The 121424-nt window shown below is 49.8% G+C and overlaps 6 protein-coding genes and 1 long non-coding RNA gene across 9 annotated transcripts; 3 read left to right on the top strand and 4 right to left on the bottom strand.

Annotated features, from left to right (window-relative positions):
• Positions 1-12728: 12728 nt before the first annotated feature.
• LOC105737783 (cytochrome P450 2G1) lies at positions 12729-22090 on the bottom strand. The gene is given in 7 exon segments (XM_030795626.1): positions 12729-12910; positions 14302-14441; positions 14550-14742; positions 19251-19400; positions 21156-21272; positions 21275-21317; positions 21911-22090. Coding segments are annotated over 7 exon segments (1005 nt in total).
• Positions 22091-30942: 8852 nt separating this feature from the next.
• On the top strand, positions 30943-39208 carry LOC100579248 (cytochrome P450 2A13). Of its 2 annotated transcripts, XM_003282448.4 has the most exons (9): positions 30943-31663; positions 31929-32091; positions 33066-33215; positions 33450-33610; positions 34777-34953; positions 36644-36785; positions 37254-37441; positions 37966-38107; positions 38767-39208. In XM_003282448.4, exons 1-9 carry the CDS (start codon positions 31484-31486, stop codon positions 38946-38948), a joined length of 1485 nt encoding a protein of 494 aa, XP_003282496.2. In that variant the 5' UTR covers positions 30943-31483; the 3' UTR covers positions 38949-39208. The 2 variants fall into 2 exon arrangements, with proteins under 2 accessions (XP_003282496.2, XP_030652410.1); XM_030796550.1 differs by lacking the exon at positions 31929-32091 and having other exon boundaries at positions 30943-31673; positions 38767-39204.
• Positions 39209-53684: 14476 nt separating this feature from the next.
• On the top strand, positions 53685-68249 carry LOC105737754 (cytochrome P450 2F1-like). Its single transcript, XM_030795625.1, has 7 exons — positions 53685-53775; positions 60364-60524; positions 60873-61049; positions 61693-61832; positions 64531-64720; positions 65298-65439; positions 68032-68249. The coding sequence occupies exons 1-7, from the start codon at positions 53685-53687 to the stop codon at positions 68247-68249; spliced, it is 1119 nt and encodes a 372-aa protein (XP_030651485.1).
• A 6579-nt stretch (positions 68250-74828) lies between these two features.
• On the top strand, positions 74829-78891 carry LOC100585515. Its single transcript, XR_004026465.1, has 2 exons — positions 74829-77374; positions 78416-78891. It is a non-coding gene; the product is annotated as an uncharacterized LOC100585515 (long non-coding RNA).
• A 14-nt stretch (positions 78892-78905) lies between these two features.
• Positions 78906-87918, bottom strand: EGLN2 (egl-9 family hypoxia inducible factor 2). Its single transcript, XM_003270347.3, has 6 exons — positions 87799-87918; positions 85644-86720; positions 80668-80787; positions 80074-80210; positions 79797-79864; positions 78906-79532 (listed from the first exon to the last, which is right to left on the bottom strand). Exons 2-6 carry the CDS (start codon positions 86484-86486, stop codon positions 79477-79479), a joined length of 1224 nt encoding a protein of 407 aa, XP_003270395.1. The 5' UTR covers positions 86487-86720; positions 87799-87918; the 3' UTR covers positions 78906-79476.
• Positions 87919-90433: 2515 nt separating this feature from the next.
• Positions 90434-109306, bottom strand: RAB4B (RAB4B, member RAS oncogene family). Of its 2 annotated transcripts, XM_030796636.1 has the most exons (8): positions 109127-109305; positions 107427-107507; positions 107028-107142; positions 103731-103793; positions 103496-103650; positions 100861-100956; positions 100644-100774; positions 90434-90816 (listed from the first exon to the last, which is right to left on the bottom strand). In XM_030796636.1, exons 1-7 carry the CDS (start codon positions 109140-109142, stop codon positions 100659-100661), a joined length of 642 nt encoding a protein of 213 aa, XP_030652496.1. In that variant the 5' UTR covers positions 109143-109305; the 3' UTR covers positions 90434-90816; positions 100644-100658. The 2 variants fall into 2 exon arrangements, with proteins under 2 accessions (XP_030652496.1, XP_030652497.1); XM_030796637.1 differs by lacking the exon at positions 103731-103793 and having other exon boundaries at positions 109127-109306.
• Positions 109307-110025: 719 nt separating this feature from the next.
• Positions 110026-112716, bottom strand: MIA (MIA SH3 domain containing). Its single transcript, XM_030796638.1, has 4 exons — positions 111851-112716; positions 111635-111768; positions 110436-110546; positions 110026-110122 (listed from the first exon to the last, which is right to left on the bottom strand). The coding sequence occupies exons 1-4, from the start codon at positions 111975-111977 to the stop codon at positions 110099-110101; spliced, it is 396 nt and encodes a 131-aa protein (XP_030652498.1). The 5' UTR covers positions 111978-112716; the 3' UTR covers positions 110026-110098.
• Positions 112717-121424: the final 8708 nt, after the last annotated feature.

Here is a 121424-nt window from a genome sequence, read left to right as displayed (position 1 = left end):
ATCCTCTTGCCTCAGCCTCCAAAAGTGCTGGGATTACAGGAATAAGCCACCACGCTGAACCATGAGTGAGTCTTCAGCATGGCATCACTCAGCCAACAAAGAAGCTGCCATTTCACTTCAAAGTTGTCAAATTACTTCTCAAACCAACAGTTGGAATATAAACCTCAGGGATGAAAGTATTGCATCAATTACTATAGCTGATAAATGTAACTGCAGTTATATCAGAAAATATCCCTAATTTTAGGAAATACACTCCAAAGTATTTAGAGGTAAAAGCTATGTTGTATGTAATTTACCTTAAGCGGTTCAGAAAAAGTACTAAATAGATATTGCTATGGTTTGAATGTTTCTATCCATGTTGGAATGTAATCCCCAATGCAACAGTATTGGGAGGTGTGGCCTATGACAGGTGATTGGGTCATGAGGGTTCCATCATCATGAATGGGATTAGGTACCCCTACAAAAGGGCTTGATGGACGGAGTTCACCTCTCTTGGTCTTCCGCCTTCCACCATGTGAGGACACAGTGATTCTCCCCTTGGAGGCTCCAACAGCAGGCGCCATCTTGAAAGTAGAAACCTGATCCTCACCAGGCACGGAACCTACCACCTCCTTGATATTGGACTCCCAGTCTCCAGAACTGCGGGAAATAAATTTGTATTCTTTATAAGTAGACTGGGTGCTACAGCTCACGCCTGTAATCTCAGCACTTTGGGAGGCTGAGGTAGGCAGATTACTCGAGGTCAGGTGTTCAAGACCAGCCTTGCCAACATGGTGAAACCCTGTCTCTACTAAAAATACAAAAATTAGCCAGGTGTGGTGGCAGGTGCCTGTAATCCCAGCTACTCTGAAGGCTGAGGCAGGAGAATCACTTGAACCCAGGAGGCAGAGGTTGCAGTGAACCGAGATCATGCCATTTGCACTCCAGTCTGCGCAACAAGAGCAAAACTCCATCTCAAAAAAATAAATAAATAAGTTACCTAGTCTGTAGTATTTTGTTATAGTAGCATAAAACAGAGTAAGATAGATAGATGATTGATTGATAGAATAGAACAAGTCATATTGGGAATGGGTTAAAATGTTAACCCAAGGTGTCTGCATAAAGAGTACTTTTTTTAACATTTTAATCTGGGCCTCAGCCAGGCGCGGTGGCTCATGCCTGTAATCCCACCACTTTGGGAGGCTGAGGAGGACGTTCAAGACCAACCTGGCCAACAAGGTGAAACCCCATCCCTACTAAAAATACCAAAATTAGCCAGGCATGGTGGTGCATGCCTGTAATCCCAGCTACTCGTGAGGCTGAGGCAGGAGAATTTCTTGAACTGGGGAGGTGGAGGCTATAGTGAGCCAAGATCATGCCACTATACTACAGCCTGGATTACATAGCAAGACTCCATCTCAAAAAATAAATAAATAAAAATAAATAAATAATAACCCCAGCACTTTAGGGGGCTGGGGAAGGAGGATTGCTTGAGCCCAGGAGTTTGAGACCAGCCTGGGCAACATGGCGAGATATAATCTTTACGACACATTTTTTAAAACATTAGCCAGATGTGGTGGCACGCCTTGAGGGCAAGAGGAGTGAGGTTGGCCTAAAGCGTCGTCTCCCTGCAGGAGGAAAAGAACCCAACACAGAGTTCTACTTGAAGAACCTGGTGCTGACCACGCTGAACCTCTTCTATGCGGGCACCGAGACCGTCAGCACCACCCTGCACTATGGCTTCCTGCTGCTCATGAAGCACCCAGAGGTGGAGGGTAAGGCTGGAGGGGAAGGGAAGTGGAGGGCCCCAGACCCTCAAAACTCCCCTGATCCTGGTGCAATGTACCCACCTGTCCCAGATCCCAGGACCCTCAGACGTGCCTTGATGTCCAGAGACAGGGCAATATTCAGCTGATAGGCATCAGCTGAGTCTCACTAGCTATTTAAATATTGAAAATGTCTGCACTGATTGGTCAGTCACTCCTGTCCCAAGCCCACTGAGTGCCCACTGCCCGCTCCTCTGGATCATCCCCTAAGTTCCTCCCTGTGCCTCCCCTGTGATTCTGGCACGACCTGGTTAACATGATCCTGCGCCAACAATGCGAATTGCTGACGTCGTTGCGAATGGTCTACCTCCGTGTCATACACGGAGCCATGTCATCCACCCCGTTTTACCTATTCAGGCTATCATCCCTGCTCTGAGACCCCTAGATACTAAACACATTCCCCTTCCTCCCCCAACAAAAGTCCATGAGGAGATTGACAGAGTGATCAGCAAGAACCGGCAGCCCAAGTTTGAGGACCGGGCCAAGACACTCTACACAGAGGCAGTGATCCATGAGATCCAAAGATTTGGAGACATGCTCCCCATGGGTGTGGGCCGCAGGGTCAAGAAGGACACCAAGTTTCGGGATTTCTTCCTCCCCAAGGTGCTGCACGTCCCCCCACCAGCCTAGGACTTCCAACACACTCCCTGTGACCTCAGCACCCCATCTCCATGAGAAGCTTTCTAGCCCCTGTCTCACTCCCTCAATCGAAGATTTTTCAAACCACCACATCCCTTCCATCTTCCCTCTCGGAGACTCCTGAATCCTGTATCTCCCCCAGAATTTTTGCCACATGGAGAGGAATGAACTCCATGTCCACAAACTCCCTGTCCCAAGGGACATGAGTCTCCTTTTCCTTTCTCCTTGCCCTTTTGCCTTAAGGACATAAATTTCATGTTCCCTGAACACCCTGCCTAAGAGGACATGAACCCCATGTCTCCCAAACTTCCGGTCTCAGAGACGTGAAACTTTTATCCCCCAAAGCTCCACCCTCAGAGGTCCTGAATTCCCATGCCTGCCACTTCCCCTCACCTGGGGCACCCTAGTTCCCCCTCCAGCCCCTGTGTACTTTCACCAATCCCCCAACCCGCCTCATCACATACACCTTCCTCCTCCCTCCCAGGGCATAGAAGTGTTCCCTATGCTGGGCTCCGTGCTGAGAGACCCCAGGTTCTTCTCCAACCCCCGGGACTTCAATCCCCAGCATTTCCTGGGTGAGAAGGGGCAGTTTAAGAAGCGTGATGCTTTTGTGCCCTTCTCCATCAGTAAGAGACCACTGTTTGCTGCCAGGCCACTGCTCACACCAGCAGGGGCCTCCCTTACCCAGCTCCCCTCTCTGCCGTGTAGCCTGGTATTTCCCCAGATTGGAAGTTCCTGTTAGAATCTACCCTTGAGCCACCAGCTGTTACTCCCTTAACTACCAAGCAACCAGTACCTGCGCCCAGGCAAAAGGGAAAGAAACATCATACCCCTTTCAGAGGCGGGGAAAACCAAAGCCCAGAGAGAATCAGAGACTTATTTGTCTAAGATCACACAGCAGATTCTTCAGATCCCTAAAAAGGAGATGACGGCACAGCAGTCATATTTGCGAGTGTGTCTGCAGGAAGGAGCATCTAAACCTCCCATCGTGACACCTGGCTTCGATCACCCCATCTTCTGTACATCTTTTGTACACTCAAGAAAACTGAGGCTCAGGGAGGATCAGAGCCTCCTCTGAAACTCTCTCAGGCCATAATATTCCACCCCTCCTCCCTGGGAGAGCAGCAGCTGGAGGTCGGTAGTGGGGCGAGGCTGCACTGAGAGTGGGCTTCACCCCCACCCCTCCCGCCTCTCCTCCTCAGGAAGGCGGAACTGTTTCAGAGAAGGCCTGGCCAGAATGGAGCTCTTCCTCTACCTCACCACCATCATGCAGAACTTCCGCTTCAAATCGCGGCAGTCGCCTAAGGACATTGACGTGTCCCCCAAACACGTGGGCTTTGTCACAATCCCACGAAACTACACCATAAGCTACTTGCCCTGCTGAGGGAGGGCTGTGCTGGCGCGGGGGTGGTGGGCGGGATCAGAGGAAGGGCGGGGCCAGGGGCGGGCCTGCAGGAGGGGCGGGGCTAAGAATGGGGGCAGGACAGGGGGAAAGGAAGCGGCGAGGTGGTTAGGCGGAAGAGAAGAAACAGAAGGGGCTCAGTTCACCTTGATGATGTCCTTCAGAGCTGGGATGAGAGGAAGGGAAACCTTAAACTATGCTACAAAGAGTAGTAATAATAGCATCTCTTATTTCTTGAACAAGTACCTCCGTGTCAGCTCTGTTCAAAAACCGTTGCATGCTCACCTCACTTAATGCCCACAAACCTCTGCAAAGGGGAAGAGCATTCATGCCCATTTTACACATGACAAAGCTGAGGCTCAGAAAGTTGTCTGTATCTGAGGTCTCACAGAATATAAGTGCCCAGCAAATCTTTGAACACAACCCTCTGGGCAGATTCTTAAAAAGCACCCCTTCCTCAAGTCAAACATCTTAGTATAGCATCACACAGCCTGAACAGCCCTGTCCTGGGGTTTTTTCCAGAGACCTGGCCGGCGATTGTCCTGGCTTCACTGCACACTTGCCCACACTCTCAACTACTCAGCACACTTTGTACACCAGGGTGTAGCCTGCACCCCCTACCAGGTAAGGCCACTGTCGCCCATTGAAAGTCAGTTCAGGCCGGGCGCAGTGGCTCACGCTTGTAATCCCAGCACTTTGGGAGGCCAAGGCGGGCGGATCACGAGGTCAGGAGATCGAGACCACGGTGAAACCCCATCTCTACTAAAAATACAAAAAATTAGCCGGGCGTGGTGGCGGGTGCCTGTCGTCCCAGCTACTCGGAGAGGCTGAGGCAGGAGAATGGCGTGAACCCGGGAGGCGGAGCTTGCAGTGAGCCGAGATTGCGCCACTGCACTCCAGCCTGGGCGACAGAGCGAGACTCCGTCTCAAAAAAAAAAAAAAAAAAAAGTAAGTCAGTTCAGGGACACAATGAGACCGCTTAATGAAGAAATTGACAGAGAGAAACACTCTGAGAGAATGCCGGGAGAACTCTGGATCAGGACATACCATATGCATGTGTGTGATCATGTACAGTTGTGCATGTGAACATATGACTGCATATTCTCCCCATGTATGCATGGAAAACGTTCCACTATAGGGTTCTGAAGGTTGGGTTCTCTTGATGGATCTAGGGTCTGTTGTAAGACCCAGCTAAGAGTTTCACAATTACCTGCCCTTTCTCAAATAAGTTAGTGTATGTCCCCCGTAGAAGCTCCTTTACAGCTTTCACAAAAATTAACTCCAAGTTTATTGTAGACCTAAATAAAAAATGAGTATAAAACTTCTAGAAGATGACATAGGAGAAAATCTAGATGACCTTGTGTCTGCTGGTGACTTCTAAGACACAACACCAAAAGCATAATCCATGAAAGAAACGATTGATAAATTCTACACCATTAAAATTAAAAACTGCTCTGCAAAAGAATCGACAAGAGAATGACAATACAAGCTACAGACTGGGAGAACATATTTACAGGGCACATACCTGATAAAGGACTTACATTCAAAATACACAAAGAACTGTTAAAACTGAACAATAGAAAACAAATAACCCAATGAAAAAGTGGGCAAAAGATCTGAGCAGACACCTCATCAAAGAAAATATACACATAGCAAACAAGCATAGGGAAAGATGCTCCACATCATATGTCACTAAAAATTTCAAATTAAAACAATAATGATATACCACTACCCACCTATTAGAATGGCTAAAATCCAAAACTGATCACCAAATGCTGGCAAGGAGGTGGCCCAACAGGAACTGTCATTCATTGATGGTGGGAATGCAAAATGGCACAGCTGCTTTGAAAGACAGATTGGCAGTTTCTTGCGAAGTTAAACATATTCTTACCATGTGATACAGCAATCAGGCTCTTTGGTATTAACCCAAATGAGCTTTATATCCACACACAAAAACTTATATCCACACAAAAACTTACACAGAAATGTTTACAGCAGCTTTATTCATAATTGCAGGACTTGGAAGCAATCAAGATGTCCTTTAACAGATGAATGAGTAAACAAACTGTGGTACATCCATACAATACAATATTATTTAGCAATAAAAAGAAAAGAGCTATCAATCTATGAAAAGACATGGAGGAACCTTAAATGTATATGGCTCAGTAAAAGAAGCCAGCCTGAAAAGGCTTCATACTGTGTGATTCCAGCTATATAATATTCTGGAAAAAGTGAGACTGTGAAGACAGCACAAAGATCAGTAGTTGCCAGGAGTTTAGGGAGGAGGGATGAATAAGTGGAGAATATGGGATTTTTTTCTTTCTTTCTTTCTTTTTTTCTTTCTTTCTTTTTTTTTTTTGAGACAGAGTCTCACTCTGTCATCCAGGCTGGAGTGCAGTTGCGGATCTTGGCTCACTGCAAGCTCCACCTCGCCTCCCGGGTTCACTCCATTCTCCTGCCTCAGCCTCCTGAGTAGCTGGGACTACAGGCGCCCACCACCACGCCCAGCTAATTTTTTGTATTTTTTAGTAGAGACAGGGTTTCACTGTGTTAGCCACGATGGTCTTGATCTCCTGACTTTGTGATCCGCCCGCCTCAGCCTCCCAAAGTGCTGGGATTACAGGCATGAGCCGCCATGCCCAGCCCATTTCTGTTGTTTTTTAAGCCACTCAGTTTGTGGTACTGTGTTATATGTACCTAGGTTCCTAGGCAGCCCTAGGAAGCTATTAAATCCATCCCTGGATAAACTGATAAATAAAAGGTGATATATCCATACAATGCAATTTCATTCAGCCACAAAGGGGAATGAAGTAGAACTTCATGCTACAACTAGCATGAACCCTTAAAAAAGTGTTAGTGAAAGAAGCCAGTCAGAAAAGACCACATAATATATGACTCAATTTATATGCAAATCAGGAATAGAGAATCTAGGCCAGGCACGGTGGCTCACGCCTGTAATCCCAGCAGTTTGGGAGGCCAAGGCCAGAGGATCATTTGAGGTCAGGAGTTCAAAACCAGCCTGGCCAACATGGCGAAACCTCATCTTTACTAAAAATACAAAAATTAGCCTGGCATCGTGGTGGGCGCCTGTAATCCAAGCTACTCAGGAAGCTGAGGAAGGAGAATCTCTTGAACCTGGGAGGCAGAGGTTGCAGTGAGCAGAGATTGTGCCATTGCGCTCAATCAGAGTGAGGCTCCATCTCAAAAAAAGAAAAGTGAATCTACAAAGAAAAGTAGATTTGTGGTTGCTTAGAGCAGGGAATTGACTGTGGGGGGAAAGGGGTAAGGCCTAGAAGGTATGAGGTTTCTTTCTGAGGTGATGAAAATGTTCTAAAATTGACCATAGTAATGGTTGCAGTACTGATTAATACACCCAAACCCATTTAATTGTACACTTTATGATCTGTAAGTTATATCAATCAAGTCTTTTTTAAAAAGAAAAGAAACAGGCCAGGCACGGTGGCTCACGCTTGTAATCCCAGCACTTTGGGAGGCCGAGGTGGGCGGATCACGAGGTCAGGAGATCGAGACCATCCTGGCTAACATGGTGAAACCACGTCTCTACTAAAAATACAAGAAATTAGCCGGGCGTGTTGGCGGGTGCCTGTAGTCCGAGCTACTCAGGAGGCTGAGGCAGGAGAATGGCGTGAACCCGGGAGGCGGAGCTTGCAGTGAGCCGAGATTGCGCCACTGCACCCCAGCCTGGGGGACAGAGCAAGACTCCGTCTCAAAAAAAAAAAAAAAAAAAAAGAAAAGAAAATGTCCTCTCTGACTTATAGGTCTTGATTAGTTCTAGAAAGAAAATGGATTCACCTAGTTTCTGAGAAATGTTTACTGTAATTAAATGAATTACTTCCAGGAAATAGCAGGAGTACCGATTCTCTCTAACCTGTCTCATACCTCCTGGTGTTACCTAATCCACCTGGGCTTCTTCCATCACAGTCCTCCACATTCTACCCCGTGCTTCCTTCATCAGAGCCCTGGCTGTCCTGGGCTGTCACTGTAAGAGACAGAGCACTATTCCCTGCTGGGCTGTGACCCCTATGTGGTGAGTCACTGAGCTTTTCCTGGTCACCATTATGTCATTAGGTCCTTGTGTGGGCCCCTTGGAAGGACCTGATGTGTGCTGAATAACTACAATGTCAATATCCTCAGAATTTCTAGGAACTTTTTTTTTTAACGGAATCTCACTCTGTCGCCAGGCTGGAATGCAGTGGTTTGATCTCAGCTCACTGCCACCTCCACCTCCGGAGTTCAAGCAACTCTCCTGCCTCAGCCTCACGAGTAGCTGGGACTACAGGCACGTGCCACCACACCCAGCTAATTTTAGTATTTTTAGTGGAGACGGGCTTTCACCATGTTGGCAAGATTGGTCTCAATCTCTTGACCTCGTGATCCGCCCACTTCGGCCTCCCAGAGTGCTGGGAATACCGGCATGAGCCACCGCACCAGCCTCTAGGAAATTTCTAATAGGCTGGCATCATAAATAGAAATGAAGGCTATTTTGAGGATCTATAGCTCTTCTGTGCTTTACCTAAAGGGCGATCAACAATTCTCTCTCCTGCTTATTCTTTTTTTTTTTTTTCCTTAAGACACAGTCTTGCTCTATCACCAGACTGGAGTGCAGTGGCGTGATCTCAGCTCACTGCAACCTCTGCCTCACGGGTTCAAGCAATTCTGCTGCCTCGGCCTCCCTAGTAGCTGGGACTACAGGCATGTGCCACCGTGCCCGGCTAATTTTTGTGTTTTCTTGGTAGAGACAGGGTTTCATCATGTTAGCCAGGCTGGTCACGGACTCCTGACCACAGGTTATCCACGCGCCTTGTCCTCCCAAAGCACCGGGATTACAGGCGTGAGCCACCGTGCCCAGCCTGCTTTATGTATTCTATTTGCACGTAAGATCATTTGAAAAAAGGTTTTCGCAGCTAAAAATCTTTGATGCCCATTGTACTGTGTACTTGCGAGGTGTGTTTGTAGCCCTGAGATGCTGTATTTATAGAAGGGGTGCCAAGGCTTTAATGATGTGGGTTTGTATGTTGGTGTCCATGGTGGGCAGAGGGATGTGCTGTTGAATCTTCATTCATGGAGAACTTTCCAATCAGCTTCAATAAGTGCAGTGAGCTGAGAGTCTCCAGTTGCAGCACCATTAGGACCCACCTCAGCATGGAGCAGAACCCATGCTTTTCCAAGGAAGCCCCAGATAGTAATTAAGGACTCTGGGATCCAGGGCATGACCCTATCTGTCCAACATAAGCCATCCCCAACAGCATTTTTCTCTGGATTATGGGTCTGTTATCTCTGCCTGGTGGTCTTGGCCTGTCCCTGTCCAATCCTCCTTCCTTCCTTCTTTTCTTTCACAAGTGTTGGATCCGCATCCTGGTCTGAAGACTTTTTCTGCTACCAGTGTCATCTGCTTCCTTCCTTTCTGGTCTTTCACATGCATTACCCCACTCCCTCCAATAAAATGATGGACTCCTAACTCCATCTAAGTCTCAGCTTCCCAGAAGATCTAATTCCCATAATGTACAGAATGGCATTTTTTGTTTGTTTGTTTGTTTGTTTGTTTTGAGACACAGTCTCACTCTGTTGCCCAGGCTGGAATGCAGTGGCACTATCTCGGCTCACTGCAACCTCCACCTCCCGAGTTCAAGTGATTCTCATGCCTCAGCCTCCCGAGTAGCTGGTATTACAGGGATGCACCACCATGCCTGGCTAATTGTTTTTCTATTTTTAGTAGAGACGGGGTTTCCCTGTGTTGGCCAGGCTGGTCTCGAACTCCTGGCCTCAAGTGATCTGCCCACCTTGGCCTCCCAAAGTCCTGGGATTATAGGCGTGAGCCACCATGCCTGGCCGCATTTATTGTTTATTACACACACAGTCTCAAAACTCTTTTCTGATTTTCTAAGTACCTCCTACTGTGTGGCTCTTGATCAGAGGCAAGGCTTTGCCTCCCACTACAACAGCTGAAGGAGGTATTCATTCTTCCTCACCTCACCTTGAACCCTAAGGCTTTAACATGTGGCTAGATATCTGGAACTCTTAATCACGAGGATGTGAGACAAAAACACAGACACAATCAGGAAATTGTCTGTAGTGGCATCAGTGGATCTAGAGTCCCACGGCAGTACCCAGGGGGTGGGTCAGGTGTTCAGTACCCGGGAGATGGGTGGTGTGGCAGCAGGTCCTACTGGATAGCTTTGAACATTCCCTTGGCTGGTGGTCCCCCACCATAGCCTCTTTTTCCTACCCGTATTTTTACCCTATTTTTCCAGAATTGCTGTTAATTTTGTGAGCTAAACAATCACCTTCCAGCAGCTAACAGCCTTTCTATTTCAAATAACCAAAGTCACTTTATATTGCTTAAAAATAGGAACCCTGGCCAGGCGCAGTGGCTCAAGCCTGTAATCCCAGCACTTCAGGAGTCTGAGATGAGTGGATCACCTGAGGTCAGGAGATAGAGACCAGCCTGGCCAACATGGTGAAATCCTGTTTCTACTAAAAATACAAAAATTAGCTAGGCGAGATTGCGCGTGCCTGTAATCCCAGCTACTTCTGGGAGCTGAGGCAGGAAAATCACTTGAACCTGGGAGGCAGAGGTTGCAGTGAGCCGAGATCATGCCACTACACTCCAGCCTGGGTGAGAGAATGAGACTCTGTCTCAAAAAAAGAAAAAAAAAAGGAACCCTGACTGTTACGGGTCCTAAGGTTCCCTGGAGGTGACAGATTGAAGAAGAGGTGATCAAAGATGAGGTCCTATCCTTGGACTCCTGCCTGAACTGCCTCTTTCTCTCACACCCTATATACAATACCGTAGCAAACCCCACCATCTCAGGCAGTGAAACAGATTTCAAATCTACCACCTCCTGCCCTGCTTCACTGCTGCTGCTGGATCTGAGTCAACATCACCAGTTGCAGTAGTCTGCTAATAGGTCTTGGCTTTTGTATCCATCATATGATAGCTAGTGTGAGCCCTGTAAAATATGTCTGTACATGTCATCCTCTGCTCACCATCCCTCCAAATACCTCAATCACTCTCAGGGTAAAAGCCAAAACCTCACCTTGGCCCGCCAGACCCCACACAGTCTGGCCCCCATCGCCTCCCTGGCCTCGTTTCCTTCACTCCTACTCTGTCTTCCTCCTCCATGCCAGCTACACCTGCTTCCTGTGGATTCCTGGATGCGCACAGCCTCCTGCCTTAGGACTCTGCTGGCTTGTTTGTTGGTTTGTTTTTTGAGACAGAGTCTCACACTGTCACCTGGGCTAGAGTGTAATGACACAATCTCAGCTCACTGCAACCTCTGCTTCAAGCAATTCTCTGTCTCAGCCTCCCGAGTAGCTGGGATTACAGGCACCTGCCAGCACGCCCAGCTAATTTTTGTATTTTTAGTAGAGACAGGCTTTTCACCATATTAGCCAGGCTGGTCTCAAACTCTTGACCTCAGGCGATCCGACCGCCTGGGCCTCCCGAAGTGCTGGGATTACAGGGATGAGCCACCACGCCCGGCCACTGCTGTTGGGTAATCATTCTTCCAGGAACACTCCCTTCCCAGATACCTTCACAGCTTGCTGCTCCACCACCTTGTGAAACCACCCCTAACCATCCATTTACAATTCCAATCACAGAATGCATATCCCACTTACCAGCCTTGCTTTTCTAATGCAGTACGTCATTTGCATATTTATTTCATGTATGCTTTATTGTCCACCTTCCTTACTAGCATGTAAGCTCCTTGAAGGCAGGAGTTTTTGTCTGTTTTGCTTACTGATGGGTCCCAAGTCCCTGAAGACTACACTGGCACTTGTTGGGTATTCAGTAAATATTGGCTGAATAAATGAAAAAGAGGGAATGTTTTTGTCAGTTAATGGAGTTTGGAAAGGGAATGATAGAAGCTGGGGATAACTGAGCTATCCTCAAAAATGGAGTGGGGAGGCCAAGCATGGTGGCTCACGCCTGTAATCCCAGCACTTTGGGAGGCCAAGGTGGGTGGATCGCTTGAGGTCAGGATTTCAAGACCAACCTAAGCAACATGGCAAAAACCCATCTCTACTAAAATTACAAAAATTAGCCAGGTACAGTGGCACGTGCCTGTAATCTCAGCTACTCAGGAGCCTGAGGCATGAAAATCGCTTGAACCCAGGAGGCAGAGGTTGCAGTTAGCCTAGATGGTGCCACTGCACTCCAGCCTGGGCCACAGAGTGAGACTCCATCCAAAGCAAACAAACAGACTGGGGAGTATTTGGAATTGGGAGTTGTGCTGAGAGGAAACAAGAAGGAAGATTAGAAGAAGAGATGATGGCGGAGAAAGGTAATGAGTCAGCAAGATGGGTGAGGATGGGGCATTTTACCCAGGGGAAGTCACTGGAGGGGAGTTGGCAGAAACTATAACTAATAACAAGTCAAGAAAGACATTTCAAGCTGTTGGCTGTGCCCTACATCGCTGTCACACACAATACACAATAAACTTCCTACGCTCAACAGACGAGGTCTTTGTTCACTTTTCGGGGGCTGGTGGGTAAAGATGAGAGCCAAGGAGAAAGGATTTTAGACTACATTTAGGTCAAAATCAGAGCACACACAAAAAGGGGCAACATGAAAACACAGGGACTACAGAAAGAATTAGCCAGAAACCTAAGCAACGGTGACCATGTGACTATGAAACCTGCAGGCAGAGGTGCAAATCTTGCACAGGGCGTTGCTCTTCTATGGGAGGGGAAGACACGCAGCTGTACATTCTCAGGTGACCCTGGCTGACTCTGTAATCATAGTGCCTCCTCTTAGGGATGCTTGAGGATTAGTAAGATGAGGAAGAGGGGGTGCTTCTGAACACGAGAGGAGAGCTGCGTTCTTCACCGCTTCCTCCTTGCCCCGCAGGAGGTGGCACTCAGCAGGCCACAAGACAGAGCTCATAGGTCGGGGGGATATTGCCAAAGCCTGAGAGCTTGGGGGTGACATCGATGTCCACAGGCGGCACCAGCGAGCGTAGAGAGAAGTTCTGAAGGGTGGAGGTGAAGTAGAGAAAGAGTTCCATGCGGCCCATGGCCTCGCCCAGGCAGATGCGCTTTCCTGCAGGCACAGGGGAGGGCAGAAGGAAGGGTCGCACCTGCACATGTCATGGGGGTGTCGGGGGTGTCTGGACTGACCACCCCACTGAGCCTCAGCTGCCTCATCAGCACCTCAGGGCTCATGACAGTGACTGCTTTATAAAGGGGTGTTACACAGGCTTAGTGGGTACCCATAGTTAGTGCTCAGCTAGGACCTGCTACTTCTCTGATGGCTGGGATTCCATCCCGTTCCAAGAGGGAATGGTTCTATAGGGTCCATGAGTTTCAAGGTTGTGTTCATTTCAGTTACTCAAGGGTTTGTCAAATGCCTATTAGGTGCCAGACACTGGTGACGAATAAAAGTGAAAACTCACCCTTAATAACACTTACTGTTTATAAGCCACTCTTGCAATTGTTTGGAGGGATTAATCCCTGTTTCACAGATGGGAGCTGAAGTGACTCACCCAAGGCCCCACCACTTCTAAATGATGGAGTGGAGTCCAGATTCCCAACCACCGCCCTGACTCCAGGTTCCAAATGGCATACACTTTTTGTTGTTGTTTTTTGTTTGTTTGAGACAGGGTTTTACTCTGTCACCCAGGCTGGAGTGCAGTGGCATGATCTCGGCTCACTGCAACCTCCACCTCCCGGGTTCAAGTGATTTTTGTGCCTCAGCCTCCCGAGTAGCTGGGATTACAGGTGCCCGCCACCACGCCTGGCTAATTTTTGTATTTTTAGTAGAGACAGGGTTTCACCATGTTGGCCAGGCTGGTCTCGAACTCCTGACCTCAAGTGATCCACCTGCCTTGGCCTCCCAAAGTGCTGGGATTACAGGTGTGAGCCACTGTGCCCCGCCAACATACACTTAAAGTGTTGCTGCATAAAGATTTTATGCCGTGAGTAGGCAAATGACTGTCTGTTGGGCAGATTTGCCCTGCTGCTTATGTTCATACAGCCTGCAAACTAGGAATGCTTTTGGCATTTTAAAATGGTTGGGGAAAAAAGACTCTTTTGTGATATATGAAGATAAAAACAAAATTCAAATTTCAGTGTCCGTAAACAGTTTTTCAGGCTCACACACACACTTATTCATTTACATATTGTCTATGGCTCCTTTCGTAGATCAGTGACAAAGGTTCAGAGACTACCTGGCTGGAAAAATAGAAAATATGTCTTATTTTGTTCTTAACAGCCAGTTGGTTTATGCCCTGTTTAGTGCTATTAGCATCCTAACTTTTTTCCTAATTATCAGAGTCAATCGCCCTAATATTTACTAATTCTGGGATTCTAAAACTTTATGGTTCTATGATATAACCTTCAAATTCACATTGTGACTTGAACTGCAAATACAGACCAGTGGCTGGGGGGTGGATTTAGCACATGCCTGGGGGAAGTCAGACGGGAGAAACCTACCAGAGGAAAAAGGCACAAAGGCTTCATTCTTCTTGAAGCGGCCCTGCTCATCCAGAAAGTGCTGGGGATAGAAGGCATCTGGGTAGCGGAAGTATTTGGGGTCTTTGAGGACAGAGCCAAGCACGGGAAATACGTCTGTGCTCTGGGGTGAAAATGGGGGCAGTTAGGAGAAATCAGTGTTGGGCTACACGGATAGGGAACCAGGGAGATAGAGGAGTGCAGTGGAAGGGAGGCAATGAGGGTGCAACCCCATCTTGGGCAGAAGGTAACCTCGAAACTGAGTGTCCCGGATGACGTTGTGGGGGACACCCATCGGTACAATGTCTACCAGTCTCTGTATTTCATGGATGACGGCATCTGTGTAGGGCATCTTGACCCGGTCATCCACCCTTGGGAGCCGGTGTGGTCCAATCACCTGGTTAATCTCTTCGTGGATCTTAGCTGGAAGGGGCCAGAAAATATAGCGGAGAATGGCACAAAATAAAACAAAACAAAACAAAACAAAAGCAGGTGTTTTTGTTAGGAAAGCCAGGGCAAATCATGCATTCTAAGTTCCAGCAGAAAGAGATCTCAGATGCAAGCCATGCATGTTTGGTTGCTTCTTTTTTTTTTTTTGACAGCCTGTCACACAAGCTGGAGTGCAATGGCACGATCTCAGCTCACTGCAACCTCCACCTCCCGGGTTCAAGTGATTCTCTTGCCTCAGCCTCCAGAGTAACTGGGATTACAGGCACCTGCCACCGGCCTGGTTAAGTTTTGTATTTTTAATAGAGACAGGGTTTCACCATGTTGGTCAAGCTGGTCTCGAACTCCTCACCTCGTGATCCACCCACATCGGCCTCCCAAAGTGCTGGGATTATAGGCGTGAGCCACCACACCAGGCCTGTTTGGTCGCTTCTTTAACTTAACAACTGACACACTGGTGGTGTTCAATTACTCATCAGACATCAGGAGACAGGCAGCTTGGAGTCTTGAACGCTGCCAGGACATTTGGTCTTTACTTAAAAGCACCAAAAAGCCATGGTCCCAGCTTGGCTCTCGTACATGGGTTTTTTACAGAATGGGAAAGAGGCATGCTAGGTGACTAGGACAGGATTGACACAAATGACAAGCAGTTATGTGACTGATTAAGATCACCACTGGTGGAGTTACTCCTCTTTATGCTTTAGGGATGAGTGACTTCACCTTCTGAACTTATGTTTCATCATCTTCAAAATGAGTGTGATGTTTGGACAAGGTCATAGAGTTGTAAATATTACATAAAGTCTGGTATGCAAGGAACTAGGACAGTGCTTGGCACATAGAAGCATCCAATAAATGTTTGATTTTCTTTTCTTTTTCTTTTTTCTTTTTTTTTTTTTTTTTTTTTTTTTTGAGACGAAGTCTTTCTCTGTACCCCAGGCTGGAGTGCAGTGGTGCAATCTTGGCAATCTTGGCTCACTGCAACCTCTGCCTCCTGGGATCAAACGACTCTCGTGCCTCAGTCTCCCAAGTAGCTGGGATTACAGGTGTGCACTACCACGCCTGGCTAATTTTTGCATTTTTAGTAGAGAAAGGGTTTCACCATATTGGCCAGGCTAGTCTTGAAGTCCTGGCTTCAAGCAATTTGCCCATCTCTGCCTCCCAAAGTGCTGGGATTACAGGCGTGAGCCACTGCACCCGGCCTGATTATTTAGACCAGTGAAAGGCAACTCAGACAATGGAGGTGACACTAGAAACGTTTGAGTGGAAGTGTGTTAGTGTCTCTCATCTGCACCAGGAGAAATCCTTTGGCTTGTTTTGAATTGCATTATTAAGGAGAGGGGCCAAAATTGGGAATTTTCCTTAAGCAAGTAGTGAGTTCCTCATTACTAAAGTTACCCAAATGGACCAGATCAGAAGTTTTTGGAGACGGATTCTATCTAACTTTGGCAGGGCAGTTGGCTCAATAATGGCCAGCAAAGATAACCACCTCCAGGTCTCTAAAACCTAATGCCTGGAAGGCTATGTATGTATATAAGGGTAACAAAAACACAAGAGAGACTTTGAAAATGCCAGTAAATTAAGAATCTTGAGACGAAAAGATTAGCCTGGGTTGTCGAGATTGGCCCTCAATATAATATCGTGTGTCTGTATAAGAGAGAGGCAGGAGAGGCCGGGCGCGGTGGCTCAAGCCTGTAATCCCAGCACTTTGGGAGGCCGAGGCGGGTGGATCACGAGGTCAGGAGATCGAGACCATCCTGGCTAACACAGTGAAACCCGTCTCTACTAAAAATACAAAAATAGCCGGGTGTTGGCGGCGCCTGTAGTCCAGCTACTCGGGAGGCTGAGGCAGGAGAATGGCGTGAACCGGGAGGCGGAGCTTGCAGTGAGCCGAGATCGCGCCACTGCACTCCAGCCTGGGCACAGAGCAAGACTCCGTCTCAAAAAAAAAAAAAAAAAAAAAAAAAAAAGAGAGAGGAGAATCAGAGTTAGAAAAAAAAAAAATGTGAGGCTAGGCGCAGTGGCTCACACCTGTAATTCCATCATTTTGGGAGGCCAAGGCAGGTGGATTACCTGAGGTCAGGAGTTTGAGACCAGCCTGGCCAACATGGTGAAACCCTGTCTCTACTAAAAATACAAAATTAGCTGGGTGTGGTGGCACACGCCTGTAATCCCAGCTACTCAGGAGGCTGAGGCAAGAGAATCGCTTGAACCCAGGAGGCAGAGGTTGCATGAGCTGAGATCACGCCACTGCACCGCAGCCTGGGCAACAGAGGAAGACTCTGTCTCCAAAATAAAGAAAAAGAATAAAAGATGCGATGCCAGAGGCAAACAGAGGTTTGAAGAAGCTACGCTGCTGGCTTTGAAGATGGAGAACAGGGTAGTGAACCCAGGATTACAAGGAGTACAGCTTTAACACCCAGAAAAGGCAGAAAATCAGATGGTCCATTGGTGTCAGCTAGTGAAAGCCTGTTTGAACTTCTGAAATTCGGAACAGAAGGAAAATACATTTGTGTTGTTTTAGACGACTAAGTTCCTGGTAATTTGTTACAGCAGCCACAGGCCACAGACACCAAGTAGAAGATTAAGTTAAATGACCCCCCAAAGTCGGGGATTTTGTGTTTCCACGTCCTGAAGTTCTAAAGGGTGAAGAGTCATGAGGATTCAGTATCATCATCCATATAAAATAATTAGCACAATGCCTGGCATACAGTAAGCACTCAAGAAAAGCTAGCTGAACTTAATCATTATTTTTTATTATTATTACTTAAATGTGTTGATGTTAGAGGCTCACATATTTGGGGAAAAGTGGGATAAGGGACACATTATAAAAGTTCCTGAATTCTGTCTAGCTCTACCGATAATTCCATTTGAGCAATTTAAAAAATCCTTCCCGGCTGGGCGCGGTGGCTCACGCCTGTAATCCCAGCACTTTGGGAGGCTGAGGTAGGCAGATCATGAGGTCAGGAGTTGGTCAACATGGCGAAACTCCGTCTCTACTAAAAATACAACAATTAGCCGGACGTGGTGGCAGGTGCCTGTAATCCCAGCTACTCAGGAGGCTGAGGCAGGAGAATCGCTAGAACCCGGGAGGTGGAGGTTGCAGTGAGCTGAGATCGTGCCATTGCACTCCAGCCTGGGCAAGAAGAGCACGACTCTGTCTCAAAACAAAACAAAACAAAACAAAACAAAACAAAATCCTTCCCTTGCCCTCACCTACACCTTCTGTAAAACAAGATCAGTAGATCTGGGAAGAATTTGTCTAGAAAAATGCACGTATTCACGAATACACAATTTTATGAAAATTTCTGGGGTACATGGGCATTTGAAGCTTTTATATAGACCTGTTAATCACCCATGTAGACCAGGCAAGGCGCCTCAGGTGTAGAGAAAATGTGTCTCTATTTCTACCTCTTATGTAATTTTCTCTGTTTTTTTTTTCTTTTTTCAGCCTCTCTGTCTTTTCTCTATAGATCCCAGTGTTTCTAGACCTTATTTTTTGGTGGAACTGAACTCCTTCAAAAACGCAATGAAATGAGTATAGAGTTTAACATTTGCAAGATAAAAAAAGTCAAAAGATTTTTTTCACGACATGAATATACTTAACACTACTGAACTGGACACTTAAAATGGTGAATATGGTAAATTTTATGTTATGTATTTTTTGGCCACAATACAGATATACAAATGTAATGAAATTTGAGCCTGTCTTCAAGAAAAGTTACAAAGTCACATGTCACCAAAATCTGTGTAGGATATCAAGAGCTCACAGACCCCCCGCCAAGATCCACTGATGAAAGTTTCTAGATAAGTGGTCTCTAAGGGTCTTCCATGTTGATTGTTTTGTTGTTGTTGTTGTTGTTTTAACAGACAGAGTCTCACTGTGTCTCCCATACTGAAGTGCAGTGGCATGATCATAGCTTACTGCAGCCTTGAACTCCTGGGCTCAAGCAACCTCCAGCCTCAGCCCCACAAGCAGCTGACACTACAGGCATGTGCCACCATGCCCAGCTCATGTAAACTCTTTTTTCTTTTTTCTTTTTTTTTTTTTTTTGAGACGGAGTCTCACTCTGTCGCCCAAGCTGGAGTGCAGTGACGCAATCTCCGCTCACTGCAAGCTCCACCTCCCAGGTTCACGCCATTCTCCTGTCTCAGCCTCCCGAGTAGCTGGGACTACAGGTGCCCGCCACCACGCCCAGCTAATTTTTTTGTATTTTTAGTGGAGACGGGGTTTCACCATGTTAGCCAGGATGGTCTCGATCTCCTGACCTCATGATCCGCCCACCTTGGCCTCCCAAAATGCTGAGATTACAGGCGTGATCATGTAAACTCTTAATATGGAAGTTGGCCAGAAATCTCAGTGGATTCTTAATATTTTCCCTCTTCTTCCATTCCAGAGCTTTCTCGCACCAAGGCCCATCTTCTCATGACTGAGAGCTCCATAACCACCCAGTCACTTAGTGGCCCTCCCCTTGTGGCCCCCATACCCTTGGTCTTCCGGAACTCCTCCAGTAGGTAGCTGGCCTCCTCCTAAATTTGCTCCTCAATGCTCCGCTTTCCCATCCCGAAGTCCCGAAGGATGGTCAGGGAGAAGCGTCGGAGAATCCTCCATTGTTCTCCATTGGCCAGAGCTACACCTGCCAAGATCTCAGTCTCAGGCTTCTGCCTCCCTCCCCTTGCCATGTTGAACTCTGTGCTAGGCAGTGATGGGGAAAGATTATGAAAGCTCTAGACTCTGCTGTCCAGGAAGCCATCCTCAACCTTCAAGGCTCAATCAAGAGAGTAAGGTTCCCTCTCTGCAGGATCCTCGGGAAAGAAAAAAAAAAAAAAGTCCAGACTGAGATGCAGGAAAAGGGAATCAGTGCAGGAATGATAGGGGAGATCAAAGAGTGTTTCTTACAGGAAGCAGAGGTGGAACTGGATAAATAAAAAAATAACTGAGTGAATAACAGTTGGAGAGTGGATAGAGAGATTGATAGATGTATGAATGATGAAAGCATTAATGAATGGATGGAATGATGTATAGATGAATAAATAGAAAGTTAATTGACAGATGTATAAATAATACAGTGAAAGATATTTTTATAGAAAGAATAATGAATGGATTTTCTGATGAATATGGATCAATGGACAGAAGGAAGAAAAGGTAATAGATAGATAGATAGATAGATAGATAGATAGATAGATAGATAGATGATAGATAGATAGACAGAATGTGGTGAGCCTGCTTGGAATTGAAGGATGTGGGCAGTTAGAGATGGATGCATGAGAGAAAGAGATCTACCTAAGTGAAGGAGGGAGAGACCTATGGGTTAGGTATGTGTATGAGTATAGGAAGATGAGAAATAAGGTTAGCTATGAGGGGTATGAGGGTTGGCTGTGGGTGCATAAAGAATATCACTAATCCCCCGGGCTCAGTGGCTCACACCTGTAATTCCAGCACTTTGGGAGGCTGAGGCGGGTGGATCACCTGAGGATGGGAGTTTGAGACCAGCCTGACCAACATGGAGAAATCCCATCTCTACTTAAAATACAAAATTAGCCGGGTGTGGTGGCACATGCCTGTAATCCCAACTACTCTGGAGGCTGAGGCAGGAGAATGGCTTAAACCCAGGAGGCAGAGGTTGTGGTGAGCCAAGATCATGCCATTGCACTCCAGCCTGGGTAACAAGAGTGAAACTCTGTCTAAAAAAAAAAAAATATATATATATATATATATATATAAAAATATATAATAAATATAAAAAAATATATATATACATATATATATATAAACATATATATATATATATAATGTATCACTAATCCATTAAAAATAAAAGCAGAAATAACACAGAAAACAGTTTAGAGTCAGATGACATAGGCTCAAAATAAAATTATCCTACCACTTACTGTGTAACATTAACCTTGCTTTTTCTTTTCTTTTCTTTTTTTTTTTTTTTTGAGACAGAGTTTCACTCTTGTTGCCCAAGCTGGTGTACAATGGTGCAATCTCAGCTCACTATAACCTCCGCCTCCAGAGTTCAAGCAATTCTCCTGCCTCAGCCTCCCAAGCAGCTAGGATTACAGGTGCCCACCACTATGCCCAGCTAATTTTTATTTTTAGTTTTTAGTAGAAATCAGGTTTCACCATGTTGGCCAGGCTGGTCTCAAACTCCTGACCTCAGGTGACCCGCCCGCCTCAGCCTCCCAAAGTGCTGGGATTGCAGGCGTGAGCCACCGTGCCTGGCCTATCTTAGCTTTTTCATTGACAGCATTAGTATAATGTTAACAGTTCTCCTAAGGGAGTCAGTGCAATAAGCCATGTAGACTACTTACCAAAGAACCTGGCACATAGGGAGTGCATTGAGGTCATTTCTGGTTTTATTGATTTTGTTGTTGTTGCTACCTACCATGACCTTGGAAGTTTCGCTCTATGGAAGCCAGTTCTCCACGGCCACTGAACTCATCCGCTTGGTCTACCAAGGCTTCCTTCACTGCTTCGTGTCCACATAAAACTACCACTGGCCAGGACCCATGTACACAGTGAACACAGGGCCGTATTTCTCCCTGAGCTTGGAGTGAAGGAAAATACAGCAGGAGGGGCTGATTGGAGTACCAAGCATAGGCCAGTTGAGGATTTTAGAGGATGGCGATTTCAGAGGGATATAAACATGGTACTAAGGAACCAAGGTAAATCTGGGCTTGGAAGGAATACTGGGAAAGAGGCGCGGAAGTCTTGGCTTCTGTCATCCTCGGCAAAAGCTCATCCCTCCCCACAAGGGTTACTGTCTGCATCTCTAAAATTATGGACCTGGATTCAATAAATTCCAAGATTCATACTTCTCCCTCTGAAATGTTAAATTTCTAGAATCTTAAGACTTCATGATACCAAGTCTCAAAGTGCTAAGACAAGCTGAGTCAAAGAATCTTTGTGTTTAAAAATATAATGTACTGTGATTCCAGAGTCCTGAGATCATGAAAATCTTATGTCAATGCACTGAGAATGTGTGTTTCCAACATTTTAGGATTCTGGAATTTCCGAATTCTAAGATTTGCAAAGTCTGTGTTTCTGAGAGTCTATCTTTTAGAAGTCATAAGGTTCTATGTGAATCTGGCTATAGGATTAGTTGCTTTTAGCCCTATTAAAGGAGACGGACAGACTCACCTTCATGAAAGACTGAAACTTAGCATCAGTTCAAACTTGCAGCAGGTTCCCCAGGAAAGGAATTGGTGTAGGACACGGGGGCAGCTTTCCTGCCTTATCCATTCATTTCCAGGCAATGAGGATGAGTAGGCAAGACAAGCGGAGTGCCAGAAAGGTGGTGACAGCCCCTCCCAGCTCCATGGTGCCAGGTCAACATGTTCTGTCCTGGGCACCAGATCCTGCCTAAGTAGGTCCTGGGAGATCAGATTATACCGAAATCTGAATACCCTGGGATTCAAGTTTTCCGGGTTTGAGTGTCATCGGGGAAGAGATTGCTTTATATGGGGGGTGGTTATATAACCTATAATCTCCCACCTGAATAAAGGTAAATTGAATTCACACAGGGAAATCCTTAACCTTTAAGTTAAGTGACTTAAATCAAGTCACTCAACCTCTGGGACTTGTTTCCCCATCTATCAAATAGGGAAACCATGTTGTTGTTGTTTTTATTGTTTTATTTTTTGAGGCAGATTCTCACTCTGTCACCCAGGCTTGAGTGTAGTGGTGTAATCTTATTTCAACTTCTGCCTCCAGGATTCAAGCGATTCTCATGCCTCAGCCTCCCAAGTAGCTAGGACTACAGGTGCACACCACCATGCCCAGATAATTTTTGCATTTTTCTAGAGATGTGGTTTCACCATGTTGGCCAGGCTGGTCTCGAACTCCTGGCCTCAAGTGATCCACCCCCCCCTCAGCCTCTTAAAGTGCTGGAATTACGGGCGTGAGCCACTGCAGCTGGCAGACCATGTTGTTTTAGAAAGTCTTGATAGACAACAAGGAAAACTCTTTGTTCATTACTTAATTAAGGATAAACCTTATTAAAGTTATTAAATTTTTTTAATTGACACATAATAATTGTACATATTTGTGGGGTACAGTGTGATGTTTTGATATGTGTATGCAATGTATAACAATCAAATTCAGGTAATTATTATATCCATTACTGAGACATTTATCATTTCTTTGTGGTAAGAACATTCAAAATCCTCTCTTCTAACTATTTTGAAATATGCAATGTATTATCGTTAACTACAGCCACCCTACTGTATAATGGAACACTAGAATGTTAATAAGGAAAATAAGCTGAAGATTTAGAAAACAAGAGAAATAAATCAATTGAAAGGGTTTTGTTCAAAAAGTTCTTGTTTTCTACTCAAGATGTTAAATAACAATAATCAAAGATTACCTGTGTTGGTGTATCAAAACTTTGCTGTATCAAATTAAAAAAGGAAAAAAAGAACTTTGCTGTAGTGTGTGTGTGTGTGTGTGTGTGTGTGTTTTGAAAGTCTAAGGTGTAGAGATCACCTCTGAACCCCAGTCTCTGGAGGAGAACATCTCTTCCAGTGCAATTAGTGATTGCGCTCCTTAATAATCTAAAAAGTGATTCACTACCTTTTCCGCACCAAATATTTTCAAAGCCTTATTGTCCTGAAATGAACTTCCTGGATATTATATCCTACCCACATATACTATTTATCAAAATTCAATGTCCTTTTCACACGAGTGTATTCACAGACTTGGAAACAGAATCCCTCAAGGTATCTGTAAGTTTTGGGAATGGGGTTTGGCTGGCTGAACTGAGGCATCATGTGTCCAGAAGTGGTGGAAATTCTGGGAAAACTGAGTAACTCACACACAGTGCCACCTTCTGTCTCTTGGATCTGCTGCTAGAATGTCTTTCTTGGAGTAGAGACTCAGCTCAGCCCATCTCCTTTGACTCTCTTAGCTTTCACCTCCCCATCCCATTCTGATCCTCACCCACAGCATTTAACACCCATTCAGGGTGGTGGCGTGTGTGTGGTGATGGTGGTTGGTTGTGAGTCTGGTTTTCCTATTCAGACAGGAAGGGAGAGAGCAAATACTCTTAGAACAGAGCTCCCTTCACCATCCCACCTCCAGATAGGAAGCCAGGAGTGGAGGAACTTGAACTGAAAAGTAGAAGCAAGCTAAAGAAGAAAAATAATTGCAGAGGACTTGAGGCAGAGAAATTCAGAGCATGGCAGATTATGCCAGGTATTATGTGATGGAGACAGAAATCAAGACTGAGAGAAAATAGAGATGCATAGAAACAGAACCAGAGTGAGATCAAAATAGAGATGAGGACGGGCACAGTGACTCACACCTGTAATCCCAGCACTTTGGGAGGCCAAAGCAGGTGGATCACCTGAGGTCAAGAGTTCGAGATCAGCCTGGCCAACATGGTGAAACCCTGTCTCTACTAAAAATACATGCACACACACACACACACACACACACACACACACACACACACAATTAGCCAGGCATGGTGGTGGGTGCCTGTAATCCCAGCTACTCAGGAGACTGAGGCAGGAGAATTGCTTGAACCCGGGAGGTGGAGGTTGCAGTGAGCCAAGATCACGCCACTGCACTCCAGCCTGGGCAACAAGGGCGAGACTCTGTCTCAAAAACAAAACAAAGCAAACAAACAAAACAAAATTGAGATGAGAGAGAGAGAGAGATTCAGTGAGTCAAAGATAAATGTCAAGGAGGACACAGAGACAAAAGACAATTCAAAGAAACAGAGAGAGGTAGATAGAAGCAGAAAGAATAAAAGACAGGAAAAAAGTTTCAGTGAGAAGGAGACTGAGAAAGTGACATAGGGCTGAGAAGAGAATCAAGAGGAACCCAAAGAGTGAACGCACCCATGACTCAGAGAGAACTCCAACTAGACAAAAAGTTGGAGATGGAGATGAACAAAGAGAAAGGCAAAGAAACAAAGAGATACAGGGACAAGAGAGAAACCCAGGTCTGAGTGGGATAGAGAGAAGGAGATTTGTGCTCCAGAGGGTGTGTGCATGAAATGGAACCTGGGTCATTTTTTGCCTAGTCACATGCCCCTCTTTCTGGGACTAAGAAATGTGATGCTGCCAGAATATTTTTTTTTTTTTGAGATGGAGTCTTGCTCTGTTGCCCAGGCTAGAGTGCACTGGTGTGATCTTGGCTCACTGCAACCTCCACCCCCCGGGTTCATACTTTGTTTTGTTTTTATTTTTAATGTTTTTGATTTAAAATCGGGGTTATTGTTGCTGTTGTTGTTGATGATGTTTTGAGACGGAGTCTCACTCTGTCACCTAGGCTGGAGTGCAGTGGCGTGATCTCTGCTCACTGCAACCTCTGCCTCCCAGGTTCGAGTGGTTCTTCTGCCACAGCCTCCCCAGTAGCTGGGACTACAGGCGCACACCCAGCTAATATTTGTATTTTTAGTAGAGACAGGGTTTCACCGTGTTGGCCAGGATGGTCTTGATCTCCTGACCTCATGATCCACCCACCTCAGCCTCCCAAATTGCTGGGATTACAGGCGTGAACCACCGTTCCCCTCCGGCCTTAAATCTGTTTCAACTGGTATAAGTTATAGCTACTACTGCTTGCTGTTAGTTTTTGTTTGCATGGAATATCTTTTTCCATCTATGTACTTTCAGTCTATATGCGTCTTTACAGGTAAAATGAGTTTCTTATAGGCAGCATATAGTTGCATCATGTTTGTTTGTTTTTGTTTGTCTTGTTTTTGAGACAGAGTCTCTACTAAAAATACAAAACATTAGCCAGTCGTGGTGGCAGGCACCTGTAGTCCCAGCTACTCAGGAGGCTGAGGCAGGAGCATGCCATGAACCCGGGAGGTGGAGCTTGCAGTGAGCCGAGATTATGCCACTGCACTCCAGCCTGGGTGACAGAGCGAGATTCTGTATCAAAAAAAAAAAAAAAAAAAAAAGTTGTTCAGTCATGGTGGCTCATCCCGGTAATCCCAACGCTTTGGGTGGCTGAGGCAGATGGATCACCTGAGGTCAGGTGTTCAAGACCACCCTGGCCAACATGGAGAAACACGGTTTCTACAAAAATACAAAAATTAGCTGGGCATGATGGCGGGTGGCTGTAATCCCAGCACTTTGGGAGGCCGAGGCAGGCAGATCATGAGGTCAGGAGATCGAGGCCATCCTGGCTAATACGGTAAAACCCCGTCTCTACTAAAAATACAAAAAATTAGCCAGGCGTGGTGGTGGGCACCTGTAGTCCCAGCTACCTGGGAGGCTGAGGCAGGAGAATGGCATGAACCTGGGAGGTGGAGCTTGCAGTGAGCCAAGATTGTAGCATTCCACTCCAGCCTGGGCGACAGAGCAAGACTCCATCTCAAAAAAAAAAAAAAAAAAAAAAAAAAGATTGCACCATTGCATTCAGCCTGGGCGACAGAGCTGACTCCATCTCAAAAGAAAAAAAAAAAAAAAAATTGCACCATTGCATTCCAGCCTGGGCGACAGAGCAAGACTCCATCTCAAAAGAAAAAAAAAAAAAAAAAAGCTGTTCATCCCTGTCATGTATCCAACTTCTTTCCCATCTCTGAACTCTAAGTCCTGCCATTTTCCTGGTAGGGAGGAACTTCATGGCCATGGATGTGAGCTGTCCAAACACTCGGAAAAAAAGAATCTTGACTGTCTTCTCTTCTTTCACCTTCTTCACTCTATTTTCAGCCAACATGCCCACAGCCCCACTCCCCAAATCCTTGTCATCACTCTGAAATGTGAAACACAGACATTTCAATCTCTGACCACAATCACTAGTACCCCAACCCCCCCACTGCTTCATTGCCAACGACCTGAGGGGTATACTGACCCAAAGAGTGCAAACACTATAGAAGGTCAAGTCTCCCTCCTATTATAAGACTTTTTTTTCTAACATTTTGAAATCTTTTGTTACATGTTTACACGGAAGTATTTGAAGAAGCACAAGAGAGTACAAGCAGTTTTTCTAATGTTTCATAAAGAAAAACAGGTGGGGCCTGGCAGTCCAAAGTGGTGATTAACAGCATGAAACTTACATTCACAGCCAGGCATGGTAGCTCATGCCTGTAATCCCAGCACTTTGGGAGGCCGAAGTGGGCGGATCACCTGAGGTCAGGAGTTTGAGACCAGCCTGACAAACATGGTGAAACCCCGTGTCTACTAAAAATACAAAAATTAGCTGCGTGTGGTGGCCATAATCCCAGCTACTCGGGAGGCTGAGGCTGGAGAATCACTTGAACCCAGGAGGCAGAGGTTGCAGTGAGCCAAGATCGCGCCATTGCACTCGAGCCTGGGCAACAAGAGCGAAAGAGCAAAACTCCATCTCAAAAAAAAAAAAAAATTTACCATCACACAACACCATACTAAGGCTCTACACTCATTAGCTGTGAAATGCAGAAGCAAGTCACTTATGACCGACTTTGGGGGCCTTACCTAACTCATTTGCAAAATGGAGATGATAAAGCTAACCTCAGGCTTGCGATGAGGAGTTTAACTAAGATTATGCTCATAAACAGCTTCCTGCAGGTCTGGGGGTTTTTTCAAGCAGATAAATGGAACTGGGATAGGACTGTTTTAATCCAAACACAGAAGAGCACAGGAAAATATCAGATGTTCAAGTGTATGCAACATGGCCCACAAGTCTGCATACAGACACCAGAATGAACACATGAAAACATCCACATACTGGCCGGGCGCGGTGGCTCACACCTGTAATCCCAGCACTTTGGGAGTCCGAGGTGGGTGGATCACGAGGTCAGGAGATCGAGACCATCCTGGCTAACATGGTGAAACCCCATCTCTATTAAAAATACAAAAAATTAGCCGGGCATGGTGGCAGGCGCCTGTAGCCCCAGCCACTCAGGAGACTGAGGCAGGAGAATGGTGTAAACCTGGGAGGCAGAGCTTCCAGTGAGCCGAGATCATGCCACTGCCCTCCAGCCTGGGGACTGAGCGAGTCTCTGTCTCAAAAAAAAAAAAAAAAAAAAAGAAAAAACATCCACATACTTATATGTAGTCACCTAGTTGTGAATGCATACACACAAATATGAATATGCAGCATACATCTTGTTTTACACAGAAATGCACATCGTAGACACCCCTAAATCATGTGTGCACACATGCTGTATGCAGAGACAGACACAAAGATTGGCAAGCATTGAGAAACAGTGGCACACCCTGTCAGGCACACACACACATGTGCATGTGCAGACATAAGTTGGAATGGATACCCATTATTAAGCACAAACATACACCCCACAAAGCCTGGTGCACACATAAATTCATGTATCAACATTGACATACAGAAACATACATGCACATAGACACTACAAGCATGCACCCAGAATGACACACAGACAGTTGTATAAATGAGGATAAACATGGCAGAGGCATCCAGGAGAACTCACTGGACAAAATGGCACAAAATACAAAGATGCAGGAGCACACAGGGTGATTGAGGGGAACACCGACTTGCAGGGAAGGAGAAAGAGAAGACAGAAAGACAGGATGCAAGACAACGGTAGAGAGACAGGTGGGCAAAGTCCTGTGCAGGGCTCCAGGGCCAACCAGAATAACCTGAGAGTCTAATACTGCTCTGTCCTTCCACAGATACTGCCTAACTCAGCACCACACTCCAGGAGGCCATGAAGGATTAATTTCCTATTTACAGCTCCATGGGGTAAAGCTTGGCTGTGCTGAGGAAGGGATGGGGAAAGAGGTTCCCAAAGACTCTGTCCCTTTCCTCCTTCCCAAAGGAAAAGATTTGTGAGCTTTAGACCAGAGGATGTAAAAGCAAGGAATGTGCTTAGGGAACATCTCATCCATCCGCTTCATCCTACAGATTAAAGAGAACGACTACTATTCATTGAGCACTTACTGCCATGAACCTCATCTGCATTAACACATATGCTTCTCCCCTAAATACCTGAAGAGGTAAGAGCTGTTCTTGGCTCCATAAGGCTCAGAGAGATGAAGTCAGCGGTTCAAGGCCACACAACAGAGAAAGGAGAAGGTTAGGATTCCAATCCAGGCCTTAATCATTGTACTATCCATCCAGAAAGGGAAACTGAGGCCCAGCAAAGGAAAGGGATCTTCCTGGGTTCGCCACTAACTCACTCCAAAAGCCTGTTCCCAAGACACTGCCCACTGGGACAAGTCCCTCCCACATGATTTCAGACACCATTCTCTCACTCCATGCTCTAGGGTAATCAACAAGTCCAAAATCGATTGACCTCTATGTCCACAAATATTAGAGTTCTCCCAACGTGCCTCTCCCCACCCCCTCCCTGGCCAGGTCATGGCAACCTGCCGATCACCCAGTGCACTTCCTAGTGCCAACCCCACTGAGAAACAAACTCCCCAGATTTCTGTCTCCCACCTTTTTAAGAAAAAAGAAGGAAAAGGAGGAGCCAGGCCCAGGTGCAGGCTGGTGACCAGGATTAGAGCAATTGATATCTGCCAAGCTGGTGCTAATCCTCCTTCCCACCTCTTCCCCTCCAAAATCAACAAACAACTTTCCCCTCTCCGCTTTGTTCTCTGACCTTTGTTCCCTCCACACAGCTCTCAGAGCTCAGCATCCTAGAACACTTTGAGCAAGATGTCAGCCCTCGGGGGCCAACCTCACCGACCTCCACTTGTCCACAGTTGGTGACCCAGAGGACAGGTGCAACACTGGAAGGTCCAAACATCAGAGCCTGTCCTGTGGCCATCTGGGGCCCCTCTCAGGGTCTGGCTGAGGCTCATCTCAGGCCCACATAGGACCAATATCGCACCTGCCTCATGCTCATGTCAGAGCTCACTGGGACCAACCTCAGACCCTATATGGTGCCACTCTTATGCCCTCCTGAAGCAGGACACTCTTATGCCCTCAATGACACGTGAGACAACACACAGAGCCCTCTTGGCACCAAACATGACTTCAATATTCTCCTGGTGTCAAGTTCAGTGCCAACTTGTTTCCCATCCTCGCATACACCTGGGGGCAGTCCCAAAGCCAACACGATGCCTCTCCCTCCCTGGACACACCTGATGCTGATATCAGAACCCGCCAATGTCATCAGCATGTCCACTGCTGATGCCAGTCCCAGCACTCACCTCCTGCTAAGTCTGGCCCCCACTTGACTCCCAGGGTGATCTAGGCCAGTCAATGAAGGGGGTCGAGGAGAAAGTTCACATCCCAGCTCCCTCACTTATTCCCTGTGTGACCTCACTCAAGAGGATTTATGGAGTCTAAATCTGCTCATCTTCAAAATGAGGATGATCACGATGAACCAACCTCATTGTTACAAAGATTCGACCAGATCATACACACCTAGACTTAATCTTCCCGTATACGACCGTGCTCACCAAAGGGTAACTGTCCTGTTTACTAAGGAAGAATGTCCCTGAGGGAAGGACAGGAGGGCTACTCATCCCTTCTCCACTCACACCCACCCCAGGATCTGCCTCTGTGCCTAACACTGGAGTTTACCCCAATCTCTTCGGCTATTGTTTCCTCTGCTTGCTGATAGTAGTAGCCCCTGACAAAGCAGGAATCGCCCTTAAAGGAGACTTAACTCACCCTCAAATATGATCTTCTCTTCCTCAACACTCCCTTTCCACTGGCAGGAAAACCAAATCCAGAAAGTGGAACTAAGGATGCAGAGCAGGAGAGATGGGAGTTCAGGGCCACTCACACATGTCCCCTGCCCACTGTCTGTTTTCTGTCCTCCGCAGATCCTTATATAGAATGAGAAACATAAATAGCAATCATAAGATTAATAGGGATGATACAATCAATCTAGTGGGTTTCCCTAATGATCTGGGTTGGAAACCAGTGGAGTTCTTTGTAAATTACAACCCTTGGGACACTTGAGATTTTTCCACCATTTGGGGGTTGTTATTACTATTTCTCCAGACCTAGCCAATCCCTCTGCCAACTGATAACACAAGGTACTCTTCTCCAGGTGTGGGGAAAGTTCCCCTGAAATATGGCTCTGGTCTTCCACCCCTTTCCCAACCACAGATGGGCAGTGGAGATTCCATGGCACCCATCCTGGCCTCACTCAGGTTCCAATGAGGATTCTGGGCATCAAGAGACAGCTCTGGGAAAAAGCAAAATCAAGTCAGCCCCTGGGCCCAGTGCTGGGCTGCTGGCTTTCTGGGAGGACCTGCTGGGCTTGCTACACACTCCTCCTCCCAGAAGCTCCACACCCACAGCCCTGGGTCTTCCTAGCCCCAAGACTTTCAAGTCCACATGCCTGGAATCCCCACTCCTGAGACCCTTAACCCTGCATGCTCCTCACCAGAAGACCCCCACATGCACAGCCACACTTCCATCTCACACTAATAAAACCCAGACCTTTGGATTCCTCTCCCCTGGAACCCCCAGATCCACAACCTTGGGGTGCATTCTCACTCCCAGATCCCAAATCCAAAACCCAGGTGTTCCCCTATGCAAATATTCCAAACTCCTCAGTTCTACAGCTTATCTGTTGCCCCCTCCTAAATCCGCAGCCCTGCGGCACCCCTCCTGAAGTACCACAGATTTAGTTTGGAGGCCCCCTCTCTGTTCAGATGCCCTGGGGTCCCCTTATCCTCCCTTGCTGGCTGTGTCCCAAGCTAGGCGGGTTTCATGGTGGGAGGTGTAGTGGGAGGTGAAATGAGGTGATTATGTAATCAGCCAAAGTCCATCCCTCTTTTTCAGGCGGTATAAAGGCAAACCACCCCAGCCATCACCATCTATCATCCCACTACCACTATGCTGGCCTCAGGGCTGCTTCTGGGGGCCTTGCTGGCCTGCCTGACTGTGATGGTCTTGATGTCTGTCTGGCAGCAGAGGAAGAGCAGGGGGAAGCTGCCTCCGGGACCCACCCCATTGCCCTTCATTGGAAACTACCTGCAGCTGAACACAGAGCAGATGTATAACTCCCTCATGAAGGTGTCCCAAGGCAGGGAGATGGGTGGCATGGGGTGGGGGCTGCCCTGTTCGCTGGGGTTTTGTGGCAGGGGGTTGACCAGTGTGGACCAGAGTCTTAGGAAACGGAGTTTTGGAGTTTCAGCATCAGAAAGACAGGATCTTGGGATGTCCAGCTCCCTGACTGTGAGAACCTGGGGACGAAGCATCCCAGTACCTGACATCTCCGTGCTGGGCCCATTCAGAGTGGGGGCTGCTCCCTCTAACCACTCCCACCCGCCCCCATCAGATCAGTGAGCGCTATGGCCCCGTGTTCACCATTCACCTGGGGCCCCGGCGGGTCGTGGTGCTGTGTGGACACGATGCCGTCAAGGAGGCTCTGGTGGACCAGGCTGAGGAGTTCAGCGGGCGAGGCGAGCAGGCCACCTTCGACTGGCTCTTCAAAGGCTATGGTGAGGGGGTGCCCAAGAGGGGGAAGGTGGCCAGGCAGACGCGATGGTCTCAGTGTCCCCAGCCTTCTCCGTGACTCTCCTGCCCACTGGAGGCTATGGCAGAGCCCCCTGTCTGGTCTTCTCTCCCCATCTTCCTTCATTGTGGCCTCTCTATGTGCGTCCCTCACCTGTCTCCAGCGTCCCTGTCCTGATTCCTCCCTGCCTCTCTCTGCCCTATCTCCTTGTTCTCTCTCACTGGAGTCTCCTCTTTCCCCTCTCTCTCCATCTCTGAGGACATCCTGGGTTTCTGTTTTCCAGCCCTGGTCCTCTGTCTTCATTTGTCTTTTTGTCGCTCTCAGCTTCTGTGCTTCTCCGTGTTTCTCCTCTCTCCGCTTCCCTCTCCCACTTCTTCCTCTGTCTTAGGATTTCAGGGTATTCCTACTTCCACATCTTCAGCCTCCATCTCCTGGTAACCATCTCTCTTCCTTCCAGACCCTCTCTGTTTCTATCTCAGTATTTTTCTCTTTTCTCCAGCTCAGCTTAAGAATCTTTCACCATTTTTATTTCCTCCTCCCAGATCTCCCCATATCTCACTGCCCCTCCCTCCATCCTCTTCCTCCATCTCTCTCTTTCTCTCCCCACTGCCTTCCCTTCCTCCATGGAGTGTCCCCTTATTCCTCTGTTTCTCTGTGCATCTCTCTGTCTGGCCTTTCTGTTTCTCTTCTGATTGTCTTATTCTTCCTACCTGGTCTGTCTGTCTCTCTCTCTCTCTCTCTCTCTCTCTCTGTCTCTCGACCTCGACCTCGACCTCGACCTAGACCTCGACATCGTGTTTCTCTGACTGAGTTTGCAGCTCTGCTGGGCACTGGTGCTGAATCTATCTCTCTCCCATCCCACTCCCTCTCTGCTCCACCCTTGGGGAGCCCCTTGGAGCTGGTCCGCTCCTGCCCCCGCCGCCTCCTGACCTCTCTCCACCCCCGCGTTCACCTCCCCAGGCGTGGTGTTCAGCAACGGGGAGCGCGCCAAGCAGCTCCGGCGCTTTTCCATCACCATCCTGCGGGACTTCGGCGTGGGCAAGCGCGGCATCGAGGAACGCATCCAGGAGGAGGCGGGCTTCCTCATCCAGGCCCTCCGGGGCACTCGCGGTGAGCAGGGGACCCCGAGTGCGGGGGCGGGAGAAGGAAAACGCCCAGGGCGAGGAACCCGCGCGCGTTCTGCCTGGGGATGGGGACTAGGTGGGGAAAGGCGCCCGCACTTCTAGCCCTGGAGTCTGGCGCTGGGAATTTGGCTGAACAGGGCCCTGCCTCCTGGAATTCTGACTCTCCTCAGACCTCTGAGTTGACTCTCTTCCCAACCCCCTTCTCCCGCCACACCTGCAGGCGCCAGTATCGATCCCACCTTCTTCCTGAGCCGCACCGTCTCCAATGTAATCAGCTCCATTGTCTTTGGGGACCGCTTTGACTATGAGGACAAAGAGTTCCTGTCACTGTTGCGCATGATGCTGGGAAGCTTCCAGTTCACGGCAACCTCCACGGGGCAGGTAACCGGCTGCAGCCCGGCCCGTGATGCCCCTACCACAACCTGCCAACTGCTCTCCTACCTGGAGACAGGTGGCCCAAACTCCCACCCCCTCCAGACAGTGTCCCCTCAAAATCAGCCCCCAATATTGGACAACTGGAGAGTTGCACCAGAACCCAGGAGGGATGCCCAATACCCAGTCTCCAAGGACACCTGGATAGCTCAACAGATGCTCCCCAAAACAGAGCCTGACGGCAGGATGCATACCCTCAGCTCAGCTCTCTCATCTGGGCACGTGTTCCCATCCCCAATTTACCGTAATTTCTAACAGATGCTCCCTACCCAGTTCTTCTGAATATCTTAACACCTGGACAAGTGACTGCCTCAACCCGCCTCCTGCCTACCTGAACACCTGGTGCTGCAAAATCCAGCCCATCATAATCATTTCAAATCTACACAAACGTCCCAGATTAGCCCACTGGAATATCTGGCCAAGCACCCTCTACTTGACTCACTTAAATACCTGAAAATAGGGACAGCTGCCCTAACCAACACCCTAAACACATAAATATCTAGACAGATTATTCCCTGACACCCAAATAAGTGTGCCCCAACCCTTTCCAATCACACACCTTACAGAGGTGCCCCCAGTGCATCCCACTTGGATAGGTAAACACCTGAACAGGTATCCCCTCCACTTCAACATCTTCGCCAGCCCCACTTTAATACCTGAACACCCATACAAAAGCCCCCAGTCCAGACCCAGGAAGTATCTGGACAGCTGTCTCCAACCAAGCCCACTTGAATGCCTAAATACCTAGACAGGTGCCACTCACCTCATACCAGCCCCACCTGAAGAGCTAAACACCTGGACAGGTGTCTTCCAACTCAACTTCACTTGAATATCTGAACACCTAGATGTGTGCTCCAATCCAGCCTCGTTTGCATACCTCAAACCTGGATATGTGCCTCAGTTCTTCTCACCTAAATTACTAGACCATAGCCCTGGCACCTAACCCACATGAAAACTTAGATATAAGTTCCCATCCAACACTACTGAAATACCTAAACACCTGGACAGATACCTTTAACTCAGTTCCTTCCTTGCTATGAAACAAATCCCATTCCCATCAGCTCCTGCCCCCCGACAACTGTCCTTCCCTTCCCATCCCCTCTCTGCAACCCCAGCTCTACGAGATGTTCTCTTCGGTGATGAAACACCTGCCAGGACCACAGCAACAGGCCTTTAAGTTGCTGCAAGGGCTGGAGGACTTCATAGCCAAGAAGGTGGAGCACAACCAGCGCACGCTGGATCCCAGTTCCCCACGGGACTTCATCGACTCCTTTCTCATCCGCATGCAGGAGGTACACCCCAGCAGCCAATGCAGGGAGGTGCAAAGCCAGGCAGAGGGAAATCAGTCTGGGAGTGGGGCGGGCAGACAACACAGGCCCATTCAAATTAGCCCTCGTCATAATAATCCTCACAATTGGCTGGGCGTGGTGGCTCACGACCTGTAATCCCAGCACTTTGGGAGGCCAAGGCAGGTGGATCACCTGAGGTCAGGAGTTAGAGACCAGCCTGGCCAACATGGTGAAACCCCGTCTCTACTTAAAAATACAAAAACGAGCTAGGCATGGTGGCATGCGCCTGTAATCCCAGCTACTCAGCAGGCTGAGACAGGAGAATTGTTTGAACCCGGGAGGCAGAGGTTGCAGTGAGCTGAGATCATGCCACTGCACTCGACTTGAGTGATAGAGCAAGACTCTGTAAAGAAAAAAAAAAATCCTCACAATCCCAACGATATCAACCACTACTGTTCCATCTACTGAGCCATCACCCACAGGCAGGACTTGTGCACGTGCATTAGAATAGCAAGCACTTCTACAGCACCACCATGTGCCAGACACTGCGTTAAGTGCTTTAAGATAGTCCCCCATGGAACACTCATAACAGCTCTTGAAGGAGGTTCAATCATAGCCCCAATTGTACAAAGGAGGAAACTGAGGCCCAGAGAGTTTAAATGTCTTAACTGAGGTCACACAGCGAGGAAGCCGTGGTCCTCCAAGCTCAAACCCTGGTCTCTCTGAGCCTAAAGCTGGTGCTTTTAGCCACCATGCTCTCTAACCGTTCATGTCCTGGTTATCAGACACACCTCTGTGGACAGGTGACCTGGCTTTACATTGCAGGGTCCCCACCTCCCTCTGGATGTCAGCCTCCCATGTGGGAAGGCTTTAGGGAGTCCGAAGCTCAGGGAGAAAGGATCAAGGGAGGGGTTCCCCCACAGTAAGTTTCAAGATGTTTACAGAAGAAATAGGATGCTGTTGCTTAAAATTCTGTGCTTGTATCTCAGAAAAACTCTTTTGTTCTGACTCTTCATCTTGCCATCTCTGTACTACTTTCTCTTCGTCTCCCCTCATCCTTCTCTTTCCAAATATTCCTATCATTAAAAAAGTAACAGACTGGGCAACATGGCAAAACCCCGTCTGTATAAAAAAAATACAAAAATATGGCTGGGTGTGGTGGTGCAGGCCTGTGGTCCCAGCTACTAAGGACGTTGAGGTGGGAGGACAGCTAGAGCCCAGGGTGGGCAGAGGTTGCAATGAGCCAATATCACAGCACTGCACTCCAGCCTGGCTGACAGAATAAGACCGTGTCTCAAAAATTAATTAATTTTTTAAAAATTTAAAGTGAGCCTGCATGGTCATGTGCATGTGCAGCTCCAGCTACTCAGGAGGCTGAGACTGGAGGATTCCTCGAACCCAGGAACTGGAGTCCAGCCTGTGCAACTTAGCAAGACCAAGTCTGTATAAGAAAAAAAAAAACTGACAGCTAAGTTGATAATTAAAGGACAGATGGTCAGCGAGGTAAAGAAGGTGAGAAGGAAGAGAATTTTGGGCAAAGCCAGCAGCCAGGGCAATGGCTGGAACCTGGAGCGAGTCTGGCAGATCTAGGGTCCCTCTTTCCACCTTTGATCTGGACCAAAGAAAGGTAGATCCAAAGGAAAAGCCCTAGAAGGGCCCCAAGAGCTTGGTCTAAAGCGCCCTCTCCCTGCAGGAGGAGAAGAACCCCAACACAGAGTTCTGTCTGAAGAACCTGGTGCTGACCGCGCTGAACCTCTTCTTTGCGGGCACCGAGACCGTCAGCACCACCCTGCGCTATGGCTTCCTGCTGCTCATGAAGCACCCAGAGGTGGAGGGTAAGGCTGGAGGGGAAGGGAAGTGGAGGGCCCCAGACCCTCAAAACTCCCCTGAGCCGGGTGCAATGTAACCACCTGTCCCAGATCCCAGGACCCTCAGACGTGCCTTGCTGTCCAGAGACAGGGCAATATTCAGCTGATAGGCATTAGCTGAGTCTCACTAGCTATTAAAATATTGAAAATGTCTGCACTGATTGGTCGGTCACTCCTGTCCCAAGCCCACTGAGTGCCCGCTGTCTGCTCCTCCAGGTCATCCCCTAAGTTCCTCCCTGTGCCTCCCCTGTGATTCTGACACAACCTGGTTAACAGGACCCTGCTCCAACAATGCGAATGGCTGATGTCTGTTATGAATGGTCTACCTCCGTGTCATAGGTGGAGCCATGTCATCCACCCGGTTTTACCTATTCGGACTATCATCCCTGCTCTGAGACCCCTAGATACCTAAACACATTCCCCCTCCTCCCCCAGCCAAGGTCCATGAGGAGATTGACAGAGTGATCGGCAAGAACCGGCAGCCCAAGTTTGAGGACCGGGCCAAGATGCCCTACATGGAGGCAGTGATCCACGAGATCCAAAGATTTGGAGACATGCTCCCCATGGGTGTGGCCCGCAGGGTCAACAAGGACACCAAGTTTCGGGATTTCTTCCTTCCTAAGGTGCTGCACGTCCCCCACCCCCCAGACTACAGGGACTTCCAGCCTCTCTCTGTGTCCCCAGAATCCTACCCCCATTAGAAGTTTTCTAGACCCTGTCCCACTCCCTCACTCAGCCAAAAAAAGACTGTGGCAACCACCACATCCATTCCACCTTCCCACTTAGACACGCCTGAGTCCTGCATCTCCCCAGACGCTTTGTGTCAGGAGAATCAACCACATGTTCCCAAACTTCCTGACTGAAGAAACAGAAGCCCCCTTTCCATTAGGCCTTTTATCTTAGGGACACAAATCTCAGGTCCCCCAAACACCCTGCATAGCAGGACATAGACCCCATGTCTCCCAAACTTCCTGTTTCAGAGACGTGAACCTTCTATCCCCCAAAGCTCCTCCATCACAGGACCCCAACTCCTCCATGCCTGCCACTTCCCCTTACCTGGGGCACCCTAGTTCCCCTCCAGCCCCTGTGTACTTTCACCAATCCCCCCAACCCACCTCATCACACACACTTTCCTCCTCCCTACCAGGGCACCGAAGTGTTCCCTATGCTGGGCTCCGTGCTGAAAGACCCCAAGTTCTTCTCCAACCCCTGGGACTTCAATCCTCAGCACTTCCTGGATGAGAAGGGGCAGTTTAAGAAGAGTGATGCTTTTGTGCCTTTTTCCATCGGTAAGAGACCACTGTTTGCTGCCAGGCCACTGCTCACACCAGCAGGCGCCTCCCTCACCCACCTCCCCTCTCTGCGGTGTAGCCTGGTATTTCTCCAGCTTGGAAGTTCCTGTTAGAATCTACCCTTGAGCCACCAGCTGATACTTCCTTAACTACCAAGCACCCAGTACCTGCTTCCAGGCCAAAGGAAAGGAAACATCTTTCCGCGTAGATTTATTTGTCTGGGGTCACACAGCAGATTCTTCAGATCCCCGAAAAGGAGATAATGGCACAGCACAGCAGTCATATTTGCCAGTGTATCTGGTGGGTAGGGGCATCTAAACCTCCCATTGCTACACCTGGCATGGATCACCCCATCTGTGATGGATGCATGACATTATGCCTTTTTCAAAACCCATAGAACTGTACAACACAGAGTAAACCCTAATGTAAACTATGGACTTTGGTTAGTAATCATATCTCGATATTGGTTCACCACTGTTACATCCCTTATAGAAAGAAACTGAGGCTCAGGGAGGATCAGAGCCTCCTCTGAAACTCTCTCAGGCCATAATATTCCACCCCTCCTCCCTGGGAGAGCAGCAGCTGGAGGTCGGTAGTGGGGTGAGGCTGCACTGAGAGTGGGCTTCACCTCCACCCCTCCCGCCTCTCCTCCTCAGGAAAGCGGTTCTGTTTTGGAGAAGGCCTGGCCAGAATGGAGCTCTTTCTCTTCTTCACCACCATCATGCAGAACTTCCGCTTCAAGTCCTCCCAGTCGCCTAAGGACATTGACGTGTCACCCAAACACGTGGGCTTCGCCACGATCCCACGAAACTACACCATGAGCTTCCTGCCCCGCTGAGCAAGGGCTGTGCTGGTGCAGGTCTGGTGGGCGGGGCCAGGGAAAGGGCGGTGACAGGGGCGGGGCTAGCTGGATGGGCGGGGCTGAGAATGGGGGCAGGATGGGGGAAAGGAAGGGGCGAGGTGGTTAGAGGGAAGAGAAGAAACAGAAGGGGCTCAGTTCATCTTGATAAGGTGCTTCCGAGCTGGGGTGAGAGGAAGGGAAACCTTACAGTATGCTATGAAGAGTAGTAATAATAGCAGCTCTTATTTCCTGAGCAAGTACCCCCGTGTCACCTTTGTTCAAAAAGCGTCGCATGCTCACCTCACTTAATTGCCACAAACCTCTGCGAAGGGGAAAAGCGTTCATGCCCATTTTACACGTGACAAAGCTGAGGCTTAGAAAGTTGTCTCTATCTGATGTCTCACAAAACATAAGTGCCCAGAAAATCTGTGAACACAGATCTGTGCCCATAGCCCTCTAGACAGAGTCTTAAAAAGCACCCATTCCTCACGTAAAACAGCTTAGTATAGCATCACATGGCCTGAACATCCCTGTCCTGGGGGGTTTTCCACAGACCTGGAGGGTGGCTGTCCTGCCTTCCCTGCACACTTGCCCACGCTCTCACCTACTCAACATGCTTTGAATACCAGGGTGTAATCTGTGCTCCCTACCAGGTAAGGCCGCTGTGGCCCATTCAGAGTCAGTCCAGGGACACAAGGAGACATGAATGGACATACAGAGTCAGTCCATTGACAATTCTTTTGCAGAGCAGAAGTTTTTAATTTTAATGACATTCTGTCAATATATCCCTTAATAAAGTTGAAGGAGAGAACCACTTACAGAGAATGACGAGAGAACTCTGGATCAGGACATAGCCATATGCATGTGTGTGATCATGTGCAGGCATGCATGTGAGCATATGACTGCATATTCTCCTCCGTGTATGCATGAAACACATTCCATTATGGGTTTCTGAAGGTGGGGCTCTCCTGATGGATCTAGGGTCCGTTGTAAGACCCAGCTAAGAGTTTCACAATCACCCACCCACTCTCAAAGAAGTTAATGTATGTCCCCCTTAGATGCTCCCTTACAGCCTTCACGAAAATTAACTCCAAGTTTATTGTAGACCTAAATGAAAAGTGAGTATCTATAAAACTTCTAGAAGATAACATAGGAGAAAATCTAGATGACCTTAAGTTTGGTGATGGCTTATTAGATACAACACCAAAAGAACAATCCTTGAAAGAAGCAATTGATAAGTTCTGTGTCATTAAAATTAAAAACTTCTGCTCTGCAAAAGAATTGTCAAGAGAATGACAATACAAGCTACAGACTGGGAGAACATATTTGCAGGGGACATACTTGATAAAGGACTTACATTCTAAATACACAAAGAACTGTTAAAACTCAACAATAGAAAACAACCCAATTAAAGAATGGGCAAACAATCTGAGCAGACACCTCACCAAAGAAAATATACACATAGCAAATAAGCATAAGGAAAGATGCTCCATATCATATGTCGGTAGCCATTTCAAATTGAAACAATATTGGCTGTGGGTTTGTCATAAATAGCTCTTATTATTTTGAGATATGTCCCATCAATACCTAATTTATTGAGAGTTTTTAGCATGAAGGGGTGTTGAATTTTATCAAAGGCCTTTTCTGCATCTATTGAGATAATCATGTGGTTTTTGTCTTTGGTTCTGTTTATATGCTGGATTACATTTATTGATTTGCGTATGTTGAACCAGCCTTGCATCCCAGGGATGAAGCCCACTTGATCATGGTGGATAAGCTTTTTGATGTGCTGCTGGATTTGGTTTGCCAGTATTTTATTGAGGATTTTTGCATCAATGTTCATCAAGGATATTGGTCTGAAATTCTCTTTTTTGTTTGTGTCTCTGCCAGGCTTTGGTATCAGGATGATGCTGGCCTCATAAAATGTGTTAGGGAGGATTCCCTCTTTTTCTATTGATTGGAATAGTTTCAGAAGGAATGGTACCAGCTCCTCCTTGTACCTCTGGTAGAATTCGGCTGTGAATCCATCAGGTCCTGGACTCTTTTTGGTTGGTAAGCTATTGATTATTGCCACAATTTCAGAGCCTGTTATTGGTCTATTCAGAGATTCAACTTCTTCCTGGTTTAGTCTTGGGAGGGTGTATTTTTTGAGGAATTTATCCATTTCTTCTAGATTTTCTAGTTTACTTGTGTAGAGGTGTTTGTAGTATTCTCTGATGGTAGATTGTATTTCTGTGGGATCGGTGGTGATATTCCCTTTATCATTTTTTATTGCATCTATTTGATTCTTCTCTCTTTTCTTCTTTATTAGTCTTGCTAGTGGTCTATCAATTTTGTTGATCTTTTCAAAAAACCAGCTCCTAGATTCATTAATTTTTTGAAGGGTTTTTTGTGTCTCTATTTCCTTCAGTTCTGATTTTAGTTATTTCTTGCCTTCTGCTAGCTTTTGAATGTGTTTGCTCTTGCTTTTCTAGTTCTTTCAATTGTGATGTTAGGGTGTCAATTTTGGATCTTTCCTGCTTTCTCTTGTGGGCATTTAGTGCTATAAATTTCCCTTTACACACTGCTTTAAATGTGTCCCAGAGATTCTGGTATGTTGTGTCTTTGTTCTCGTTGGTTTCAAAGAACATCTTTATTTCTGCCTTCATTTCGTTATGTACCCAGTAGTCATTCAGGAGTAGGTTGTTCAGTTTCCATGTAGTTGAGCAGTTTTGAGTGAGTTTCTTAATTCTGAGTTCTAGTTTGATTGCACTGTGGTCTGAGAGACAGTTTGTTGTAATTTCTGTTCTTTTACATTTGCTGAGGAGAGCTTTACTTCCAACTATGTCAAAAAACTGGAAGCATTCCCTTTGAAAACTGGCACAAGACAGGGATGCCCTCTCTCACCACTCCTATTCAACATAGGGTTGGAAGTTCTGGCCAGGGCAATCAGGCAGGAGAAGGAAATAAAGGGTATTCAATTAGGAAAAGAGGAAGTCAAATTGTCCCTGCTTGCAGATGATATGATTGTATATCTAGAAAACCCCATTGTCTCAGCCCAAAATCTCCTTAAGCTGATAAGCAACTTCAACAAAGTCTCAGGATACAAAATCAATGTACAAAAATCACAAGCATTCTTATACACCAATCACAGACAAACAGAGAGCCAAATCATGAGTGAACTCCCATTCACAATTGCTTCAAAGAGAATAAAATACCTAGGAATCCAACTTACAAGGGACGTGAAGGATCTCTTCAAGCAGAACTACAAACCACTGCTTAATGAAATAAAAGAGGATACAAACAAATGGAAGAACATTCCATGCTCATGGGTAGGAAGAATCAATATCGTGAAAATGGCCATACCGCCCAAGGTAATTTATAGATTCAATGCCATCCCCATCAAGCTACCAATGACTTTCTTCACAGAATTGGAAAAAACTACTTTAAAGTTCATATGGAACCAAATAAGAGCCCGCATCGCCAAGTCAATCCTAAGCCAAAAAAACAAAGCTGGAGGCATCATGCTACCTGACTTCAAACTATACTACAAGGCTACAGTAACCAAAACAGCATGGTACTGGTACCACAACAGAGACATAGATCAATGGATCAGAACAGAGCCCTCAGAAATAATGCCGCATATCTACAACTATCTGATCTTTGGCAAACCTGACAAAAACAAGCAATGGGAAAAGGATTCCCTATTTAATAAATAGTGCTGGGAAAACTGGCTAGCCATATGTAGAAAGCTGAAACTGGATCCCTTCCTTACACCTTATACAAAAATCAATTCAAGATGGATTTAAGACTTACATGTTAGACCTAAAACCATAAAAACCCTAGAAGAAAACCTAGGCAATACCATTCAGGACATAGGCATGGGCAAAGACTTCATGTCTAAAACACCAAAAGCAATGGCAACAAAAGCCAAAATTGACAAATGGGATCTAATTAAACTAAAGAGCTTCTGCACAGCAAAAGAAACTACCATCAGAGTGAACAGGCAACCTACAAAATGGGAGAAAATTTTTGCAACCTACTCATCTGACAAAGGGCTAATATCCAGAATCTACAATGACCTCAAACAAATTTACAAGAAAAAAACAAACAACCCCATCAAAAAGTGGGCGAAGGACATAACAGACACTTCTCAAAAGAAGACATTTATGCAGCCAAAAAACACATGAAAAAATGCTCATCATCACTGGCCATCAGAGAACTGCAAATCAAAACCACAATGAGATACCATCTCACACCAGTTAGAATGACGATCATTAAAAAGTCAGGAAACAACAGGTGCTGGAGAGGATGTGGAGAAATAGGAACACTTTTACACTGTTGGTGGGACTGTAAACTAGTTCAACCATTGTGGAAATCAGTGTGGTGATTCCTCAGGGATCTAGAACTAGAAATGCCATTTGATCCAGCCATCCCATTACTGGGTATATACCCAAAGAACTATAAATCATGCTGCTATAAAGACACATGCACACGTATGTTTATTGCGGCACCATTCACAATAGCAAAGAGTTGGAACCAACCCAAATGTCCAACAACGATAGACTGGATTAAGAAAACGTGGCACATATACACCATGGAATACTATGCAGCCATAAAAAATGATGAGTTCATGTCCTTTGTAGGGACATGGATGAAACTGGAAACCATCATTCTCAGTAAACTATCGCAAGGACAAAAAACCAAACACCGCATGTTCTCACTCATAGGTGGGAACTGAACAATGAGAACACATGGTCACAGGAAGGGGAACATCACAGTCCGGGGACTGTTGTGGGGTGGGGGGAGGGGGGAGGGACAGCATTAGGAGATATACCTAATGCTAAATGACGAGTTAATGGGTGCAGCACACCAACATGGCACATGGATACATATGTAACAAACCTGCACATTGTGCACATGTACCCTAAAACTTTTTTTTACATTTTTTTAATTTTTAATTTAATTTTATTTTATTATTATACTTTAGGTTTTAGGGTACATGTGCACAATGTGCAGGTCTGTTACATATGTATCCATGTGCCATGTTCATGTACCCTAAAACTTAAAGTATAATAATAATAATAAAGAAAATTGAAACAATAATAATGTACCACTACCCACCTATTAGAATGGCTAAAATCCAAAACTGACAACACCAAATGCTGACAAGGAGATGGCTCAATAGAAACTGTCATTCACTGATGGTGGGAATGCAAAATGGCACAGCTACTTTGGAAGACAAATTGGCGGTTTCTTGCTAAGCTAAACATATTCTTACCATGTGCTACAGCAATCATGCTCTTCAGTATTAACCCAAATGAGTTGCAAACATATAGCCACACAAAAACTTCTGCACAGATGTTTACAGCAGCTTTATACATAATTTCCAAATCTTGTAAGCAACCAAGATGTTCGTCAACAAGTGAATAAATAAAAGAACTGTGGTGTGTTCATACAATGAAATATGGCAGGGCATGATGGCTCATGCCTGTAATTATGGCACTATGGGAGGCCGAGGCAGGCGGATCACTTGAGGTCAGGAATTCGAGACCAGCCTGGCCAACGTGGCGAAACCCCATCTCTACTAAAAATAACAAAAATTAGCCAGGCACGGTAGTATGTGCCTGCAGTTCCAACTACTTGGGAGGCTGAGGTGGGAGAATTGCTTGAACCCATGAGGTGGAGGTTGCAGTGAGCTGAGATGGAGCCACTGCACTCCAGCCTGGGTGACACAGTGAGATTTTGTCTCAAAAAAAGCAAAAAAAAAAAAAAAAAAGAGAAGAAGAAATATGATTTGGCAATGAAAAGAAATCAGGCCACAGAAAGACATGGAAGAACCTGAAATGTATGTAGCTAAGTGAAAGAAGCCAGTCTGAAAAGGCCACATACTATATGATTCCAACAATATGACATTCTGAAGAACTCAAACTGTGAAGACAGTACAAAAACAGTAGTTGTCAGGAGTTTAGGGAGGAGGGAGGATTAGTAGGTGCAGCACATGGGCTTTTTAGGGCAGAGAAACTATTTTGTATGATACCGAAATGGTGCATGATATTATGCCTTTTTCAAAACCCATAGAACTGTACACAGAAAAAACAAACCCTAATTTAAACTACAGATTTTGGTTCATAATAGTATATCAATATTGGTTAATCATTGTAACAAAAGTACCATACTTATACAAGATGTAAAGGGGAAAAGGAAGTCTATAGGAACTTTCTGTGCTTTCTGCTCAATTTTCTTTTGTAAACCTAAAACTGTTCTAAAAATAAGATCTATTAACTGAAAAGTAATAAATCAATATAATCCACTACATTAAGAGGCTAAAGAAAAAAATTATATAGCCACATAAATAGAGGCAGAAAAAATCATTTGGTGACATTCAACACCTGTTCGTATAAAAACTCTCAACAAATTAGGAGAGGGGCCATCTCCTCAGCTTTAAAAGGACTTTCAATAAAAACCACTAGCGAGGCTGAGCATGGTGACTCATGCCTGTAATCCCAGCACTTTGGGAGGCCAGGGTGGGTGAATCACCTGACGTCAGGAATTCGAGACCAGCCTGGCCAACACGGTGAAACCCCATCTCTACTAAAAATACAAAAATTAGCCAGGGATACTGGCTGGTGCCCTTGTCCCAGCTACTCAGGAGGCTGAGAAAAGAGAATTGCTTGAACCCCGGAGGCAGAGTTTGCAGTGAGCCGAGATTGTGCCACTGCACTCCAGACTGGGCAACAGAGTGAGACTCTGTCTCACAAAAACAAACAAACAAACCAATAGTTAACATTATATTTAACTGTGAATGACTGAATGCTTTTCTCCTGTAATTAGGAACAAGCAAGGATGTCTGTTCCTACCACTTTTGTTCAACATAGAACTAGTAGTTCTAGCCAGCACAATAAGCCAAGAAAAGGAAATAAAAGATACTCGTACTGGAAAGGAAAAAATAAAACTATCCCTACTTGCAGATGACATGGTACTCTGTGTAGAAAAATCCCAAGGAACCTACCAAAGAAATCCTTCTAGAGCTAATAAGTGAGTTCAGCAAAATCACTAAACTATCACTATAAAAATCATTTTTTAGGCCGGGTGTGGTGGCTCACGCCTGTAATCCCAGCACTTTGGGATGCCGAGGCAGGCAGATCGCAAGGTCAGGAGTTCAAGACCAGCCCAGCCAACATGGTGAAACCTCGTCTCTACTAAAAATACAAAAATTAGCCTGGCATGGTGGTGTGCACCTGTAATCCCAGCTACTCGGGAGGCTGAGGCAGGAGAAGTGCTTGAACCTGGGAGGCGGAGGTTGCAGTGAGCAGAGATTGTGCCACTGCACTCCAGCCTGGGCAACAGAGCAAGACTGCATCTTGGAGAAAACAAATCATTTTTTAATTTCATATACTAGCAATGAGTCCTAGGTAATCAAAATTTAAAACACAATACCATTTACAGTTACTCACAAAATTAAATACTTAATAGTTAACAGCACTTGCACAGGACTTGTATGCTGAAAACTACAAAATGTTGAAAAAATTAATTAATATGTAAATAAATGGAGAGACCATGTTCATGAATTGGAAGATTCAATATAATAAAGAAGCCAGCTCTCCCCAAACTGGCCTACAGGTTTAACACAATAAAATCCCAGAAAGATTTTTTGTGGAATTATACAAGCTAATTTGAAAATATATCTGGAAAGACAAAAAAAGAAAAATGAAAAAAACTAGAATAACCAAAACAATAATTTTTCATTTTGAATAATTTTGAATTATTTCAAAAACAATAATTTTTGAAAAATGATAAAATGGGAAGAATTACTGTTTCTGATTTATTCTTGTGCAGTTCAGCAAGAGCTTTAAATAGAGATAAATTTGTAGCCTTACATTTTCATACTGGAAAATAGAAATGTCTGAAAATTAGTACACTAAATGTTCATCTTTAGAAATTATAAAAAGAGGCCAGGCACGGTGGCTCATGCCTATAATCCCGGCACTTTGGGAGGCCGAGGCGGGCAGATCACGAGGTCAGGAGATCGAGACCATCCTGGCCAACACTGTGAAACCCCATCTCTACCAAAAAATACAAAATGTTAGCCGGGCGTGGTGGCTGGTCCCTGTAGTCACAGCTACTCGGGAGGCTGAGGCAGCAGAATGACGTGAACCCAGGAGACAGAGCTTGCAGTGAGCCAAGATCATGCCATTGCACTCCAGTCTGGGTGACAGGGTGAGACTCTGTCTCAAAAAAAAAAAAAAAAAAAAAAAGAACAACACAAAAAATCCAAAGATAGTGCAAGAAAGAAGACAATAAGTTTGTGGCAAGACAAAAGGCCTTGGACCAGAACAGTTAATTGCAGAAATTTGACTAGGAAAAGTCAGGGTTAGTTTAACAATGTTTGTTTTTGCAGATTTGCCTCAGCCTTGGCTCCCTGTTTCTGATGACGAGAACATTTCTTTCCTCCTAGTACAGAGAAGCCACTTCTCACATGGGACTTTCATCTCCTGCTTCCAAGAAGAAAAAGGAAGGCCAGGGTGCCCTTTTTGCATTTGCTATTTTTCAATAGCCTTTATGTAAAATTACATAAACTTAGATGTTTAGCTGAGGAGATTTCCAGGAAAAAGGTTAAAGGTTTATTTTGTTGTTGTTGTTTTCTTTTTTTTTCTTTTTTTTTTTTGAGACAGAGTCTCACTCTGTCGCCAAGGCTGGAGTGCAGTGGCATGATCTTGGCTCACTGCAACCTCCGCCTTCTGGGTTCAAGCAATTCTCCTGCCTCAGCCTCCCGAGTAGCTGGGATTACAGGCACCTGCCACCACATCTGGCTAATTTTTGTATTTTTAGTAGAGACGGGGTTTCGCCATATTGACCGGCTTGGTCTTGAACTCCTGACCTGAAGTGATACACCTGCCTTGGCCTCCCAAAGTGTTGAGAGCCACTGCACCCAGCCTCAGCCTGGTTACATCTTGCTGCTTACAGTAAAATGCAAGAGGAGAGAGAGAAACTGAGGAAAGAGCTGATAAACAAAAAGGAGCCAGTACTTGATAAGAAAACATGTTAACATGGCCAGGCATGGTGGCTTATGTCTATAATCCCAGCAATTTGGGAGGCCAAGGCAGGAGGATCTCTTGAGCCCAGGAGTTCAAGACCACCCTGGGCAACATAGTGAGACCTCATCTCTTACTTTTTTTTTTTTTTTTTTTGAAATGCTAATATTCAGTCCGGTGGAGGTGGAGCAATATGGCCAAATAGAAGCCTCCACCAATCATCCTCCCTGCATGAACACCAAATTGAACAACTATCCACACAAAAACACACCATCATAAGAACCAAAAATCAGGTGAATGATCACAGTACATGCTTTTAACATTATATCACTGAAAGAAGCACTGAAGAATATAGGAGAGACAATCTTGAATTGCCAGTACCACCTCTCCTTCAACCCCCAGCAACGGCAACATGGTGCAAAGAATGAATCCGTGTTTTGGGGGAAGCAGAACACAGGGATTGTGCGACTTTGCATTGGAACTTAGTGCTGCCCTGTCACAGTGGAAAGCAACACCAAGAAGAACTCAGCCAGCACCCATGGGCAGTGCATTTAGACCAGACATAGCCAGAGGGGAATCACCCATCCTGGCAATTAGAACCTGCCTTCTAGCAAGTGTCAACACCGTGGGCTAAAGTGCTCTGGGGTTCTAAATGAACTTGAAAGGCAATCTAGGGCACAAGGACTGCAATTCCTGGGAAAATGCCTGTGCTGGGCTGCGCTCGGAGCCTAGTATACTTGGGGGACATGCAACCTAGTGAAACACCAGCGGGACAGCCAAGAAAGTGTTTGCACCACTGCTCCCCCAACCCTAGGCAACACAACTCATGGCTCCAGGAGAAACTCCTTCCTTCCACTTGAGGAGAACAGAGGAAAGAGCACTTTGTCTTGCTACTTGGACACTAGCTCAGCTACAGTAGGGTAAGGCACCAGGCAGAGTCCTGAAGCCCCATTCCGGGCCCTAGCTCCTGGATAACATTTCTAGACACACCTTGGTCAGAAGGGAACCTGTTGCCTTGAAGGGAAGGACTCAGTTTTGGCAGGATTCATTAGCTACTGAATAAAGATTTCCTGGGGCTCTGAAAAATTGGCAGCAATACCCTGGCAGTACTCACCATGGGTGTTCAGTGAGAATCAGAGATGCACTGGTTTTAGGTGTAACCCGGCACATTCTCAGCTGTGGTGACTATGGGGAGAGACTCCTCTGCTTAAGAAGGGAAGAGGAAAGAGTAAAGGGTAATTTGTCTTGCAGCTTAGGTACCAGTGTAGCCACAGTGGGGTAGAGGCTCCAATCAGATGCTTGGAGTTTCTGATTTCAGGCCTTGACTCTTGGACAATATTTCTGGGCTTGCACTAGGCCAGATGGAAGCCCACTACCCTAAAGGGAAAGTCCTAAGCCTGGAAGCATTTGCCACAAGCTGACCAAAGACCCTTATTCCTTGTGTGAATATCAGTGGTAGTCAGGCAGTACTCTCTATGGGCCTGCGGCAGTGGTGGCCATAGGTAGAGACTTCTCTGCTTATGGAAAGAGGAGGGAAGAGTGGGAGGGACTTTGTCTTGTGGCTTAGGTGCCAGCTCAGTTGCAATAGACAAGAGCACCAGGTAGATTGCTAAGGTCCTGGCTCCTGGACGGCATCTCTCTTCCTGCCTGGGGCCTGGAGGAACTCACCACCCCAAAGGGAAGAACAAAAACCTGGCTGGCTTCACCACCTGATGGTTGCAGAGCCCTAGGACCTTGAGTGAACAAGGGCAGTGTCCAGACAGCCATTACAGTGGGCCCAGTGCTGTTGGCTTCAGGTTTGACCCAGCATGGTCCCAGTGAAAGTGGCCACAAGGGTGCTGATGTCACCCCTCCCCCAGGTTCCAGGCAGCAGAGGGGAGAGAGAGAGTAAGACTGTTTGTTTGGGAGGAAGTAACAGAACAGAAGAGAACAAGAATCTCTAACTGATAATTCAGGAATTCTTCCAGTTCTTATCCAAGACTGCCAAGGCAGTACATCTACAAGACTGCAAAAGCTACAATGTTACTGGGCTTGGGGTGCCACCCAAGGAAGATGTGGCTACAGTGACAAAAAATTTAGATAACAACATCTAAGTCCCTTCAAATACCTGGAAAGCCTTCCCAAGAAGGACAAGTACACAAAAGCTTAGACTGTAAAGATTACAATAAATACCTAACTCTTCAATGCCCAGATACAGACAAACATGTACAAGCATCAAGAACATCCAAGAAAACATGACCTAAAAAATGAACTAAATTAAGCACCAGAGACCAATCCTGGAGAAACTGAGATGTGTGACCTTTCAGACAGAGAATTCAAAATGGCTGTTTTGAGGAAACTCAAAATTCAAGATAACACAGAGAAGGAATTCAGAATCCTACCAGTCAAATTTAACAGGATTGAAGTAATTAAAGAGAATCAAACAGAAATTCTGGGGCTGAAAAATGCTATTGGCATATTGAAGAATGCATCAGAGTCTTTTAACAGCAGAATTGATCAAGCAGAAGAAAGAATTGGTGAGCTTGAAGACAAGCTTTTGAAAATACACAGTCAGGGAGACAAAAAAATAAATAAATAAAACAATGAAGCCTGCCTACAGGATCTAGAAAATAGCCTCAAAAGGGTAAGTCTAAGAGTTAGTGGCCTTAAAAATGACATAGAGAAAAAGATAGGAGTAAAAAGCTTATTCAAAGGTATAATAACAGAGAAATTCCCAAACCTAGAGAAAGATATCAATATTCAAGTGCAAGAAAGCTAGAGAACGCAAAGCACATAACCCAAAGAAGGCATTTAATAATCAGACTCGCAAAGGTCAAGAATAAAGAAAGGCTCCTAAAAGCAGCAAAAGAAAAGAAACAAATAATATAAAATGGAACTCCATTATGTCTGGCAGCAGGCTTTTCAGTGGAAACCTTACAGGCCAGAAGAGAGTGGCAGGATATATTTAAGGGGCTGAAGTAAAAAAGCTTTTACCCTAGAATAGTATATCTGGAGAAAAAATCCTTCAAACATGAGAGAGAAATAAAGACTTTCCCAGACAAACAAAAGCTGAAGGATAGGAACACCAGAGCTGCCCTACAAGAAATGCTAAAGGGTACTTCAATCAGAAAGAAAAAGATGCCCATGAACAATAAGAAACCCTGCAAAGGTACAAAACTCACTGGTAATAGTAAGTACACAGAAAAACACAGAATATTATAACACTGTAACTATGGTGTGTAAGCTACTCTTACCTTAAGTAGAAAGACTAAATGATTAACCAATCAAAAAATAATAATAACTACAACTTTTCAAGACTTAACAAAATAAAATATAAATAGTAACAACAAAAGTTTAAAAGTTGGGGGGATGAAGTTAAGGAATAGAGACTTTATTAGCTTTCTTTTCGCTTGCTTGTTTGTTTATGCAAACAGTGTTACATTATTATCAGCTTAAAATAATAGGTTATAAGATAGTATTTACAAGCTCCATGATAACCTCAAAATAAAAAACATACAACAGATAGACCAAAAAATTAAGCAAGAAACTAAATCATCTCACCAGAGAAAATCACCTTCACTAAAAGGAAGACAGGAAGGAAATAAAGAAGAAAGAGAAGACCAGAAAACAACAAAATAGCAAGATTAAGTTCTTACTTATGAATAATAACATTGAATGTAAATGGACTAAATGTTTAAATCCTATCTGTGATATTAATTGAAATCTGACCAGAGCCTGTGATGTAAGATACAAATACAACCTGCTCCACTCCTAAAAATAACAACAAAGTAATAATACTAATAACTAGCAGCCCTCGTGAGTACTTATGTAGCAGGTTTTGGAGTTCTAGCCTAGTTTTGCCAAAACTCCTTATTTAATCCTAGGCCCCTGTCTCAGCCTCCCAAGTAGCTGGGACTACAGGTGCACACCACCACACATGGCTAATTTTTGTATTTTTTAGTAGAGACAGGGTTTCACCACATTGGTCAGGCTGGTCTTGAACTCCTGACCTTAGGTGGTCCACCCACCTCAGCCTCCCAAAGTGCTGGGATTACAGGCATGAGCCATCATGCCCAGCCCAAGTTTTTTTTTTTTTTTTTTTTTTTTGAGACAAGGTCTTGCTCTGTCACCCAGGCTGGAAGGCAGTGGTGTGATCATAGCTCACTACAGCCAGGACCTCTTGGGTTCGAGCGATCCTTCCATCTCAGCCTCCCAAGTAGCTGGGACCACAAGCATGCACCACAATGCCCGGCTAATTTTTTTAATCTTTTGTAGAGACAGGGTCTCACTATGTTGCCCAGGTTGGTCTCAGACTCCTGGGCTCAAGTAATTCTCCTGCCTTAGCAGTGAGATAATTTAGGAATCAGAGAGACTGAGGGGTTGAGGAGGATTTCTGATTATTATTTAGGTGCACCAGCCCAGTCAGATCAACATCCAAAAAGACGGAGCCCCGAACAAAAAGTCTGGTTACCTTTTAAGCATTTCGTGGGGCAGGAGGAGATCTGTGCAGGGGGAAGCATACAACTAAGTGAGAAACAAAAGACACTTATTCAATTGAGACATGCATTACATCATTTCTTACTTTTCAAGGAACAGCATGTTTTATGACTTGAGATTATCTGTCTAGTGACCTTGCAGCTGCACAGCTAGAGAAACAGAGTCTTCACAATGCCTGGCAAAGGGAGAGATAAGGCTCACTAGCCACAGAAAAACAGGCAGTTAATTTTAAAGGACTCCAGCTCTTTCTCTTCCTCAAGGGGAATTCGGTTTTCTTACATAAGAAACTGAGTTTTTGCTTACAAAAAGAGCTCCAAAGGGAAAGAGCTGCTTACAGTGGCCTCAAATCATTGGCTGAATACAGAGCTGCACAGGCTAAGGGAAAGACTCCACAAAGCTGAGGAGAAAATAGCTACTGAGAAAAGAATGACTACTGGCTGAGCAGCTGAGGGCTGAACATTCTTTTTTTTTTTTTTTGAGACCGAGTCTCACTCTGTCGCCCAGGCTGGAGTGCAGCCGCATGATCTCAGCTCACCGCAACCTCTGCCTCCCGGGTTCAAGCGATTCTCCTGCCTCAGCTTCCCAAGTAGCTGGGACTACAGGTGCCTGCCACCACGCCCAGCTAATTTTTGGTATTTTGAGATCGCGCCACTGCACTCGAGCCTAGGTGACAGAGTGAGACTCCATCTCAAAAATAAATAAAAAAAAAATAGCGGCGCGGGCTCAAGCCTGTAATCCGCACTTGGAGGCCGAGGCGGGGGATAACGAGGTCAGGAGATCGAGACATCCTGGCTAACACAGTGAAACCCGTCTCTACTAAAATACAAAAATAGCCGGTGTGTTGGCGGGCCTGTAGTCCAGTACTCGGAGGCTGAGGCAGGAAATGGCGTGAACCGGGAGGCGGAGCTTGCAGTGAGCCGAGATTGCGCCCCACTCCAGCCTGGGCACAGAGCAAGACTCCGTTCAAAAAAAAAAAAAAAAAATAAATAAATAAATAAATAAATAAAAATAAAGCTGAAGGTTTCCTCATTACCAAGGTACCAAGGTAAGGTCCCAGAATCCTCCAACAGCGATGATACATCTTCCTCCGCAGCCTAGAATCTCCATGTTCATCCCAGACTTCCTCCCTCAGGACCTCCCAACAATACACATTTCCAAAGCCTCCTACAACAGAGGCCGCCAAACTCCCATGTACACCAAATACCCACGTCCTGACCTCAAAACCCTTTCCTAATGGACCCAAATGGCCCCCTACACAGTCTCCCTCAAGACAGACTTCGTGTGCAGGTGCCAGCCCCTTGTGATAGACAAGCAGAGGAAGAGCAGCAGTGGGTGTAAGAACAGGCGAATGTCCACCACATGTCCTAATTGTGTGGGCGTGGCCTCCAGGATATCATCTTCTTCCTGGACCCTTAATTTTCAAGAAAGGAATAAATATGGAGGATCAAGGGGGGAGCCATAAGGAGGACAAGGAAGATCTTAGGGACCTAGAAATAAAAACAGCAGCTTCAAGGTGTTGAGGTTCCCTGTGCCTGATGCTGTGCTAAGGAGAACTTTTCATGGAGTATGCTATGCAGTCTTCACAAATCTGTGATAAAGGTTCTATGATCATGCACATTTGACATGTCAGCAAACTGAGAGTCAGAACCATTAAGGTTCAACCACTGAAAGTACCTAGCACAGATGTGGTAGTCAGATGTGTTTGACTCTAGAAGCTATGCTTTTTTCTTTTTTCTTTTTCTTTTTTTAATTTTTATTATTTTTTGAGACAGTCTCATTCTGTCACCCAGGCTGGAGTGCAGTGGCACAATCTTGGCTCACTGCAACCTCTGCCTCCTGGGCTCAAGTGACTCTCCTGCCTCAGCCTCCTGAGTAGCTGGGATTATAGGCACCTACCACCACACCTGGCTAACTTTTGCATTTTTAGTAGAGATGGGGGTTTCACCATGTTGACCAGGCTGGTCTTGAACTCGTGACCTCAAGCGATCCACCCACCTCAGCCTCCCAATGTACTGGGATTAGAGGCATGAGCCACTGCACCCGGCCGGGGCTATGCTCTTAACTACACTTACTCCCCTTCCTGCCCTTTCCCCTCAATCTGCAGACAGGGTACTAAGATCAACTGGGAAGAAATTCAAACTGCAGGGCACTGCGTGTTTCATAATAAACCACAGATCTCAAGTTTCAAACATTTTCCAATATGTATTGGCAGCTTAGATGTCATTTGTTGACTCTTTTACCAAGGACGGGTTGGGGGGAAGGTAATAAGAAGCCCTAAAGCTGTGTCTGGTTTTGTAACAAGCATGTGAGTCCATAAAACCAAATGCCTGCATGAGACGGTAATTGTCCACGTGCTCTCCCCCTTGGAAAGAGGCTGAAACCTTTGACTCAGTGGTTCCTCAACATAAGGAATTTAGCAGCTGTTAAAACCACAGTCTCTAAATCAAAACTTGAGCTATTAAGATCACTGGGTGTGAAATCATGGCCTCTTGTTTTGTTGACTGTTTGGGGTGGGTTTTTTGTCTTTTTGAGACAGTGTCTTGCTCTGTCTCCCAGGCTGGAATGCAGTGGTGCAATCATAATTCACTGTAACCTTGACCCCCTGGCTCAGGCAATCCTCCCACCTCAGCCTCCCAAGCGGCTGGGACCACAGGTGCATTCTCCCACACCCTAGTAGTAGAACATTTTTTAAGTGTTTTTGTATAGATGGTGTCTCGCTATATGGCCCAGGCTGGTATCCACTCTTGCCTCAGCCTCCCAGAGCAATCCGTACTCTCAGTTACGGTTCGTGGAACTGTAAATTGGTACAGCTTCAGAGGAGAGTAATGTGAATGCTTTTGTCTAAATTACAAAAGAACATACTCTTGGATTCAGTTAACTCCACTTCTAGTAATGTCTCCTACTATGTACATGAAAGTGTGCAAAATCACCTAGATTCATCAAAGAACTGTTTACATAATGAAAAGTGGGAAACCAAAATGTGCACCAAGATACTGGTTAAACAAATTATGATACATTCATTTGATAGACTTGGTCCATCAGAACCCCAGCAGAAAAATATGAGTGCTTAATGGAGGGACTTTTTTTGTGTGTGTGTGTCGGAGTCTCGCTGTGTCGCCCAGGCTGGAGTGCAGTGGCGCGATCTCGGCTCACTGCAAGCTTCGCCTCCCGGGTTCATGCCATTCTCCTGCCTCAGCCTCCCGAGGAGCTGGAACTACAGGCACCCGCCACCACGACCGGCTAATTTTTTGTGTTTTTAATAGAGACGGGGTTTCACCATGTAAGCCAGAATGGTCTCGATCTCCTGACCTCGTCATCCACCCACCTCGGCCTCCAAAAGTGCTGGGATTACAGGTGTGAGCCACGGCGCCTGGCCAATGGAGGGACTTTTTACAAAGTGGAGGGCAGTGTGAAAGAAACCTACAAGACGCTGAAGCACTCTATGGCTTACAATAAGGAGACGCCACCATCATCCCTAGGTGGAAAGGTGCAGTGAGAGGGAGTAGTTTCTGAAACCGAGACTGATTGTACAGGGGTAAAAGAGAGCCCCCAGCAGAGGTCATGGTTTCTGGCAGAGGAATACAACCACTGCTTTCACACAGCCAAGCAAAATAATCTGACATTGCTCCTCTCTCAAACTTCCATTGGCCAAACCCAAAGTTTTTTTTAATGTAGAGGTGAAGGGACCATGGGTGGTACAGTTTATAGAGGCCACCCTTCTAAAAGACAGGTCATGGTGGAGAGTGGAGATGGTAGGGCAAATAGAATATCCAGCACAGTGGCCAGGAGCTCACACCTGTAATCCCAACACTTTGGGAGGCTGAGGTGGGCAGATCATGAGACCAGGAATTCAAGACCAGCTTGGCCAACATGGCAAGGCCCTGTCTCTACTAAAAATACAAAAAGTAGCCAGGCGTGGTGGCACACACCTGTAATCTCAGCTACTCAAGAGGCTGAGGCACGAGAATCACTTGAGCCCGGGAGGCAGAGGTCACAGTGAGCCAAGATTTCCTACTGCACTCCAGCCTGAAAGACAGAGTGAGACGGTCTTAAAAGAAAAAGAAAAAAAATTCCAACCCAACCTGACAGATACAGTGGATATAGTAAGTTATTATTTGTGTATTTGTGTATGGAATACCCTGGAAACTGGTAACATTAGTATCAACTTGGGAAGGGAAACTGGGTTGAAGAAATTTCACTTTCCATCATTTTGTATCTTTTGAATTTTGGATAGTGTCAACACATTACCTGCTCAAGGAGGAAAAAAATTAAGAAATCAGGTGTAAAGGGAGTGTACCTCTGCTTCCAAATTTAAGCCAAGAGCCACTGTGAAAAGTAGTTTGGTGATTTCTAAAAAAACTTAAAATAGAACTACCATCTGGCCCAGCAATCTCATTATTGAGTATATACACAAAGGAATATAAATCATTCTACCATGAAGACACATGCACACCTTTGTTTACAGCAGCACTGTTCACAATAGCAAAGATATGGAATCAACCTAAATGCCCATCCGTGGTAGACTGGATAAAGAAAATGTGGGCTGGGCATGGTGACTCATGCCTGTAATCCCAGCACTTTGGGAGGCCAAGGTGGGTGGATTACCTGAGGTCGGGAGTTCGAGACCAAGCCTGTCCAACATGGTGAAACCCCATCTCTACTAAAAATACAAAAAAAGTAGCCAGGCATGGTGGCAGACACCTGTTTTCCGAGCTACTTGGGAGGCTCAGGCAGAAGAGTCACTTGAACCCAGGAGGCAGAAGTTGTGGTGAGCCGAGATCACACCAGTGCATTCCAGCCTGGGCAACAGAGCAAGGCTCTGTCAAAAGAAGAAAGGAAAGAAAGAGAGAGAGAGAGAGAAAGAAAGAGAGAAAGAAGGAGAGAAAGAAAGAGAGAGAGAGAGGGAGGGAGGGAGGGAGGGAGGAAGGAGGGAAGGAAGGAAGGAAGGAAGGAAGGAAGGAAGGAAGGAAGGAAGGAAGGAAGGAAGAAAATGTGGTATATATACACCATGGAATACTACACAGCCATAAAAAGGAACAAGATAATGTCTTTTGCAGCAACATAGATGGAGCTGGAGGCCAGTATCCTAAGTGAACTAATGCAGGGACAGAAAACCAGACACCACAGGTGCTCACTTATAGGTGGGAGCTGAACAATTGACTACACATTGACACAAAGAAGGGAACAATAGACAGCAGGGCCTACTTGAGGGTAAGATGGTAGGAGGGTGAGGACTGAAAAGCTACCTATCGGGTGCTACGCTTATTACCTAGGTGATGAAATAATGTGTACACCAAACCCTCACCATTGCCGAAGAGACTGGCGGCTAAATAAAGCAGTGGGTGAAGAGGTCCCTGGGTGACATGTTAGGTCTTTGTACATAATTTAAAATAATGGGGCATGATTAATTTAAAAAAAAAGAGGAGTGCAGGAAGAGTCAGAGAGAGGCAATGTGAGGATGGAAGCAGAGACTGGAGTGATGTGCTTTGAAGATGGAGGAAGGGGCTTCGCACCAAGGAATAAAGGGGCGACCAGAAGCTGAAAAGGCGAGGAAATGGATCCTCTTATCAAGGCTCCAGGAGGCACCAGCCCTGCTGACTCCTTGACTTTATCCCAGTGAAGCTGATTTTGGAATTCTCACCCCCAGAAGTAAAATAATAGTTTGGGGTCTGTTTGTTTGTTTGTTTCTTTGTTTTTGAGACGGAGTCTCACTTTGTCACCCAGGCTGGAGTGCAGTGGCACGATCTTGGCTCACTGCAAGTTCTGCCTCACAGGTTCACGCCATTCTCCTGCCTCAGCCTCTCCGAGTAGCTGGGACTACAGGCGTCCACCACCACACCCGGCTAATTTTTTGTATTTTTAGTAGAGACGGGGTTTCACCGTGGCCTCGATCTCCTGACCTTGTGATCCGCCCGCCTCGGCCTCCCAAAGTGCTGGGATTACAAGTGTGAGCCACCGCGCCTGGCTGTTTGTTTGGTTATTTGAAATGAAGTTTCACTCTTGGTGCCCATGCTGGAGTGCAGTGGTATGGTCTTGGCTCACTGCGGCCTGGACCTCCTGAGCTCAACTGATTCTCCCACCTTAGCTTCTCAAGTAGCTGGGATTACAGGCATGTGCCACCACATTCAACTCATTCTTTTAAATTTCTATAGAGAGGGAGTCTTGCTATGTTGCCCAGGCTAGTCTCAAACTCCTGGGCTCAAGCAATCCTCCTCCCTCAGCCTCCCAATATATTCTGGGATTACAGGTGTGGCCCACCACACCCAGCCTACATTACCTTTTCTTACTCAGTCCCTCCTGCCTCTCTCTAAAAAGGATCCCTGTGATTACATTAGGCCCAGCCAGGTAGTCTAGAGTAAACTTTTCATCTCAAAATCCTCAACTTAATCCCATCGGCAAAGTCCTTTTTACCATGTAAGGTAACAAATTCACTGGTTGTAAGGATAAGGACCTGGACATCTTTGGGGGGCCATAACAACCTGCCACAACACCATGATCTGTAACAGCCTTGCAATGGGTCAGGCCCTTCACTGACTCCCAGTCACACACTCACTGACTCCTTATAGTAGCCCCATGATGAGAGGAGTGCCATCAGGCCCATTTTACAGATGAGAAGACTGAGGCTCGGAGAAAGGAAGTCAGTTTGCCCAAGTCACACCAAGACTAAGAGACCAACGAGGATTCAAACCGCGTCCATCTAACTCCAGATCTGGTGTTCTGGGCTGTGCTATTGTGTCCTGGGTGCTGTGTTGAAATGTGTTGTTTTGGCCGGGCATGGTGGCTCACGCCTGTAATCCTAGCACTTTGGGAGGCCAAGGTGGTGGATCACTTGAGCTCAGGAATTCGAAACCGGCCTGGGCGACATGGCGAAACCCTATCTCTACAAAAAATACAAAAACTGGGCCGGGCGCGGTGGCTCATGCCTGTAATCTTAGCACTTTGGGAAGCCAAGGTGGGCGGATCACTTGAGGTCAGGAGTTCAAGACCAGTCTGGACAACATGGTGAAACCCCATCTCTACCAAGAATATAAAAAAATTAGCTGGGTGTGATCTCAGCTCCTTGGGAGGCTGAGGCAGGAGAATCGCTTGAACCTGGGAGGCAGACGTTGCAGTGAACCGAGATCGTGCCACTGCACTCCAGCATGGGCAACAGAGCGAGATTTCATCTCGAAAAAAGGAAAGAAAGAAATGTGTTGTTCGGTATTTACTATGGTCTGTTCAGCTGTTGGACGGCCAGATGCTACGTGTTGTGTTGAGATATTTCTGGGTGAGATCGTAGAGTTGTCAGGCACTGCATGTGGTTTTGCATTGTGTCATCTGCTGGCTGCCAACGTTGTTGCATTGCTGCATAGTGTGTCCTTTGTTCTGCTGCCTTGACTGTATGTGTTGTGATGTCACATCGTGTGCTCTGTGCTGTCTGCCAGGTTGCTGTGTACTAGAGTGTGTTGTGTGGCAGGATTATGTAGCTGTATGCTGGCATTATGTGTTGGTGTGTGGTTGCCGTGTCTTGGGATGTTTCTGGGCTGGCTGTTAGGTCACTGCGTGTCGTGTGTTGGCATGTACTGTGATCGTATTTGCTGGGTGTTCTGTTGCCCTGTGTTGTTGTGTTCCTTGATGCCTGATGATTGCCTTGTGCTATGTTGCGTGCTGTGTGTTGTGTTGCCAAGAATAGCCCGTTCTGTGGTTGGGTATTGTTGCTGTCGATGTGCTGCAGGAAGTTCTGGGTTCTGTGCTGTCTGTGGCATTGACAGATGCTTTTGGGGTGTTGTTAAGCAGCATGTTGTGACCACGTCCCTGTGTTTGCACTGCAAGACACGTTGCCATGGTTGAGTCGGATGTTGTGCGAATTAATGGTGTTGCTGCATGAGGTCTGGTGTGCTGCACATAGCGTCTTCCTGACCCATTCCATTCTTCACCCTCAGGCGAGCCCTTTGACCCTACGTTTGTACTGAGTCGCTCAGGGTCCAACATTATCTGTTCCGTGCTCTTCGGCAGCCGCTTCGACTATGATGATGAGCGTCTGCTCACCATTATCCGCCTTACCAATGACAACTTTCAAATCATGAGCAGCCCCCGGGGCGAGGTCAGCCAACTGAGTCCAGCAGGGATGGGCTGTGGGGTCCGCAGGATCTAGGAATGCAGAGGAAACAGTGGGCGGGGAAAGGGCTGCGAATGGCCCGCCCAGGGCCCGCCCCCTCCCATCTGACCCCACCCAGAGTTACATGGCCACGCCCACTCCCCTCCCCTGAGCATTTATGGCCGCCATTCCCTCCATCCCACTCCCCCTCAGCCCCAACACCCACCCCGGCCTCACCAGAACCTGGCTGCCCTTTGAGACCCTGTCCCTGCCTACCTAATCCACACTGACCCCATTCGCCCCTGAACACCCTTCGTCCTCCTCCAAAACCCTCCCACTCTGTCTGGTCCCCAGTTGTGCGACATCTTCCCGAGCCTCCTGGACTGGGTGCCCGGGCCGCACCAACGCACCTTCCAGAACTTCAAGTGCCTGAGAGACCTTATCGCCCACTGCGTCCACGACCACCAGGCCTCGCTAGACCCCAGATCTTCCCGGGACTTCATCGACTGCTTCCTCACCAAGATGGCAGAGGTAATCCCTACCTGGAAATCCCACCTCTAGTCTGACCTGAAATTCTCCTGCTGCCCCTGCCTCAAACCCACAGGGACCCCAGGTGGGGCAGGGTTGGGGGACCTTCTCCCTGGAGAAGCTGATGCATCTGGCCCAGCTGGGCTGGAGCCAGGAGCCACTGGCAGCCACCGCCAATTTACAGCTCATTAAGAAGTCATCAAAGGAGGTGGGGTGGGGCGGAGGGGGCAGTTGCTCAGGCTTGTAATCCCAGCACTTTGGGAGGCCGAGGCAGGAGGATTGCTTGAGTCCAGGAGTTCGAGACCAGCCTGGACAATATAGTAAGACCCAGTCTCTACAACACATACATACACACATACACACACACACACACACGCATACACACATACATACATACACACATACAAACATACATAAAACGTATTTTTTTAAAAAACAAGAAGTCATTCAAGCTCTATCCAAGAAGTTAATTGTAGGCCCTGCAGCTGAGATTTTCCCTGCCCTGCCCTTCTGCGTTCCCCAGCTCTCCCAGGGGAAGAAAGTTAAACCCAGCTGGGACTGAATGGGCCCCCAGCAGCAGTCGTACTGGTCTAGAGTGAAGGGGTCTCGATCCCTGGCTCACGTCCCCACCCCTCTACCACGGCAGGAGAAGGAGGAGCCGCTGAGCCACTTCCACATGGATACCCTGCTGATGACCACACATAACCTGCTCTTTGGCGGCACCGAGACGGTGGGCACCATGCTGCGCCACGCCTTCCTGGCACTCATGAAGTACCCGAAAGTTCAAGATGAGGCCCACCCACACAGCAGCGCGGAGGTGCCCATGTGTTCAAGCCTCACCCCAGAGCAGGGAGCCACAGTCCCACCTCCAGCCCCGCCTCCCAGGTCTGATATAGCCTCCTGCTGGCACCAGGATTCCACAGCCAAACCCACAAACCCACATGGAGGCCGATCCCACCACATGGCCCACGAGGTCCACGCAGCCTGCCCGAATCCCGACCCAGATCCCACCCGCTTAATTGTTGGTTTTTTTGTCTTTGTTTTGTTTTTTGGAGACGGAGTCTCACTCTGTCACCCAGGCTGGAGTGCGGTGGCATGATCTCAGTTGGCTCACTGCAACTTCTGCCCCCTGAGTCCAAGGCATTCTCCTGCCTCAGCCTCCCAAGTAGCTGGGATTACCGGTGCACACCACCACATCCAGCTAATTTTTGTATTTTTAGTAGAGACAGAGTTTCACCAAGTTGGCCAGGCTGCTCTCGAACTCCTGGCCTCAAGTGATCTACCCGCCTCGGCCTCCCAAAGTGCTGGGATTACAGGCGTAAGCCACTGCACCCAGCTCTGCTTAGTTTTTTGTTTGTTTTTGAGACAGACTCACTCTGTCGCCCAGGCTGGAGTACAGTGGCACAATCACAGCTCACTGCAGCCCCAACCTCGGGCTCAAGCAATCTTCCCACCTCAGCCTTATCAATAGCTGAGAGTACAGACGTGCACCATCACATTCAATACACTCAGTTAATTTTTTATTTTTTGTACAGACAGAGCCTTGCTGTGTTGCCCTGGCTGGTCTCCTACTCCTGGGATCAAGCAATCCTCTCACTTCCGCCTCCCAAAGTGCTGGGGTTACAGGTGTGAGCCACTGCTCCCCACCTCCACCCGCTTAGTCTTGCTATGTGCCGACCGTTCCACCACCGCATGCGTCCACATCCGGCTTCAGTGCCCAGCTAACAGTCCTCCCAGAACCCTGCCCCAGAGCCCCAGTCACGCACCTGCCAGGGAACCCTACCTCTCTCACACAGCCTGGCCCACACATAACAGTTCTGTCTGCTACTCCACCTCCCCAAGCTCCACCTCTGGGTGTACCCCCTGCTCTGCCCCTGATCTCCAGCCCTCCCACACAGCCCACCCACTCAATCCACCGTCCATCGCATAGAGTCCCAAAACTAATCCCATCAGATCCTGGATTCCAAGCCTCCCTGAAGCCCTGCCCACACAACCCCACGCCCAGGCCCTTGCACAAGCCAACCTTTTGCCCTCACTGACACACTTCCTCCCAGGCCCTGGCTAATTCTTTTTTTTTTCCCTCCTTTTTTTTGAGACGGAGTCTCACTCTGTCTCCCAGGCTGGAGTGCAGTGGCCCAGTCCCGCTCACTGCAACCTCCACCTCCTGGGTTCAAGCAATTCTCCTGCCTCAGCCTTCCGAGTAGCTGGGACCATAGGTGTGCGCCACCACGCCCAGCAAATTTTTTTATTTTGTTTTAGAGACGGGGTTTCACCGTGTTGCCCAGGCTGGTCTCTGAAGGAGGCCAGCCCCTCCACACCTGTGGGTATTTCTTGTCAGGCGGGACGAGAGACCAAGAAGAGAAATAAGACACAGAGACAAAGTAGAGCGAAAGAATAGTGGGCCCAGGGGACGGGCGCTTAGCATACGGAGGACCTGCACCGGCCTCAGTCTCTGAGTTCCCGCAGTATTTATTGATTACTGTTTTCACTATCTCAGCAAGGGGAATGCGGCAGGAGGGTGGGGGTGATAGTGGGGAGAAGGTCAGCAGGAAAACATGTGAGCAAAGGAATCTGGGTTACTAATAATTTCAAGGGAAGGTACTGTGCCCGGATGTGTACGTAGGCCAGATTCATGTATCTCTCCACCCCAATATCTCAGTGTAGCAAAGAGTAACAGAGCAGCATTTGCCACCAGCATATCTCACCTCCAGCCACAGGGCAGTTTTCTCCTATCTCAGAAGAGAATGAATGTGTGATCGGGTTTTATACCAAGACATTCCATTACCAGGGACATGCAGGAGACGGAGGCCTTCCTCTTACCTCAACCGCAAGAGGCCTTCCTCTTTTACTAATCCTTCTCAGCACAGACCCTTTACAGGTGTTGTGCTGGGGGATGGTCAGGTCTTTCCCTACCCATGAGGCCATATCTCAGGCTGTCTCAGTGGGGAGAAACCTTGGACAATACCCAGGTTTTCTTTGGCAGAGGTCCCTGTGGCTTTCCGCAGTGCATTGTGCCCCTGGTTAATTGAGAACAGAGAATGGCGATGACTTTTACCAAGCATACTGCCTATAAATATAGTGTTAACAAGGCACATCCTGCACAGCCCTAGATCCCTTAAACCTTGATTCCACACAGCACATGTTTCTGTGAGCACAGGGTTGGGGCTAAAGTTACAGATTAACAGCATCTCAAGGCAAAACAATTTTCTTAGTAGAGATCAAAATGAAATTTCTTATGTCTTCCTTTTCTACACAGACACAGTAACAGTCTGATCTCTCTTTCTTTTCCCTACAGCCTCAAACTCCTGGGCTCAAGTGATTCGTCCGCCTCAGCCTCCCAAGTGCTGGGATTACAGGCATGAGCCGCCGCGCCCAGCCAGCTCTAGCTAATTCTCACATATGCCCCTAGACCCCTCCCCACATTCACACACACCTCTTCCCAGCCTGGTTTGATACCCTCGACCCCGCTTCCCCCTTCCCCTCCAGCCCGCGTGCAGGAGGAGATCGACCTCATGGTGGGACACGTGCGGCTGCCAGCGCTGAAAGACCGCGCAGCCATGCCTTACACAGACATGGTGATCCACGAGGTGCAGCGCTTTGCAGACATCACCCCCATGAACTTGCCGCACCGCGTCACTAGGGACACGGCCTTTCATGGCTTCCTGATACCCAAGGTGCGCTAGGCCTGGCAAACAACATCAGGCAACCTAAGAGGAGGCATCGCAGGCTCTTGCAACTCGCGAGGAGTATCCCAGGCACTAGCCATCAACACCCCAGGCCTTAGCAACTGGCATCCCAAGCCCTAGCTACAGAAATCTCAGACCCTTAAATCCAGAAGCTCAGGCCTTTCCCAGGACCCCATCTCATATCACACTGGACTAGACCCCTTCACCATGACAAATCCCCTTCCTAGAACCCCTCCCTGGAAGCCCTGGAGCCTGGAACTTCATCTTGAGGATCCCTTGGGCCTAAATGCTATTCGCAGGGACCCCTCCTTTTTCCCAGAAACCCCACATCTGCTCCCACAAAGGGTGGGGGTTTCCCACATCCCTGCCAAAGTCCCCAATAATACAGCATATAGCACCCATCACTTGGAACCCTAGACACCCACACATATTTCCTTGGCCCCCGATTGAGTCCTATACCCACCCCTTATCAAGTCCCCAGGACACCCAGCCCAATAAAATGGAAACGAGTTTGGGAGCCTCCCAGCCCTCCTACACTGCTAACTCCACCTCCTCAGCCACACAGGGCACCAGTATCATCACCCTCCTTAACACCGTCCACTACGACCCCAGCCAGATCCTGACGCCCCAGGAGTTCAACCTCGAGCATTTTTTGGATGCCAATCAGTCCTTCAAGAAGAGTCCAGCCTTCATGCCCTTCTCAGCTGGTGAGGGCAGGAATCAGAGGCTTTCTGGCCCAATTTCTACCTACATTCATCATCCTAATTCCACTTGCCAAATCCTCTCACTCCTTCCTTCCACCCATTCTCAGCTTTGGATGTACTGAGACATTCATTCCTCCTCTCAACTCTGCTCCTATGGGCAAGTAGTGACTAAAATCCTCGTGAAGCGAGGTGGGGAGGTTGATTAATAATTTAACTTGGGGCTGGGCACGGTGACTCACACCTGTAATCCCAGCACTTTGAGAGGCTGGCGGGGGGGGTGGATCACCTGAGGTGAGGAGTTCGAGACCAGCCTGACCAATATGGTGAAACCCGTCTCTACTTAAAGTACAAAAATTAGCCAGGTGTGGTGGTGGGCGCCCGTAGTCCCAGCTACTCCAGAGGAGAGACAGGAAAATCGCTTGAACCCGGGAGCTGGAGGTTGCAGTGAGCCAAGATTGCACCATTGTACTCCAGCCTCAGCGACAAAGCGAGACTCTGTCTCAAAAAAAAATAATGATAATAATTTAACAGCCAGGGGCGATTACTCATGCCTGTAATCCCAGCACTTTGGGAGATCTAGGCGGGCAGGTCACCTGAGGTCAGGAGTTCAAGATTAGCCTGACCAACATGGTGAAACCCTGTCTCTACTAAAAATACAAAATTAGCCAGGAATGCACAACTGTAATCCCAGCACTTTGGGAGGCCGAGGTGGGCAGATCAGAAGGTCAGAGGATCGAGACCATCCTGGCTAACACGGTGAAACCCTGTCTCTACTAAAAATACAAAAAAATTAGCCGGGCGTGTTGGCGGGCTCCAGTAGTCCCAGCTACTCAGGAGGCTGAGGCAGGAGAATGGCGTGAACCTGAGAGGCGGACCTTGCAGTGAGCAGAGACCGCGCCACTGCGCTCCAGCCTGGACAACAGAGCGAGACTCCATCTCAAAAAAAAAAAAAAAAAAGAAAGAAAAAAATTAGCCAGGAAATGGTGGCACATGCCTTAATCCCAGCTACTCTGGAGGCTGAGGCAGAAGAATCACTTGAATCCAGGAGGTGGAGCTTGCAGTGGGCCGAGATCGCGCCATTGCACTGCAGCCTGGGCAACAAGAGCAAAACTCCGTCTCAAAAAAATAAATAAATAATAATTATAATAATTACCATTTAACTTGGGCCAGGTGCATTGGTTCATGCCTGTAATCCCAGCACTTTGGGAGGCTGAGGTGGGAGGATCGCTTGAGGCCAGGAGTTCAAGACCAGCCTGGACAACATGGCAAGACCCTTTCTCTACTGAAAATTTTAAAATTACCTAGATGTGGTGTGGTGTGTGCATCTGTGGTCCCAGCTACTTCGGAGGCTGAGGTGGGATGATCACTTGAGCTCAGGAGTTTGAGGTTACAGTGAGTGTGATCATGCCACTGCATCTGGACAACAGAGTGAGATCCTTTCTCTAAAATAAAAAATACTGACTAGCCAAAAATAAAAAATATATAAAATGTTTAAAAGAAAAAAAAAATAATTGAACTTGGGAGTGGTCATTGTCTACCTGTCCACTGGGTGGCGCAGTTGAGGTGGTTCTGGGGTGGTTTTTGTTTTGTTTTGTTTTGTTTTTTGGCTTTCCTCTTTACCCTGCTGAAAAATACTTCCCTCTTTACTCAGTAGCAGGAGAAGAAAAAAACTGGCATAATAATAGGTAACTTACCATATTGCCTACTGTGCGTCAAGTGCTGCCTCTACAAGAGCCCAGCTAAGAGCTTATGTTTTCCGATGGGAATGTGCAGCCCAGATTCCAGCAGGGTTTGCATCCCATCTGTCACCCCCTACCTGTATTGCCTTGGGTATGTTACTTCACTTCTCTGTACCTCAATGTCCACATCTATAAAATGGAGATAATACTAAGGCCTGCCTCTTGGAGTTGTTAGAATTAATTGTGATGTAATGCTTACAGTAGTGCATGGCCCATGGTAAGCTACTTACAGCCTCACTACGTTCCCTGTGTTTACCATTCACAGCAGCCTCATGAGGCACTATTACTATCCCTCCTTTTATTTTTCTTTCTGAGACAGGGTCTTGCTGTCATCCGGGCTGGAGGGCAGTGGCACAATCATGGCTCACCGCAGCCTTGATCTCCTGGGCTCAAGTGATCCCCTCGCCTCAGCCTCCCAAGCAGCTGGGAGTATGTGCATGTGCCACCTTGCACATTTTTTAAAAAACTTCTTGTAGAGATGGGATCTTGCTATGTTGCCCAGGTTGCTCTCAAACTCCTGGGCTCAAGAGATCCTCTTGCCTCGGCCTCCGAAAGTGCTGAGATTACAGGCCTAAGCCAGCGCACCCAGTCTTCATATCCCCATTTTAGGTACCCAGAATGTGTGGTTTGTCCAGGATCACAAAACTAGTAGTGACAGGGTCGGGATTCGAACCCAAGCAGCCCAGGTCATTCCACTCCAGTTTAAAGCATCTTTCCCAGATCTTTACATGGGTCAATCTGTGACGTCCCCAGCTGCTGTCTTCCTTTCCTCTTATGTTTTCCTCTGGGAATGTGGGGTTGCAGCCTCTAACCTCATCTTATCTCACGGCCACTCCCCACCCTGCCACCCCCGCAGGGCGCTGTCTGTGCCTGGGCAGGTCGCTGGTGCGCATGGAGCTCTTTCTGTACCTCAGCGCCGCCCTGCAGAGCTTCTCGCGGCAGCCGCTGGGTGCGCCCGAGGACATCGACCTGACCCCGCTCAGCTCAGGTCTCGCCAGTTTGCCGCGGCCTTTCCAGCTGTGCATGTGCCCGCGCGAACACCCCGACCCTTCCAGATTCGCCTGTGAGAGATGAGGCCCATCCATGTGGGTTGCTACGTCCCCTTCTTGGTCCACAGTCTGCCCCCATCCCTCTGGCAGTCACGCTTTCTTCCCTGCACGCTGTGCCTGCCGCGTGCCCATCCCCCATCCCTCCAATCTGTACCCCATCTGCAGGGCAGAGGCAGATGTGGCATGTCTTTTTGTACCCACAGAGCTTGTTCTACGGTATGCCCCTTTCTGGGCTTTTTGTATCATTTCTTAGTACATTTGTAATAGATTCAAACCAGTCTTGGCTGAATTAAAAGGAGGATGACAGTCATTTAGGATGGCGAGAAGGGAGCTGGCTGCAGAGATGGAGACACTGGCTAGTTCTGCCCTCACCTTTAGGGTGACTAGGGTGGAAGAAATTGTATCCTGGAGACAGGCTTGAAGATAGAGGCTGTGAGGACCTGAAGCCAGAGAGGCAGAGAAACCAAGACAGAGAAAAAGACAGCAGGACCAGGCGAGGTGGCTCACACCTGTAATCCCAGCACTTTGGGAGGCCGAGGCAGGAGCATCGCTTGAACCCAGGAGTTTGAGACCAGCCTGGGCAACAGAGTGAGGCCTGACTCTACAAAAAGTCAAAAAGTGGGGCAGGAGGATTGCTTGAGCCTGGGAGGTTGAGGCTGCAATGGGGTATCATTGCACCACTGCATTCCCGCCTGGGAGACGGGAGTGAGACCCTGTCTCAAGAAAAAAAAAAAGTAAGAAAGAAAAAGAAGAAGACAGCAGAGAGACATCAAGAAGAAGACGACAGCAGAGAGATATCAGAGAGAATGTGCAAGAGATGCAGGGCACTGCAGAGAGATGGAAGCAGGGGAAAGTGAGGCTAAGATGGAACAAGCACTGACACTAAATGACACTCCCTATTTGCACACTGTTCTGAATGCCTCATTTAAATCTCCCTATTTTGCTCTGGTTTGTTTTGGGGGCTTTTGTTTCTTTTTTTCCTTTTTTTTTTTTTTTTTTTTTTTGAGATAGAGTCTCGCTCTGTCACCCAGGCTGGAGTGCAGTGGCGTGATCTTGGCTCACTGCAACCTCCGCCTCCCTGGTTCAAGTGATTCTCCTGCCTCAGCCTCCTGAGTAGCTGGGACTACAGGCGTGCACCACCATGCCCAGCTAATTTTTTGTATTTTTAGTAGAGACAGAATTTCACCGTGTTAGCCAGGATGGTCTCGATCTCTTGACCGCCTGATCTGCCCACCTCGGCCTCCCAAAGTGCTGGGATTAGAGGCGTGAGCCACCGGCCACCGTGCCTGACCTGTTTGTGTCTTTTATAGGCAGGGTCTCCCTCTGTTGCCCAGGCTGGAGTGCAATGGCACAATTCAAGGCTTACTGCAACCTTGAACTTCTGGGTTCAACTGATCCTCCTACTTCTGCTTCAGACCACCAAGTAGCTGGGACTACAGTCACCGTGCCTGGCTAACCTTTTTTTTCTTTAATCTTTAGTAGAGACAGGGTCTTGCAGTGTTGCCTAGGCTGGTCTTGAACTCCTGGCTTAAAGCGATCCTCCCACATCATCCCCCCAAAGCATTGGGATTACAGGCATGAGCCACCACACCTGGACACAAAGCAGTATTATTATAACATTTTTACAGATGAGCAAACTGAGGCTCAGAGAGGTGAAGTGAGTTGCCCAAGATCACACAGAAACAGGCAGAGCTGGGATCTAAATTCAGACTCTGAGGCTACAGACACTGCACTTATTTTTCCCCTTCTTCTTCTTCTTTTTTTTTTTTTCCTTTTTTTGGAGACAAGCTCTCACTCTGTCTCTCAGGCTGGGATGCAATGGCATGATCACAGCTCACTGCAGTTTCAACCTCCTAGGCTCAAGCGATCCTCCCACCTTAGCCTCCTGAGTAGCTAGGACTACAGGCTGCACCACGACCACACTTGGCTAATTTACTTTTATTTTTATTTTTTGAGTTATTTTTTGAGACAGTCTTGCTCTGTCACCCAGGCTGGAGTGCAGAGGCTCGATCTCAGCTCACTGCAATCTCTACCTCCTGGGTTCAAGCAATTTTTGTGCCTCAGCCTCCTGAGCAGCTGGGATTACAGGTGTCCGCTACCACACCCAGCTAATTTTTTTTTTTTTTTTTTGTATTTTTAGTAGAGACAGGGTTTCACCATGTTGGCCAGGCTGGTCTCGAACTCTTGGCCTCAGGTGATCTGCCTGCCTTAGCTTCCCAAAGTGCTAGGATTACAGGCGTAAGCCACTGCACTCAGCCGCTAATTTTTTTATTTTTATTTTTTGTAAAGGCAATCTATGTTGCCCAGGCTAGTCTCGAACTCCTGGCCTCAAGTGATCCTCCAGCCTTAGCCTCCCAAAGTTCTGGACAACCTGTGCACACTACCATGCCCTATCCAGACACTGCACTTCTGACTACTACCTTTTAATTCACAAGTCAGAGACCAAGAAAGAGGCAGACACCCTTAAATACAGAGAAAAGCAGAGAAACACAGACACTAAGAAATGGGAGGTAGGGGGAATCGAGAGAGAATGGAAAGAAACAGAGAAATGACCAGAGAAAGACAGATGAGCAATGACAGTGGGAGTTCCGAGGACTGAGGCTCTCTCCCTCAATCCCCAGCCCCTCTTTTCTTTTATTTTTTTTTGCGGGGGGCGGGGGGCGGGGACAGAGTCTCACTCTGTTGCCCAGGCTGGAGTGCAGTGGCATGATCTTAGCTCACTGCAACCTCCACCTTCAGCGCTCAAGTGATTCTCGTGCCTCAGCCTCCCTAGAGTAGCTGGGATTACAGGCATGCACCTCCATGCCCGGCTAATTTTTGCATTTTTAGTAGAGATGGGGTTTCACCATGTTGGCCAGGCTTGTCTCGAACTACTGGCCTCAAGTGATCTGCCCACCTCAGCCTCCCAAAGTGCTGGGATTACAGGCGTGAACCACTGCACTCGGCCCTCCCACCCTCTCACTGAAATTCTCTGAAATTCTCCCCTTTGGGATGAGGATAGCAACCCCAGGCATGTACCCTCCCAACCTGGGACCCGACCTAATACCCTAACATCCTGCTGACAGTGGCTGTTCTTGCTGCGCAGGCGTCCCAAAGCACACGGAGCCAGATTCAGGCAGAGTGGAACTGGCTCCTCAGCCATCAGTGGAGGTGGCCTGAGAGGCTTTACCCTGAACAGGGTCTCCCCAAGGCGATGCAGAAACTGGGACATGCTCTGCTGAGCATGGGGCTGACTGGTGTGAGGCTTATAGGTGGTCCCCACATGGGGATTAAGATGTCAGCTCTTTAATCCTCACACTGTTCCCATCACAGACTGACCAGAGTCGGCCCCAGGACCCAGCCAGGGACACAGAGGTCAGGGGAGAGAGGGAGAGACAGAGAGACTCAGAGGTCCTGAGAAAGACAGGCAGAGAGAGATGATGGAGAAAACATGTGAAGACACTGAGAAGAGATGGAGAGGAAGAGGAAGAGACAGAGAGATACACAGGGATGGCAGAGAGATCCCGGAAAACAGAGACCAGGAGGAGAAAGAGAGCCACTAAGAAAAGGGAAAGACAGTGATGTCCAGAGAGAGGAAAGACAAAGAGACCCTAAAACAAAGATAAATAAAGAGAACAGAAATAAAGAGAGATAGAAAGACCTGAGAGAAAAAGGGAGGAAAAGAAAGAGAAAACAGAAATCCAGTCTAATTACAAAGAGATAGAAACACCAAGGCGGGAGGATCACTTGAGCCCAGGAGTTTGAGACCAGCCTGGGCAACATAATGAGCCCTGATCTCTACAAATATTTTAAAAATTAGCTAGGCATGGTGGCGCGCACCTCTAGTCCCAGCTACTTGGCAGGCTCAGGTGGGAGGATCACTTGAGCCCAGGCGGTCAAGGCTGCAGTGAGCTGTGATGGTGCCAGTGCACTCCAGCCTGGGCTGGATGGAAGGGAAGAAAAGAAGAAGAAGAAGAGGGAGAAGGAGAAGGAGGAGGAGAAGGAGGAGAAGGAGAAGGAGAAGGAGGAGAAGGAGAGGAGAAGGAGAAGGAGGAGAAGGAGGAGGAGAAGGAGGAGGAGGAGGAGGAGAAGGAGGAGAAGGAGAAGGAGGAGGAGAAGGAGAGGAGAAGGAGGAGGAGGAGAGGAGGAGAAGGAGAAGGAGAAGGAGGAGAAGGAGAAGGGGAGAAGGAGAAGGGGAGAAGGAGAAGGGGAAGAAGGAGAAGGGGAAGAAGGAGAAGGGGAAGAAGGAGAGGAAGAAGAGGAAGAGGAAGAAGAAGAAGAAGAAGAAGAAGAAGAAGAAGAAGAAGAAGAAGAAGAAGAAGAAGAAGAAGAAGAAGAAAAGGGAAGAAAAGAAGAAAGGGAAAAGAGGAGAGGGGAGGGAAGAAAGAGGCTGGGCATGGTGGCTCACGCCTGTGATCCTAGCACTTTAGGAGGCTGAGGCAGGAGGACTGCTTGAGACCAAGAGTTGAAGACCTCTTCAACCTGGCCAACCTAACAAGACCCCATCTCTATAAAAAAAAAATGAAGAGAAGTAGGGAGGAAGAAACACTGGGCATTCATTCAACAAATATTTACTAAGTGCCTACTGCTGTGCTGAGCACTACTTTAAGTACTGGGATACAGAAGAGAACAAGACAAAATCCCTGCTCTGGAAGAGCTGACATTCCAGAGGACGGCCCACCCGAGCAAAACGGAGGAAGAGTCAGGAGCTGGGGAGAAACCAGAGGCCATCATAAAGAGGATCCATTAAAGCCTGTCACAGCGGGTGAGGTAGGGCTGGGGGAGGATGCGGCTTACTGCGCCCCGCCACACTCCCACTGTCAGTGGAGTCAGCAGCTCTGAGCAGGGGCCCTGCCCCACAACCCCTATCAGTCACCAGGTTCCAGAAAGGCTGACAGGTAGGAAGACCCAGGATAGGGGAGGACAGAATATGGAGGTACAAGGGGGTCAACATGCAGAAAGGCACCCTGAAGAAATAAGGAGAGGCACAGAAGTGCCAGGCTGAGACAAAGGGAAGCACAGACTGGGGGAGATACAGGGAGAGGAAGACACAGACATACTGAAAAGAGAGACAGAAAACAGACATAAACAGAGGCAGAGACTGAGAGAAAAGAGAGAGAGATGGGAAGAGACGGAAAGAGAAGAGAGAGAGATGAACACAGAAACACAGAGACTGAGAGTGAGGGAGGCTGCGCACTCTGGTTCACACCTATACTCCCAGCACTTTGGGAGACCAAGGCAGAAAGATTGCTTGAGCCTAGGAGTTGGAGACCAGTCTGGGCAACACAGTGAGATCCTGTCTTCTTAAAAAATACAAAAATTGGCTGGACGTGGTGGTGTGCACCTATGGTCCCAGCTACTTGGGAGGCCGAGGTGGGAGGCTTGTTTGATCCCAGGAGGTTGAGGCTGCAGTGAGCCATGATCGTACCACCACACTCCAGCCTGGGGGACAGAAGCCAGACTCTGTCTCAAAAAAAAAAAAAGAAAAGAAAAAAGGAAGGAAGGAAGGAGGGAGGGAGGGAGGGAGGAAGGGAGAGAGCAAGCGAGACTGAGAGATGAAACAAAGATACACAGAGACCCTCCCAGAGGCAATGCCAGTCCTAGGCTCTGCACAGTCCCCCCACCATCTCCCCAGGTCTGGGCCCTGTGCCAGGCACTTGGAGGAAGGCTGGATCTGACCAAGCAGGGACAGGCAGGAGGGTGGACCACATTCCTGAACAGTCTGTTCCAAATATACAGCCCCAACCTCACTGCTCCCACCACCCCAGCCCTGGCCCGTCCAGACCTGAGTCTGCCCCCTCTAGCCCATGCCCTAGGATGGGGGGTGGGGGGATAGATGAGAGAATAAGGGATAAGTTTGTCTGTCGTCATGGCCTGGTCTCAGACAGGGACTTGGGGGACTGGATACCAGGGGGTTAAGCAGCATGGGCACAGAACATTTGGGGGCATCTGGGAGCCAATGCCTTGGGAACAGAGATGGTAGATTCAGGGCAAGACATAATATGGAGGTACAAGGGGGTCAACATGCAGAAAGGCACCCTGAAGAACTAAGGAGAGGCGCAGAAGTGCCAGACTGATGGACACCCAGAAGCCAGGGAAATTGAAGGCAGATCTGGGGAACAAGCGTAGCACACAGGGTCCCAAGAGCAATGGAAGTGACAAGAGCTCAGTGTGAGCTCCTAGGAATCACAGGCACAGAGCACAGGAGTGCCAGAGGTGTCTTTAGAAGTGTATTTGAGCCAGGCGCAGTGGCCTGTAGTCCCAACACCTCAGGAGACCGAGGCAGGCAGATCACCTGACGTCAGGAGTTTGGGATCTGCCTGGCCAACATGGTGAAACTCCGTCTCTACTAAAAATACAAAAATTAGCCAGGCCTGGTGGTGCATGCCTGTAATCTCAGCTACTCAGGAGGCTGAAACAGGAGAATCTTGAACCTGGGAGGTGGAGGTTGCAGTGAGCCAAGATCCCACTGCTGCACTCCAGCCTGGGCAACAAGAGCAAAACTCAAGAAAGAAGAAAGAAGAAAGAAGAAAGAGGAGGAAGAGGAAGAGGAAGAAGAAGAAGAAGAAGAAGAAGAAGAAGAAGAAGAAGAAGAAGAAGAAGAAGAAGAGGAGGAAGAGTATTTGAGAGTCGGTGTGTATTTAGGAATCAGGTACAGGGTACAGCGTTCAGGGGGCCAGAGGTGGCCCAGAGATTGAGGAATACACACCTACAGGCCAAGTAAATTGGACTCAAAGGTGCTAGGGGCTCAGGAGGGTGCACCTGTTGGCCAGGTGTGTTGACATGAAAATGGTGGTGCACGAAAGTTGCTAAGTAGGGCAGGCTAAAGCAGGCCTCAAAAAAAGCCAGGGGGAGCCAGGGCACAGTTCCACTAGGGCTGGGGGCGGGGTGGAGATGTCGGGTTGGGGAATCCACGGAATAAGCAGCCCGGAGACGCCCACTCCTCCCACATCGGGTCTCCGTCCCGCTCCACCCCTAAGACCCCTTGGAAATCAAATAGAGGTGAAGGGGTACAGGCGTGGAGAATTGCAGGCATGCTGATCGCGGGTATCGCAGCGCTGCTGTTGTGGCTTCTAGTGCTGGCGCTGGCGCTGGCGTGGCGGGGGTAGGGTGGGTGCCGCGGTCAGATGCGGGGGTCCCTACCTCCTCGGCCCAGGCCGCTCCCATTGCTGAGGAACTTGCAGCTGCAGTCCGGAGGCCTGGACCGCGCACTCCATTCCCGACAGGAATGGGGGAACGGAATTCTGGATTCGTGGAGGTGGGGCTGGGGACTAGAACTCCTCCTGAATGAAGACAGCTATGATCCTGAGGAAGGACAGGAAGGATGAGTGCTCCGGCCCGCTGAGTACTAGGAAAGGAGAATAGGGAGTGGAGAGCTTGGGGCCGGGATACTGGGTCGTAACGAAGGAGCCCAGAGCAGGAAATCAGGTTGTGGGAAGAGGGGAGCAGAGGGTCTGTTCTCCTGGTTCAAGATGGGGAGGCTGAGTACTGAGCGCCCAGGTGACGACTCTGAGGTTGCAGTAGGCTGGGAAGCTAGGCTTCTAGGTCCCAAGGGAAGAAGGAAGTGGGGCCCTGGATTCCTGGATCTCAGGGAGGAAGGAGCTGGGGATCTGAATTCCTGGGCCTGAGGAATGAGGGTCTGAGACGAGGACTCCTGGGTCTGAAGGAAGAGGGAGCTGGGGGCAATGGCTCCGATGAGGAACCCGATGGGCACCCGCTGAACACCGGCTCCCCGTAGCTCTCCGGCCGCTGGGGCCGGGTGTTCACAATGCAGCTGGGCCCGCGCCCTGCAGTGGTGCTGTGCGGCTACGCAGCGCTGCGGGACGCGTTAGTGCTACAGGCGGATGCCTTCTCCGGCCGCCGGTCCATGGCAATCTTCGAACGCTTCACACGCGGAAACGGTGAGGCCTGGGCGCTGGACGTGCCGGCCGGGACGCTGCAGGCTGGGCGGGTAAATGGTAGAGGCGGGCAAATGGGGGTGGGGCCTAATAGACTCCATCTAATGAGGTGCAAACGGCCGAGAGAGGGCGGGGCGGCGCTAAAGCGTAAGGTTCGAACGGAGGTTCATCCTGCAGCCAACAGGAGAGAAGAGCCTAAGACTCAAAGCCCGAGAGCCAGCCTAGGTCAGGGATCGAGCCCAGCAAAGGTGGGGCCAATGTGTGGATAGGGCACTTGGAGGTCTGGTAAAAAAGCAAAGCGAACGAAGCCGGCCGCAGGAGTCGGAGGCCCCGAAAGGGGTATAGCCAGTGACCCGGCGCTTCCTGGATAGGGCGTGGCCGGCTCCCAGGCCCGCCTCCTTTCCCGTCCCCACCACAGGAATCTTGTTTTCTAACCGGCCGCGCTGGTGGACACTGCGCAATTTTGCACTTGGAGCGCTTAAGAAGTTCGGGTTGGGTACGCGGACCATCGAGGCGCGCGTCCTGGATGAGGCAGCTGGTCTGCTAGACGAATTTCAAGCCACCATTGCTTCAGCCTGGCCGGGAGGGCGGAAGGGCCTGGTGTGGGAGTGGCCCTTGCACTGCCAAGATGGGGCCACGGGAAGGTATTTGGGTGTAAGAAAGCCAGTAAGCCCATGGGGCTGGCTGGGGCAGGACCACGCGTTATGACCACCGTCCTGTTCCTACCCCCAAAAGCCCCCTTTGACCCCGTGCAGCTACTGGATAATGCTGTATCCAATGTTATCTGTTCTTGTCTTCGGGAACCGCTATGGCTATAGGGACCCGGAGTTCCTGAGGCTCCTGAACCTCTTCAGTGACAACTTCCGCATCATGAGTTCCAGATGGGGCGAGGTGAGAGGGCCGGCCACAATCTCTCCCTTGTGCGTCCAGCCTTATGCCAAATCCCGAGTACACAGACCTACCTACAATGGATCATTAGAATGGGACAGTTAGATTCCTGGAAGAGTTCCAGAACCTCCAATATCAAAGTCCTGGTTCGATCTCCCTGTAGCAAAACTAAGGCCTAGTGGCCTTGTGCAGGGCCCATGTTGAGACAGACCCTGTCTCTCCAGATGTACATTTGCCCCGTCTCTCATGGACTGGCTCCCGGGCCCGCACCACCGATCTTCCAAAACTTTTCGGAGCTGCGGGTCTTCATCTCTGAGCAAATCCAACGACACCGGCAGATGCGGCAGCCGGCGGAGCCCCGCGATCTCATCGATTGACCAGATGGGTAAGGCATGGGTCCCAGCTCTCTAAACTCTATCCATGCCGCCCACCAACAGGTGCCTGGCACGCGGCAGTGCATCTCCTCTGCCCACAGTAACAGCAGGACCCGGAGAGCCATTTCCAGGAGGAGACGTTGGTAATGACGACGCATTTTTTTTTTTTTGGCGTCATCGAAACCACAGGCACCACCCCGTGCTATGGGCTCCTCATTCTGCTTAAGTACCCAGAGGTGGCAGGTCTGCAAGCCGGAGAGACCCAGAATGGGAGGCTGCGGTTTGGGGATGCCTGGAGGGTCCTGGAAGTGCGCAGCTCACAGCCTCCCCCAGCCCGAGCCAAGGTGCAGGAGCTGACCCGTGTTAGGGTGGAGGCCCGCCCCAAACCTGGACAATCGCGTGCCTGCCCTACACCAACGCAGTGCTGCTCGAGATCCAGCGCTTCATCAGCGTGGTGCCCCTGGGGCTGCCGCGCACGCTCACCCTCGACACCCACCTGCACGGCCACTGTCTGCCCAAAGGTGCCTACTGAGTCTGGGGATACCGTGCGGGTCACGGGTGCATGAGCGTATTCCGAGATCAGCCAGAATCAGCAGGTGTGCGCTGTGCAGACCGAAACACAATCAGTTACCCCTGGAGCAAGGCAGCTCTGCCTTCCCTTCAGCTTTTTTTTTGTTGTTTTTTGAGACGGAGTCTGGCTCTGCTGCCCAGGCTGGAGTGCAGTGGCATGATCTCAGCTCACTGCAACCTCCACCTCCTGGGTTCAAGCGATTCTCCTGCCTCAGCCTCCTGAGTACCTGGTATTACAGGCACCCAACACCATGCCTGGCTAATTTTTGTATTTTTAGTAGAGACGGGTTTCGCCATGTTGGCCAGGCTGGTCTCGAACTTCTGACCTCAAGTGATCCATCCTCGGCCTCCCAGAGTGCTGGGATTACAGGTGTGAGCTACTCGCCCAGCCTATTCCCTTGGGCTTTTAAAAAGCATCTTGGATGGAGGAGGCGCACGTGCTCACCAAGCCCGCAGGTAACCCAAGTTGCATGTACCCCCAGGGCGCTTTTGTGATTCCCCTGCTTGTGACTGCGCACCGGGACCCCACTCAATTCAAGGACCCAGACTGCTTCAACCCTACCAACTTCTTGGACAAGGGCAAGTTCCAGAGCAATGATGCTTTCATGCCCTTTGCCTCAGGTGCGGGCAGAGGAGGAAGGGGACCAGCCTGGACTGGCTCTGGGGTGCATGGTGCTCACTATGCACCTGTGTACCCGGCAAAGCAGACGTGCCTGGGCGCAGACCTGGCCCACTCAGGTATCTTCCTATTCCTTACGGCCACCCTACAGAGGTTCTGCCTGCTCCCTGTGGTAAACCCTGGCACCATCAACCTCACCTGCAGTGCACTGGCCTGGGCAGTGTCCCCCCAGCCTTCCAGTTCCAGCCAGTGGCCTGCTGAGGTCAGGCTCCACTATGGTGGGCTCACTGGCCCTCAAACCTCCATACCCTCCTTGGTCGATAAAGGCCCTAAATTGCAGATGGAGTCAGATGTGTGCAGCTCTGAGGTAAACTTTTATTTCTTGGCTGACAGGACTTCCACACCCATGCTCCTCCTGGCACCTTTTAGTCTGCCCAAGCAGTGGCAGCCCAGTCCAAAAGGTGCCTGCCATGGCCAAAGGCGTTGGGGAGTCACTTCACATTCCAGGCTGGAGGAGTGAGAGGACTTGGGGGTACTCCTCCCACCCCATTGCCAGCAAGAGGCCATGACTCACCTCAACCCCAAGTCCTGCATCCTGGTGGGAAGTGACAATGCCTCCTCCCAGCTCTCCACACCTACTGGGGTCATGACCAGACAGGGTAGGACCCAGGCCCCCAGCTTCAGTTGGTAACGGTGGCCTCCAAGGCTGGCCCCTGTCCAGGTCACAACCCCAGCCCCCATCATGGCGCAGCAAAGGTCTCTTCTCCTCCTTGGTCCTCAGCAACAGACAGAGCCCTCCACGCCAGGCAGGACAGAGGCAAAGTCAGAAGCAGCAGCGGTGGCAGGGAAGCAGCAGCCAGCACAGGCCCAGGGCTCTCCTGAAGTCAGGGCAAGCTGTCTGCCATGCGGCTCTGGGACTGGCCACTAGGTGGGCGTAGGCGGCTGTGATACAGGTACTTGGACTCCTTTCTGTCCTGATGCTGGGGGTGAGAGAGGACAGGAGACAGTGAGTCATCAGGAGAAGGACAAAAAAGCCAAGGGAAACCTGGGGAGATGGGGAGAGGACCAGGAAGAAATGGGGCTCCTGTTGGGGTACCAGGAGAGTGGGCTGTCTAAGGAAGGTGGGCAGAGATGAAGAAAAATGAGTGGTGGGATTTAACAAGAGGCTGATGAGGGGGATGGGGTGGCATCAGGCCCAACAGGTCCCACGGAATAGGAAGGACTGGAGGGAGGGAAGCAGGTACCTAGCTGATACTTGTCTTTGGCTGCTGCCCGCTCCTTGGCATCAAAATACCAGACAGTGATGGCGTACCTGGGGACAAGGGTGGTTGGACATCAGTTTTCTGCAGTTCCAGCTACCATATCCACACATGCTAGGTGGCCATCCTTTTGAGCCACCCGGTTCTGCTCCCACCTAGGCCCCCTCTCAGTACTTCATCGCTCCCTAGTCACTCTGAGGCTCTGACAGGACATTGTCACGGGGGGAGCACCCGGGTGCGTCTCCAGAAGTACAGGTCATACCTGGTGGCATAGGCTGGCTTCACCTCGTGGGGGTTCCGCCGGTCAGACCAGAAAATGAGCAACCGGTCAAAGAGTGGCTCGATGTTGGCTACCACGGGCCGGCCCTCAGGGAAGATCTGCAGCAGGCCGCCATGCACCTGGGGGCAGGCCAGAGGATGAGGCTCGCTGGTCCGGCCAGGAGCCGCTGCCTCCCACGGCGCCCCGGGAGCCCACTAGGGGGCGCAGCGTCTGCCCGCATCACCCCCTCCCACCCCTTGGGCTCTCAAAATGAATGACAACCCAGAGTCTGCATCACCATGGAGATGGGCAGGAAGCTACTAAAGACAGGAAAAGGGGGAAAATGTTCATTACAAGGCCGGGTGGGGCTGGGCAGACAGCACCATTCCCGGAAAGAGGGGAGTTCCCACCACACAGTCAGCTAGAGAGGAGGAGGTGCCATTTCCCAGGAAGAGCCGGCAGATCGCACCGCCCGCTGTGTGTTGAGAAGAGGAACAGGAGAATGCCAGAATCTGGGCTGAGAGTAGAAAATGGAGTGGATGCACACCACCCCCGCCCCGTCCCCAGCGCCACCCTCACCCTAACCCTCACCCCTACCTTAACGTCCCAGTTCTGATTCAGGTAATAGATACAGGTGATGCAGCGCCCATCGCCGTGGGGATTGTCAACGTGCCTTACGTACCCGAGCCCGTTGCCTGGGTAACACGCCACCATGGCCTGGCAGGGATGGAGGGAGGTAGGTTTACTGGGGCTAGGCAGGCACATCTTAAGAGAAGCAGCCATGAATTACCTATTTTCCCACCCCTCCTTGCCCCATCTTCCCCTTGACTTCTTGGGTCAAGGGTTCCAAGCTTCTGCCCCAAAAGACTTTCTTTTTCAGCCAAAATCCCATCCCCAAGTCCATCAGAAACCTCAGCTCCTGGGCCTCAAGAGCCCACTCCCTCCCAACACACATACCTGGGGCCTGGCACCCAGCTAGGGCTCACTTAGTAACAGAGAGTTTGATTTGTTTCAAGATACCCCAAACCCCAGCTCAGCCATTTCAGTAGAGGAATACCAATTTAAACATTTTCAGGTGTGCAACGAGGTGGCCTCACAGCCCTAGACCAGGAATTCTTACCCTTGGCTGTGGAGTGGAACCCCCTGGGGAGCTCTGAGGTTCTGATGTACCTGGCCTAAGGAAGGGCCTGAAATTGGTAAAGGTTCCCAGGTAATTCTACCATGCAGCAATGTTAAGAACTGCTGCCCTGGACTACAAAGAATCCCCACTAAATTATCTGTCCCATAGACATCCGAACAGGAGCCAAAACCTACAGTCTGAATAGAAAGACCTAATTCCAACTCCAGGGATAATTTGCTGGGTAACCCTAGCCACTTCCAACACCTGAATGGGCCTCAACTGCCTGATGTGTACAGCAGGGGTAATAAACACCGCTGTTTACAGCGGTAGCAATTAATCCCTCTGAGAACATAACTTGGGAGGTTCTGGACCCCCATTCCCCGAGATCTAACAGGACTCATTCCAGGGCTTGGTTTCTCTGTCTACAGGGTTCTTTCCTCTGCCTGACAGTTGCCACTCCCCTGACCCAGCCCTACCATGCTGCGGCCAGGGCCCCGGGATGTTTGTCATCAGGGAGGTGGCAGAAAGGTGGCTGAGAGGTAAAGGAAATGGCCCAGCCACCTCTGCAGACCCAATTCCCTGGTTCAAGTCTCAGTGCTGCCACATGAGCTGTGGCATCAGGCAGGTGACTTCCTGGTCTCAGGTTCCTCATCCATGGATCCAATGGAGCTCACAGCTATTTCACAGGTTGTTGTGGAACAAGTGAACAAGATAACAAGTGTCTGGGAAGACAGCCAGCACAGTGCCTGCCACATGGAGAACTGGAGCACAGGCTGAAATGCCATTTAAAAATTTTAAAAGGTCCCTGTCCCACCCTCTGCCCAAAGTCACTGCAGTGGCAAGATGAGGCAGCAGACAAAAAGGGGAGGACTGGCACAAGGACCCTTCAACTTCTCCCCAGCCCAGACCATCTGTCTTGACCTCTCTGCCCTGGTACAACTCTGCTGGCATCCACTCCCCACGAATGCTCAGCTACACCTATGGGCCCAGCCCAGCAAGACAGTCCCAAGGTAAACATTCATGATCAAACATCAGTGGCTGCTGCCACAACAGGATGCTTGCCAAGCACGCACACCACGGCAGGCTGCGCTGCTTCAATCCTCACCCTCCCGAGGATGCCTCCGAACACATTATCCCAGGGCTCACCCTCTGTGGTGGATGTTAAGCTGCTCTGCATTAACCATGTGCACCTCATCCACCAGACCTTGCCCTGGAAAGAGAGGGCTGCCACCGTCTACGGCCACCTAGCAGTGGGAAGCTGACAACCTTCTCTCTGGCAGCATCAGAGCACAATTAGTGAGAAGGCCCCCAGGGAAAACCCTAACCGCTACACTTCAAGGTTCAGGAGGGGGCACCTTCTTTGCATTGCTCACTCCCTATGGATGGGTCGGCACTCTGAGCAACCACCTCACTGGGAGAAGAATTTGGCCATGGCCCAGGAGGCTTGGAAACAGTGAGTTACTGACTAGAGATGGGCAAGGCCTCCCCAGTTAGGAATCCAATCAGAGATTACACTGATGATGCACGTGGATGGGTGGCAGGGAAGGGGTCCAGTGCTGTACCCTCTTCCCAAAATTCATCCCCACACAACAGCCAGAGCCCCTCCTCTCCACGTCTTCACTCCATCCCAAGAAAATACAAATTCCCAACCACAGCCTCAAAGGCCCCCAACCTCATGTGCCACTCCCATCACTCTGCTCCATGCCTCAACAGGCTGAGCTCATTGCCACAAGGCCTCTGCACTGGCCTGGGACACTCTTCCCTCTGACTCTTTGTTATTCAGGATTCAGAGGCCAAAGGTCACCCTGAGTACTCTGGCTGATTGTCCATTCCACTCCTAGCAACATGGCATCAGCACAGGCACCTGTTTACCTAGTACTGACCTGGAAGGCAGCCACAGGGAAGCCCCTGGGGCCAGGTTGGTCTCCCCAGTGCCCAGTGCAGTACCTGCTGACTGAGTGCACTGCTCTGGGCCTCCTCTGCACCCCAGCCCTGCTATGTTCCCTCGTGCCCTGTACATTCTCACACAGTGCCTCCCACCAAGCACACAGGACTCACACAGAAACAGGAACCTGCTCTTTAGGGCCCCACCCTTCCCCCACATATACACCTTGGGGGTGAAAGCATCCTCTGGCCCCAAGGAAAGTATCTACTTCCTGCCCTCACAGGGGAAGGCCTCAGGAAACTTGCTCTCCACCCCTCCCACCTAGGGGAGGGGCAGGTGGGACCAGGGCCAGGAGACCAAAGACTTAAAGGCTATTGGTGACAATGTGCCTGCCAAGAGCCCCACCCCCACTACACACACACCCGTCAGAAGCCTGTGACTGTCCCACCTCCAAGCTGCTCTTCAAGGAGCAAACCAAGCAAGCTGGACTCTCCCTGGGGTCCCCTCTGGTAGCCCTTGCTGCCAGTGGGAGTCAACTCTCTCCCCCCTACAGGTCAACCGAGCACCTGTCCCCAACCAGGGAGTTGGGGGAAGGGAGGAGGACACAGGAGCTCCACTCAGAACGACTAAGAAGCAGGTTCCCACTGGCTCTAGCCACACTGGTGATCCATGTCCCCACGGCAACTGCTGCAGCCCACCTGAGCACCCCACAGCCTGACTCTGGAGTACAGGAGAGAGTCCAGATGGGGCCTTCTAAAAGCGGGAAAGCCTGGAGTTGCTGTCTCACTGGGGACGGGAGGGCTCCTCCCCTATGTTCTCAGTCCAGCCTGGCCTGTCCTTACCTCCCTAGAACAATCAAGGTCACCTAGGGCTAAAAAAGTCCAAACACTCCCCTTCCCCAATCCTCGCTGAGGCCCTGTCCCCAACCATGTAGAAGGTGGGCACCAGAGGCACCAAAAGACAAGAGATCTTCTCCTTCTACTCTCCCCTCCCCAAACTGCCAGACTCGCTAGGGATGTAACCTGGTTTTCGTATTCTGTGGATCAGCAAACTGAGGCTCAGAGCAGTGTCCCATCTGGGCCACTCGGCCCTTCTGGTCTCCCCCTGACGAGGACGACAGCCAACCTGGGGTGAAGATGCTGAGCCAGGGAGGCCACTGATCCCGCCCGCACAGGAGCCAAGCCCAGGGAGGGGCCGGCTCTGGCTCAGCTATCAAGTAACGGGAGGGAGAGGGAAGTAGAACAAGTTCCAGCTGGGGTGGGGAGGAAACAGGCCTTGGCCCCCGGGGATCCCTGGTCCCTGAGCCAGCTCCAGCCTGAGAGGAAAGCCACACAGAGGCAGAACCCAAGATGGGATCTGCAGGAGGAGGCAGGGGACATCAGGAGCTCAGCCTCATGCCTGCAGGGCACAACACAGCCCGTGCCATCAGCCAGCCAGGCATCGCTGTGTTGAGCATTGGGCACTCCCCACAGGGCCTTGTCCAAAGGACACCAAGCCTTGGACTCAAAGCCAGGCCGCCACACCACCCATGAAGACAATGATCCTGTCAGCAGGCCGGAAAGGCCCTGTGGACCACTGTCCTGTGCTGGGCTTCTGACCCCAGGTTCCTGAACAGGCAGCTGGAGGCCATGAGGCCTTGACAACTGCCCGGAAACTCCAAGCAAATGAGCATTTGTCTTAAGAGAGGATCTGTGGCCTCTGACAGATTCTCACAAAGACCCAGGCTCCAAAATACAATTAAGAACTATTGTTCTAAAGCAAAAAGAAAAAGGGACTAAGAACAAACACATAAAGGCAGAGGGAAGAGACATGGGTAGGGAGGAAGTGACACACAGGATGGGGGAATGGAGGGCAGGGACTGGGACAGGGAAGGGTGGGAGACATGAGGATGAGCTCCACCTGGGCCAGCAGGCAGCCACCCAGTACCACCCCCAGGAGACTGCCCTCGATGCAGATGCCACAGTAGGGACCCAGGGCACAATGCAGTCCAGGGCCAGGCACTCGGCCCAGCGGGCAGCACCCCTTTCCTTCCCTCAGCCCAGGGCTCACTCATCACAGCCACCCTCCCGCTTCTCCTGCCTGGGAGACAGGATGGACGGACTAGAAACACAGGCCAGCAAGGCAGGGATGGACGACAGGAGCACAGGGAAGGATGTGGACAGGGACAAACAACAACAGAGGGCGGCCAGGTGAACTGTGTGCCTATCTACATCCCCGTGCTTGGTCTGGGGCCACAAACTGACACCAGGAGGCCATGAACCCCACCAAGGCCCATGCTGTGAATGTCAGCAGCTCTCATGAGTTTCTTCAAGAGGGTTCCTGGCAAAGTCAAGAACCACTGTGGCTCCAGAACAAACTCCTAGCTTATTAGGTGCACACATTAAGGCCCGTGGGGAGGACAAAGACCTCCCCAAGTCTCCACAAGTGAGCATACCCACTCCACTGAACTGCCTAAACATTCTGTGACCTCCCAGTAGCCTGTCTCCAACCCCACTGTGCTCAGAGCACTGAATGCTGCAAACCGGAGTGCTGCAAAGCCCCTCCAAAGAGGCCCCCACCTAGCCTTACCTTGGTGCGCCCGTTGATGACATAGCTGCCCAGCCGCCCTGCGCAGTGGCGGATGACGGCGTCCACGTGGGCCATGAGGGCACCAATGCTTCGGCAGCCTGGTTCATGGCCTTCCACCCAGGCAATCTGGTCCCCACGGATACTGCGCGGCGGGATCGCCCGCTGGCTCACTAGCTGCCCGTCTCGCAGGCGCCCACCCCGTTTGAGGGCCTCCACCTCGGCCAGCACGCGGCCGCCCAGTGCTGCCCCCAGGAAGCTGTCCTTGACGCAGATGCCGTAGTACCGCATGCAGGGCACGATATAGTCCAGGGCAAGGCGCTCGGGCGCAGAGGGCAGCGCCTCCTCCATCAGCCCAGCACTGGCCTCACCACTGCCACTGCTGCAGCCGCAGCTCATGCCACCCTCCCGCTCTGCCTCCTGGTTCTCTTGCCTGGCCCAGGGCCGCTTGCTGGGTGAAGGGGCATCCCCACCATCCTCGGCCCATTTCCGTTTGGGGGCCTCAGGCCGGGCGCCCTGGGCTGCCAATCGCTGGCACCCCTTGGTGACCAGCGCTGCAGCGCCTTCACTCTGCAGCGGCCGCAGCTCACCACCATCCTGCCCGCCAAAACCGTCCCGAAGGGGGCTGGCAGTGGTAGAGGTGGCTGTGGCTCTGGGAGTCCCACTCCCCGCCGAGGCCTCACTAGGCACTCCCGGACAGTGATAAGAGGGGAGTAGGGGACAGGGCAGGTAACTCTCCACTCCCATCCTGGCCCGGCCAGGCTCAGGCTCCAAGGGCTCTGACGAAGACCCTGGTAACTGAGGGAGAGCCTGACTTAGGGGCTGCGGCTGGCACGGGCTGTCCATGGCAGCAGTGTCTTCATCCCCCGGGCATGGAGGGCACCGCCCGGGCCCATGGTGCCACCCTCCTCCGCCTCCTCCTCCGCCTCCACTTGATGCAGCTGGGGGCCACCGGGCCTGGCGTGGGGCAGGGTGAGGCAGGGCAGACAACAAGAGCTCTTCTCGTGCCCTGGGGGTTGCTTGCTGGTCCCCAAGTCCTCTGCCGTCCCTAAGGGCTTGGGAAGGGACCCTTCAGGGTGGCTAGAGAAAGGAAAAAAAAAAAGCGATGTGAGAGAAACTAGAGACAGGCAGGCAAGCGAAAGCGGGGATGGTATGGGCAGGAGTGGGGAAGACGACCGGGACAGACTTGACTATAGAGGCCCTCCAAAACCTGAGGCCTAGTCGGGGAGAGGACCCTGAGAATCTGGAGGTGCGGGAGTCCGCTGACAGATAAGAGGCAGTGATAGGGAGAGGCTGGAGGCCAGAGGCTGGGTAGATGACCCTAAGACAGAGGACTGTGGTGCAGGTTGTTGGACGCGGTAACCAAAGACAGAGAGGAAGGAGGACTGGAGTAGAAAAGGGTGGTGTGGAGGGGTGGGAAAGGAGGGGGTTTGGAAAATAGGAGGGATCTGCCTCGACGTTCCAGAAAAACACAGAGAAATGTGGGGGATCCAGAGAGAGTCAGGGTGGGGACGGGGGGGGTCAAAAGACAGAGGAAACTGGGGAGTCCAAAGACAAAGAGAACGAAGGGCCCAGAGACAGAAAAACAGACCGGAGGGAAGCCGGGAGGGAGGGCCCAGGACGGAGCGGTGCTGTGGGGTCGACCCGAGCCCGACGGGAGGAAGCCGGCCGGGGGCGGACAAACGCCCAGACGGAAGGGAGGTCCCGAGACTGACCGACGGGAGGGGCCCTTGGGGAGAGGGTCCGCGGCGACAGAGGGAAGGACGGTGGAGGGTGCACGCACCCGGAGACAGGACGAGAGATAAAGGTGCACCCCTCCAGGGCACCCCAACGCCCCCAACCCGGGGCAGGCCCTGAAGCCCCTTCTGTCGCAGTGGGCGACAGGGGTAAGGCCTAGGGGCCGCTCGGACCCCCTCCCCTCCCTCTCCCCTCGGCCTCCGCCCGGCGCGCGCTCCCCGCCCCCACCCCAACCCCCCCAACGGCCGGCACCCAACGTAACCGGCGCGCGTCCCCTCCCCCGCGCCGCACCCACATCCCCATTCCCGGGGTCGCCCCGGCAGGCCCCGGTGCGCGCCCCCACACCCCGCCCGGTTCGCGCCGGCGCCGCGGCTCCGGCTTAGTCTCCTCCCGCTCCCTTGTCGCCCCGCGACCTCCTCACCGAGCTTTTTCCTCCGGCCCCGGCGCCGCCGTTTGTGCCAGCCGCCCTGCGCCGCACAGCGCGCCATACCCCGCCCCCACCGCGCGCGACGCCCCGCCCCGCCTCGCCCGGTGGGCACGTGACCGCGCCCCGCGGAGGGGACGGCGCCTGCGCAAGCGCGAGCCGCGCGGGGCGGGGCGGAGCGGGGCGAGGAAGTTCGGGACAACCCCCAGCCCAGGAGAAAGGAAACAGCGGTCCGTGGCTGACACGAGGCCATTTGCATCCTCCGCCCCGCCCCCTTTGCGCGGGAGGGGGAAGGCAGCGTGAGGAGCCGGGTCTGGGAGGGGGCGTTTCTTGCATGTTGGAATCAAGTGGCGTCGGCGGGGCGGGGCACGCAAATTATGTGATTTACATGGACAGGCCCACCCCGCTCCCGCCCAGCGCGGGGCACCGGGTTCGGCAGCGCGGTGCGCGTGACTTCATTTACATGGTCAGCTCCTCCTCCTTCTCGCCGCTCAGGAACGGGGGTGAGAGACGGAGAAATGGCTGCGCAGTTAGTTGGGAAATGTATGTAAATTCGCACGTCAGTAAGTAATTTACATAAGTGTCTTTTATAACGGAGGCAAAAAAGTGCGGGACGCCCTCAAGAAAAGGGAACGCGGACTAGAAGGGATGTGCAAATGTGTATTTTCAAGACTCGCTCCGCCGTGCCCCCTCGGGGCAATTGTGGGAATCAGAATAAAGAACCAGGGAAAGTCTGGGCAAGAGTGAGACTTTATCTTTACACAAAATTAAAAAATGAAACAAAAAAAAAAATCCACGGAGGCCGGGCGCGGTGGCTCACGCTTGTAATCCCAGCACTTTGGGAGGCCGAAGCGGGCGGATCACGAAGTCAGGAGATCGAGATCATCCTGGCTAACATGGTGAAACCCCGTCTCTACTAAAAAATACAAAAAAGTAGCCGGGCGTGGTGGCGGGCGCCTGTAGTCCCAGCTACTCGGGAGGCTGAGGCAGGAGAATGGCGTGAACCCGGGAGGCGGAGCTTGCAGTGAGCCGAGATTGCGCCACTGCACTCCAGCCTGGGTGACAGAGCGAGACTCCGTCTCAAAAAACAAAACAAAACAAAACAAAATCCACGGAACACTACACAGAGAAGACATTTGCATGACTAGCTGGGAACGTTTTAGGGGACTAAGGAGATAAGGTCATTTTGAATGCCCCGCCCCCTCCACCATTGCTCTGGAGAGCTGGGACACAAGGCGGGACGCCGGGTGGGTAAAGGCCGACGTGGAGATGGGACGGCGACGAGCAACTGGGAGTGTTCTCAGGGGGCTGCACTAGTCCCCAGCAGGCCACCTGAGGGCGTAGGGCGGTTCGCGTGAGCACAAGGACATGCATGCTGGTATCCACACATGCGTGAGGATTGCACAAAAGCCCGCAGTCCTCAGGGCACACACAGGGTTCATGGCCACACAAGGGTGTTTCTTGTTTAGTTTTGTTTTTGAGATGGGGTCTTACCCTTTTGCCCAGGCTGAAGTGCTGTGGCACGATCATAGTTCACTGCAGGCCCAACCTCCCAACTAAAGTGATCCTCACACCTCAGCCTCTGGAATAGCTGGGACTTCAGGTGTGTACCACGACACCTGGCTAACTTTTTCTGTTTTTTAATTTTATAGATAGGGTCTCTCTGTGTTGCCCAGGCTAGTCTCCAACTCCTGGGCTCAAGTGATCCATCTGCCTTGGCCTCCCAAAGTGCTGGGATTACAGGCATGAGCCACCACGCCTGGCCACACATGGGTGTTTAAAAGGAGCCAAATTCACACCAAAACACACACAGACCTCGGGGTACACATGCACAGGCACACATGCAGTAGTGAGTCACTGCCTCTTTCAGGCATCAGACATGCACACACCGGAGGCCCACCTATAGGTCCAAATTCCCATCCCCTGGCCTTGATGTCCCAAACAATACCAGCCTCACCAATATAATGACCAAGGCCACAGAGCAGTTACAGTTGTCAGCATCACACACAACCAGCACACATTCCTATAGACATCATCCCATATGCAGGTACTGGAAACATGTACACATGTCACAAACACAGGGACATCAACGTGTTTACACACGTGAGCTTAGAACACAGATTGTCACAAACCGTCCACACAGTAAGAAATTCCCTCCCTCTGCAACAGGCACCTGAGTCATCATGCTTGTTATACCCCACACCATGTGCAATCAGGAAACAAGGCCCCCAAGGCCAGGCCCAGTGGCTCACACCTGTAATTACAGCACTTTGGGAGGCCAAGGCGGGCGAATCATCTGAGGTCAGGAGTTCGAGACCAACCTGACAACGTGGAGAAACCCCATCTCTACTAAAAATACAAAATTAGCCAAGTGTGGCGCATGCCTATAATCCCAGCTACTCGGGAGGCTGAGGCAGGAGAATCGCTTGAACCCAGGAGGTGGAGGTTGTAGTGAGCCGAGATTGCGCCATTGCACTCCAGCCTGGGCAACAAGAAGGAAACTCCATCTCAAAAAAAAACAAAACAAAACAAAAAAAACACAAAAACAAGGCCCCCAAACACCATGACACATGATTCTTCCATCAGGGACCTCTTCCATCTCCCTGCCATCTCAGAATAATGGAGGCCAAGACACAGGTGTAAACAATGCTTTATGGGGGTAGGGTGGGTGCTGGACAGGCCTCCAGGTAATAAATAACAGGTACTAGCAACAGCAGGGCCAGGTGGGGAGTTGGGGACAAATGACCCTGGTCTCAGGCTTTGGGAGCTCTTGGGGTATGGTTAGGGGTTCAGGGGGACAGACATTAGCCAAGACAGAGGAAGCAGCAGCAGGTACGGGATCCCCCTTCCCCCGTGGCTCAGTCTTGCCCCAAAGCCAGGCCCCACCAGGCCAGGGAAGGGGGACAGGTGGCAACGCAGCTTCTCTGGGGCCAGGGCAGGTTAGGACACGGCCTCTCGGAGCCTGGGCCTGGGCCCCAGCCGGAAGGGCAGGGCTGGTCCTGGAGAACAGGTGAGCTGAAAGAGAAGGGTGTGGTGACCTGCAGGGTCCCTGGGGTCTGTCCAGCTGGTCTCTATCTCATTTCCAGGTATTTCCCTCCCCTCCTATCTGCATCGGTCTGTCCATACCTTTCTTCTCCCGGTTTCTACATTGTCTGATTTTCTGCCTCTCCCCTGCAGGTAATTTGGGGCTTGTGCTGAGGGTACCTGCATCTCCCTCTTTGTTTGCCTCAGAGAGCTGTCTGAGTCTGTAAAGCCACATTTCAACATCTAAATATCATGAATCTGGATGGACGCAGTGGCTCACGCCTGTAATCCCAGCACCGTGGGAAGCCAAGGCGGGAGGAATGCTTGAGCCCAGGAGTTTGAGACCAGCTTAGGCAACACCACGAAACCCCGTCTCTACAAAAACATACAAACATTAGCCAGGCGTAGTGGCATTCACCAGTAGTCCCAAATACCTGAGGGGCTGAGGTGGGAAGATCGCTTGAGCCTGAGAGGTGGAGGTTGCAGTGAGCCAAGATTGTGCCACTGCACTCCAGCCTAGGCAACAGAGTGAGACTGTCTCAAAAAAATAAAAAGGCCAGGCGCGGTGGCTCATGCCTGTAATCCCAGCACTTCAGGAGGTCGAGGCAGGCAGATCGCCTGAGGTCGGGAGTTCCAGACCGGCCTGACCAACATGGAGAAGCCTCATCTCCACTAAAAATACAAAATTAGCCAGGTGTGGTGGCACATGCCTGTAATCCCAGCTACTCAGTAGGCTGAGGCAGGAGAATCGCTTGAACCCAGGAGGCGGAGGTTATGGTGAGCCGACGTCGCACTATTGCACTCCAACCTGGGCAACAAGAGCAAAACTCCATCTCAAAATAAATAAATAAATCGGCCAGGCACGGTGGCTCATGCCTGTAATCCCAGCACTTTGGGAGGCCGAGAGAGGCAGATCACAAGGTCAGGAGTTCAAGACCACCCTGGCCAATGGTGAAACCCCATCTCTACTAAAAATACAAAAATTAGCCAGGTGTGGTGGCAGGTGCCTGTAGTCCCAGCTACTTGGGAGACTGAGGCAGGAGAATCACTTGAACCCAGGAGGCGGAGGTTGCAGTAAGCCGAGATAACACCACTGCACTCCAGCCCGGGCAACAGAGGGACACTCCATCTCAAAAAAATTAAATAAATAAATAAATAAAATGAACCTGCCTTTGTATCTTTCTGTGTCCTTCTATGTTCCTGGATCACCCTGGCTCTAAGTCTCATTTCACTGTTCCCCAAGCTGGGGAGACAATGTTAGGTTGGTGGTTCTCACTTTGATTGTATATATAGCATTACCTGGGAGCTTCCAGAAATCCTGAAACTGGCTGGCTCACGTCTTTTTTTTTTTTGGAGATGGAGTCTCGCTCTGTTGCCCAGGCTGGAGTGCAGTGGCGCAATCTCGGCTCACTGCAAGCTCCGCCTCCTGGGTTCACGCCATTCTCCTGCCTCAGCCTCCCGAGTAGCTGGGACTACAGGCACCTGCCACCACGCCCAGCTAATTTTTTTTTATTTTTATTTTTTATTTTTAGTAGAGAAGGGGTTTCACTGTGTTAGCCAGGATGGTCTTGATCTCCTGACCTTGTGATCTGCCCACCTCAGCCTCCCAAAGTGCTGGGATTACAGGCGTGAGCCACCGCACCCAGCCTGGCTCACGTCTTTAATCCCAGCACTTTGGGAGGCCAAGGCGGGAGAAATCGTTTGAGGTCAGGAGTTTGAGACCAGCCTGGGCAACACAGTGAGACCTCATCTCTATTTATCTTTTAATTAAGAAAAGAAAAAGTCCTGAAACCACTTCAGAATCTCTGGGGTGAGGCCTGGGCATCAGTATTTTTTAAAATTCTCCAGGTCATTCTAATGCGTGTCACTGCCTTGGTGGGGAAATCAGTTTGGTGGGCCTTGACCAATTTTTAAATTCAAATAGAATAGCATAAGGCCAGGCGTGGTGGCTCACGCTTGTAATCCCAGCACTTTGGGAGGCCGAGGCGGGCGGATCACGAGGTCAGGAGATCAAGACCATCCTGGCTAACACCGTGAAACCCCGTCTCTACTAAAAATACAAAAAAATTAGCCGGGCGTGGTGGCGGGCGCCTGTAGTCCCAGCTACTCGGAGAGGCTGAGGCAGGAGAATGGCGTGAACCCGGGAGGCAGAGCTTGCAGTGAGCCGAGATCGCGCCACTGCACTCCAGCCTGGGCAACAGAGCGAGACTCCGTCTCAAAACAAACAAACAAACAAAAAAACAAATAGAATAGCATAGAACAGCAAATACCACAGTGCATCATATATAATAAGAATATTCTATTGGTTGGGCGGGCGCAGTGGCTCACACCTATAATCCTAGCACTTTGGGAGGCAAAGGCAAGAGAGGATCACTTGGGCCCAGGAGTTCAAGACCAGCCTGGGCAACATAGACACCGTCTATACAAAATTAAAACATTATTTAAAAAAAATTTTTTTGTAAATAGGCCAGGCGCAGTGGCTCATGCCTATAATCCCAGCACTTTGGGAGGCTGATGCAGGTGGATCACCAGAGGTCAGGAGTTTGAGACCAGCCTGGCCAACATGTTTAAACCCTGTCTCTACTAAAAATACAAAGAAATTAGCTGGGCGTGGTGGTGGGCGCCTGTAATCCCAGCTACTAGGGAGGCTGAGGCAAGAGAATCACTTGAACTTGGGAGGCGAAGGTTTCAGTGAGCCAAGATCACGCCATTGCACTCCAGCTTGGGCAACATGAGCGAAACTCCATCTCAAAAAATAATAATAATAATTTAAAAAGATATATTATATTGGTTGGCTGGGCTCAATGGCTCATGCCTGTAATCCTAGCACTTTGGGAGGCTGAGGTGGAGGACTGCTTGAGGCCAGGAGTTTTTTTGTTTTGCTTTGGGTTTTTTTTTGTTTGTTTTTTGTTTTTGTCAGACAGAGTCTAGCTCTGTCACCCAGGCTGGAGTGCAGTGGTGTGATCTCAGCTCACTACAACCTCCACTTCGAGGGATCAAGCTATTCCTCTGCCTCAACTCCCTGAGTAGCTGGGATTACAGGCGCACACCACCACGCCCGGCTAATTTTTGTATTTTTAGTAGAGATGGGTTTTACCATGTTGGTCACCCTGGTCTCGAACTCCTGACCTCGTGATCTGCCCGCCTCAGCCTCCCAAAATCCTGGGATTACAGGCATGAGCCACCACGCCCGGCAAGGCCAGGAGTTTAAGGCCAACCTGGCTAACATAGTGAGACCATATCTCCAAAAAAAAAAAAGAAAAGAGAAAAGGAAAAGAGGCCAGGCATGGTGGCTCCCACCTGTAATTCCGGCACTTTGGGAGGCTGAGGTGGGTGGATCACTTGAGCTCAGGAGTTCGAGACCAGCCTGAGCAACATGGTGAAACCCCATCTCTTCGAAAAATAAAAATATAAAAATTAGCTGGGCGTGGTGGTGCACACCAGTAGTCCCAGTTACTTGGGGGGCTGAGGTGGGAGAAACACTTGAGCCCAGGAGGTCACAACTGCAGCGAGATGAGATGGTGCCACTGCACTCTAGCCTGGGTGACAAAGTGAGACCCTTCTCAAAAAAAAAAAGGAAAAGGAAAAGAATATTATATTGGCTGAAAGAGACAGAAAACAAATTGGTGGTTGCTAGGGGTTGGGGGAAATGGAGAGTGACTGCTTAATAAGTATGGGTACAAAGGTATAAGGTACAAAGCAGTATAAGTATGGTACCTTTTAGGGTAATGAAAACATTCCGAGGCCGGGCACAGTGGCTCATGCCTATAATCCCAGCACTTTGGGATACCGAGGCGGGTGAATCACCTGAGGTCAGGAGTTCGAGCCAGCCTGGACAACATGATCAAACGCCATTTCTACTAAAAATACAAAAATTAGCCGGGTGTGGTGGTGCATGCCTGTAATTCCAGCTACTCTAGAGGTTGAGGCAGGAGAATCGCTTGAACCATGGAAGTGGAGCTTGCAATGAGCCAAGATCACGCCACTGCACTCCAGCCTGGGTAACAGAGCGAGACTCTGTCTCAAAAAAAAAAAAGAAAAAGAAAAAAAGAAAAAAAACATTCTGGAACAACACAGAAGTGGTGATTGCACAATCCTCTGAATGTACTGAATGCCATTGAATTGTACACTTTGAAAAGTCACGTAAATGTATGTTATGTGACTTTCATTTTAGTGCCAAGAAACGAAAGAATACTGGTGGTAGGAAAATGCGTGTTTGAGTTTTATATGTGGGTGGGATCTGCTACAGTCAGTCCTTGATCAACACATAAAATATATTTCCTCCTGTAGATCGCAGTCAACAAAGTGTGAAAAAGCCTTGCCTTGTTACATTTGACCTACTGAAGGCAAACTCTAGGACAGAGTCTCTGCTAAGCCCTGAGGTGAAGAAGACACACCCATTCATTTGAGCTCAGCCCAAAGATGGATAAGAAAACTTTAAAAACAGCCCTCATCGATCAAGTCTTGGCCATCAGGCCCCATTCTGAGCACTTTCCTGAATTAATTTATTTCTTCTTCTCAACACCTTCATAGAAGCAGGTGCTATTATTAGCCTCATTTTACAGATGAGCAAACTTAGGCTCAGGCACAGCAGGTGCAAAGTCCTGGAAGGACAAGAGAGCACTGTCCGAAGACATCATCCTTGATTCCTCTCTCTCTTTCAGATTACACATCCATTCCATCAGGAAATCATGTTGGCTCTGCCTTCCAAGTAGATCCAAGGTCTAACCACCTGTTCCCCACCTGTCCCGCCCTGGAGCTGCCAAGGGCTGGGAGGGGATTGAGCATGAAGTATAGAAGGCAAAATTGGCAAGACATACATATCCCCCAGAGAAGGAGGGATGGGACCAAATCCTGCAGGGTTTTGAAAGCCTGTCAAGAAGTTTGGGGCCGGGTGCGGTGGCTCATGCCTATAATCCCAGCACTTTGGATGCTGAGGTGGGTGGATCACTTGAGGCCAGGAGTTTGTGAGCAGCTGGCCAACATGGTGAAACGCTGTCTCTACTAAAAATACAAAAAATGTGCCAGGCGTTGGTGGACCGTGCCCATAGTCCCAGCTACTCAGGAGGCTGGGGCACCAGAATTGCTTGGACCTGGTAGCGGAGGTTGCGGTGAGCCGAAATCGTGCCACTGCACTCCAGCCTGAGTGACAGAGTGAGACTCTATCTCAAAAAAAAAAAGAAGTTTGTACCAAGCCTGGAGGAACAAGTAGTGCTGCCTGGAGGAAGGAAGGAGGTTGCCAGGGAAAAGACGGTAGGAATGTTCCAAGCAGAGGCCCAGCATGAGCAAGGGCCCGGAGGAATGGGAAGAACTTCAGTGTAGCTGGAGTGGCCTGAGAGGTAGGGAGACCGACAAGTGGCTGAGGCTGGTGAGGCTGGGCTGGCAGGGGCCAGTCCCTGTAGAGGGTCAGACATCAGGCTGAGGAGTTCAGCTGTGTCCTGGGGCCCTGAGAGGCATGGATGGTTTTGAACAAGGGAGCGACAGAAGCAGATGTGTGTGTTAGAAAGACCCAGTGGCTGCATCAAAAGGAGACAGGATTGGCCGGGCGCAGTGGCTCAGGCGTGTAATCCCAGCACTTTGGGAGGCCAAGGCTGGTGAATCACCTGAGGTCAGAAGTTCGAGACCAGCCTCACGAACATGGCAAAACCCTGTCTGTATTAAAAATACAGAAATTGGCCGGGTGCAGTGTCTCACGCCTGTAATCCCAGCACTTTGGGAGGCCGAGGTGGGTGGATCACAAGGTCAGGAGATCGAGACCATCCTGGCTAACATGGTGAAATCCCGTCTCTATTAAAAATACAAAAAATTAGCCGGCGTGGTGGCACGCGCCTGTAGTCCCAGCTACTCAGGAGGCTGAGGCAGAAGAATCACTTGAACTCAGGAGGCAGAGGTTGCAGTGAGCCAAGACTGCACCACTGCATTCCAGCCTGGGAACAGAGCGAGACTCCATCTCCAAAAAAAAAAAAAAAATACAAAAATTAGCTGGTCGTGGTGGTACATGCCTATAATCCCAGCTACTTGGGAGGCGGAGGCAGGAGAATCACTTGAACCCGGGAGGCGGAGGTCGCAGTGAGCCAAGATGGCACCACTGCACTGGCGTGACAGACTGAGATTCTCTCTAAAAATAAAAAAGGCTCACGCCTGTTATCCCAGCACTTTGGGAGGCCAAGGTGGCAGGATCACGAGGTCAGGAGATCAAGACCATCCTGGCTAACACCGTGAAACCCCGTCTCTACTAAAAAAAAAATATAAAAAATTAGCCAGGCATGGTGGCGGGTGCCTGTAGTCCCAGCTACTAGGGAGGCTGAGGCAGGAGACTGGTGTGAACCCAGGAGGCGGAGCTTGCAGTGAGCCGAGATCGCGCCACTGCACTCCAGCCTGGGCAACAGAGCGAGACTCTGTCTCAAAATGAAAAAACAGGACCAAAAAAAAAAAAAAAAAGAGAGAGAGGCCAAGACTGGAAGACAGAGAGTCTGGGGAGGACATGGACCCTATTCCCTTCTCGGCCACTCCTCTGCCCGCCCCCTTGTCTTGTCCTCCACCATCTCCCCTGGACTTTCCAGCAGCTTCCTCTCTGGTGTCCTGGTGACCCCCTCTATCCCTCACAGCCTCTTCCGTTTATGCAGCCAGAGGAACTCTGTGAACCCCTGAATCTGATCCTGTCCCTCCTCTGTTCAGAAGCCTCCCGTGGCTCCCACACAGGGTATAAGCCAGAGGCCTCCCCAGGGCCCACAGGCCTTAACTGATCTGCTTCCTCCAACCCCTGACCCCATCTCATGCTGTACCCGCAAAACACACACAAGTCCTCCATGAGGCCCACACTGGCTGCTTCGGTCACCCTCACCGACGCCAGGCATGCCCCTCGCTAGGAGCGTTGCACTTGCTGTGCTCTCCAGCAGTGCTCTTGCCCCAGATCCCCACAGGCCTCCCTATCTCCCTTCCTTTCTCAAATGCCATCTTCTCAGTGAGGCTTCCCTCATCATCTTGTTTAAAAGTACACTCTTGGCCAGGTGTGGTGGCTGACGCCTGTAATCCCAGCACTTTGGGAGGCTGAGGTGGGCAGATCACGAGGTCAAGAGATCGAGACCAACCTGGCCAACATGGTGAAACCGTCTCTACTAAAAATACAAAAATTAGCTGGGCATGGTGGCACACACCTATAGTCCCAGCTACTCGGGAGACTGAGGCAGGAGAATTGCTTGAACCCAGGAGGCAGAGGTTGCAGTGAGCCGAGATCATGCCACTGCACTCTAGCATGGTGACAGTGAGACTCTGTCTCAAAAAAAAAGGCTGGGTGCGGTGGCTCACACCTGTAATCCCAGCACTTTGGGAGGCCAAGGCGGGCAGATCACCTGAGGTCGGGAGTTCCAGACCAGCCTGACCAACATGGAGAAACCCCGTCTCTACTAAAAATACAAAATTAGCCGGGCATGGTAGCACATGCCTGTAATCCCAGCTACTCAGGAGACTGAGGCAGGAGAATTGCTTGAACCCGGGAGGCAGAGGTTGTGGTGAGCCGAAATCACGCCATTGCACTCCAGCCTGGGCAACAAGAGTGAAACTCCATCTCAAAAGAAAAAAAAAAGTACACTCTTGGCCGGGCGCAGTGGCTCACGCCTGTAATCCCAACATTTTAGTAGACCGAGGGTGGGTGGATCACTTGAGGTCAGGAGTTTGAGACCAGCCTGGCCAACATGATGAAGCCCTGTCTCGGCCGGGTGTGGTGGCTCACACTGTAATCCCAGCACTTTGAGAGGCCGAGGCGGGCAGATCACAAGGTCAGGAGATCGAGACCAGCCTGGCCAATATGGTGAAACCCCATCTCTACTAAATATATAAAAATTAGCCAGGCATGGTGGCGGGCGCCTGTAGTCCCAGCTACTCAGGAGGCTGAGGCAGGAGAATTGCTTGAACCCAGGAGGCAGAAGTTGCAGTTAACCAAGATCATGCCGCTGCACTCTAGCCTGGGCAACAGAGCGAGACTCCATCTCAAAAATAAAAAAGAAACCCTGTCTCTATTAGAAATACAAAAAATTAGCCAGGCATGGTGGTAGTCGCCTGTAATCTCAGCTACTTGGGAGGCTGAGGCAGGAGAATCACTTGAACCCAGGAGGCGGAGGTTTCAGTGAGCCGAGATCACGCCACAGCACTCCGTCCTGGGTGACAGAGCAATACCCCGTCTCAAAGAAAAAATAAAAGTACACTCCTCCACCCTATCCACCCATCTGTGCCTATTTTATTTTTCCCCATAGTTCTTACCTCCCTCACTACTACATACTTTACTTATGTCTTTTTTTTTTTTTTTTTTTTTGAGACGGAGTCTCGCTCTGTCGCCCAGGCTGGAGTGCAGTGGCGCATGGTCACAGCTCACTGCAGCCTTGAACACCTGGGCTCAAGCCATCCTCCCACCTCAGCCTCCCAAGTAGCTGGGACTCCAGGTGCATACCACCACGCCTTGCTGATTTTAAAAAGCTTTTTGTGGAGATAAGGTCGCTTTGTTGCCCAGCCTGGTCTCAAAGTGATCTTCCCATCTCACCCTGCCAAAGTGCTGGGATTACAGGTGTGAGCCGCTGCGCCCAGCCGACTTACATCTCTTGTTTATCACCTGTCTCCCCCAAAGAGAATGTCAGCACCATGAGGATGGGAGTCTGTTGTACTCCCTGCCATATCCCCAGTGCCTTGAGCAGGGCCTGGCACACAGCAGGCACTCAATAAATCGCCGGGGAACTATGAATGGGAGGGTCAAGGTCTAGGGCAGGAAGCTGGCCTGGGGCTGCAGGGGACAGGTGGATTCCCTGTGGCCCGGCAGATGTCTCCTTTTTTTTTCTCTTTTTTGAGACAAGAGTCTTGCTCTGTCGCCCAGGCTGGAATGCAGTGGCTAAATCTTGGCTCACTGCACCCTCTGCCTCCCGGGTTCAAGTGATTCTCCTGCCTCAGCCTCCCAAGTAGCTGGGACTATAGGTATGTACCACCATGCCTGGCTAATTTTTTTATTTTTAGTAGAGAAGGGGTTTCACCATGTAGGCCAGGCTGGTCTAGAACTCCTGACCTTATGTATACCCCCCATCACATGCAACCCCTCTGCCTGTGTCCCCTCATCCCACCCTGACCCCTCTGCCTCTGCCTGCCCTATCCTACCCCGATCCCTCTGCCTGTGCCCTGACCCTGGCCCTGACCCCCCTGAGCCCCTCCCCTGCTGGCTCTGACCCCTCTCCCCCAGTGCTTCCCCATCTGGTCCTGACCTTTCTTTTTTTTTTTTGAGACAAAGTCTTGCTCTTGTCACCCAGGCTGGAGTGCAATGAATGGTGTGATCTCGGCTCACTGCAACCTCCGCCTCCCAAGTACAAGCGATTCTCCTGCCTCAACTTCCCGAGTAGCTGGGATTACAGGCACCTGCCACCACGCCCGGCTAATTTTTGTATTTTTAGTAGAGAGGGGCCTTCACCATGTTGGCCAGGCTGGTCTCGAACTCTTGACCTCAGGTGATCCGCCCGCCTCAGCCTTCCAAAGTGCAGGGATTACAGGCATAAGCCACCTCACCCAGCCTGGCCCTGACCTTTCTGAGCTGTCACTGTCTGGAAGTGGGTCTGTCTCTCCACCCCCACCCAGTGAACTGCCTCCGTCCGCCTCGGACTCCCAAAGTGCTGAGATTACAGGCGTGAGCCACTGCGCCCAGCCAGATGCCTCCTTTAGCTTGTATGTTTTTGCATCTTTCTCTCACTCTGTTTCTCTTGTCATCAATATTCACTGTCTATCTCCACACCATCTCCCCCATTCCCAAGAGACCGCCCTGCCTCCTTGAGCCCTCAGTGTCCCACCTGGCTCCACAGGGCTCAGCAGCCACACGGCTGAGGGGCCACGGCCTGGGCGCTCCGAGGCTGCCGAAGCTGGCGGAGGGACGCATCCCCGTACTGAATGCCGGAGCCCATCCTCTCCGGGTCTAGCTCGCCTGTAGGGAAAGGGAGAGGTCACACTGGTTGCCTGGAGACCCCTGGGCCTGCCCTTCGCTCCCACTCGGGCCGGTCGGGGCCTCACCTGAGTCAATCTTGTTGAGGATAGTGCGGGCACACTTGAGGAATGCCTCCTCCACGTTCTCGCCTGTGAGAGCGCTGGTCTCCAGGAACATCAGCTCTGTAGGCACACACTCTGAGGTCAGGGCCCCAGTTAGTCCCCATCCTCCACTGAGCTCTCACCTGCAGACTCTCATCCTGTTCCTCCAACGTTCCATCCCCCGCTTACCCTCACCTCAGGCCTCTGCGCATGCCATTTCCCTGCCACTAACGTCCGCTTCCCGATATGCCCACCCGGCTCTTCCTTCAGAGCTCAGCTCACACAGCTCCTCCTCCAAGAAGTCCTCCCTGACTTCCTAGGCCGGGTCAGGTGCCTACTTAGGGCTCCCATAGCTTCTTGTGGCCCCCTATCCTGGCCCTGACCCCTCTGCTTGTGCCTCCTCATCCTGGCCCCAACCCTCTGCCTGGGTCCCCATTCCATCCCTGACCCTTCTGCCTAGGCCTGCCCCATTCCACCCCTGAGCCCTCTGCCCATGCTCCCCCATCCCATGCAACCACTTTGCCTGTGCCTCCCAAACTTGGCCTTGACCCCTCTACCTGGGCCCCCCATCCCACCCCAACCCCTCTGCCCATGCCCCCCATCCCATGTAACTCCTCTGCCTGTGTCCCCTCATCCCACCTGACCCCTCTGCCTCTGCCTGCCCTATCCCAGCCCTGACACCTCTGCCTGTGTTCTCCATCCCACCCCAATCCCTCTGCCTGCTCCCCCAATCCTGGCCCTGACCCTCTGGGGCTCTCCCCTGCTGGCTCTCACCCGTCTCCCGGCGCTTCGCCATCAAGCCCTGACCTTTCTGAGCTATCACTGTCTGGAAGTGGGTCTGTCCTTCCACCCTTACCCACTGAACTGTGAGCTCCATGAAGGTTGGGCCTAGGGCTGTCTCCGACACTGTGTCCCTAGCACCATCTAGGACAGGAACAGGCCAACCAGAGTCTACCCATCAGCAGCATGACAAGGCCCCACAGTCAGAAAATCAGAGCTGAATTCACACCCACACCTCTCTGATGGCAAAACCTCCTTTAAACCTGGAGGTTGCAAAACAGGGGAACACAGGCAGATCTCAAGCCACCAGATGTGCGTGGTTTGGCCAACACAATGTTTTCAAATGAGTTTATACTTGCAAACCTTTTTTCTTTGTTTTTTTCTTTGAGACAAAGTCTCTCTCTGTCCCCTAGGCTGGAGTGCAGTGGTGTGATCACAGATCACTGCAGCCTCGAACTTCTGGGCTTAAGTGATCCTCCTGCCTCAACCTCCTGGGTAGCCCGGACCACAGGCACATACCAACACACCCAGCCTTTTTTTTTTTTTTTTTTTTTTTTGTACAGGCAGGGTCTCACTCTGTTACACAGGCTGGTCTCAAACTCCTGACCTCAAGTGATCCTCCTACCTTGGCCTCCCAAAATGCTGGGATTACAGGTGTCAGCCATTGTGGTTGGCCCTTGCAAACCTTTTGGTGTGTGTTGTCAGTATGCTGCACTCCCCTTAATACCAGTGCCTGTTACTCAAGGATCTACCCCATCCCATCTCCTGTATTCAAAAATGTGCCTTTCGCTGGGCGCAGTGGCTCACGCCTGTAATCCCAGTACTTTGGGAGGCCGAGGCGGTCGGATCACAAGTTCAGGAGTTCAAGATCAGCCTGGCCAATATGGTGAAACCCCGTCTCTACTAAAAATACAAAAATTAGCCGGGTGTGGTGGCGCGCACCTGTAGTCCCAGCTACTCGGGAGGCTGAGGCAGAAGAATCACTTGAACCCGGGAGGCAGAAGTTGCAGTGAGCCAAGATTGCGCCATTGTACTCCAGCCTAGGCAACAGAACAAGACTCGGTCTCAAAAAAAAAAAAAAAAAGTGCCTTTCACCTAGGGCCATCTGGGGTTGCAATCTCTACATTAAACCAATACCCGGGAAGGTGCGGTAGGAGGAAAAAATAAATTAAATAATTAATTAAAAAAACCAATACCCTGTGCTGCCTCCCAACAATAGGTGAAACCTTAGCAGCCAACATTAATCTAGCATCCCCTCTGTGGTGGGTGCTAAGGACTTTCCGCAGACAATCTCCCTTAATCATCACAGCACACTGTGGGGCAGAAACACTGTGATCCCACTTTCCAGATGAAGAAACTGAGAACCAGTGTAATCACACAGCTCACTGGTGGCAACACTTAGTTTTTGTTGTTGTTGTTTTTGGAGACAGGGTCTTGCTCTGTCTCCCAGACTGGAGTACAATGGTGTGATCACAGCTCACTGCAGTCTTAAACTCTCAGGCTCAGGTGATCCTCCTGCCTCAGCCTCCACTGTAGCTGGGACTACAGGCGTGAGCCACCACATCCAGCTAATTTTTTAAATTTTTTGTAGAGATAGGATCTCACTATGTTGTCCAGGCTGGTCTCAAACTCCTGGGCTCAAGCAATCCTCCCACCTTGGCCTCCCAAACTGCTGGGATTACAGGTATGAGCCACTATACCCAGCCAACACTCAAATTTGAACCCAGACCTCTGAACCTCCACGTTCCCCTGCTGGGTACAGCCACTCAGAGCCAGTAAACCCATGGTCCCTGTGGACTGTCCACCCCCACCACCACCTGGTCCACGACACAGCCCTCACCATTCTCCTGGGCAAAGCGGGAGGCCTCCAGGAATGTGACCTCTCGCTCAGGGTCCAGGTCCTTCTTGTTGCCACAGAGGATGACCACGATGTTGGGGCTGGCCAGGGTGCGGGCATCCGTCAGCCAGGCAGCCAGTGAGTTGTACGTCTCCCGGCTGTGGAGAAGGGAGAGGAGAGGGAGGCAGTGCGGGAGAGGAACCACCCATGCCCTACCCCACCCACCCCGGGCACCCACCTGGTGATGTCGTACACCAGCAGGGCTCCAGCCGCCCCTCGGTAATAACTCCGCGTCACTGACCTGTGGGGCCAGGGGGACCCAGTCACCCCCAAGGCTGGGGTCTGCCCCAAGAATGCCCCCCTCTACAGAGAGAGACTGATGGTTCGGAGGCCCCCCTTCACTGCTGGCCCATCCCCCAAAACCTGGCCTTGGTCAGGTCACCATGCAATTCCTCTCTCTTCTTGCATCCTTGCAGTCCCTCTCTCTTCGCCTCTCTCAGCTTCTATCTCACTTAGCTGGCCGGCTGTCTCTATTTATGAATCTCCCTGTTTTTGTCTCTCCCTGTGTCCCTATCTTTCCATTGGTCTGTTTTTCTCTCTGTGTCTCTTTCATGTGTGTCTTATTTTTACTTTTATTTTTTTGACGGTCTTGCTCTGTAGCCCAGGCTAGAGTGCAGTGGTACGATTTTGGCTCACTGCGTCCTCGACCTCCTGGGCTCAGTCTCCCAAGGGAGAGATCCTCCCACCTCAGCCTCTGGAGTATCTGGGACTACAAGTGTGCACCACCACACCTGGCTAATTTCTTAATATTTTTTGTAAAGATGGGGCTTTGCTAGGTTGCCGAGGCTGGTCTCCAACTCCTGGGCTCAAGTGATTCTCCTGCCTTAACCTATGTGTCTTTTTTCTTTTTTCTTTTTCTTTTTTTTTTTTTTTTTGAGTAGGAGTCTCACTCTGTCTCCCAGGCTGGGGTGCAGTGGCATGATCTCGGCTCACTGCAACCACTGCAACCTCCACCTCCCGGGTTCAAGTGATTCTCCCACCTCAGCCTCTCGAGTAGACAGGACTACAGATGCACGCCACCACATCCGGCTAATTTTTGTATTTTTAGTAGAGATGGGGTTTTGCCATGTTGGCCAGTCTGATGTCGAACCCCTGACCTCAAGTGATCCTCCCACCTTGGCCTCCCAAAGTGTTGGGATTACAGGCGTAAGCCACTGTGCCCGGCCCTATGTGTCTTTTATTGATTGATTGATTGATTGATTGAGATGGAGTTTTGCTCTGTTGCCCAGGGTGAAGTGCAGTGGCGTGATCTCGGCTCATTGCAACCTCTGCCCCCTGGATTCAAGTGATTCTTCTGCCTCAGCCTCCCAAGTAGCTGGGATTACAGGCATACACCGCCACGCCCGGCTAATTTTTGTATTTTTAGTAGAGATGGGGTTTTGCCATGTTGGCCAGTGTGGTATTGAACTCCTGACCTCAAGTGATCCACCCGCCTAGGCCTCCCAAAGTGCTGGGATTACAGGTGTGAGCCACCGTGCCTGGCCCTATTTAATTCCCTATTTCTCACTGACTTTTTTGTTTGTTTCATCTCTGTGGCTCTCTCATGCTTACTTTTGCCTTCCCATGCATTTGTGCATTCATTCATTCAACATTTTCTGAGCAAATCTCCCCTTTGCCTGGTCCTGCCCAAGCACTATGCAACATCTGTTTATCCTTCTCCTGCTGTGTCAGGTGGAGGCTCCTTCCCAGTGTAGCAACTCTGCATTCTCTGTCTCACCAGTCTGGGTCCTTCTGGAACTCATGCAATCATTCCACATTTACTAAGCACTCACCGTAAACCTAGCCCATGCTACACACCTGTCTATCCTTCAGCCCCTCTCTCTGCCTCTGGGCTCTGTGCACCTCAGGCAGTTAATCCATACACAAGTATTAACTCAGCAGCTACTAAGTGCTGCCATAGATCACACTTTTCAATGGACTGAATTCCCTCTATTTCTCTCCCTGCTCTCTGTCTCTGTTTCTCAGACTCTCCTAAGGTTGTTTTTTTTTTTTTTTTTGAAACACAGCCTCACTCTGTCGCCCAGGCTGGAGTGCAGTGGTGCGATCTCGGCTCACTGCAAGCTCCGCCTCCCGGGTTCATGCCATTCTCCTGTCTCAGCCTCCCGAGTAGCTGGGACTACCGGCGTCTGCCACCACGCCCAGCTAATTTTTTGTATTTTTAGTAGAGACAGGGTTTCACCGTGTTAGCCAGGATGGTCTCACTCTCCTGACCTTGTGATCCACCCGCCTCAGCCTCCCAAAGTGCTGGGATTACAGGCATGAGCCACCACACCCGGACTCTCCTAAGGTTTCTATGTGCCTATCAACTTTTCTGCAGGCATTTCTTGAAGACCTACCGTGTGTTGAGCCCTACGCATTTCTCTCTCTATCTCCCACAACACGTCCATTTCTCCATCTCTCTTTTGGAAAGATGGGATTTCACCATGTTGCCCAGGCTGGTCTCAAACTCCTGGACTGAAGCGGTTCTCCTGCCTTGGCCTGTGTGTCTTCAGTTCCCTATTTCTCACTGTCTCTCTTTCTTTTCCATCTCTGTGGCTCTCATGCTCACCCTTGCCTTCCCATAAATTCGTGCATTCATTCATTCATTCAACGTCCAACTACACCTGTCCAACTCGCCCTGTCTCCCTTTCTGCCTCTGACCTCTGTTTCTCTGTGTCTCCTCACCTCCCCTTATTTATTTATTTATTTATTTAGAGACAGAGTCTCGCTCTGTCACCCCGGCTGGGGTGCAGTGGTGCAATCTTGACTCACTACAACCTCTGCCTCCCAGGTTCAAGCAATTCTCCTGCCTCAGCCTCCCGAGTAGCTGGCATCCACCACCACAGCCTGGCTAAATTTTTTTTGGTATTTTTTTGTATTTTTAGTAGAGACACGGTTTCACCATGTTGGCAGGCTGGTCTTGAACTCCTGACCTCAAGTGATCCACCTGCCTCAGCCTCCTACAGTGCTGGAATTATAGGCGTGAGCCACCGTGCCAGGCCTCCTTACCTCCCTTATCATTCTCTTCAACTCTCTTAGTCTCTGTCTCTCTTGCTCTTTTCCTTTCTGAGTGTGCGTCTCTCAAGTTTCCCCTTCTCTTTCTGTTTCAGTGTCTCTCAGTCTCCATCCCTTGCCCCACCCCCAAGCCACTTTTCTCTATCTCTTTTTCTTTCTTTGAGATGGGGTCTCACTATGTTGCCCAGGCTGGTCTCAAACTCCTGGGCTCAGGCAATCTTCCCACCTTGGCCTCCCAAAGCACGGGGATTACTGGCATAAGCCACTGAGCCTGGCCCCTACCTCTTTTTCTTCTGCCATCTCTTTCTCTCTCCAGTACTCCCTCTCTCCTTGGATATATATACCTGCTAACTATGGTGTCTCGTCTCTCTCTCTCTGCCTTGTCTGCCCTCTTTCAGTGTCTCCAAGTGACTCTACACACACATCTCTCTTTCCTTCTCACTCTCTCTCCCCATCACCCTTGGGAGCCCAGCCCACCTACCGAAACCGCTCCTGGCCAGCCGTGTCCCAAATCTGTAGCTTCACAGTCTTCCCACCCACGTTGACCACCCGGGATCCAAACTCCACGCCGATTGTGTGGTTGGAGTCCTGTTTGACTGGGAGTGGGAGGAACAGAAGGGGCAGTGCAGGGAGAGAGGAGACAGCTCAGAGGATCCCCCATCCTCCAAGGCCCTCTCAGTCTCTACAAACCCATTCTCATTGCTGGAGTGACTGAGGTCAAGGAGAACCTAGTAAAGGACATACGACAAAGCAAGGACCAAAAAGCCAGCACTGGACTTGTACCTATGGCCAGCCCTGCCCTCCCCACCGGCTGCCCACCAGCCCACACCATGCACATAACCACAGCTCAGGGTTCCCAGGACCACTGCGGGAAACTCACACTTATTCTCAATGAACTGATGAAGGAGACATGATTTGCCAGTTCCTGCACTGCCAATCACCAGGAATTTGAAGAGGAAGTCTGACCAGATGGAGCCAAAATCAGGGATACCCACAGGGAGAGAAAGATACAGGGAAAAAAGATGGATTCCAATCCAATCTCTCTCTCTCTAACCATCACAGTTAGAGGGAGAGAAACAGACATAGGCAGAAACAAACCAATAGGTAACTGTAACAGATAACTCTTATGTAGTACTTGCCATGTGCCAGGCACATTCTATATATATCTTTTCAACTTTTATTTTAGGTTCAGGGGGTACATGTGCAGGGTTTTTTTTGTCGTTGTTTTTGTTTTTTTGAGACAGTTTCACTCTTCGTTGCCCAGGCTGGAGTGCAATGGCGCGATCTCGGCTCACCGCAACCTCCACCTCCCAGGTTCAAGCAATTCTGCCTCAGCCTCCCAAGTAGCTGGGATTACAGGCATGTGCCACTACGGTCAGCTAATTTTGTATTCTTAGTAGAGACGGGGTTTCTCCATGTTGGTCAGGCTGGTCTCAAACTCCCGACCTCAGGTGATCCGCCCGCCTCGGCCTCCCAAAGTGCTGGGATTACAGGCATGAGCCACCGTGCCCAGCCCACATGTGCAGGTTTGTTACATGGGTCAATTGTGTGTTGTTGTGGGCCAGGAACAGTTCTAAAGGTCTTTACTCACATCAACAGCTCACATCATCCTCAGGAAAACTCTATGAGGGAGGTAGACTAAAAATTATTCCCATTTTCCAGATGAGGAAACAGGCCAGAAAGGTTAACTGACTTGCCCAAAGTGACACAGCTGGGCAGAAGTGAGATTCAAACCTAGGCCAAGGGCTCCAGAGTCCCAGATCTTAGCTATTTCGTTGCTAAAGTCTCTTGAAAGCTATTTAAACAAGGACTACGATCTAGCCCTTGTTCCTCTTCACCTCCTACCACCCTCTGACTCATTCACTCCACTATAGCTCCTGACCTTCAGTCTATTCCCTGAAAACGACAAGCTGGTTCTCACCTCAGGGTCTTTAGACTCTTCTCCCTTCTATATTTGTTGAATGAATGCAGCTCCCTCTGAGTCCTAAACCTGCACTTCCCCCGCCTCCAATCACCACTTCCTATGGTGCATCCCTACTGATTTTCCACTTCTCGACCTCTCCTTCCCTCCCTCTGCCCAGACCCCAGCTCCATTCTCATGCATAAGTCCCACCCTTTGCCACTAAGTCCTGCCCCTAACTCAAGGACAGCCCATCCCCAAACCCATTCCAGAGCTCTCTCCAGCCAGATCAGCCCCAGGGTCCCGAGCTTCCATTCAGTGTTCCCTCTAGCCCATAAGCCCGACTCCTGCCATTCATGCAGTCAGCCCCGCCCCTTGACTCAGGCTCCGCCCAGATTCATTAACGCCCACCTCTTCCCTCAGGGCCTCCCTGAACCCCTCAGGACCAGCTCTCTCAAATCCCGCCCCAGATCTATTTAACCCACGCACCAGACCCTCAGGCTCCACCTAAATCGATTAAGCTCAGCCTCAGACCCACTAAACCCCTCCCAGCATCCACTTAGGCCCTGCCTCCATCACACCAGACTCCGCCCCCTGATCTACAAAGCCCCGCCCATTCCCACAGGCCGCATCCTCCCTGGACCCAGACCCAGGACCCCAGCTTCGCCCACCACCCTCACCGTAGGTCTCGGCCATGACTCGGTCGCGGCCGCTGAGGGCCGCAATATGGCGCCGCGGCCGCGCCTGCTCCTCGGCTGGCAGCCGCTCCACTCCGGCTACAGCCCCGGCTCCTTCCTACTCCCCGGGCCCGGCACCGCCACTTCCGCCTCCGCCCCCCTCCGGCGCGACCCGCTCCGGCAGCTGGATACCAGGCCACGCTTCCCGAAGGGCGGGATTGGCGGACTCGCGGGCAGGGGGCGGGACAAAAGGCGCGGATTGGTGGCATGGGAAGGGCCAAGCCCAAAGGGGCGGGTCCGAGACCAGCGATTGGCTGAGCAAGTGGGAAGGGACGTGCGGAGCTGCTTCGATGAGCCGAGGAACGGATTTAGTCTGGAGTCCGGGGGGCAGGGTCGAGTCTCCGGATTGGATCGGAGCGGACTTGGGGGAGGGGATACAAATGCAAAGAAGGGGGCATGGGCAGGATTGACAGAAAGAGGCTGGAAGAGGAGCTGATCTTGAGCTGGCGGGAGCGATTACTGTTCTCAAAGGCGAAAAGGAGAAAAACTGGGAAGATAGGCGCAGGTTACTTCCCACCTCCCTTTGCAGATAATCTTCCAAGAAAACCTTTGCTGTGCGATTTATATCCTCCGCGTAGTCCGATTGGCTCCCTCCCACTGGTCTAGAGAGAACACTACAATCCCCTAGTTGGGCTGCTTAGGTTTTCCTTTGCTTGTGTCCAAAACCTAAGCTTTAGGAGCGCTCCTACTGCACAGGGCTTTCATCAGTGAAACTCTGCCTAGCAACCACTGACGTTACCACATGCAGCGGGTTAATTGGTTAGATTCAGCAACCTAGAGAAACATTTCATTTGTACAGTCCCCACCCTACCCTACCCCACCCCAAAGACCACGGAGACAAGCCGTTTGCACTGGGCTGATTGTATTTGCATAAAGCCAAGGAGGGGAAACGGCAGGGCCAGCGGTAGGCTGAGCTCACTGGCAGTAGAAATCCCATTTCTGAAAAAGAGAAAGGGGAAACAGTGGAGAGAAAACCAGCGGTCACACCACAAAGGATCCAGTGGTTTTAGCAAAGGCTGCAGCTGCAGGGCCCAGGTCTGGCCACACAAGTGCTATGCAAATTAGCCTAGAGCCCTCTAATCTTTGCACCTCCCAACTGGACCCATTTTACTGATAAGAAAATTGAGGCAGGGAAAGAATTTCTCCCAGCGCACCTAGGCTGCCAGGGAGCCAAGTGTGGGAGCATTTTTGCCCATCCCCACAACCTAAGGGTCCTCCCCCCAGATTTCTTGCCAGCCCCCATGACACTCACGTCTGTCTTCACATTGACTTTGCCAGGTTTCAGGGTCTGGTCCTCTCGGACAATGCTACTGGGGAAATAGCCCAGGCGAGCGGCCAGATCTCCATAGTAATCTCCCTGAACCTGGGGAAGAGGAGTTAAAAGTCAGGGTCTGGGAGGATGGCAAACTTGTGCCTGCCGAAGGCCTTTGCGTTCTCCCTTCTCCCTGATCTCCACATAACTGGCTCCATCCTTGTCATACGAATCTCAGCTTGAATGTCACCTGTTCAGAGGCCCTTCCTGACCACCCAAATAAGTCTCTGTTAATTCTCACAGCAGCGCATATTTGCTTTTATTATTATTATTATTTTGGAGACAGGGTCTCACTGTGTCACCCAGGTTGGAGTGCAGTAGCATGATCACGGCTCACTGCAGCCTCAACTTCTGGGATCAAGCAATCCTCCCACCTCAGCCTCCTGAGTAGCCAGGACCACAGACACATGCCATGATGCCCAGTTAATTTTTAAAATTTTTTTGTAGAGATGGGGGGGTCTTGCTATGTTGCCCAGGCTAGTCTCGAACTCCTGGGCTCAAGCTATCCTCCCAACTTGGCCTTACTTGGGATTACAGGTGTGAGCTACCGTGCCCGGCTGCTGCTATTTTTTGTGCCTTGCTTTTTGTTCATTTCCCTCCATTAGAATAAAAAGGATCGTTTGTTGTTGTATCTTGGTGTCTAGAACAGAACATGGGACCATAGCAGGTGCCCTAAAATTGGTAAATAAAGTGAAAATAGGCCGGGGCGCGGTGGCTCACACCTGTAATCCCAGCACTCTGGGAGGCCAAGGCGGACAGATCATGAGGTCAGGAGTTCAAGACCAGCCTGGCCAATATGGTGAAACCCTGTCTCTACTAAAAATACAAAAATTAGCCAGGTGTGGTGGTGCATGCCTGTAATCCCAGCTACTTGGGAGGCTGAGGCAGGAGAATCGCTTAAACCCAAGAGGTGGAGGTTATAGTGAGCTGAGATCGCGACGTTGCACTCCAGCCTGGGTGACAGAGCAAGACTCTGTCTCGGAAAAAATTAAAAAATAATAAGCAAATAAAATAAAGTAAGTAACAATATCCTCCCACAATGTCTATGTCAGTTCACCCCCTTCAAATCTTCCCTTCATGGGGATAATTAGTCCACCCCAGCCCTGTACCCTTCCCTCTTTCACTCTCCCAAGACTCACGCTGCCTCCCCAGAAGAGCCGCCCACGGCCCTTCAGCTTGGAGAAGACATACACCACTTGGCCCCGGTGAATGGTCAGGAATCGGCAGTCGGGGGCCACGTAGTCCTGAAGGGCTACAGCCATGGAGATAGGGTCTAGGGAGGGAATAGAAAGGAATGCAGCACCCTCTACACAGGCTAACGCCCAAGCCCCCAATTCTCCCCTCCCCACTCTTACGGCTGCACTCCTGGTCCGCACACAGCTTCCGGTCAGCCAGCTTGGGCATGGGGCCACCCCTGACACCAGGTCCGGAGAAGGCAGACAGCAAGATGATGACACCGAGGAACACCAGGGACCAGGCCATCGTGGACTGTGAGCAAGAGAGTCAGCAAGGGGGTACTGGGGTCTCCAATTTCCTCCCCTCCCTCTCTCCCATAGCACAAGGAAACTTGTGTTCTTGGTCTTGTCCCCGCCCTAAACCAGTCCCAAACTTCGCCCACACCACCTAGAAGTTGCTACACAACCAGAACCATTTCAAGGATAGGGTAAAGGCTGTAAGCCCAAGGAAATTCCCAGATAAGGTCCAAAGCAGCTCACAACTTTCCCAGTGACAGCCCCCTCCTCAAAAATCACAGAGGCCTAGACAAGGTGGTTGAGATATTCAATTCCATCTTCTCTTGAGTCGGCTTAGATACCTGGGCTCCTCCGCTGTCCCCTCTGGCGACAGAAGCGGAGAAGCCAGTAAAGAAAACCACCTTGGAATTTCCTGTGCTGTGGGGCAGGAGAACAAGGCAGCCCTTTGATTACGAGAAACAGCCCAGCCCTCCAGTACTGACTGAATATTGGATGCTGAACCTTAGGCTAGGCAATGTCCCACCATGATCACTATTCCTCTGCACCAGACGCTTCCCACTGGATGACCTGGGCTAAGCTATTTCTCCTTACAAAGCCTCAGCTTCCTTATATGTAAAATGGGGACAATAAAAAAAGCCAATAGTTATAGAGCATTCACCAAGTACATATTTATGTTATGAACTCAAATGGATACTCTGTATCATGTCAGGAGGAGTGATTATAACCCCTCCCTTTTTTTTCTTTTTTGAGACAGGATCTCACCCTGTTGCCCAGGTGGAGTGCAATGGTGCCATTCCGGCTCACTGCAGCCTCAACCTCCTAGACTCAGGCAATCCTCCCACCTCAGCCTCCTGAGTAACTGGGACTACAGGCACAAGCCACCTATGCCCGATTAATCCATTTTTTTTTTAATAATTATTTTGAGGTAGAGTCTTGCTCTGTTGCCCAGGTTGGAGTGCAGTGGCATGATCCTGGTTCACTGTAGCCCCTATTTCCTGGGCTCAAGCATTCCTCCCACCTCAGCCTACCAAGTAGCTGGGACCACTGACATGTACCATTATGCCCAGTTAATTTTTTGTATTTTTTGGTGGAGCCGGGGTTTCGTCATGTTGCCCAGCCTTGTCTCAAACTCCTGGGCTCAAGTAATCTGCCCACCGTGGCCTTCCAAAGTGCTGGGATTACAGGCACGAGCCACCAAGCCCAGCCTAATTTAATTTTTTGAGACAGGATCTTGCTGTTGCTCAGGCTGAAGTACAGTGATGTGATCATAGCTCACTGCATCCTCAAACTCCTGGGCTCAAGAAATCCTCCCCCCTCAGCCTCCTGAGTAGAATAGTAGGTGAGTCACCATTCTTGGATGATTTATTTTTATTTTTCTAGAGCCAATGTCTTACTACGCTGCCTGGGCTGGTCTTGAACTCATGTCCCCAAGCGATCCTCCCGCCTCGGCCTCCCAAAGCACTGGGATTACAGGCATGAGCCACCAATGCCTGGCCTATAACCCCTTGTTACATGGAAATGGAAGTGTGGAGTTAAGGAACTTGTCTAAGGCTTACAGAGCCAGGAAGTGGAGAAGTGGCGAGGCTAAGACTTGTATCCAGGCCCACAGCCATTGCTATGCTATCTTTTTTTTTTTTCTTTTTTTTCTTTGAGATGGAGTCTCATATTGCAGTGGTACAATCTCAGCTCACTGCAACCTCCACCTCCCGGGTTCAAGCAATTCTCCTGCCTCAGCCTCCCGAGTAGCTGGGATTACAGGCATGCGCCACCATGCCCAGCTATTTTTGTATTTTTAGTAGAGACAGGGTTTGTCCACGATGGCCAGGCTGGTCTCGAACTCCCAACCTCAGGTGATTCGTCCACCTCGCCCTCCCAAAGTGCTGGGATTACAGGCATGAGTCACCGTGACTGGCCTAAAAGATTTTTTTTTTTTAATAGACAGGGTCTCATTCTATCGCCCAGACTAGAGTACAGTGCCACAATCACAGCTCACTCAGCCTTGAACGACTGGGCTCAAGCTATCCTCCCACCACAGCCTCCTAAGTAACTGTGACTATAAGTGTGAGCCACTGCACCTGGCTTTGAAATGCAATTTCTTTTCTTTTCTTTTTTTTTTTTTGAGACGTTGTTTCGCTCTTGTTGCCCAGGCTGGAGTGCAATGGCACGATCTTAGCTCACTGCGACCTCCCCTTCCCAGGTTCAAGTGATTCTCCTGCCTCAGCCTCCCAAGTAGCTGGGATTACAGGCATGTGCCACCATGCCCAGCTAATTTTGTATTTTTAGTAGAGATGGGGTTTCACCATGTTGGTCAGGCTGGTGTCGAACTCCTGACCTCAAGTGACCCACCTGCCTTGGCCTCCAAAAGTGTGGGGATTACAGGTGTGAGCCACCGCACCAGGCCCCACTTTAAAACACTCTTTAAAAAATTATTTCTTCATTCAGGCCAGACATGGTGGCTCACTCTTGTAATCCCAGCACTTTGGGAGGCTGAGGTAGGCAGATCACTTGAGGTCAGGGGTTTTGAGACCAGCCTGGCCAACATGGTGAAAATCCAAAAATTAGACAGGCATGGTGGCGCACACCTGTAGTCCCAGCTACGTGGGAGGCCGAACCAGAATCGCTTGAAACTGGGAGATGGAGGCTGCAGTGAGCCAAGATCACGCCACTGCACTCCAGCCTGAATGAAAGAGTGAGACCCTGTCTCAAAAAAAAAAAAAAAAAAAAATCCGCTGGATGCAGTGGCTCATGCCTGTAATCCCAGCACTTTGGGAGGCTGAGGCGGTCGGATCACAAGGTCAGGAGTTAAAGACCAGTCTGGCCAATATGGTGAAACCCTGTGTCTACTAAAAAATACAAAAATGAGCCAGGCATGGTGGCGCGCGCCTGTAGTCCCAGCTACTCAGGAGGCTGAGGCAGGAGAATCGCTTGAACCTGGGAGGTGGAGGTTGCAATGAGCCAAGATCGTGCCACAGCACTCCAGCCTGGGTGACAGAGTGAGACTCTGTCTCAAAAAGAAAAATCATTTCTTCATTCATTAAAGATTTCATGAGTACATAAAATATGCTAGGCCTTGACCCAGACCCTGGAGATTCATCAAGGAATGAAAATTAAAGGGGAGATAATCGATGAACAAAGTTCAGATATATGATAGTGTGTGAAGTATTAAGGATACTCAGAAACAACACTCAGGAATCAGCTGTGGGGACCATGCCCCCTGCCCCATATTACTGATGAAGCCACAAAGAAATAGAAGTGACTTCAATTCCCAAAGCACAATGCATGTATCTCCTCCTGCATAATTAGCCTAAGACCAACACTGCCCCAGTGCAGTGGCTCATGCCTGTAATCCCAGCACTTTGGGAGGCTGAGACAGGAGGATTGCTAGAGCCTAAGAATTTGAGACCAGCCTAAGTAACACAGGGAGACCCTTGTACCTATAAAAACAACAAAAAGAGAAAAACTAGCTGGGCATAGTGGTACAAACCTGTAGTCCCAGCCACTCAGGAGGTTGAGGTGGGAGGACCACTTGAACCCAGGAGGTAGAGGCTGCAGTGAGCCATGATCATGCCACTGCACTCCAGAGCAAGAACCTATTTAGAAAAAAAAAAGACCAAAATTATCACCTTTTCTGTGGGTCAAATGTCTCAGGCTCAAGGTCTGCTATAAGGCTGCAATCAGCCTGTCAGCCAGGGATGCAGTTTCATCTGAAGGCTGAACTGTGGAAGGACTGCTTCCAAACTCATTCAGGCAGCTGTTGGGGAGATTCAGTTGCTTGTGGGAACCGGACTGAGGGCCTCTGACCTCAGTTTTCTTGACACATGGACCTCTACAGATAGCTTGAGAGGTGAAGCTGGCTGAGCTTCTGAACCGGGTGGGGACTTGGAGAACTTTTCTGTCTAGCTAAAGGACTGTAAATGCACCAATTAGCGCTTTGTGTCTACCTAAAGGTTTGTAAACACACCAATCAGTGCTCTGTGTCTAGCTAATCAGGTAGGGGACTCAGAACGTTTCTGTCTAGATGAAGGATTGTAAATGCACCAATCAGTGCTCTGTGTCTAGCTAAAGGATTCTAAGCACACCAATCAGCACTCTGTGTCTAGGTAAAGGTTTGTAAACGCACCAATCAGCTCTCTGTAAAAACGGACCAATCAGCACTCTGTAAAACAGACCAATCGGCACTCTGTAAAATGGACCAATCAGCTCTCTGTAAAATGGACCAATCAGCAGGATGTGGGTGGGGCCAAATAAGGAAATAAAGGCAGGCCATGGAAGCCAGCAGCTGCAACCCACTTGGGGCTTCTTCCATGCTGTGGAAGCCCTGTTCTTTTGCTCTTCATAATAAATTTTGCTGTCGCATACTCTTTAGGTCCGTATTACCTTTATGAGCTGTAACACTCACCCCGAAGCTCTGCGGCTTCACTCCTGAACTCAGCAGACTACGAACCCACCAGAAAAAAGAAACTCCAGATGACATCTGAACATCTGAAGGAACAAACTCCAGACACACCATCTTTAAGAACTGTGACACTCACTGCGAGGTCCACGGCTTCATTCTTGAAGTCAGCGAGGCCAAGAACCCACCGGAAGGAACCAATTCCAGACACAAGCTCACAGCATGGCAGCTGGATTTCCCAACAGCAAGACAGAGGCCAGTCTTTATACCCACCCTTTGTACTCTCTCTCCATATTGCAGCCACAGGAGCAGGGCCACTGAGAAGCACAGTTTTTTTTTTAATTTTTTAAAATTTTGAGACAGAATCTCACTCTGTCGCCCAGGCTGGAGTGCAGTGGCGTGATCTCAGCTTACTGCAACCTCCCCCTCCTGGGTTCAAGCAATTCTTCTGCTTCAGCCTCCAAGTAGCTGAGACTACAGGCATGTGCCACCATGCCTGGCTAATTTTTGTATATTTAGTAGCGAAGGGTTTCACCATATTGGCCATGCTGGTGTTGATTTCCTGACCTCAAGTGATCTATCCCCCTCAGCCTCCCAAAGTGCTGGGATTACAGAGGTGAGCCACCGTGTCCGGCCTCTTTTTTTTTCATCTCTCACCTCCAAAGTGCGCTTCAGAGATCCACAGGCTGAGCGTCCTTCTCCAGAGGGTCCACCTTGCTCCCAGGGACACTCACCTCTAGACCGGCAAGTCCGAGCATTTTTTAGAAGAACATGGACACACACAGGCTTGGGGCCAGGGAAGAGTTTGTCAGGGATGAAGACTAGGTCTGTGCCATGTCTACAAACCCAACACCAAGCACCATGAACTCAGCTCAAATGCACCTTCTCAGAGGGGTTTTCTGGACCACTCATTACTGTTCCCAACCCCACCACCCCCTTCACATCAGGATTTTTTTTTTTGGATGGAGTCTTGCTCTGTCACCCAGGTTGCAGTGTGCAGTGCCACTGCACCTCCATCTCACTGCAATCTCCCTCTCCCGGGTTCAAGTGATTCTCCTGCCTCAGCCTCCCAAGTAGCTGGGATTACAAGCACGCACCACCACGCCTAACTAATTTTGTTGTTGTTGTTGTATTTTTAGTAGAGAGAGTGTTTCAGCATGTTGGCCAGGTCTCATACTCTTGATCTCAAGTATTCCACCCACCTCAGCTTCCCAAAGCGCTGGGATTACAGGCATGAGCCCCTGTGCCCGGCCAGCCTAGGCTGTTTTTCGTTTTGAGATGGGGTCTCACTCTGTCACCCAGGCTGGAGTGCAGTGGCGCCATCATAGCTCCCTGCAGCCTTTAACTGGGCTCCAGTGAACCCCCTGGTTCAGGCTCCCAACTAGCTTGAGACTATAGGCATGTGCCACCACTCATGGCTAATTTTTATTTTATTTTATTTTTTTTTGTAGAGATGAGGTCTCGCTTTGTTGCCCAGGTTGGTCTCCTTGCCTCAAGCGACCCTCCCACCTCGGCCTCTCAGTGTGCTGGCCCCACCATATCAATTTTATTTTCATCACATGCAATATTGGAAATTGTCTATTTTATTAATCACTGCATACCTTATCCCTACAAAAGTATGTAGCACACAATAGGTACCCAGCAAGTATTTGATGAACTTACTGAGTGCTTCCTAAGTGCCTGAAAGGGAGAGAGAGTGTGTGTTGGGGGATGGGTAATGAGTACAAACATCATCATGGTATTAATATAGAGGGACTACTCTTTACACAGGAAGTAAACAAAACTCAGATTGGGGACATCAACTGCCCATGGACTAACAGCTAGGAAGTCCCCAGAAAGCAGAAACCAGGACCAGCTGACCATGGAACCCACATACTTAATAGCCAGTAGGCCTGTGGTTGCCAGTGTGGTGGGCCAGACGTTTCCCCTTGCCTGTCAGCAATAAACGTCATTTACTGCAGACGGCAATTCCTCTCGTTCCCATCTTTCCCATCACAGGAGGAGGTCTGCATGGGGTGCCCTGTATCTTCACTGCTTCTAATACTGACATTCCTCGTGAACAGGGAGAGCAGGATTGGGCTTAGAGCCTTGGCAGGAAAATAAGAATTTAGTATGTTTAGCCAGGCACAGTGGCTCACGCCTGTAATCCCAGCATTTTGGGAGGCCAAGGTGGGTGAATCATTTGAGGTCAGGAGTTTGAGACCAGCCTGGCCAACTTGGTGAAACCCCATCTCTAATAAAAATGCAAATATTAACCGGGCATGGTGGCGGGCACCTGTAGTCCCAGCTACTCAGGAGCCGGAGGCAGGAGAATCGCTTGAACCCATGAGGCAGAGGTTGCAGTGAGCCGAGATTACGCCATTGCACTCCAGCCTGGGCGACAGCGTGAGGCTCTGTCTCAAAAAAAAAAAAAAAGCCCGGGCGTGGTGGCTCACACCTGTAATCCCAGCACTTTTGGAGGCCAAGGCAGGCGAATCACCAGGTCAGGAGTTCAAGACCAGCCTGGCCAATATGGTGAAACCTGTCTCTACTAAAAATACAAAAATTAGCAAGGTGTGGTGGCATGCACTTGTAATCCCCGCTACTCAGGAGGCTAAGGCAGAAGAATTGCTTGAACCTGGGACGCGAAGGTTGCAGTGAGCAGAAATAGCACCACTATGCTGCAGCCTGGGTGACCAGAGCAAAACCCCGCAAAAAAAAAAAAAAAAAAAAAAAAAAAAATTAGCCAGGCATGGTGGCGGGCGCCTGGAGTCCCAGCTACTCGGGAGGCTGAGGCAGGAGAATCGCGTGAACCCGGGAGGCGGAGGTTGCAGTAAGGTGAGATCGTGCCACTGCACTCCAGCCTGGGCAACAGAGCAAGACTCCATCTCAAAAAACAAGGAAAAATTTAGTATGTTTTACTGTATTGATGTATTTATTTTGAGACAGTCTCGCTGTCACCAGGCTGGAGTGCAGTGGTGCAATCTTGGCTCACTGCAACCTCTGCCTCCCATGTTCAAGCGATTCTCGTGCCTCAGCCTCCCAAGTAGCTGGGATTACAGGCACGCACCACCACACCCAACTAATTTTTGTATTTTTAGTAGAGACAGGGTTTCACCATGTTGGCTAGGATGGTCTCGATCTCCTGACCTCGTCATCTGCCCCCCTTGGCTCCCAGAGTGCTGGGATTACAGGCGTGAGCCACCGCGCCCGGCCTACTGTATTTAGTGGTAGATCTTCTTGCCAAAAGATTGCCTTTTTCCATGTACCTGGTGTGAGAAAGGGTCTTAAGTAATATGCGCGTGTGAACATATATATTCGTGTGTGTGTGTATATATATATATACACACACACACACACACACAATTTTTTTTTTGAGATGGAGTCTCGCTTTGTCTTTGTCGCCCAGGCTGGAGTGCAGTGGTGCAATCTCGGCTCACTGCAACCTCTGCCTCCCAAGTTCAAGCAATTCTTGTGCCTCAGCCTCCCGAGTAGCTGGGACTATGTGTGTACCACCATGCGCAGCTAATTTTTTTTTTTGAAACAGATTCTTGCTGTGTTGCCCAGGCCAGAGTGCAATGGCACTATCTTGGCTCACTGCAATCTCCACCTCCCGGGTTCAAGCGATTCTCCCACCTCAGCCTCATGAGTAGCTGGGATTGGCACCCACCACCCGTGCCTGGTTGATTTTTGTATTTTTGTAGAGACGGGGTTTCACCATGTTGGCCAGGCTGGTCTTGAACTCCTGACCTCAGATGAGCTGCCCACCTCGGCCTCCCAAAGTGCTGGGATTATAGGCATGAACCACCACACCTGGCCAATTTTTTGTATTTTTAATAGAGATGGGGTTTCACCATGTTGCCCAGGCTGGTCTTGAAGTCCTGAGCTGAGACAATCTATCAACCTCGGCCTCCCAAAAGTGCTAGGATTATAAGCGTTGAGTCACAGCACCAGGCCATGTGCATATTATTTTTGGTCAATTTAAAATTCCCCAGGACAGGGGTGTGACAAATTGCTAAGGACGGTCCCGCCAACCAATCTCCCTTCCTTTTTTTTTTTTTTGAGACGGGGTCTCGCTGTCACCCAGGCTGGAGTGCAATGGCACGATCTTGACTCACTGCAACCTCTGCCTCCTGGGTTCAAATGATTCTTCTGCCTCAGTCTCCTAAGTAGCTGAGATTACAGGTGCACGCCACCACGCCTGGCTAATTTTGTATTTTTAGTAGAGACGGGGTTTCTTCATGTTGGCCAGGCTTGTCTCGAACTCCTGACCGCTGGTGATCCGCCCGCCTCGGCCTCCAAAAGTGCTGGGATTACAGGCATGAGACACCACACCTGATTCAGTCTTTTTTTTTTTTTTTTGAGACAGTCTCGCTCTGTGGCCCAGGCTGCAGTGGAGTGGCTCGATCTTGGCTCACTGCAGCCTCCACCTCCTGAGATCAAGCAATTCTCCTGTCTCAGCCTCCTGAGTAGTTGGGATTACAGGCATGCACCCCCATGCCCGGCTAATTTTCTTTGTATTTTTAGTAGACACAGGGTTTCACCATGTTGGTCAGGCTGGTCTGGAACTCCTGACCTCGTGACCTGCCCACCTTGGCCTCCCAAGGTGCTGGGATTATAGGTGTGAGCCACCGTGCCCAATCTCCCTTTCTTATCCAGAGCTGCAGTTGGGTATGTGGCTGTACAGCCAGAAGTCACATATCCTAGACTTCCCTGCAGCTAGACACTGCAGGGGAATTGGGGCCAGGCACCTGCCAGAGGCTCCTGGCTGGCCACTGGCCAGGAAAGTAGATCACCTGTGTGTGAGGTGGCCACACCCCTCATACCAGCATAAAGTCAGTAGCTTCCCAGGAGTGACCAAATGAGTCCAGGCACTGCTGGAAGTCAGAGTGGCATCCCACTGAACTCTAGCTAGGAGCTCATTCTGGGGCTACAAACTCAAATTCAAGAGTCTCAAACCCAGACTGCCACTCCTACCACCCACCGTCCCCGTGATTTCAGCAGCACCAAGTTTCCTGTATTAAATTCCTTTCTGCTTGAACTACCTACTGTGGTTTCTCTGGGGCCATTGCTACAACAGGCTGC

This window comes from Nomascus leucogenys, chromosome 17 (genome assembly GCF_006542625.1).
Source record: "Nomascus leucogenys isolate Asia chromosome 17, Asia_NLE_v1, whole genome shotgun sequence".
Classification (NCBI taxonomy): Eukaryota; Metazoa; Chordata; class Mammalia; order Primates; family Hylobatidae; genus Nomascus; species Nomascus leucogenys.
This window is presented reverse-complemented; position numbering and strand designations above follow the sequence as displayed.

Excerpts from the sequence above, each read along its gene's own strand:
- RAB4B (XM_030796636.1), bottom strand. Across the intron at positions 107,143-107,426 it reads TCAGTTCATTGAGAATAAGT|TCAAACAGGACTCCAACCAC; the intron begins GTGAGTTTCCCG and ends TCCCACTCCCAG. Across the intron at positions 100,957-103,495 it reads CCGCTTTGCCCAGGAGAATG|AGCTGATGTTCCTGGAGACC; the intron begins GTGAGGGCTGTG and ends GTGTGCCTACAG.
- MIA (XM_030796638.1), bottom strand. The coding sequence starts at position 111,977 with ATGGCCTGGTCCCTGGTGTTCCTCGGTGTCATCATCTTGCTGTCTGCC. Across the intron at positions 111,769-111,850 it reads TGCGGACCAGGAGTGCAGCC|ACCCTATCTCCATGGCTGTA; the intron begins GTAAGAGTGGGG and ends TTCCCTCCCTAG. Across the intron at positions 110,547-111,634 it reads GGCTCTTCTGGGGAGGCAGC|GTTCAGGGAGATTACTATGG; the intron begins GTGAGTCTTGGG and ends CCTCTTCCCCAG.
- EGLN2 (XM_003270347.3), bottom strand. The coding sequence starts at position 86,486 with ATGGACAGCCCGTGCCAGCCGCAGCCCCTAAGTCAGGCTCTCCCTCAG. Across the intron at positions 80,788-85,643 it reads TCATCAACGGGCGCACCAAG|GCCATGGTGGCGTGTTACCC; the intron begins GTAAGGCTAGGT and ends CATCCCTGCCAG. Across the intron at positions 80,211-80,667 it reads ATCAGAACTGGGACGTTAAG|GTGCATGGCGGCCTGCTGCA; the intron begins GTAGGGGTGAGG and ends GCCTGCCCCCAG.
- LOC105737754 (XM_030795625.1), top strand. The coding sequence starts at position 53,685 with ATGGCCCCCTACACAGTCTCCCTCAAGACAGACTTCGTGTGCAGGTGC. Across the intron at positions 53,776-60,363 it reads GAGGAAGAGCAGCAGTGGGT|GCGAGCCCTTTGACCCTACG; the intron begins GTAAGAACAGGC and ends CTTCACCCTCAG. Across the intron at positions 65,440-68,031 it reads CTTCATGCCCTTCTCAGCTG|GGCGCTGTCTGTGCCTGGGC; the intron begins GTGAGGGCAGGA and ends CCACCCCCGCAG.
- LOC100579248 (XM_003282448.4), top strand. The coding sequence starts at position 31,484 with ATGCTGGCCTCAGGGCTGCTTCTGGGGGCCTTGCTGGCCTGCCTGACT. Across the intron at positions 31,664-31,928 it reads TGTATAACTCCCTCATGAAG|ATCAGTGAGCGCTATGGCCC; the intron begins GTGTCCCAAGGC and ends CGCCCCCATCAG. Across the intron at positions 32,092-33,065 it reads CTGGCTCTTCAAAGGCTATG|GCGTGGTGTTCAGCAACGGG; the intron begins GTGAGGGGGTGC and ends TCACCTCCCCAG.